The sequence below is a fragment of the Bactrocera oleae genome, chromosome 4 (genome assembly GCF_042242935.1).
Source record: "Bactrocera oleae isolate idBacOlea1 chromosome 4, idBacOlea1, whole genome shotgun sequence".
Classification (NCBI taxonomy): Eukaryota; Metazoa; Arthropoda; class Insecta; order Diptera; family Tephritidae; genus Bactrocera; species Bactrocera oleae.
In genome coordinates, this window is record NC_091538.1 from 38,485,505 (window position 1) to 38,607,400 (window position 121,896).

Consider the following 121,896-nt stretch of genomic DNA (forward strand, 5'->3'; position numbering starts at 1 on the left):
GTGGCGAGTGGGAGTGGTTATCATCCGACTTCACCTATTTTCATGCTATCGCAAGAAGTCTCGAAATTATATGTCCTATCCTATGCTATGTTTGTGGAGGTATATACATTATACTAATTTGAGGGCGGAATAAATACCGCTTATAAAATATTTTCAGACCAAGGGTGTCCCTCATTACTGCAATTCGATGTACCTTATGATGGTTTTGTATCTTAATTTAGTGCTTAGTTATGGCATTTTATAGGTTTTTGATAAATGGCGTTTTGTGAGCGTGGCAGTGGTCCGATTACGCCCATCTACGAACTTGTCCTCACTTTATTGCTAAGGAACACGTGTTCCAAGATTCATTACGATATCTCAATTTTTACTCAAGTTATCGCTTCCATGGACGGACAGATGGACAGGCAGACAGTCGCTCGGATTTCAACTCGTCTCATCATCTTGATCATTTATATATACATATGTATATAACCCTACATTTAACTCGATTTTTTTAAGGTGATACAAACAACTATTAGGTGAACAAAACTATTATACTCTGCAACATGTTTCAAGAGTATAAAAATGCAAGTTACCAGACTACTATCTTAAGTAGTTTTAATCAAAACCGTTATATGGGGAGTGGGCGGGGTTATCACCCGACTTCATCCATTTTCACACTGTCGGTAGGGCTGCTAAAAAGAATGGCCTGAGTTTAGGAGATATGCCCATTAGACCTATTAAAGGGCTGGGCCACGGCCAAATTTTCATAATCTTTATATTCGCATATGCCCCTCCTTACAAAATAGCAGTGTTGTATCTTAGTGTTGCTTAGTTATGGCAATTTATTTGTGTTCAATTAGTGCCGTTTTGTGGGCATGGTAGTGGTCCGATTACGCTCATCTACAATATCAACATTCTGACGGTACCAAGAAATATGTGTACTAAGTTTCATGAACGAACACACACACAGATTTCAACTCGTTTCTTCATGATCATTTTTATATGCATACACAACCCTATATCGATTTCGATTAGTCTTGGTGATACAAAAACCGTTAGGTGAACAAAAATATTATACTCTGTAGCAACATGCAAGAGTATAAAAACCCATTATTCTTGCGCAGGAACGCTGAATTTTGATCAAATCAAGAAGCATATAATAAAATAAACTTCGTCGGTGTTCTGATTATTTGGGAAATTAACCTAGTAGTAAGATGTTAAGCTTGATCAAAATCCGGTAGACAGATTTTCAAATATATTGTAATAGACTTCCCAGATATAAAAATTTTAAATCCCATTTATTTCTATTTACTTTCATTTAACTTTGCACAAATACTTTTCAAAGCCCCAGATACCGAATATGTGGACCCCAGTGCCTAAGATTGACTTTTTACCATATATATCAGTTAATATATAAGATATCTTGCCAAAATTGGGTGAACCTATATTACTAATATAGGTTCCACTATAGAATAAATATGTCGGTTGAGTTTATATCGCAAACATCTTATTTGAGATTGATTTTACTATAAATATCTGGGCCATGAATCAAAATTTAGTAACGAAACTAAGTAAGTTCATGAGCTTTAATACACATAAGTTAATAAGATACCATATTTTTTTGTAATTCATTCGGTTTCTTCGAATATGATTGTTGAGTTCTACGCAACATTTTTATACCCTGAACAGGGTATATTAAGTTTACCTCGAAGTTTGTAACACCTAGAACGAAACATCAGAGACCCTATAAAATACAAGTATATACATAAATGATCAGCATGATGAGCTGAGTTGATTTAGCCATATCCGTCTGTCTGCCTGTCCGTCTGATCGTCTGTCTGTATATATACAAACTAATCCCTCAGTTTTTAAGCTATCGATCTGAAATTTTTCACCTGTTCTTTTCTCTCTAAGAAGCTGCTCATTTGTCGGAACGAAAAAAATCCGAATGAAAAACCCTTCCCTTTGACGAGGTATCTTCACGATATTTGGCATGGAGAATTACTTAAGGCAATAATCCTATCTGCCTATAGCATATAGCTGCCATATTAACTGAACGACCGGAATAAAGTGTTTGAATGGAAAACTTTTTTATTTGACGAGGTATCTTCACGAAATTAGGCACGAGTTATTGTTTAAGGCTCCGCAGAAATTGCTCAGATCAGATCACTATAGTATATATCTGGCATACTAATTTAACGATCGGAATCAAGTTTTTGTAAGCAACCGAAGTTAACGTTTTTTCTTGTTTAATATAAAGTTTTGCAACACCTGAACGTATTTCCCCGACTTCGTTCCTTTTTCATTACGGGAGTATAAAATGCTGGGTTACACCTGAACTTAGATCTTCCTTACTTGTAGTAATTACGCTGTTTTATAAAATCGAAAATTCACGTTTATTTGATAAAATGAATTAACTGTGTTACAGTTTTGATTTCGAAAGTGATAACCCACGCCATTTAGAAGGGATTTGCACACTTATGTATGTATGTGTCTATGTACAAGTAGATAGGTGCGATCCATTGATATACAATTTACCAAGAAGTGTTTACTGGCAAAATTTCTTTGATACATTTGAATTTGGTTACATATTTTTAAGTGCAGCATATATGTACATAAGTACATGCATTCACTCAAACACATATGTATGTATGTATAACGATACAAATTTTCGATTTATCCGAAGGCCGCCTTGAGAGTTGATCAACAAGTGATCACTTGCCAAAAGAGGCGACATTTTGCACGCTTATGCTTTTCGTGCTATCTCGTGTAGGATTTAATATTATATTTTCATTGCGTATACACACATATCTCTACATGGTACAAAAAATTAAACGCGTGTATGCACACAAGACAGTTTTGTACGAGCTGGTGATTTTGGCGATATTTACTTTTACTTGTAATATCTTTGAACTTGTTTTGTTGTTATAATTTAAATATTCACATTCGTAATGTACATATACTTATTACGAATTTGTGTGCGACCTCGAATACACATACGAGTATGTCGCTGTTAACGACGGGACCTTCAAACATCAAGTTCTTTAGTTTTTTGTTTAATTGCGTATATTTGAAAATAATTGAGTTAAATTGTATTTATATGCACATACATATATACTCGTGCAAACACATTTTGCAGCTCATTTCCTTTTTAATGAAGGCAACAGTAGAGATTGAAGCAATATCTATGCCTACACTCATGCGCAGCAATGGATAGTCCATGAGCATCGTAAGAGATTTTCGGTGTGATTTTTTCTTTAACAAATTGAAGGCGATTGATTTCAATGTACATAATACATAACATACCATATTATACGGGTATATCCGAGAGTAACAGTATTGTATTTATTTATGTGTATACAATGAGTGAAAAATATAATAATATCCACAAAAATAATTTAAATTCATGACCAATTTTTGTGAAAACATGTAGATAACTTCGACATTTATATAAAGAATATTTAAAATCAGTTCATTTAAATTTACTACTAAACAGGGTCTTAAAAATATTCGTTTGGCGCCAATAAATACATAATGGTCCTTGAAGGAATGTGTTGGAGACTACTTTATCCATAATTTTATCTTTTAGAGTACTTCGAGCGTCCTCTCTTTACTCTTTCTTTCATTGGTTTTATTATGTATGTATATAATTTTTATGTAGGATACTGTGGATTACTCTAGATCAGTGAAATGAGCTTTTACTATGGGATCAGTGTTAGATCAGTCAAATAAAATCCAATATATAAAAAACAACTCTAATACTCTCTATCGGAATCCTTTTTTGCGAGCATTTTATATTCTTGCAACTTGCAAGGATCAAAGCCTTCAGGAGTTGGCAAAATTTCACATTAAAAAGTGTTGCGAAAAGATTCAATATTCAGTATTTGACGAAATCGTGAATGAATTACGATCAAATTTGATGTGTTATTAGAATATATTATTGGTCATAGACGCGATTAGTTTTATAATTAAATTTCACTTCCCATCAGCAAAGTCAGTGAAATCAGAACATCGTAATTGATGATATTAGGAATATGAGATTAAGACCAAAGTTTAGACCAACTCCAATCATTTTCAGCGCTAAACCATTTATACATATATGAAATTTATTATTTATTAGAATAACGGAAATTATTATATATATTTAGTATTATATAATTTCACATGTTTTCGCTATTAAACTAAAGTATATTTAATATTATGACTGCTTTGAATATGACGTATGAAATATAACAAAGTGTGAATTTTATATTCACATATTGGTCGATATATAGTGTGTGGTGGTAATATATGTCACACATTATCCGATATTTTCGGTAGAAAGTCAGTAATTGGCTCTGGGGTCCACATTTCTGGTATCTAGCTGTTTAAATAGTTATGATCCGATTTGACAATCTTTAGACCTGGACTGGCATACCTTAAAGAAATTATTCGTGCAAATTTGTATCCCGATATATTAATTGGATGCGTTTTGTGGGCATGGCAGTCACTCAGAATTCAACTCGTCATTCTGATCATTTATATATTGTATATATAACCTTATTTCTAACTCGGTTATTTTGAACATAACTATTATACTTGTTAGCAACATGTTGCAAGAGTATACAAAATGTTTAAATATCAGGAACTGTGTAATGTTTGAAATAACAGAGAAAACGCTCACCAATTTTAAAGTTGGAATTATGGTCTCCTTACCACGAATGTTACATTATATATCAAAATTTAGTTATTTAAAAACGATCGCAAAAAGCTGATATATACTCTATATCTATATTTTAGGGGATGCAACCACTTTAAGACTGCTTACAGACGAGGACTCTTTTATCGCTCATTATGGCAAATTTTCTTTGAGTCCGACAACTTGTGTCGGAGAATTTTCTGCATTTTCTTTTATATCACAACCATGAAAATAATTTTAAAATTAATAAGAATGCCGAATTGGAAAGCGTCGCACCTGAACGGCGACGTCCCTTCGTCTTTCTTAGTCGTCCCCACGCCTACAAAAAACCGGGTTGGGCGACAAAAAACGTGTGAACATAGTCTTACGAAAAACACCGAATGCTGCGTTATGGAGGTGTTAGAAGGAATAAAGTGGGAAGGTTGTTAGGTTAATCAATTATTATGATTTTGTCATGATTTAAACATTTGCGGAAAGGTTGCATCCTACTACAAAGCTCATCTTATATTCTTAGAAACAAAGAAGCTCGTACAAAAATATATGTACATGAAGAAGGATTGTGTATAACTTCGTCGTCTGCTTATAATCATACATTTCTTTTTATCTGCTGGCGAAGAATGCTTAACTGACTGCGACCGAACAAGGTCAATTGCCATGGCCAAACCTGTTGGCGATGAACCCACGCCTGCATGCGGGTTCCTGTGACAGTGGAACCTTTGGCAGCGGAAATTTATGTGGCGAACAGGTTAAGGTACAAACGAACATAAATGTATTAATTTGCGGATCGCAGGAACACTTGTAATTGCGTTTAAAGCTCTGACACGTTTCGATGTTCATCGACTCAAGTTTGCGTTACTTTATGAAGGTTTTTAAAAGCTAATATATACACTGATTATACACATGCACGCGCATTAGGATGGTCCCAATTATTTTTTCTCTAAATACCATCAACACTATTTTCCTCTGTTATATTCCATAACTTGTGCGTGAGAATAATTTTTTTTTATACAGTTCATATATTAAATCGAATTTCCCGCTGCAAAGAACTGATCAGAACTATTCGCAGTTTTGTGATATAGTATGATATGTTAATATGCTGTTCCTAGGTCCGACCACTCTAGTACGTACGGAGTTGCGAATTAAGAATACAATACTGGTCACGTAAATGACATAATGAAAGATAAATTGTATACGTATTAATTTAAACGAGAGCTCAGGGATCAAGTTGAAAGACGTCATATACTTGGAAACATTTCATAATTTACTACGGTATGAATATACATATACGAGTATTATATCAAGTGTGCTTTATTTATACCCTCAATTCTACTTTAATGAGCTGCTCAAACGAGACTTCATTTATTTATGATTTTATCTACACACAAATACACATGTTCGAATAAGAACGGAATGAATGAATTGAAAGATGAACAATTGATCACATAACCTCAAGATCTTGTTGTACCTGTTGTTCTCCATAGTGTTCTTTTATTTTCTTCCGTTTTAGTGACCTAGTTATTGCCTTCTTACGTAATTTACTTGCCTATATTTACACCTGTTAGTATTAAGGATAACAAATAAAATTAAAGTACTGCAATTATCAAATATTCGCAGTTCTGGAACTTTGTAGTATATACATAAATATTAGGGTGAGTCAAAAAAGCCAATGTTTTTTTTCGCTTCATACTCTGAAAATTTGGTTCTTAGACACCCATGGAAAGGCAAATCTGGAAATTAAAATGTTCTTTGCGTTTTTATCACTATTGTTTTATCCACATACCACAAATGATGCCTCGATAGTATCAGAATGGCCAGAAACAAACAGCATCAACATTTTCTACATACATATAAGAGCACTGTCTTACTAAGGATGGCTCCGTTTATCGAATATCAGGGCAGTGCGGCAGCGGTAGTCAAGCCAATCTTTGGTGTTCCGCTGTCAATTGAATCGCATACAGAAAACCGTTGGATCGGATACAGCGACTCGCCGTTCTCGGGAGCGCTAAGAATCACTCCAACGACTGTACTGAAAAGTTTACTAAACCTACCACCAACCGACATTGCAGTGGAAAGCTCTGCAGAAAAATCAGCTGCAAGATTGGCGGCGTTAGTTGAATTCTTCACAAGGACCTTCGAGCATAGCTTAGTAAGCAAGGGGTTGGTGGATAAAATAGACCACATACCCTCACGCTTTATTTGGGAGAGAGGATTTCATGACTTGACTAAAAAAGGGTAAATAGAACAGAAGCATGCGACTCACCAGCGGAACTTACAATATCTATACAGACAAAGGAAAACTGGCTTATGAAGAGGGAGGAGGGGCAGCAGCCTACTTTTCAGGAGAAACATATACAGCACCCCCAGAGACTGTGCATAGCCTATTGAACTATTGCAGGAGGAACAAGTAGCCCCTGATCAAGAATACGATGCAAACGCCCATCATATGGAATGAGGCAGCACTGACTGTAACACACGGGGTGGGTCTCTCTTGGGGTATTTCATTAGTAGTAATTTAAGCATGGAAAATGTGGGTGGTGAACCCACTTTCGTTACAAGAAATAGAAGATAGGTGCTGGACATCACTTTGAGTAACGAACCTCTAACTTGACTAATCTCACAATGGAGGGTGTCATCAGAGCTTTAGAAAGCAGATTTTCTGCGCTTAATCAGTCCATCATAGACGCATATCACTGTAGCTGCCCCTTAAAGACGATCACCAAAAGTGGTCAAGCAGACTCTCAGATCTTAAGAAAAGGGTACGAAAGCTCTTCAACAAGGCCAATCGTACGGGGAATCTATAAGTAAGAGATTAGGTTTGCAAAACAGCAAACTTTTAGGAAATTCTGTGAAAACGTCTGTTCAACACCGGAGGCAGCAAGGATGCAGAGGGCTCTGACCAGAGGCAAAACTGACTCAGTACAGCTTCGACACTTCTGATTGCGCATTTATCAGAGACAATTCGGGAATACAAGTATCAATCGGGGTCGAATAAAAGTCATCTCACTCTGATTGGATTGTCGCAAGACAGCTGTTTACTGTGGACTTCATCAAGTGGGCTATGGCTCCGTTCGCGTAATTTAAGTCTCCGGGGGCATATGGCATCTTTCCAGCATTTCTGCAACAGGGTGAGCAGGTCTTACTGTCCAACCTTGTTCCACGGCGTATTGCAAAGGTGATCTTCATACCCAAAGAAGGAAGGAAAAACTATTCATTGGCGAAATCCTTTAGGTCAATTTGCCTAACTTCTTTCTAACTAAAGAGTATGGAAAATATCATAGATTACGAAATAAGATCGAAGGTTGAAGGTTACACTCTACATGCTAATCAGAATGCTTACAGAGAAGATAGGGCAACTAATACTGATCTGTATCAGTTAACTTCAGCAATCCAAATTTCGTAGGATGAAGCAGAGGTGATGATATGAGCCTTCGTAGACGTCGAAGGTGCTTTTGACAATCCGTCTCACGAAAGCGTGGCAAGTGCACTGGAAAAAAGGAATGTGGCAGCACCGGTACGCAGATAGATAGAGGCCGTACTGCGCATTAGGATAGCTGAACTCACAGTAAGGGATACTAGGATTCATCTCGGCACAACACGAGGCAAAGAGTTGGAGATGACTAATGTGGTCAAATATCTGGATCTCACGCTGGATTCCGCTCTTTGTTGGAAGCAGCATGGGGACATCACTGTAGTCAAAGCCACAAAAGCATTCATGATGTGCAATCGAGTTGCCGGAAAATCCTGGGGCTGCAAGCCAGGGATTATCAGGTGGAGGTATACTATGGTTGTAAGTCCGATTACTACGTATAGGGTGGTGACTTGGGCTTCAAAAGCATCGCAGACTTCGGTATCTGCGTGTCGGGTGCAATTCTCATGTGCCCGAGGGCAGCACTCGCTCCACTTATTAATCATGCAAGCAGCCAAGCATAAAATGCTTCAAATGACATCTCGTCCCAACAAATGAAGGCCCTAACTGATAAAGCAGCAATGGCTCTTCTCACATGGAACAGCATTACCCAAACGGTAAACGCAGGATCAAGGTCTTTGGATATATGTTTCCGAATAGAGATCATATCGCCTCACTGGCACCCAGCAGTATATTGGAATTCTTCAATGTGCTGGGGCTAAGTAAGTCGCTGTGATAGAGAGGAGGGTACTATAGACCTTAGGTTGCGGTGCATATGTCATTTCTTATCTATCTATCTGGATCTCAGCCGACCCTTTAAGCTTCCAGAATACTGAAGTATCTCCCAGACGGAAATCTTAGAGAATGTTCTTAGAAGCAGGGAAGCAGTAGATGTAGCGGTGGCTGTAGAAAATGGCTGCATATATACTAGATTCCAAAAATGCCATCCGCCAGCTACCAAACCTGTAAAGGAAATTAGGAAGTCACTAAAAACGATACACAATGAAATTTCCGAAAGAGCTGACAGATGGATCAGGGCGAGAGGAAATGCTATAAGGTTATTCAGAATTGGCAAGATCATGTGCAAGAGCCCTGAATAAAAACACGAATTTCACGAATACTTTAGTTCAAATTAAACTGAACCTAACCTATAACTATTATATATAACCTATCCTAACCTAATTGCTAAACAGCTTCCCTTCTGCTAGCCATTTTTTCATACAGATTGGTTAAAAAGTTTCTGCGCTCGAAATGAAAAAATACTGTTTTTGGTACGAAATATATTTGTTTATTCAATATAATTTCCCTTAACTTCAATACACTTATTCCAATGATCCTCCAATAATTTTATGCCATCCCTATAATGACTGTCCGAAAGCTCTGCAAAAAACCCTTATATGGCTTCATAGCTTCTTCATTCGACGAAAAACGCTTTCCACCAAGGAATTGTTTCAGGTTTCTGAAGAGGTAGTAGTCGCTGGGAGCCAAATCTGGTAAATACGGTGGATGCTCAAGCAATTCGTACTTTAATTCATTGAATTTTGTCAATGTTAAACCACCTTGGTGAGCAGGTGTATTGTCTTAATGAAAAATAATTTTTTCGTGCTGCAAAGCAGGTCTTTTCTCACGAATGTTTTCATTCAGCTGATCCAAATAATATTCAGAGTTGATGGTTTTACTTTTCTGCAGATAATCATTCAGCAAAATACCTTTTGGATCCGAAAAAACTGATGTATTAACCTTTTTTTCTGATCGTTGTGACTTCATCTGCTTTGGAGCCGAACAACCAACTTCAGTCCACTGTAAACATTCTTGTTTCAATTTAAGATCATGGTTGTAGTATCTGCATATATTATATAGGTATATTGTCTATGAACAAATAAAATACAGACATTCTTAATCCACCAAATTTATAATCAGTGTAAGTTATATCGGTCTGTTCATGCACATGCTATTATATTTGTGTATAAAATTCCGACCACATTCACCACAATCAAGTCGGTTATATTAAATGCAGGGGAACAGACAAATGCGCGAATATTTATACATATAAAACGGGTATATTCTAATATTCCGACGATAGCGACAGGGTGAGTTGCGGCCAATTTCAATTCATTCACGCATGCGCCGCGCCGTTATTTACGTGTTGCATGTTTGCAAAATCATTCAAATATCAGCGAGAATTTCGCATAGGCCTACACAAGCGCAGACGCAAACTATGGCCAAGTTGTTGCATAACATTTGTTTGATAAAGTGGAAGCCCAACCTGTCTGCCGCGGCAGTGTGTATACATTTGCAGCAGCGAATCAGACTGTATGTTGAGGCCTTGTAATATGCCCAACTCAACCTGGCTGCACTCCGCATAGTACTCGTATTGTCAAGCTCCTTTCGCTGTTTCACAAACCAGCTAAGCTTCTTTGTAGGCCTAAATCAAGCGACCGTGCGCATATTTAACCTAATTCTTTCCGACAGCATTTATTTTTGCGGTCCCACCCGTGCACACACATACCTACATACGCGTTTGCGTACAGAACTACCGATAGCCCCAGATTGAGTTCGTGCATGTGAACTGATTGGTGAACATAGAGGTACGCACACGAAAATTAACCACTTTTAATTGCTTTCTGAGCGCCGAAATAACAACAACCAATAATCACCTGTACAGATAATGAACAAAGCGACACTGTCTATTAATTAGAATATGGCAATGTTCTTGCGACCTGCCCACACGCCGTATTAATTCTTGAGAGTATTGTTATTTTCGCACTGCTTCGACGAGCTGTTTAGAAGATTTCAATGGCTTGAGGTCTTCTTAACCCTGACAAAGGTTTAATATTATCCAATGAAGTTTGTGTTACCAGAGGATTTAGAAAATAGCCATCATATTTCTATAATGAGGTTTTATTCTCACAAATCACTAACTGAAAACTTAGTACAAATTTGCAACCACCACATCACTCCCACACAGATCGAAATCAATTATTTCCCTCAGTAATACGTTTATTATTCCCAAATCTTACAATAATTATTATAATGACCGGAGTTCGAAACTGGATAAGCCATCAGTGGGGTATAAATTAAATTTAATATTTGTTGTCTATAACAGTTGTCGGCGCCAAAACCCAGGCAGCAGAGAAATGGAAGTTCTGTGTATAACAAACCACTTTGACCCAACCCGAGAACATTATACAAAGAAAACTTTGACCCACAGCAAAGTTTTTAGCCTCCTACTTGGAAGTAAATGAGTATAACCATCATTTGAAATTTTTTCATTCATGTAAGTGATATTAAAAAAAGCGCCATATGTTTTTCAATGTTCTGTGATTAACTGTCTGAGAATTAGTACATATGACACAAATGCGTTTAAAGTAAACTTTCCCAATAATACACGTTAATATGTCTACAAGTTCTAAGTTTTTGGCTTGGCAGTTTATATCCGTTTCTGATCGAATCGCCAGTGTTGTAAGTGGGTTGCCTTGAATTCAAGTTTATTTTCATGTCATTTTCTTTTTGTGAATTTTGCTTATTCGAAAACAGTGCGTAATCGCACATTGTATGCTGTGAAATACATATTCTGTAGCGTTTGTGATTTCTGTTCGCGTCTAAAGCGTTAATGATCTTCAAAATGCGAAAGCAAAACTAGCAAAATGTGGAACCGACAGCAGAGAATTCACAAAAGGTGACTGATTAGACTGTTCATGTTTTATTGTACTGCTTCTATGCGATTGTTTAATTTGATTTTATTTCGTTTTCTCGCTGTCCCAATTAATTGCATAACAAATATCCACAACGCAGCCAAATAGATGCTGCGAAACTGAGAGATATATACTTACATACATACTATGTATAATTTTTTAGAGTTTAAAGACAACATCATAACAACTAGCTAAGTTTCACGAAATGTATGTAACTAGGTATAAGGATCATAATTTAACTTAAAAAAAAGGAGGAGAATGACAGCTTGGTAGACACTTCGAAGAGTTACTACCCAACAAGTCAAGACTACCAAAACTCCAATATAATAAAGAACTAGCGCGGAAGCTAACACATATACACCGTTCAACTCTTAAGGCATTTGCATAACACACCTACTCAAGAGTTTCGGTTAGAATTGTTAATTGTCCCTTTAGCAACTCATAGAAACTTTAACAGAAATCGTTGGTAGTACTGTTGGGAACTGTAGTTTAACCGATAGGTGGCTTGCAGGGTAATAGATTTCTTTGGAAAAATATTTAACATGAGTCAAATAACAACTTATCGAGGACAATTGATTAAAGTTTTGATAATACAAATTGTATTAGATGTGGAAATAGAAATATTCGTTAAGTAAGAACGCAAAGACTGAAAAATTCTGTAGTTTAGGAGGAATTTGAAATTAAAACCAGAAAGGAAGCGCTAAGTTCGGGTGTAACCGAACATTTCATACTCTAGCAACTTGCGTTACATATTACGTATATGGGAGAAAGGAGTAGTAGTGACTATTTTTTGCTTTACGACATAGTAGTAACAGAAAAATCTCTGAGCATCATTAAGGTACCTCACTTACCATAGCCAATATAAAAGGAGTAAGTCAGCTGGATGTTTCAAATTGCCGAATATCAGTTATATAGCAGTTAGAGAAAGTTTTCACCCGATTTTATCCATTTTAGGCACAAAGATGGACGAGGTTGTAATCCGATTCCATCCAAGCTCTCACAAAGAACACGTGTACCTAGTTCCATTAAGATATTTTTTTTACCTAAGTTATCGCTTGCACAGACGAACAGACAGACAATCACTCGGATTTCAACTCGTCTTATCATGCTGATCATATATACATATATATAATTATATGTATATATAATTCTATATCTATCCCGATTATTTTAAGATGATGCAAACAACCGTTAGTAACATGTTGCAAAAGTGTGTCATGAAGTTTGTGAATTTCCACCGCGTTTCCGTTCGTAAATGTTTTAAGTAAGTGGTTTACTGCTGTATATCCCATGAAGAAAACAGCTATTGACTTTTCGACTTTTGTAGAATAAAATGTAAATATTATTATAAAAGTATTTAAAACCGTTCATTAATTTATATAAAATTGTTGCATCGCTTTCATTGTATTTACAGTTAAAGGCTTCGAAATTCATCTATTTTCTGTACAGACACACATAGGTACACTTCGCACGTAATTATATTATTTAGCCCGCCAGCAAAACAATGTCGTTTTCACTGTTGATATACAAGTGTATGTGTATGTATAGCGTAGTTGATATCTATTTAAGCAGCAATTGCTTTACTGCAGAACAAATAATCAAGCAGAGCAAAAAAATATAATAGCAAGAGAAAACACACATCTGCTGACCTTTCCTATTGGCGCGATATCAGTGACCTCCGCCGCGCTATATACATATGTAGACATTAAAAGCCGTTTCGCCTTGACCTTAGAACAAAAACATAATTAGTACGCACTAGTGTGCACATTTGTGTATGTTGTGTATAAAGCAAGTATGGATGCAATTTGATAATGCATCATTATAAAATATTCACAAAATTTAAACACAAATTCTTTTTAAAGGATGTGGCCAAGTGAGCAAAAGCGCATACAAGAAGAATTGAACGAATGAAAATTAACAATTTGACATATCTTCAAAGCGAGACATTTATATTTTATTTTCAAGGAAACTTTAATTATTAAATAGCAGATTTAGCTCTGAAAGTACCGCTATATTTTTTGATATGTGTGATGTCATAAACATAGGAAATAAGAACTTAAATTGGTTGTAGGTTCACTTTTCGAAAGTTTAATATTTTTTTGGTCATAAAAGTGATTTTAATATAGTGTGTACATATGTATATACATACATACATACCAAATATGAATTTAATTTAAATATTTACAATGAATTGTGCTCCTCAAATTTTAATTGAACAAGTAAAAACGTTAACTTTGGTTGCACCGAAACTAGCTTACATTTCACAAATAAAGAAGTTTTTCATACATGAACTTAATTTTTATCGTTCAGTTTGTATGGCAGCTATGTATATGATATAGTGGCAATAGTAACTTAAACTTATCAAACCTATTAACTCAAATACTTAACATATTACATACACATATGTGACATATGGTAAACTCAGTCAAAGAGGCTAAATTTAATGCATTGCATATGTGAGATATGCTGATCGACATATTCAGCATAAAGTCTGCTCCAACAACATCATTATATGTAGTACATGGGAGTTGGGCAATTAGTTTTCATGAAATAGTTAGCCGCAAGTTCAAAATTTTTTATATTAGGTATAGCCCCCAGGTCAATGGGGTATGGCCTAATTTTATCCACTTTTACACAATGGCACATAATTATCGACAAAATGTTTTTTCATAAATATTAATAATAAATCTTACAGATTGACCGATATTTACATCTTCGGTATTTAGGGGCTTGAAAAGTTATGGTTCGATTTTTACAAATTTTAGACGAGAGATATTCCTTGGAACTGTGAAACAAATGAATTAGCTAGAGTAGGCCCCACCCTACAATTAGATTCCGAAAAAGAAAAAATTATGTGTCTCATGCTACTTGTAGCTATTTAATCGTCAAGCATGTTTTAAATACAGCTGAGTGGCATGAATGAAATATCGTCCGCACATGAGGACTAATAAAAGGAATGAGAGCTCTAGTAGGAATACTAACAGGTCACTTTTCAATTGACAGACATGTCAACAGACTGGAAACAATATACCATGACTATTGTAGAAGCTGTCCAGAGGTAGAAGAAGAGGAGACTATAGAACATCTTCTATGCTAATGGAAAGCTTTGTATAGGAAAAGAATCGCAACAATCGGTCGAGGGTTTCTTGACGATGTTTCGGAGATTGCACAGATTAAACTTTTTGTATTGATGAACTCCATCAGGGTGGTTCAGAGAGGACATAATAGAGTTAGACTATTTTGGTGCTGCTGGTTTCACAATGGGCACCTAAAGGCCGAGGTGCGTCGTCAAACATCCACTCTACTTACCTACCTACATAGACGACAGTTGAAACGTGCTTGATTTTTATAGCCGTAGGTGTGAATGTAGTCTGATTTCGCTTATTTTCACACTGTGACGTAGGTACCATATACAAATATATGTAAATATACGCACGAAATTTAGTTGAAAATGGCCGATTGGATAAAGGTAAAGGATTTCACTTAAAGGTGGGCAGTACAATTTTGACATCGTATATTTATTTAGTGAGTTATCGCATTTTTAGTAGTTTTTAACATAATCTTTATATGGCGTGTGGGTGTTATTATCTGGTTTTACGCATTTTCACAATGCATGAAAAGGTGATTTAGATTTAGTTATTTGTGAGATGTGCACTTTCAACCTCTTAGAAGGCGCCATGCCCACTTTAAAAAGAAATTCAGCCCACATGGTTTTACAAACAACTGTTACAAACAACTGTGAACGAACTATTGTACTCTGCGCAACATGATGCGAGTGTAAAATAAATTATACAAATTTCTATTTGTATATATAATATTGGAATGAATTTTTACGGAGTTTCCTGCTTTTAATTTTCACAGATCGCCAACTTAGCATATCAAGTACTAAGTCAACTTTAATCTAGGTAACTCAGTATCACTATATTGTGATTACAAACTCATATAAAAGTATATATGTATATAAAAATATATACGGCATACAACGATTGATCAAGAGTGAAAACATTAAACTTGCAAAAATCTAAAATTAAGTAGTACCTGTCAGCAGCCGTTACCGTTATCACAACAGGCCGGAACTATACACAGACAGAATTTCAAGTTCATCTGACAATTATCGGCAATGCCATTTGGGGCTCGATCATTTACGAACGAGGAAGAGAGCAGAGCTTTCCGCTCTCAACACGCTTCATGGAAAACCGGAACTGTATTGCAATTGTTTCAAAGTGCAAACTGAAACTACGGAACAATTATAGTGCGCGCCTATGTGAATGTTTGAGTGAAAAAGCAAATGCATGTAAAAAGAAATGGCACTGGCGGCAGTTGTGCGAGCGGTCGACCCTCAATGCATTTCTATTTTTACATCAAACGCAGAATGCTCTTGAAAATGTTTGCTTTTCATTTTCACAACACATAATATTAACAAACATATCTACACATAACAAATTAAAGTGGGATCTCAATAACTATAACCTAATACAGCAATAGCGAGTTATCGCGAGTTTTAATGTAGCGAATAACGAGCTTCATTTTCGCAAGTTATCTTAATGATATCCCACTGTATATTTCCTCGCTTCTGGATTACATTATTATACTAATATATGCTACATATATACACTTCTGCCATTTGCATATATGTATGTACATACGTACGTGCATATAATAAATACCTGTGAATCTAAAAGTAGGTAAATAATTAAAAATAAAAATCTAGTCAATAGTTTTGGATTTATTTGAAATATGCCGCATGAAACAAGTCTTCCAGAGTTTGAACAGGGACGAGCACTAGGTCTGCGTGCAAGTGGTATCGAAATAAAAGAAATTTTCACTAAACGGCCATACAAATACAATTAGTAATTTCCTCGAAAACCCTTCAAAGTATGGTACTAATCAGCGCAGTGATAGAAAAACAAAATAAACGCTTGATTCAAACGTCTAATATAACGTCAAACACACGTTAATCAAATGTTCAGAAATAAAGCGAAATTTGGGTTTAAATGTTACAAGAATGAGAATTTGTCAAATGATACATCAAAATGCTAAAATAATGTAATAAAAATGTTCTATGGTACCACAACCTGACCTTTTAATTAGACATATGTATGTTACTTATAAGCGTTCGTTTAGCATTTGCGAAAAATGGTATTTAAGAATGAAAAGGAGTTTTATTCCGATCGCAGGGTCGCGGTGCATACCTCTAATCGGCAGCATACACAAAACCTGCGGAGCACCTGTCTCTGTCGACTACACGGCGGAGGACAAATATGAATCCACCAATGTATTTGGACTTGCTCGAAGTGAATTGATAAAATTTTCAAGTCAGCTTTACGACAATTGGAGTTTCCAGCAAGACAATGCCCCGATCCACAATGCAACTCTTACTACAAGGTTCTTCAAATCCAGAAAATTCCGCTTTTAGAGTGGCCATCAAAAAGTCCGGACTTAAACATTATCGAGGATCTGTGGCGAATATTATCTGCTAGCGTTTTTAAAAGTGAACAGCTGTTTATTCCCGTAAAAGAATTAAAAAGGGAATGAAAAATGGAAAATTTAAAGGACCCAGTTTATTCATACTATGTGATGTAACTATATAAACAATTAAACAAAAACCAAAACTTTGATAAAAAATTTAATACAGGGTGGCTCCCGAATCGTGCTACAAAAACAAACCGTAATAACTTTTTTTAATCAATTCATTACATATATTTTTTTTTTTGTATTTTATAGCAAATTTAATTTAATTTTATATAATTTATTATTTTTAAAAATTATGGACATTAAATGACATCCATGCCTAATTAGAAAATTATTCATTGCGGCCTGAAGGGTTAAAGTCGGGACTGCCTAATTATCGATTTAATGGACTGCTTCAATTCAGTCAAATTTCTGGGTTTTGTTTTGTACACCTCTTACTTGACATAACTCCATAAAAGAAAGTTTGGTGCAGTAAGGTCAGGTAACTTTAAGAGCCAACGGAAAGTGAATTTCTTGATATTAATTTGTTATCAAATTTTCGTTGGAGCTCCGCAAAAACCAGTCAGGCTATAGTGTGCTAGGCAGTTGCTCCATCTTGCCGGAACCAAACGCTATTTAAAGGGATACGTCTTCGTCGCAGTTCTGGGTAAAAAAAAATCATTCAACATCTTAAAATGACGGTACCAATTGACAGTTACTGTTACACCGTTTTCTTCTAGGAAGTATGGCCCGACAATACACCTTGATGAAACCGCGCACCACACAGTGACTCGTTCTGGGTGAAGTTTCGTCTCGCGAGCTATTTCTGGATTTGATTCACTCCATACAAGACAATTTTGCTTGTTTACATTTCTGTTTAGATCACTTTACGGTCTTCTTGCGATACTTATGATTACATGTTTACCAACCTCATAATGGTCCATCTACTTGGGAAAGTGCCGCCAAAATCCCACCTGAATTTCCTTTGAACGGTAATGACAGACTGCAAAGTATGGTACCGCTGCACTATTCAAACCCTCTTTTCAATATCCTTGCTATTTTTAAATTTTTAAATAATAGTCTGTCAAATAAAAAAAAGTTATTACGGTTTTTTGTGTAGCACGATTCGAGAGCCACCCTATATTAAAAATTTAATGACTTGAAGTCGTGCCCATGATTTCCTTACTAAAGTACAATAAAATGTGTATTATTTTGATTATTATAATGAGAAATACTTTTTTTATATGTCGAAAACAGTAAGTAATTAAAAAATATTTTTCAAATTTAAGAAACTCTGTTTTCTTGTCTATAATTTAATCACCACAGAATTATACATAATTAATTTTTTCCCAAGTTTAAACTTACTGCGCTTGATTTGCGTCCCCAAATAAATGCATGTACATATATGTATGTGGAATAAGATAACAAGAATAAAATATTCATATCTCAGCGCAACTTTTATTTTTACTTTATTACGGGGCATTACAACAGAAACATTTAATGCAATGCAATTTAATTGTAATAAAATTTTAAGTTTAAATAATATTAATTTTAAGCGGTTTTCTTGTTTATCTTTATTCTATTAATCTCATACGATCTAACCTAGAATAAAAAATTAATTTCAATTTCATTTGCCAACTTTGGAAATGTAAGTGCCATATTTATTTTGAAAATGCACACAAATCACAAGAAAAAAACTACAATAAAGACGCAAACACTACATTTTTAGCTGTTTTTTTGCCTGGCTTTTTTCTAACTTCCGTTCTCTTGACTGCAGGAACTCCCTGCGCACCTCACTGGATCTTACTTTCAGTATACAACTTAATTTGTTTAGAATATGTTCTGCGGTATGGGTGTCAGCTTCAAAATCATAATGCTTGAATCGCATGTGAGAGTAGTGATGACTAGTGGAGCTGCCTCCACTGCTAGAGCTGGCTGAAAAAAATCCAAACGGTGAAGGGACGTGCAGATGATGATGTCCCGGACTTGTGGGAGAATGTGGCACTGCAGCACCACCACTTTCTATAACATGTGTTGTCGATTTTAAATCCGTAGACGATTTGGAACTGTTCGTCGTTGATGAAGATGATTTTAACCATATGCGAATTGTGGCTTTTAAATTACGTCGCTCTACAATTTCACATAAAGCAATTACATCAATGGGATAGGTAACAGCTTTTTGCTTGCTCCAAAATTTCGCATTTTTATGGTGATCAATTTCGATACGCTCTCCAGAAATTCCTAGAGTGACATCTCTTCGAAAGAAAGGTTTTTCAATTATGTTCAACCGATAAGTGCGATACATAGGGGCTTCCAACATATCATTGTGACTCATCATACGTTCCTCATAATCATCATTGTTGCTGTTAGTAGCACAATTGGGATCCTCTTCTTCGCCTCCACCGCTGGCAGTAGGTTCCATACTTTGGACAGATTGTACAGCTGCTGCTGCCAACCTTGCTTTATCTTCCTCCGATGTCATTGATTTTGTAGCCATGTTATTAGCGTAGTCAATCCGTGTCACCTGCGCCAGTGGCCGTCGCTCTGCTAAAGTTAAATGGGAAAATCCAAACTTAGAGCAGGGCTCTTTATCATCAAGTGGTGGAAATTCTTCCATGGCATCATTATCTTCTGTTATATACAAAGCATAATGCCGTATAGATTTTAATGGAATCTTCGGATACTGTATTGTTGCCTTATAGCAAACTAGACCAATAACCTGTATAAATTTCTTATATTTCTTGATTCTGAAAATTAAACATGTTTAAACTTACCTCAAAAATTTTTGCACTAGCAAGAACACAGATCTTAAGGGGGTAATTTCTGTCTCGCTCGGGCAACATACTTAAGAATACGCCAATACGTTTTGTTTGTATTCCCCTTTGAGAAGTGCCATCAAAGCGTGCATATTCAATAAATTTGTTTTGGGCTTGCTTTGGACTATTAGCTAATTGTAAGGCAAGCTTGCTTTTTACTACAGAGCTACCGTCACCTCCCCCACCAGCATCATCAGTGACGTCAATGCTTTTGTCGAGATTTTTTTCGTTATTGTCGTTCTGCCCTGATGTTTTTGGCACAGTTTTTTTAATAAAGAAATCATTGCGCTCTGGAGGAACAATTTCATCCTCGTAGTTAACAGACTTTATTTTCGCAGCGTTACGGCGAGCTTCGTCCATTTTTTCCAACTTTTGTGCAGTGTTTGAGCGAAACCTTTGTGCCCATATTTCCGGATACATTTGAATTTCGAAAGACTGTGCAGTTAAGTCCATATCTTCATCATCACTTTGGTCCAAACCTGGATAGCAGACAAAATCTACTTCATGTAGTGCCGGATCTACCACTTCTTGTAACTGTTGTTTATTTCCAATTGATTTTCGTTGTTGTGGTTGCCTGTTTTGAATCGCAACGTTATTAGTAACAGGTGTGGTTTGATATTTACGCAAATAATTCTTGGGCATATCATTGCTCAACATTACGGTCTCACACATTCCTGTATCATCCGTAGAAATGAAGGAATTGCGTATATGAGAAAGTAACCAATGCGGGTTACAATAAGTCGCCATATTTTTAGTTTTATTATCAATTAATACACTTCAAATAAAATATACTCGTACATTAAAATCATATAAATAAATTGTTCATCACTCACAACATAACAACTGATATCAGAGAACGTATATATATATATATGATATACGTTCTTTGCTGATATGTTTATTTAGCTGTCAAATACAGAGTGGCCAACCATCCTTAGAGGGCATCTCGACAGGCAATTAAAGAATCTGTATTGCTAGCAATATCAGAGAACTTAGTGTGCATGTACATTGAGACTTTTTTGACTCTCATTATCGGCAAATTCTCTTTTGGTGTCGCTCTGTGCATTCACACGAGCACAAAGAGTCCATAAACTTAAATTGAGTTTTTCTGTCATTCCTTTTCATAAAATTTTCAAAAATTTTGTGCGGTTTGACTGCGCAACACTTAGAGCGTGTTGCATATTTCATTTGTATGTTGGGATGATGGTCTCACATTTTGCATGCAATGAATTACCATGAATATGGTACGACAATATGCAAAATACCTACCCTAGTTTCAAAGAAATACTTAAGTCGGTAATTCCCTAATCAACCAGAATGTATTGAATACCCGCCACTAATATTTTCAAGGCCATATTTATAACAAGAATTTCCTAATCTTTAAGTATTGAAAATACATAATTTTTTTATTCCATATTTTTTTCTTTTTATTATAAAACATCCTTGAATTAGTTACAATTCTTGTTTAAAATAAAATGATATTCAAACTAAATTCTTTGCGTTTATGCGGTATGTTATTAAAATTTAATAGAGAAATAGAGAACGTAAATGTTCTCTGTGTCAACTATGTTTAAGCAAAAGGTAACAGTCGAATGGCTATCATTGTCATTAGAGTCATAAAAGTACCCAGTAGATACAAAAGTTAGATATCGACTACAGGTTGTTTAAATACGTGGTATTTTCTCTGATCTTTAACTTTAGAGAACAACTTCCGAAGGAATAGAGCCCTGAGAAACAAAGCGGTCTTAGATGTAATGAGTTATCATTCTTTTATCGAGAAAAACTTAGTTTACTTTTTTACAAGATTCTTCTTACAGATATTTAAAGATTTTTCTACTTAACTATCAAGTATATAAAGTAAGTGTGTTTCCGTAATATCTACAATAGTTTAAACCATTTTGTAAAACCTATGTAAAACCGGATTGGCTCTTACATATTGACTTTTGACATATAAGGAAAATGTTGTCATAGCTTCCCACAATTGAAATATTCCTATCCTAACTGGTTAAATGTGTGATAAATATTTACACCGTGATATGCGTCGCTAATGGAAATTTATTTCAAACTTTATAAAACATCCTACAATTTTCGTTGTGGCAATTGAATTATATTAACCGTAATAACCTTAATAATTTCCGTACCAACGTAGGGGATGCGACTGTAAGAAAATCTGATAACATTCAGTAGCAACTCTGTTTTTTGCCGTTTAGTATGTTCCTTGTGTTTTTGCTTTCGTATGCAATTGAAGCGGAAAACCTCAAATTCTCTGATTGAAACAAAGATAAATTTAATCAATTAGTGAATGAGAGTTTGGATAATAATTGATCAAAAAATACGTTAGTTGTTTTTAAAATGTGTATAACACTATTTATTTTGGAAATAAATAAATAGGAGCTAAATGTACTGATTGCAAAAATGGACATGGAGACGTGTGACGACGATAGTTTCTACGGTGGGTGAAATTACCACTACGGGTACAAAAGCCGTGTCATTTGATTCATTCTTTCGTTTTATATTTGACAAATATTTGCAAAGCCGTGTAAAATGATAAATTGTGGAACTTTTCATATAAAGTTATCGACAAAGAATAAATAGTTATATTGTAAAGTTTACTACTTAAGTTACATTTCTAGAAACTCACTCATGTAGTCATTCATATATGTATGTATGTATGCATTTTCTTATGATCACATTAAATTTTATTTATTCTGAAGCTTCATTTTATGCTATTCGTATTATTAGTACCTTACTATAGTTACACGCTATTCAAGTGTGGTGTAAAAGACTTTCTAAATATTATATATATTATTTATAAAAGATAACTTAAAAAATCATAATGCTGTTGAACAGATTATGAAGAAATCTTACCTAAAACTTATTTTTGTTATTTATTGAATATTCTTTTTAGGGAATTTCGACAGATTGATGCCGTCATCAGACAACTATGCGTTTGATGATATTGAAGAAATACTACGTTCTACTGATTCACATCTCGATTCATCCATTGACTTGAATAATCTTAATACACATAATGTGCAAGATTTTGACTTACCCTTCGATGTGAACATTCATAACTCTTCATCGCAAGCTGCATCGACGAATAATGAATTTAATTTTGCATTGCCACTATCCTCTAACGAATTGTACAGTCCTGAGACATGTAACTCCATCCACAAGTCACAGCGTACTTCGTCCATTTCATCAATGGATGAAGACAGCTTTAACCCAGATGATTTTATCAACTTTCTGAAAAACGATGACGTAAAGATGAATTTCCTTAACGAAAATGAGTTGAGACAACGTAATACGCCCTCTCCTACGGATAGTTGTAGTAGTTCTGGTGGTAGTTCAACGAGTGGAGTACAGAGCGATGTTTCATCAATAGGTTCACAAACTAAAACTTATACGCATGTTAATCCCCCCTTAGATGTCTTGAATTGCATGAAGGAGGAAATATCTAATGAGAATAACCATACACCCGCTTTAGAAATAAAAGAGGAGAACTGCTTTACACCTATAACAGTGATATCGCCTCCAGTAGATCAACAACAAACTATTGTTTTACCAGCGATAAATACAAGCAATGTAACCGTTTCATTACCATTAATGGTACCGCTGGTGCCGTTGAACACAACTACCACCAATGCAGCTAACCTTCAAACAATTCAGCCCCTACAGCCAGTTGCACCTATTAGTGTGCTATCAAGAACGTTGCTCCCTGTTAAGACCGTAGCAATAAAATCTATAGCACAAGTAACCAGCCAGAACAAACAGTCGTCACAACAAAAAGTTGAACCGAAACTGGCCCCGAAAGGGAACGTTGATAACTCTAATAACGCTAAAACATCCATTGCCTCCTCATCAATTGCTACAAAAGTTGTTCCTCCTATAAATGCGAAACCCAAAACTGTATTTCTAACTTTAAATGATTATAAAGCATTAACCCAAATAAATGGGAAAAATATAAAGGGTGTTGTCACAAATTCACCTAAAATAATATTGAAAACCGCAAGTGGAAAAGTTATTACAGCCAACAAAATAGTATCTTCTGGCAACGGTGCGTTAGGCATGCATTCTAACTTGATACCTAAAATTGGTAAGACAAACAATGGACCAGTGTTTATTAAGCAACCATCGTCAAAGATTACAAACTTAGGTGCTAATACCATGGGAACTTCAAAGTCCTCTTTTATAAGCTCCAGCCCTACCAGTTTAAGTGTTTATAAAGGTCTCATTGACGAGAAAATGTGGAAGAAACAGCAGCGCATGATCAAAAACAGGGAATCTGCTTCTTTGTCTCGCAAAAAGAAAAAGGAGTACGTTGTTTCTTTGGAGTCACGTATCAGCGACTTAGAAAAGGAAAACTGTACACTGAAAGGGGTAAGCTTTTTCTAAGCTTCTAAACCGAAAAAATGGTGAATTATGTTTGTCCTAATGTGAATTATAAATGCCTGGTATAAAAAGAGAGATATTAGCGAAATATTGTTCACATACACATATCCATATTAATAATTTTTCATTTGAATATTCTTTACCTCGCTTGCTCTTAGTAATTTTATTAATTTTTTACATATTTGATTAATTTTCTTAGGAAAATTCATCGTTGCGTTCCCAATTGGTCGCTTTGGCACAATCTTGTCAATGCAAAAACAGCAACATAAGTGAATTTGTTTTAAATACTTTAGATATCAATGCAAAAGTAAGCGATCAACATGTGAAAATTGCACCGAAACTAAGCGGAAAAAGTTTAAAGCAACGGATGACAGCCACTAACATTAAGAAGAACATAGCGATTCTCTTCGCTCTGGCCTTTATGGTATCCTTGAATGTGGGTAATTTTCATAACTATATGAATAAAAACCACATTGAGAATTCAATTGAGTCGGATCCAACTAATTCTGAGGAGCCATCTACAGGCCGGCGTTTGCTTTGGGCCGAAACGGAAAATGAATTTAAGCAGAAGTTAAATAACACAAAGAGGGAAGCGGAAATGGATGTGCCTCCACTACATTTCCTGCATCCAGTTAATCGCTCTAGGGGAAGACTGTTAAAGGAGCAGAACGCCAATAGAACAACAAACGAGATGCCAATAACATCCGCGTCAAAAAAGTGTGCAAACGTTTCAAACTATACCGAAAATCATCGTTTGCATAGTAATTTGCACAAATGGATTGACGTTAACGACTACTTGAACTTGAGCTTGTATAAGGAAAATGGCAATGGATATTTGGACAACTCTTTAAGCCTGAGGAAATTTTCATCGGATTATTATGACAGGAAACCTTTGCAACTACCTCTACAAGAGGATGTTTCGACAATTAAAATGAAACGCAAACTTATTATGACACCACCATTGGTTCAAAGCAAGCAACCCAAATTGGAGACACCACAGGCGAACGAAATTGATGACAACTCTGGAAATGATAAGAACTCCTTGGATATTTTCAAGCCCAAAATTAGTGAGGAATACCTACGTTTGTTTAAAGGCATAAAAAGGCAAGACGACACATTCTATGTCCTATCATTTAACATGGATCACATACTGTTGCCGGCCTCAGCTTATAACAAGAGCGCACGTCCGAAAATGTCACTAATGCTGCCTGCTGGTGATCCATCAGTTAATGGTGATATAATGTTAATGCAAATCGATTGTGAAGTAGTTAACACGACCGAGTTGGAGTTGAAATCATTTATGATACCGGAGAAACTTCGCCCTCAAAAAGTTGGAAATAGCAATTATAATCCAATTCCCAATCCAAATGACATGGTAAATAATGAGACTCGTTCAAGGGAAGAACAGCGGAAGGCCAAAGGAACAATGCCAGAAATGCCGAAGCAAAAGTCGCCACCGAAAACATATTATATGATGGGGCCCCGATCGGCTGCTGCTGCGGAAGCTATGAAAAAGAAGCCTACACTTGTAAGGTTAGGCAGCAACGAAAGCATTGAAAGTATTGCTGAGAAAGCTGAGACAAACTCAACGGTTTTCTCTACAAGAAATCAACATTAATTTTTTAAGTATAATTTTTTGCAAATATTAAAACTAACTGAAAGTTAAATGATAGTAAATATTTAATATTTAAATATCAGTATATACTTTGCTCAAAATTCATACGTTTTTAGCATTTATAAAATATGTGGACACCTGTGCATACATACTTACATTTATCACTTGCAATTTCATTATTTCAGTTAATCAATATGCATATATATAGGATTTTAAGAACAGCTTGCTGAAGTGACAACTATAAATATACATACATATATATGTATGTAAATATACTTAACTGATTTATTCAAAACACATTAACAATCATATATGTATATATAGTATTTTTTTTGTAGTATACATATAAGACATTCGAAATCTGTTGGTAATGAAATATGCAATTTGGTCTGTGTCGTTCTTTTAGTTTGTTGTAATGTATTGCTTGCATCATATTTGACCTGTCAGATTCTAATTTTCAACTCATAGCTTAATTATGTGCAATAGCTAAATAAAAATATAATTTTAGAATATATCATATGTTGAATTTGTAAAGAAAATCAATTATAAAATTTGGTTAATTAAATACCACCTTTTTAAAACATTATTAAATGTGTGCATACGGTAGTAGGACTGAAAATTATTAATGCTAGTTCTCTAAATAAATTAGGCCTTTATTATGAGTGATCTTCGATTTTGTATAAATTAGATTTTCCAATTAAGGATTTGACTCGGTAACGTGGCGGTCCAGAACCCGCTCGAACTGCTTTGCAACGTCCTCTACACAGTATATAATATATCTCGTTGCATTCAAGTCGTAGATTAGGTATGTTAGGGTCTATTATGTATGAGTAGCAGTTTAAAAAACTAAAACTTACCGATCCAAACAGGGTTAGATCGCCGAAATAACAGACATTGGCCGGATAAAATCCGGGTTAATTCCAGTAACGTAGAACCGGCTATTGTGGGAATTGCAACTTCGTTTTGGATATTGTAGCAAGCTAAACTCCTACTTATGCAGAGTAGACCAGACATACCAAATATATGTCCTGCGTGCTATGAGTCTCCACATGACACTAACCACCTCTTTGCATGCCCAACGAAACCCACTCATCTAACACCCATTTATCTATAGTCCAACCCCGTCGAAAGAGCTGGTTTCCTGGGCCCTCCCTTATATGACCTCGACGAAAACCAAACTATAACTTATCACCCAAGCGGGGACTAGGTAACCTTTACAACAACAACAACAGTAGCAGTTTAACCTAATACAGAATCTAGAATGAACGCCATGCTCGATGGGAGACATCTAGTGGTATTCTATTATTGTAAGGAGTTCAGTATTATGACAGGTCTGATGTTTCTTCGTCTGTGTCTCACTACATTTAGGCGTTAGAGAGATATTTTAATTTTGAGGTATTCACCGCGACCTATGGTCTATTGTGCCCTCCCCTAAGTCATATCGTATCATCTAGGCCCAGCATGTTGATAAATTCCAAAATTCTGCTGGGTGCTAGTGAGGCGATACAATCCCTGTGTGGAAACATGGATCACAGGGCCTTGATTCTGTGTCTGCAGACTGCTGTGCAGTTCATCAGCAAATGTTCAGGGGTTTCAAGCTCTATGTCGCAGAACCGGCAGTTTGCAGAAGAGGCTATGCCCATGTTGAAGAGGTGCTTCTTAAGCCTGCAGTGGCCGGTGTAGAACGCGACAAGTAGCCGGAATTTGTTCCTCGGGAAATTAATTGTGGTTTTGATCCGTTTGAGGTCGTAACCCCCCATTAGCAGTCTGGCATGGTGCATGCCCTGAAGTTGTTGCCAATGTGTCTCCCTACCTACTCTTTCCTCCCTACGGAGGAGCTCTTCAATGGTATGTGGACCAACCGCTATGAATGGTTCCGGTCCTACCATTTTTGTAGAGTCTGCAGAGCGGGCCAACTCGTCAGCCAGTTCGTTCCCGGCTATACCCCTGTGGCCAGGCACCCAAATAAGGTGCACTCGGTTGTGCTCTGATAGGCTGTTCAACCGTTCTATACACTCCAGCACTAGAAGTGATCTGACCTCATGGGCAGAGATCGCTTTTAGTGCCGCCTGACTATCGCTGAGTATAGCAATACTTTTATTGCGATAGTTGCGTAGGAGGTTTATCTCTACACACCGACTTATAGCATAGACCTCGGCTTGAAAAATGCTCGTTAAACTTCCCATGGGAATGGAGAGTTTGGTGCTTGGCCCAGCGACCCTTGCACCAAACCCCTCCTCCGTTTTCGACCCGTCGGTGTACCACTTGATAGTGCTTTCCCTTAGCAGCAGGTCCAGTGATGAATCATTCCATTCAGACTTGCTGCCAAGGGTAACTTTGAACTTCTTAGTGAAGTTTACTACTTTGGTAATGCTGTCCCTCGGGAGAAGAGCCAGTGGCATTTCCTCACTTAGCGCCTTCATCTGCTGGGATGAGATTACCTTCCCTTTGCCACCTCCCTCTGCTGTCATTTGGAGTAGAGTCTGTTTGGCTGTCTGTTTGATTACTAGGTGTAGCGGTGTAAGTTCTAGCATGACTTCCAGTGCTGCAGTCGGACACGTACGCATTGCTCCCGGCGCGCAGAAGCTCCTGAGTGGAGGGTAGCGCCCCCCCTTGCTCGCCGGTCTCTCTCAATTTTTTAAAGTTAACAAAGGTGTTGTCCACAGAAATATGGTATAGTCGGGGGGCTCCTCGATCGAGACTATTGTGAGCAGATGGTCTGATGAGAGAGTAAGTATAGGTCTCAACGTTATGCTATTATTCAGACCACCGCTAGCTACGCTAAACTACCCTACGATTGTTTGATATGCTGGAGTGCTGAATCCTAGTATCTAACGGTTCTTACAAAGAAACAGAACACGTATGCGCCTGACATCGCCTGACCCAATAGTTATCTCCTGCCATTCTAGGTAATGCAGAGATCGATGTCGTTCTTTTCAAACGTGCACAATTCAAAAGATCCTAGCGGCTGTTTCCTGACTCATAAATGCAACTATCTCTTCGATCTTACTCTGGGATCCGTTGCAGATAAATTGTAGAACTCTAGTTTGTCGCGGGTGCCTGGGTGTGAGGGAGTGGTGTGAAGATGGCGGTTGTTGCAGCTACAGTACCCGTTGAGGCGAAAAATTACTTAAAAATTTTTTTTTTGGCCAAAATTTTTTTTTTTTTTTAAATCTACAGAAACAACATATAACAAGAAAAAACGTTACCTTCGGCTGCACCGAAACATGCTTCAAAAATTTAAAAAATTCCATACAAGAACTTGATTTTGATCGGTCAGTTTGTATGGCAACTACATGCTATAGTAGTGCGATATCGGACATGATGGTGGACTAAAGTATCAAAATTTGGAAGCGGCAAAGTTGATTAGCCTTCAGGCGGCAAATCTATAAATCTGCTACTGAATAAATGGTTCCTTTAAATTCGTTTTTCGTGAATCCATATCTGTAATCATATAATATATATGATATACGTTCTCGGTTACTTGTAGATTTATACAATGACGCAATCTGAACAACAGTTTTGATCATTTAACGGTTGTTTGTAAAATTAATAAATGTAATGATATATGTATATAGAGTAATATATCAAAAATAATAGGACGTTGAGACTAGTTGATTACTGAATGTTTATTTGTCCGTATTGTCTGTCCGTGCATGATATAGTTTGCGTGAAAATTGAGATACCTTGGTAACGCTTGGATAATCGAAGGAATATATGCAAAGTGCTATATTTGGTTTTAATGAGGTTTAATGGATATATCTTACAAAATAGTAAAGTTGTAAACCCAAATTTATGGGAAACATTTCCTTCTGGTATTTCAAGTCACAGTGTTAAACTAAATTAGATTATTTTTCTTTACAATGTATAAATCAAGCAATAATAAAGATATCCCAACAAAATTTTGCACAAAATAGACTTAAAAAAATAAATCAATTAAATGAAGAAGTCAACTTTTCGTGATAATTTTATCTACAATACCAAATCCATTCTGACAAGTTAGAGTCTGTTCAAAAACAATTTTTACTTTTCGCTTTAGCGCATTTCCGATGGGATTCTAGGGTAAGTCTACCTCCATACACTAGTCGTTTAAAACTTATTAATCTACCTACACTTTCTAGTCGTAGGGAAATGCTTGGCATAATATTCTTAGTGAAAATTTTGAATGGAACAGTTTGCAGTTCTTTTCTCCTGTCTGAAATTAAATTTAATATCCCGGTTCGCTTTTCGAGGCAGTTTAGACCTTTACTGCTAAAATCCTGTAGATCAAATTTTGAACTAAACGAGCCATTCCGCCGTATATGTCATGATTTTAATTCTCATTCCAGCACATTTGACTTATCTGACTCACTTTTCAAAATTAAAAAGACTTTATTGTTTTCTCTTAATAAATGAAAATGTAACAATTTATTATATTGTAACTATAAATCTTAGCTGTTGAAATTTTTGTTTCTGTAGCTGAGCAGTTTTAGATCTCAAAGATCTCTTAAAAAACTCTCTTGCCTTTTCTGACTCGGCTAATTCCGCACGTATGCGGATTGCGCCCCTCGCGTCGGTTGGGCGGGAGGAGGGTAATCGTGGGGTTATAAAAAAAATAATGTGGTCCGGTGCAATAAATAATTCAGCTATGCAATAAAGCAGGTGGCAATCCAAGCCACCATATACATATGTACCTTATATAATGATTTTCGAACTTTCGAATTTTAGACTTTATACTCACCCCCCATAGAGGCAGAAATCATTCAATTAGACATATAGGGAACAGGAGAAAGTATTGTCCGATTGAAAGCAATCTCAGCTGCATATAAACTTGAACACATATGCAAATATGGAAGTTTGACTGCTTTACTGCCTAAACACAATACAGTCGGCTACGAATATTCGTCATACTCGGCGACGCAGACGGACGAATTTTAGCCGAGTGTTGCCGCCTTGTAAAACGCAATACGGACGATTTCCGTCGCAGCTAGTGTGTTTTCCGCGCTCAAAAATATCACAATAAATGATGAAACCAAACATAGATATACAATCTTAATAATCAACGCAGACATTTGTTTTTTTGAAAATTCTTAAGGTTTTTACTGAAAATAATCTTTCTTTGATACCGTTTTTGCCGCAGCGGACGACGATAAAATTAATAATAGCTCTATCTCAAAAATTGTCATGGTGGTCGAAATTCGCCGTTGTCGCGTATTGTGTTCATCTTCATATACAATCGTGTGTTCAAATCTCCGACGGCGTCGCTCGTATTGTGTATAAGCTATTAAGAAGAAACTTGGTTAAAAGTACATTAGTGCATACTTGTACAATTTCATAGTCGAGTTTTCAACGCAACGTAAACGACTAATATTCTTGATACCTAACAAAACAGATAAATACATAAGTACGTAGTGTGGCTTTTGAAATCAATAAGCCGTAGTCGAGTATTGAGTCAATCGCCCCTACTGGGTTGGGCCATTGCTCTGTAATGAATAATTATGATATTTGTGGTAATTTTAGAATTAATAATGGCCTAACTTTGATGTAGTTAGTCCAAAGAGTAATCTTTCGTATCGAAAGCGAGTAGAAGCTTCTTTCGCTATTTAAAATATTATTTTGAAGCGTAGTATTTATATGGTACACTCCCAACCTCATAAATGAACGCTATTGAAATTTATCGGCGCTGAGGGCTAGTCAGCTACAATGTTATGCATCGGTTTATTCAAAATTTTTACGATTGTGAGCGACACAGAATAGTGTTCTGAATTTTAATTGAATGTTTTCATACCTACATTCCCAATTGCAATTTACCATGCAAGTACTTACTTAACTTAATACATAATAATCGTTAAATCTGCTGTATAATAGAAAATAAGTGAACGCGTAATCGTGTGCTCTGAATAATTATTAGTAAACTTATCATGGAATTGTATACGAAAAAACAAAATAGAATTCATAAACAAACTGTGGACTGCATTGTCTAAAGATTTTATATACTAACTAATCGCAAATTCTAATAACGAGTTATTATTCTATTTTATCGACCACATTTCTTTTTCTACAGATATTTTACTTAGTCCAGTTTTGCCACAATGGGTACCTGTGAGGGCGTTTATTCATTTTTCCTACTTTATCCTGCTTTCATGATGATATTTGCTCTTTAGTTTAATTTTATTGTATCCGTATACCAACTGAGACTACATTTCTTCGACCGTTAGTATAGAGGTAATAACCTTAGACACATGAACCGATGCATGCTGTAGACTTTGCCCCGTATTTACCTATACAAGTATGTTAGATAAAAATTTAAATTTAGCAAGTTTATTACAATTAACATACTGCGATTTGGTGATAAAACGAACGGTAATAAATATTTATTTTCTTCTTGCTGGCTTTACACTACATACTTGTATGAATATCAGTAGCTATATTAGATGTCTCCATAATATTTTATGAGTTGGTTTCAATTAGTATAATATTGTTTATGAACAATAATGTTTTATTAGTATCTACATACAATTCCCATGATTTTAAATTAGAGGAAATATCTGTAAAGTAGCATAGGGTACTTTTAAACTTACGGTAGACTATATACTCACAACTATAGGTGGGACAGAAGCACCTGAGCTGGATAGTTCATCAGTTTTTTAATTTCCTGCAATTTCAAAAACCATACTGATCATAAAGAACTTGATACCAGAGACAAGAAGTCAAGACATCCCTTCACTAGTTTCAAGCTTACAGTCAGTCTGCTAGGAACACACAGCAATGGTCATGAAGCTTAAATCTGAAGTTGATATATTGTTACCGACAGTATAGGAATAACACTCCTCGCAAGCTTTGATCCATCCGTATATCCGCCCTCTCCTCCAGCGAATCTTCACTCCCTTACCTCCCGCAAAAGTATGTAAACAGAGAAAAGTTTGCCAGAAGTAGGCTCAGCGACCTGATAATCCAGGTATTTGGAATGAAATCAAAGTGTGCGAGGATTTTAGAGTGCAAATACTCCCATTCATCAAAATACCCAACTTCTCTGAGTCGGAAAGTAACTTTCGCTCCCATACACCTTCCGGTCTCTTCAGTCAAATAATAACGGTGTGTAATGCAGGGTCTACACACCTGCTTTTATTACATAGCTGTGTCCTTGAGAATCGATTCCCCGACATGCGAGCTCTTGTCAACCTTAGAAATGAACGCAACCCTAACCTGCCTCCAAGCTCCAGGAATATATTCCAATCCAAAGCAGTTCGCTTAGCTTGACAGCCCGCTGAAGCTAGTACATTGCTAACCGTCTCAGAGTTTGAAAGCCCATGTCAGTTGAAGCTCATTCAGTAGGCTCGATATACGTCAGGACTTTTTGGACGGACACGCTTCGTCCAATTTAATGTCAGGGGGGGCAACAGAATTCGAGGTCACGGTGAGGTCAAGGCCCTCCTCCTTGACTGTCGCGACAAAATTGGAGGTGTTTTTCCTATTACAAATGAAGAGATCTTCATCTACAATGAATTCAAAAATGGAATCCCCCCTCTTATTTGCTTCTGAGCTACCGGAGATTTTGTGCCGCGAGTTCGGGTTATGATATTAGTTCCTCTCTACTGTGTATCCTTCAGACTTGGGAGATGTCAACATCCTCCCTAAAGCTGTTACCTACGTCGAATCCAATCGATTCAATTCCGGATGTCTTTCTTCGACTCTTTTCTCCTTGGTATTCTGTGCGAAATTCATGCTAAATGAGTTCACACCTAGTCCAGCCGCTACACGTCCCCCGCCTTTAATCTTCTCAACCATATTTGAATATACAAGTATGTAATATGAATATATACAAAAACAAAGAATATATACAATAAGTGCATACATATGGTACATAAGAGAACAAGAAAGATATGTCAATATGAACATACTTGTATATGTCATACGTAAGGCAATCAAGCGTAGAAGCAAGGCTTTGATTGCATTAATATCTAAGCTTTGTACGGTATACATATTTGTACAATAAATATAGATATGTACGTAGATTCCTCCATTATTTACATCCTAGATTGACACATTTGTACGTGCGTAAGTGTGTCCCCGTATATACAGGTGTTTTTCATCTAATTAGAAGCTATCACTTTCGGTAAGAGCTATGAATATAATCAGAAAACTCCCAAATATACTGTTATTTATTTATTTTGAAAGTTTTGCCTTGCTTTTGTTACTCTTAATGACTAAATTTTGTAATTTTATTGTTTAAAATCATTTAAAATATTGTTTAAAATCAATTAAAATGTTTGTATTCGGAAAAGGCACCAACTGTCCTCCACAGCATTTGAAAAGCCGTCTTTGATTCCTTGAAGCTTAATAATAATTTTAAAACTGTTGCTATCGTTGTCTCTCAACTGTTCAAGCAACAATAACAAAATTCGCTCAGGATAAATAATTTAAGCATCCCTATCGACACTGAAAAAATTGATAAAATTTGATGGTAGGTTCGCCCACTCCCCTTATAACGGTACTGTTAAAAACTATTTAAAGCGCGATAAATTAATGACTAAATACGTTAGAGACATTAAATTTTATCCCTATGAGAGGATTTTGTAGGAGCCACGGTCAAAATTGGACGATGGGCCCGGCACCGCCCCAGTGAAATCGCATATGTCGGGACCAACTGGACCGATTTCAATCGAATTCGGTATATAACATTTCTTTGACATTCCTATGTTACAGAGCGCTTTTGCCATTTTTTGGTCGTAATAATCGTGCGGTAAATAAACAAAACTGTAAATTCTGATGCTAAGAAAATCCACAAATTATTCATGAACAACTATTACATTCACCTAAATTGACAGTCTGGTGTGGTCGATTTTGGTCTGATGAAATCATGGGTTCGTACTTCTTTCGAAATGAAGCTGGTGACACCGTTACTGTCAATGGAGAGCGGTATAGTTCGATGATAACCAATTTTTATGGCTGAGTCAACAAAACAACCGAATTATTGCGATAAAAGTTTGGAGATTTGATAATTTCAAGAAATTGTGACTTTGAATGATCTCCAAAAAGTTTTGATTTAACACCATTATACTACTTTTTGTGGGGTTATATGAAGTCAATGGTCTTTAGCAATAAACCAGACTCTCTTCAAGCTTTTAAAATCAATACTAAACGTGCTATTCATGGTATACGACTTGGTTTAGTGGAGAAACTACTCGAAAATTAGGTTCATCATATTCGTTCCTGCAAAAGAAGTCGCGGAGGACATTTGAATGATGTATTCAACACTTAATTATATCGATTGTACTTCACATCAAAGAAAAAAACCATTTGAATCTCCTTAAAAAACAGTGTGATTTTTGTTTGAAAAAAAGTCTGTGGCATTTTAATAGTATGTCGTATTGGCAAAAATTGATAAAATCGGGTCAATACTACCCCCAACTCCCATATACTACTTATAATGATTTTTGTTATTCTAACAAGTTTTACGCCGAATATGTCTGTCAATGAGTATTATTTATATATAAAATTGCTTCAAAATATGTTTTCGAGTATACCTGAGCAATGTTAAATTTATTGCAATCAGCCCCTCCTTTTCTCTATCCCTAATATACTCCATAAAATGATTTCCGTCTTTCCATTTGTCTTTTAATCGTTTAGATTGGTCAAAATGTGTGATATTTTAATGAATCTAAATGCACAAGTTTTCTTAAAAATTATGAAAATGGTTTAGCTTTTAATTAGAATGTAATTGATCTATATATATATATATTGAACTAGTCAATATATTCGGATAAAACATTGCACAAATACTGCCTTTGAGGTGTGTTCTCGGATTAAAAAATCGGATTATAACTGTTCAAGCCCACACATACCGATATGTGGACCCGAGTGCGTATGGCTGACATTTTGGCGAAAGTATCGGTCAATACTTGTATGTGAGATACATTCTTGAAATTCGGGGAAAATGATTCTTTGATAACAATATACCCTAATGCCAAAAATGGGTTGATCGGGTGAATACTTCTCTCAGCCCCCTTACACTTAATATAAAGATTTTCGAATTTCCAGTTAACTTTATACCATATATATCGGCATGGGAGTTTTTTTAAATAAAATTGAGAGGGCGTGTTTTTCTAATTACAGTGTGTCTTTGTGCTTAAAATTAATAAAATTAAGTGAAAACTTGCCCTAGCCCCATTTACTTAACTAATATCAAAAATTTCAAACATCTAGTTGACTTTATTATACAATATATTGGTGATTGTATGTGAGGTACCTTAATGAATGTAAGTTAATAAGTTGATTGTAATCCATTCACGATTTCGTTGTACAATGAAATGGAACCCTTTCGCTAAATTTTTTTTATATTGCCAACACCTGAAGGTATTTTTCCGGCTTTGATCCTTGCAAGTTGCAAGAGTATAAAATGTTCGATTGGTTACACCCGAACTTAGCCTTTCCTTACTTGTTGAAAATACGCGTTTTAGTGAAAGAAGATCATCAATTGTAAAATAAGTATCGTTTCAAATTAGCTAACAACAGCTTTATATGCAGTCCCGCCGAGAGAAAACGGGCCCAGGGCTAAATACTTATATTCGAGTACTTTATTAACTATCTTCCACTTAGTACTTCAATTTTTTTAAGAATAAGTCAAATACGTAGTATTTTATTCTCTCATCACATCTGTATTAAATTTTATTTCTTGTTGATGTTGGGTGGAACAAATTTGTTTTGTACGATTTTGAAAATCAATAATGTATAAATTAGTTCTTCATACATAGACTTTCAGTCAAAAATATTCTTTCAGATTATACCGGAATATTTGAATATTGGGATAGCAAGACTTGACAGTAAATAAGAAGACAAAAAAATCTCATTCAAACATTTATTTATCGATTTAATGAATAAAAAACAGCTCTTTAGAAATCTGTTCACTATTGTGATTAAGTTTTTGAACATGCAGTTTAAAATCCTCAAATCTTCAATTATTTGAACGGAATACTTTTTTTGCCAAATTTTTTGCAGCTGCGTGAAGTTTTTTTTGCATACCATGGAACTGCCTTAGAAATTAGAACTATTCTTTTATGTCACTCACTCCGTCGAATCTTTTTTTATCCCACCGATAACGCTGTCAAGTATGACGTAGAAAGTGTTTCTTTTGAATTCAATTTCCTCTTTACTGTAATTTTTATCCACTTCTTCATGTAGGTCGTATTCGTGTTTTTTTTCTTGCTGATCGTCTCGACATGCTCTAAATTCTCTACAACAATTTTGCACGAATTATAAATTACTTTTCACTCGTCGCGCATAAATTGCAAGTCCACAAGAAGGATTTCTATATTTATGCCTTCAGCTTACCAAGTTTCTTTCATTGATTGACCGAAGGATTTTAAACCACATGGAGGCCATCAAAACGCACTCAAATTTGCTCATATATTATATTTCAAAATTCCATCAACGTCTCGACGAGCTTCTTCCGTAAGGTTGAGTTTTTTTACTTCTTTCAAAGCGTTTACCAATCCGGGAAGACGTTTCGCAAATGGCTTGACGGCCACGATTCTGGCAGACCACCTTGTATTAGAAAGACAGTGAAGTAAATTGGGTACTTTGGATTTCAGAATTCCCCAACGTTGTGTGCTGCTATTGAGACATTTTTGAATGTCACCAAAAAAGTTATTCTCGAGGACAGCATTCAGCCGAGTCGACTCCAACCAAATTCAGCGTTATTTTTACGTTGGATGTGTTTTTGCATTTCTACATATTACTACCAAGCTCTGCCCATGGCAGTTTTCCAATGTTTTGCCAATTAAAGCGGCAATAGCTTTGCCGGTTTTATCGTGACAATCTACAACAGCGAGAAAACGTTCCTTTATAGGTAATCACAACATTTAAATAAATGTTCGAATTAATTGCCTATCAAAAGCATTCTAATTGTTCACTCTTCACGTCCTTTTTTGGAAAATACGGCTTCTTCGAGAAATCCGCGCCCGGTGCGATCACTCTCGATCCACCCGTAGGGAATCATCCCCAGCTGAATCAAAACAAACGAGAATAATTAAAATGTGCGATGCTATGTGCCGTTTCAGACAGGGATTCAAAAGAGTCTGAGTTTTTTCAAATTTTCTTTTGGTGTCGCTCTGGGCATTCACACGGTCAAAAAGAGTCCAGCAACTCGAGTCTAGTTTTTCTGCATTCCTTTTCACAAAATTTTCGTAAATATTTGTGCAGTTCGACTGCGCAACACCGCGCAACACTGCGTGCTGCGTATTTCATTTGTATGTTGAGATGATGGTCACACATTTTGCTTGCAATGAATTACCATGAATATGGTAGAACAATATGCATAATACAAGTACCTACCCGCTAAATAGTTTCAAAGAAATACTAAAGACGGGAATTCCCTAATCCACAAGAGTGTATTGAATATCCGCTACTAATATTTTCAAGGCCAAATTTATAATAGGAATTTCCTAATTTTAAAGTATTAAAAACTCATAATTTCTTTACTCCGTATTAAAAATTCATAATTTCTTTACTCCATAATCTATATCTTAATTTTCTCCTTATTTACAATTTGTCATAATATTTCTATTATTCTATGCATACGTATTTGCATATTACATACAAAAATAGATAACAGAACTCAAATTTGCGATCGAATTCATTTGAAACCGAGCGCTCTTGCAACCATTCAAAGAATTTGAAAGTGAAAAGGAATGCTGTAAAGGGTAGCAGCGAGCTGTTACGAACAAGAACACAAAGCGTGTCACCCGAACACGAGTGGCACGGTCCCTTCGTCTTTCCTCGTCGTCCCATCGCCCACAGTAAACTGGTATGATACTCTTTTGAATCCCTGTGTGAAACGGCACTATGACGGATATGTTTTGTATGTTTATATACACATATGTAATTGCTGCGCATTTGCTGAGCAATTGCGTAGCATACAGCTCATAAATACAAGTACAAAACATTAATTGAATGAGAATATTTGAGTTAATGTTATTTGCGCGTGTGCGTCTTCGTTCCGCTTGTTGAAAAATTCTTTCCTACATAATAAAATTGACACTTGGAACATGCGCAGTAGACAGATATAGTATACATAGGTATGTAACATACATACACATGTACAATCAACTTTTATAAACATTCGAAGCGATTATACTCGTAGGAAATTGTTAAATTCATTAGCGCACACACGCTAAATTCTTGCGACGTGTCTCACTTGCTTAATTACAGTTAGGAGGGTATTTAAAGCTAATCGCTTTTGAATTTGGAGGGATTGTGGATTGTCGCGACTTATAGTAGTGGTTTTATTTTTTTCAAATTGGTTGCCAGAATTGTCGCTGACATTTACACTTTTTACGCTGTCGGAAATACATCACCTTAGACATGCATATACGAGTATGTACAACACATTGTTTATAATTATAGTGTTGAATATAGTGTTAAATTTAACATTTGACGCCCTTTGCATATCTCTGCTATCATTTCGTAAATTGAAATAAAAATTTAATAAATTAATTCAAGTGTTCGTCATTAGAGATAACATATTCCGTGCTTTTTTGACTACCCTTTTTTTTTACAAAACTGATCGTTTTATATTTTGTTCAACTTGTTCCCGCAAACTTTGCAAAATAAAGATACTTATGTTTTCATGACCCAACAGTCGTCTGTGATATATTTTTAACTAATGACAGAAATGAGGTATACGACAACTTCGTCTCAAAACTTATTAAAACTTAAAAATGTGAAAAGTGGGTGAAAAATGCATAGCTTATTGACTTCATGAACAAAAAAAAGGAAGTTTTTACGATTATTATTAATGTAACCAGACTGTCAATGGTTCGTTTACGATTTTTACAATATTTTCGACCCGGAGCAGCATTTCGGCTGGAATTTCGGTGCGCTGAATGTTATCTTCGAGCTTCTCGAGCGCTGCTGGTTGATTGGCGTAACCATTTAAATTCATATACTCCCAGAGAAAATAATCTAGAGGCGTTAAATCTCATGATCTTGGCGGCCATTTCTCAAAACTAACGAGCCGCCAAACTTTGCACGCAATGTGTCCATTTTTAAATGTGAAACATGAGACGTCCGTCTGGTTGGAAATTATCAACTTCTGTGAAAAAAGTCAGTTAACTGACTGATTGCATGATATCTCTAGAATGTTGTAACTATCCGATCCTAGCATAATGACAAAGTTTTGGCTATTTTTATTTCGAACTGACGTACGTTTTACATCAGATTTATTAGTGTTCAAAACTTTAAAGCGTCTTCACCACAACTTATGCTTTCAAAATCGGTACCCCTCATAACTTCAAAACTACTGCACCTTAATTTACGAGGTTACGCTGTAGAGCTTTTTTGAATATTTTTTATTTTAAAATTAATTAACCTTTTTGTTTTTTTTTTTGATAAAAATCGCTTTTTTCCTTCAAAGCGTTCCCAAAAAGTAAAAAATTGAAGAAACCCTCTTAGCGTTATCTAGGTAAAGCGATTATGTAGTTTTGATTTTTTGACTTCAGATGACCCAGCACTGAGTGGCACCGCAATTCGACTTTGTGTCATTGTCGTATTTTTTATGTAACCCTACTCCTCCCATTATGTGGATAAGGTTTGAAAATATTGAATAACTTACATAACAAATTTTTTACATTACACAAGGCACATTTAATTCTAAATAAATATGCGTGTTCTCTTCTGAAAATCTGATAATTCAGCTCACATTACGGATAAAAATTATCAAAATGCAGAAGAAAATCGTTAAAATAAGGAAAAATTAATCTACAGCCATTGCATTTTTATTCTTAGAGAAGATGAAGTGTTATTAACTCCATCGAATGTTTATACAAGTATGTGTATACAAATAAGTATTATATGTTTATGTATAAAAATGTATTATATAATGGAGAATGTTAAAGAAAAATGTGTCCATATGTATGTATGTGTCGATGAAATATTTTCGTTATATGTGTACGGTAGAGTGCTCTGACATTCTGTAATCTACGTTAGGCACATTTTTCTACCTTTTGTATGTTACTTTTGAAGTTCATATTAAGCTTCAAACCCTACATACATATGCACATATGTACATATGAACGGATATTTACATTTTCTGAAATTCTAATTAAGTTTTCTGAACCAGTTCAATAATAAATCTACTCGTACATAAAATATACTACTTTGAATTGCGACTCGTTGGATTCGTATGAAAATTTATCAGTATTAGTAAATAGGGAGGTAAGTCCGCCAAAAAATGGAATTAAATCGCGAAAATTTTCGCGCGACTATTTTTTACAACTTTCGAGGTGGACTAACTCAGCAACAGTGTATCGATGAACTTTATTCAATTTTTGACAATGAAGCTCCATCAAGAACCAGTGTTTATCGATGGTATGGTGAATTCAATCGAGGTCGTTGATAACTCCAAGAAGAATTTCGTGAAGGTCATCCAAAATCAGCTGTGCCGGAAACTATTGATGCTGTGCCCAAACTGATAGTACAAGATCGTCATCTGACCTATCGTGAGATAGAGACAACTATAGGCATTAGTAGGATCAGCATACATTAAATATTGCATGAGCATTTGATTGCAAAAAAAAAATAAAATTCACATTGGATTCTACACAATTTGTCAATCGCTCAAAAAAAGCTCGTGTCGATTGGTCGAGAGAAATGTTAAAAAAAATACAATAGCTTTGCTTCGAAACACGTCTATGAAATCGTAACAGGTGATGAATCGTGGCCCGAAAGTAAAAAGGAGTCAACTGTATGGTTAATTGGATAGTTCAAGATGAGCGGAATCCAACAGTTGTTCACGCACGAAACACTTCCAAGCCATTGGTTGCCTATTTTTTTTTTCGGAAAAACTGGACATGTCGCAACCATACCACTAGAACAACACAGAACAGTAAATTCTGAGTGGTAATATACACCATTTGTTTGGCAGTTGTTTTTCAAGCAATCAGGAAACCCAATCGCCGAAGAAGGTATTTAGAAAAACAATAAGGCGAATTTCGATGATTAAAATTTGTTTTTGTTTTTTTATCCTGAAATATAAAAGGCAACGTATTATGTCAATGTTAGTTTCACAGGTCGTACCCCTCAGTTGAATACCATACATCCAAATCGGCTTTATTACCGCATTGCATAGCAGAACTTTGTTGTCAAGGCTAAGTTTTGAATTTTTATTTAAAGGCCCGTTTAAATTTGCTGCTCTTATTTTATGCTAGTAAAATTGGAGGATACCTTACTGGGAGGTTTCTTCTGTCCAAGAGAATGCCAAGATAATTTACAACATTTGCTAGTGGTATTATTCATTTTAATAGGCTGACATATTTTTGGTCTTAGTGAAAATGTAACATATTATACTTTCACTTTTGTTCATTTAGATTGATAGAATTTTGCCTTATTAGTTGATGATCAGATATGAAATCAGCTACTTCAAATAAGACTCCAATATTTTATGCAATTCCAAGCTGAATATTGTTTTAATTTTATATAAAAGTGGCATATCTTACCGAATGTCTGGGCTACAGCAAGGTATATTGTTGAATGGTACTCTCTGAGCTCGAATGCTTTTTATTTACTTGCGCCATGTTTTGCACGAAACTTGAGTTGGTGTGTTAGAATTATAAATATTATTTTCATGGAGGAATCGTTGATAGTAATACTTTTTCGAATATTTTATTTTCCGTGTTTATCTATCATGATGATCTGCGAGTTCTTAAATGAATTTGGATAATATCCGAAACTAAAAATTGCAATTAAGAGCGAGGAAAGTACTACCATAGCAATATTTGGTAGCGCCATTAGCATTTTTGGAGTAATTTTATCATATCCGTTTTTGGATTCCTCTCTTTTTGATTTGAAGTCTTAATAAAGACTCGTTAGCGGTGTCGGGCAAAATTAGCAGCTCAAAATCGTTTTTTGGGCAGTTAGGCTAAAATAGCTTTTCTAGGTGATTTGCCTTTTCCTATTCACTTCGAGCCCAATTACCACTCACGTTCCTTATAGACATGTTAGAATCTACCGGCGGCTTACCATAATATTAAAGCTGCAAAGCTATCGATAGTCAGACCACTCGATAGTTTCGATAGTTCAAAAGAATACTATCGATAGTTTTTCCCCTTGAAATCTGCTTACTTGTCGCTGGTTTAAATTAAGAAGATTTTTACACTATAAAAATCCAAGGATTTATTAATAAAACAAAACATGAACAATAACGGAAAACACAAAAATATTAATAAAGTTTCATATGACATTTTTCAGGTTACTATATAAACTGCTCTGAGAGCTGAAGTGTTATAAAAAAGTACATTTTTTTTACATTTACTAATGTGATATGGGATCAAGAAATTTATATTTAAAATACGTTTCGGTATTTTTTGTCCTCGCTGCAAGCTACAAACTTAGTAATAGAATTTATGGGAAGGCTAAGTAGTGTTTATGTGGTTTTTGTGGTAAATTTATTATAGGAGAGACACGGTTGAGTCATGGGATAAAATGAACTTAATTTTTTCTCTCTAGATTCCATGAACGCCTCTTTTCGAAAGCAGGGGCTGTCGCTATAATACGTCACTATGTTTTCAATATTAATTATTACCCTAATTATCATTCTATTCTATGAATCCATCGTAATAAATTTGCTTGGCGTTTATTATTGAGTTTCGTTCAAAAAGCAGTATTGTTGGCCTTATACTGATATTACTACATCACAATCCAGCACATCCTGTGACCGAGGGATTCTTAGCTTTAGTTTCAGTTGAATACACTCCCTTTTACACAAAGTTGACTTATATGAAAATATTATAGGTCAATTTCCTGTATTGCTGGTTAGTTTTTTAAATAATATGCAATATTAAAGAGCAACTTAACATTTTTCTTTGGATCTGGGGTTTGGCAGTAATGCAACTGAGAAAGGCTAAATATTGATAACATTCAGTAATCTGTACCAAACCTGATACGAGAAATTATAATTTGATCAATATTGTAGAAACCGCTCACCACACGATACATATGTACTTTATGAAAAGTGGACACGGATCCATTATCTCTAAGAGTTAAGATGCATATCCCATAAACTCTTATAGTAAGTTCGATTTATGGCTGCTGTTTTTTAATTATTTTAATTTAGGCTAAAGTACTGTAAATCATCAAAGATAATTTTGACAACTTCTGTAAATGTGAAAATTGTAGCCATTTATAACATGAATGAAGAATTTTTCAGATATAAATACTTAGCCTATCATTTTAAAGGTTTGTGCCAGACATATCTGATATCGAAAAGTATTAATTGTGACCAACTAAGAGCAGTATTTTGCTTTCTGAATGAATCTCCATTTTTTTCAGTACTAATGACTAATCTATAATGAAACAACACTTTATATGAGCGTCTTTCAAAAACTTTTTGATAGGAACGGATAAATTAATCATTTAAGAATACTAGAACAAAGAATTTTTTCCAAATGCATCAAGGTCGTTCTTCGCAGTAAAGTTGGCATGAATCACCTTAATATAGTCATTGCTTTTCTTGATTAAATTCGGATGGCAATTAACATGTTTGAGTGTGTTCAATATGCAGGAAATGACTCAATATGTGTTTGAAGCGTCAATTGCCGTATCATTGCGCTATCGTAAAACCGTCAATCAAAACCAAATTTAATGGTAATAAGTCGCTGCATTTAATACTTCAGAACTATGTGCTATCTGCAAGTAAATATAAATGTCTGTGCCCAAATGCAAATGTCTGTACCTGTTTAATTACAATCATTCATATATACTTACACTTGTCAATTATTGAAAATGCGTCTAAATATTGGGTACTTAAGGTGCACCGATACATACATACACACATTCAAACAAAAGCGCTCAGTGAACATGCCAGAGCCAGGAGATCATTAAAATCCAAGACAAACTATACTACAAACTATTGATTTGTATGTATGTATATGCATGTACGTGCCATGTTTGTATGTATATATATGTAGAGAAAGCACACAACAGGGATCAGACAAAAGTCATTGCTAAATAATCTTATCGAAGCCGCCGAGGAATTTATTGAATGTTGCGGCTTGACGGGTCAACTAGAGTCATCGCATAATTTCACTGACATAAGGTGCATTACATAATTACGAACGTACATACATACTTGTATAAATGCTTGCACAGATATATTGACTGCTTAATGAGGTACTTAAATTTAGTACTTTACAGTTTAAAAGGAGTTCACATGTGAACATTTTTAGGCAACTAACCAAGGGTTAAGGTTATATAACAAAATACAAATCGTATCGTAAGATTTAGAAATACCTACAAGTATAATTCGAATTGCAAACCATGTTTATGTATAAGATCCATATACGAGTAATCAGTGGTAATATAATTTATTAAAACATTTAGAAAGCTATCTAAAATGTATAACTAAACTAAAGCAAAACAAGTCGGATTGTATCTCGAGGTTAATGAAGAGGAAAAATGGCTTTCAAATATACATACGTAATTACCGTATATTCGTACGTACTCTTAACAGTCTAAGGGAAATAAAATGCCAATCGCCATTTCTAAACTTTCTATCAAGTCAGAAAGTAAATCGCTATCGATTAGGAAAGGAGGACCTAAAACAGTGGTTAGTCCACCTATATCTTAAACTCTTAAAGCTCTATCAATTAAACATAATAAAAACATATCTTTTTTAAATAGTACATATATTGAAAAAATGGGTGACATTGCATAACACCTAGCTCACTTGAAATGCAAAAGTTATTTTCGAAACAACTAAAGGCGCGGTTATTCTCTAAGGAAAAACGTCAGAAGCATGAAGTTTAATCCGTGCGAATAATTCTCATCTGACACCATTTTAAATTAAATCAAATTCATTCACTATTCAATAGATAAATCAAGCATCAATGAACCTTCATATTAAAATTTACTACATACCGTATAGTGCCAATAATATGTGGCAAGTGCCAATAATAGAAAACGAGCTATACCTTTTGTCTAGCACCTAGATACCAATAAAGAGACCTGGTTTTCTATGGCTAGCTTTATACAGAAGCAGTAGGTTAATTTGTGAAAATAAATAATTCGGTATAATGCTATGATAAAAAAAACTTGGTGCTACGATGGCTTCCGAACTTCTGCTTAACTTTTTCCTTAATTGCCCTATACATTATTATATTCTCGCAACATGTGGATACAAAGTAAATATAATAGTTTTGTTCACCTAACGGTTGTTTTGTGTAAAACTAATCGAGATATGTATAGAGTTACGTATTTTGTATTTCTTAAGAAAGTGCACTTACGCTATTAGGTAAGTAGACGCACGTAGCCCCCGAAAATGCGATACTTTTTGAACAAACCTCGTATTTGGCCAAAACAACGCAATAATACGTAACTTCCGTATTTCCCAGACCTGGCTGTGACTTTTTTTGTTCCTAAAACTGAAGAGGCCCATGAAAGGACGACGCTACGTTACGATTGAGGACATAAAAACTGCATCGAAGGAGGAGCTGAACAAGATCACAAAAATTACTTCTTTGAGTGCTTTTAGGATTGGGAAAAACGCTGGCATATAATTTACTATTTAATAAATTTTCATGGCACTAGAGACCGAGTAAGTGAACCCCAGTGCATATGGCTGATTTTTGACCGAAATTATCGAGTAGAATACCTTCCCTACCGTTCATATACCTGATATAAATACTTTCGGTGAACTTATACCAGATAAATCATTCAATAGGTACGATATCCTAATGGAATTCACATAGAATTTCTTTCTTATAACGTACTTCTATATCCCTGTGCCTACAATGAATGGATCCGAACAACCCTTCCCTTGGCCCTCATATAAGAATTTTCAAACATCCGCTTGACTTTGTACCTTATATATTGGTCTATCTTCATTTCTGATAATGATATGTCGTAATAAGCCCCAAGCCCCCGTATACCTTAAATAAGAAATTCGAACTTCCGATTGGCTTTATACCATTCACCTAAATCTGTTCGTGCACGGTAGACTGGTTCCAGAAAAAAACCGTGTAAAAAAGATGATGACGGTTGGTTCCTTATTTTTAAACCCTATTAAAATTAGTGAAAAATCAGGGTTATGTAAAACTAAAGAATAATCGGTTAATCAAGTTTTAATGTAAGAATAAATTACATTAATAATCATAATACATAATTTTAATTGCAGTCATCATCAGTTATTCGCATTGCTTGTAAACTTTTTGTGGATACAAAAAAGGAGTTCCCCTAAATTTGTGCTATTTACAAATATTAAGTGTAGTAAAAAGAAATCCATTATTTTTCTAAAAGATGGCATTATTCATCTGCATCTCGCGTTGTATAAATCCGATCGGGTTCCGCTAGATGGCGTCAGAAAGATGACATTTCGTACTAAAAAAGCTTTTCCGACAGTTTTATCAGAGAACGTAAATGAATAGAGAAGGAGCAAATGTTAGCAGTACTAAAATGTTAATTACGATGGAGGAACATCGAAAACGCGCAAATTGGAAAATAAAATGTCACCACAGCTGTCAATTTACGCAACGAACTACACCACTCTATAAGCAAAATGTATATACATACATATGCGCAGATGTTCTTTGATATGCGCATAAACAAAAATTGAAATAATAAAAATGAAAGTAATTGACTTCCGACAAGAAAATATAAATAATGAGGGAAATAATATGAAAATAGAATTAAAATATCATTTAATAAAAAAGGAATATAAAAATAAAAAAAGAGTATAAAAAAATATCTGATAGGATTTGAACTTAGGCAAAATATTTCACATTGCAATAAAGAAGTCTGCTATACAAGTAGCACCACAGACAATATTTAAGCTCTTGAGTCTAATCTGTGAATTCAAACAGCTATTATTGTTTACTTGCTTCAAATGTTCATATGTCCATATGTGAATATTCTTGAAATTGCCTTCTTTCATTCGCATGTCCAAATATATTTGCATATATGTACACATATGTACATATGTATGTCCCTCAATATGTCTTTCGCAAAAAATCAAATATTCGCGCAAGTGACAAAAAAACGTAGACGCACCATCATCGGCCAATAATATTCAAGCAAACTCGCGGCTTATTTTCTAAGTATTTCATATTACAACGACAACAAATTCATTCATAAGGAACGTGCGTCTGCTTCAAAGCAAAGTGCGCTCGTTCATAACTCTGCGCCGCGCTATTTTTTCTGTGCGCCTGGTAAGCCACATTTGGTTTTCATATAGAATTCCTACGCATATGCGAAATAAATGTGTGAAATTGAGTAAAACGAGAAAAATTCAATTTTACAATTTGACAGCCACCACTGAAAATCCTACCATCCCCCTCGCATTTGTATGTCCACAAGCTGCTTCCTCACAACATTTGCTAAAAATCAGAAATTGAAGAATTTGTCTGATGTTCACTTCAGAAAGGAGAATTGGCAACATGACCTATTCGAGTTTAAATAATATTTATATTTTTTCATATTATGCACTATTTATGGCATTAAATTATAAAATTTATATCAAATTGACATTCATATGAAATCATTAACTACTTCTATATATTCTAAGCACAGTCCATATAGTACTTTTATATGTTTACTTATTATCATTGTTTCATAGTTTTTCGATTTAGCCCATTTTATCTAAATACGACGCTATGAAAATGCAGCCCAATCGGTAATCACAATATTTCAAAAGAGCATAAGTCAATTTTCAATAGCAAACCACTGCAAAAAGGCAAACGAGACAACATAGCCGATCGACATTGTCGCAAAATTGTCGATTGAAACAAATTTTGTCAACTCCGCGACGATGCGCAAAATTTGGCGTCAATATGTATGCGAGCTCATATGTATATATGTATGTTTGTCGACAAAATCGTCATTTGGTTTTTTTCAACAACACAATGTCCGCGCGAACTCGCCGTTATTTCGTTGGCTTGCCACCATACACAAAGGCGTTTCAACTGAGGGCTCATAGTATATTAATATGCTGCTTAATTTGAATTGAAAAATACTGATGCATAAATTACTTATTTTCGAATTATAATATTAATATACGTAAAAATATAAATACACATATATTCATACTTATAATCGTTTTTAAAATAAATTCGATGAATAAAAATATATCTGAAATAATTATGTGGCGGTGCGCCCCAATCCCTCCTTGCCTGCGATCGTTCAACTCGCAAAAAGCAAAAAGCGTAGACAAAAGTCATTGCTTGTGCGGGGCAAGAAGAAGCAAGCATCAGCGTACGTGTATTTAAGAATGTATGTGTGATTATCACATTTGTGTAAATACGCATAAATAAAGGAATATGCAATAAACCCAAACATATGAACATATTTTCCTGAAATATTTTAATTATCTCAGGAAGTTAAATATGCTATTAAAGTAATTGAATTATGATATGCTTAGATTCCAATTAATAAAATAAAAATTAAATAAAATTTCAGTTTCATGAGTTTTAGGATTCGAACGTATAGGTTCGTATTCGGATTGTGCTTAACCCCTTCCCGCTTACGACCTCAGCCACCACAAAAGTGGAAATGTGGCCGCTTAGCCACCGTTTTATTGTTATTCTTTGTTTAATAAGCAATTGCTCACATAACGCACATACATAAGTTGGAAAAATAGCCTACTAAATGTTTATTTTATTATGAAATCTGGGGTTTTTACCGGTAATACAGATTTTTAATTCAGAAGGCTTTTCATAATTATAAATTTGTCATATCATAGAAATTGAAAACATAAATCTAAATAGGTATGCGCAACGATTTTTCATATAGGAATATTCGTTGTGTCTATTTATAGCATTTCGCATATTGTGTGGTGTATTTTTCTTTTTCGAAGTTATACTTTTCGATGTTCCCTCTTGTGGAATTACAAATTAGTACTCAAAAAGTTTTCATTTAACATTTGCTCCTTCTCTACTCATCAACATTCTCTGGTAATAGCGAATTTTTTAGTTTATTATAATGGCATCTATCTCAATTTTTTACATAGCGTCGGTTTGAGGCGCGAAAATTGATTCCATTAACTGACATTTTACCAGAGAATGTTGATGAGTAGAGAAGGAGCAAATGTTAGCAGTACTAAAATGTTAATTGCTAAGAAGGAACATCGAAAACGCGCAAGTTCGAAAATAAAATGTCACCACAGCTGTCAATTTACGCAACGAACTACACCACTCCATAAGCAAAATGTATATACATACATATGCACAGATGTTCATTGGTATGCGCATAAACAAAAATTGAAATAATAAAAACGAAAGAAATTGACTTCTGACAGGAAAATTTAATAATCAGGAAAATAATATTAAAATAGAATTCAAATATCAATTCATAAAAAAGGGTTATAAAAATAAAAAAGGACTATATAATATATGATTGGATTTGAACCTAGGCAAAATATTTCACGTTGCAATAAAGAAGTCTGCTATACAAGCAGCACCACAGACAATATTCAAACTCTTATGTCTAATCTGTGAACTCAAACGGCTATTGTTGTTTACTTGCTTCAATGTTTATATGTCTATATGTGAATATTCTTGAAATTGCCTTCCTTCATTCGCATGTCCAAATATATTTGCATATATGTACACATATGTACATATGTATGTCCCTCAATATGTCTTTCGCAAAAAATCAAACATTCGCGCAAGTGACAAAAAAACGTAGACGCACCATCATCGACCAATAATATTTAAGCGAACTCGCGGCATATTTTCTAAGTATTTTATATTACAACGACAACAAATTCATTCATAAGGAACGTGCGTCTGCTTCAAAGCAAAGTGCGCTCGTTCATAACTCTGCGCCGCGCTATTTTTTCTGTGCGCCTGGTAAGCCACATTTGGTTTTCATATAGAATTCCTACGCATATGCGAAATAAATGAATGAAATTGAGTAAAACGAGAAAAATTCAATTTTACAATTTGACAGCCACCACTGAAAATCCTACCATCCCCCTCGCATTTGTATGTCCACAAGCTGCTTCCTCACAACATTTGCTAAAAATCAGAAATTGAAGAATTTGTCTGATGTTCACTTCAAAAAGGAGAATTGGCAACATGACCTCTTAGCGAGTTTAAATAATATTTATATTTTTGCATATTATGCACTATTTATGGCATTAAATTACAAAATTTATATTAAATTGCCATTCATATGAAATCATTAACTACTTCTATATATTCTAAGCACAGTCCATATAGTACTTTTATATGTTTACTTATTATCATTATTTCATAGTTTGTCGATTTAGCCCATTTTATCTAAATACGACGCTATGAAAATGCAGCCCAATTGGTAATCGCAATATTTCAAAAGAGCATAAGTCAACTTTCAATAGCAAACCACTGCAAAAAGGACAAACGAGACAACATAGCCGATCGACATTGTCGCAAAATTGTCGATTGAAACAAATTTTGTGAACTCCGCGACGATGCGCAAAATTTGGCGTCAATATGTATGCGAGCTCGTTTGTATATATGTATATAAATATGTATGTTTGTCGGCAAAGTCGTCATTTGGTTTTTTTCAACAACACAATGTCCGCGCGAACTCGCCGTTATTTCGTTGGCTTGCCACCATGCACATAGGCGTGTCAAGTGAGGGCTCATAATATATTGATATGTTGCTTAATTTGTATTGAAAAATACTGATGCATTTATGAATTATTTTCGTAATATAATATATTATATATATATATATATATATATATATATATATATACCAATAAATTCATACCTATAATCGTTTTCAAACTGAATTCGATAAATAAAATATATATCTGATATAATTATGTGGCAGTGCGCCCCTGACCCCTTCTTGCTTATGTACGTTCAACTTGTTTCTCGCAAAAAGCAAAAAGTGTAGACAAAAGTCATTGCTTGTGCGGAGCAAGAAGAAGCAAGCTTCAGCGTACGTGTATTTAAGAATGAATGTGTGATTATCACATTTGTGTAAATACGCATAATAAGGAAATATTCAATAAACCTAAACATATGAACATATTATATTTTCCTGATATATATTAATTATCTCAGGAAGTAAAATATGCTATTAAAGAAATTGAATTATGATATGCTTAGACTCCAATTAATAAAATAAAAAAATTAAATAAAATTCGTTTTAGGATTCGAACGTATAGGCTCGTATTCGGATTGTGCTTAATCCCTTCCCGCTTACGACCTCAGCCACCACAAAAGTGGAAATGTGGCCGCTTAGCCACCGTTTTATTGTTATCCTTTGTTTAATAAGCAATTGCTCACATAACGCACATACATAAGTTGGAAAAATAGCCTATTAAATGTTTATTTTATTATGAATTCTGGGGTTTTTACCGGTAATACAGATTTTTAATTCAGAAGGCTTTTCATAATTATAAATTTGTCATATCATAGAAATTGAAAACATAAATCTAAATAGGTATGCGCAACGATTTTTCATATAGGAATATTCGTTGTGTCTATTTATAGCATATCGCATATTGTGTGGTGTATTTTTCTTTTTCGAAGTTATACTTTTCGATGTTCCCTCTTGTGGAATTACAAATTAGTACTCAAAAAGTTTTCATTTAACATTTGCTCCTTCTCTACTCATCAACATTCTCTGATTTTACGCTGATGGGTTCGTGAAAGGTGAAGGAACTCAATTTGCTTACTTTATTATCATTACGTAACGGAATTGCGTTCAAATTAATAGGGTTAAGTGCTGGCTCTTGAACTTGTAACATCGAAATTACAATTACTGCGGTCGCGAGTTAGCAAAATTATAATTGGAAAGGTTCAACAGAGGTCATCAATAGGTAATTTAATTTTGCTTAATAAGCTGGCTAAAAAAATTGTATACTATTGGAAGGGCTCCATTTTAACTGTCATGGACACCTTTTTTCAGTGAATGTCTCTCTTAAGGAAATAAAGAAAGACTGAATGATTCGAAGATCCTTATTTATTGCCGTGCATGCTTTTACGGCTACTTTCGGTAACCCTATTTTTATACTCTCGCTACCTGTTGCTACAGAGTATAATAGTTTTGTTTACCAAGCGGTTGTTTGTATCACCTAAAACTAATCGAGTTAGATATTGGGTTGTGTATATATAAATGATCAGGACGAAAGGACGAGTTGAAATCCGGGTGACTGTCTGTATCTTTATAAAACTTAGTACAGATATTTTTTGGTACAGTAAGACGGTTGGTATTGCAGATGGGCGTAATCGGATCGCTGCCACGCCCGCACCGAAAATATCAGTCAATGTATAATATATATAATAGAAATTCATATAATAAAATAAATAAATGAAACTCTCGATAATAATATCGGTTACACCCGAAATTAGAACTTCCTTACTTGTTTTAGCTTGTCTCTAACTATAAACGACTGCCGTCACGTCGAATTAAATCCAATCAAATGATTTATTAGCGTTTTCTTTGTTACATACAACCGAGTCAGACCGAATAAATAGTATACATTTATGTGGTTCTCTTTTTTGATCCAACGCCTTTAAAATGTAAAGTAAAATCAGCTGAGCTGCCATTCTCATTAGACCACCGAATTATTTTCATCCACTCAAAATAAGTGGGTTGTTCGAAAGGGTCGGTAATCACAGAAACCTGTTGTCAGCCATTAAAATATCAGATGTGTCTTTTATAGGACTTCCCCACCCTGAACACCTATATTTACCCTATTTCATCATTTTTCCTTCTGTAAATTTCTTCTGATTATGTGCATTATTTACCCGTGTATCCATTTATGTACATTAATTAAAAATTTTCTTTCCCAAATTTTTTCTTGACATATTCTAGCCTTTCATTTATATGTACATAGATACATATGTAGGATTAACATAACCTCTAATTTTGAGTTTGGATTTTTGTGTTAAAACGACAATTGGTAAAATAGGTAAATGTATTAATTTTTCGTGTCGTTTGATTTCAAAGATTATGATTATTTACATATTTATGTGCATGTGCATTGTACGTATAAAGATGTGAATACATGTATGTGTATGCAGTATGAGCGCGGGTCTCAATTAGAAAACAAAGTCGGTTTTTTCAGCGCCCAGAAAAACACAATAAAAATATGAATGAAATAAAAATGACCATGGATGACGGCGTGAATTTCGATAGGGATTCTCGTATGAACGGAAAACCTATTGGTCAAATACATACAAACTTATGGTATATGGGCGAGGAATGAGTCTAAATGAAAACAGTTTATTGTTTAATAGGTTCTTTGCAATCCTGCGCGGGAATTAATTGGAAAACTCTTAGTTATAAATTGAAGCTATTTGTAAATGATTTAATCGGTCACTAAGAAAGAAGTGCGTTTGCTTAACGATGTGGAAACAAGTCAATAATCTCGTACCGTCGCCTCAAATCAGCAGAAGTATACCCAAGCCAAGCCTGTGGCGCATTAACGAATTACTAATGGGCAGCAAATATTCTCACAGAAAGGAAAATCGCCGTAGAAATGTGCACTGTGCTCATATGTTATGTTTGTACGCTCAAAACCAAATAACTCCAAATTTTCCATTTTAAGTATTCTCTCACTTAAACTTATGGTTATGTTGTATATGACAGGTAAGTACTTTTATTTAAATACTTCAGGTCTAGATACGTTTCACGAAACTTGGCCGCAAAGTGAAAAGCCGTATAAAGAATCAATTACTCTAATACAAATTCAATAGGTTTATCATTCAAAATGCATTTTATTCTTATATTTCATTTAAATCAAAAATACATACATAATAAGTACATACATTTCTACATAAAATAGTAACACACTCCAAAAACCAATAGTAATCTATAAACAAATATTAAACAACTTCATGTTAAAATATGTGTATGTGTAAATACATTTTTTTTTAAATGGCTTTAATCTTATGTTGATGAAGAAATGGTAACTTACAGATCACCATCATCATCATTTTCCGCTGTTAAGTGAATTATAACAGTTAATAATTTCGACAATTTTTTTTATGTTAGCTGCTTGATTTCGACAGGATCTGTCTCTTCATCAAATGACAGTACCGCCGGCAACTGAATGAGTTCTTCATATGAAAGAGGTTCCATATCAGCTTCAATTAGATCAAGAACATCGCGTTCGTTCAAACCTTCAAAGCCGGGATCATGGCTAAATCCAAAATGTTTTCCTAATTTCAGGAAGGAAATTTACTTCTAAATCATTCGAAAGAACAATGTTCGAAAGAACAAAGTATAGCCAGAACTATTTAGAAGTAAATTCCATGGTTTATTGTTGTTAATTTTAATCCCTTCTATGATTCACTTATTCAACAGCATCCTTGATGTTATAGTTTTTCCAAAATGTTTTAATTGAAGATTATAGATTATAAGTACTCAATCATGACATCTTTATATAGTGCGGATAAATTAGTAGGATGCAGTGGTGCATTATACAAAATTAACAAAGCCTTGTTGCTTAAGTTATTGTCCCGCAAACATTTTGTTCACTTCCGTACAATAGTAATTTTTAAACCAATCTTAAAAAGCTTGTGTCATCCAAGTTTTATTGTTGGATCTTCATATGACGAGAAATTGATTTTTATTTAGTCATTCAAGAGGCCTGTGGTTTTCGGACAAATATATTTAAAGTGGGTTAGCATAAAATCACCCGAGGATTTCCTGTGTAGTCATTTGACTGGTTTTACTGTTTCTTACTGTCCTCAATCCATGTGACCAATAGTTTTTCCATTTTTTTCCATAATCCAGTTTCTTGGACGTGTTCATGTTTCAATCCATTTAAAGATGCAGCGGATTGCTAAAATTGCAGGGGGAATCACTGGTTCATATTCTTCAAAAATGAAGCCGGCTGGAATTTATTCGCGCTAGCCGCGACGATCACTTGCCGATCTTTTTTAAAACGTAATAGCAAACCCTTTATTATAATAAAGCTAAATTTTTAGCCACATCATCAAATTATGTGCGTCTTATTTCTTCTTCACAACCACGTGTATAAAAGAACACCCTTTAATATAGTATACGTTTATCAAAATGCCTACAAAAGTATGTACATATCTATCTATTCGATAATGCAATTTCATTGCATTTACTTGTACTAATTACTCATGTTTTCATGTATACTTATATATTTACCTCTAATGTGTTCGTTTTCTTGGTTTTCGTTTTGGGCTTTTCTATGCATGCATATTATTTCATACACTGTTGACTTTTCGGTCATCTGAGCATGTTTTCAGTTGCCTTTGGGTCGGAAGCGACCCTAACCTTCACGCTCTACCGAATTTTTCTCATGACTAATTGCTTAAATTTTTACCAAAGAAAATATTTACATTAGACTTAGGAGCATTTGAACAAAGCAATATACAAATGTACTTAACCTATGTGATTATTTCACGTACCTATACATATGTAAGTACACAAGTTCTGACAAGACAATGACTAGATATTGCTTCTTGCGGTGGATGAATGACTAAATGACCATCACCGGAAAAGCACTTTAAATACCACGCCAACAATTAATAAACATATGCAAGTATTAATTTATATACATATGTCCAGAACAACAAGGTTCGCGGACCTTGTAGAATTAACTTCACAGAGGATCGGTTTTGAGAATTAAGAAGACAAACAAAATCAATAAACGGATTTTTTTTTGAAGAACATTTTACAACATATTATATTTTATACCCACATATATCTTTTTCTAAAATTTTATTTTATTTATAACATATATTTAATAACACTTTATATGTCGCATCCTTTCAACTCACTTAGGGAAGATGAGTTTGTTTGCCCTGGCCTACACTCTTGTTATGCTACCACTGGCTACTGATACAGATAGTGTTTTCAAATCTGGTGAGACTACATCTAATTGCAAGTCACTAGCATTCAGGCTAATCAGTCTTTCTCCCGAAGGTCAACAGTCCTCACATAGCAATTCGTTATCTCTCACTATTCTAAAACAAAAATATATCATATTATATTAAGGGAGTTAGGACACTTTTGTTCGTCGAAAAAGAGCTTTACTTTCTCAAAAATTGTGATAGTCTGTAAAGTAAGTCACATACCTATGACTAGGATATGGCCTTCGCAGTTTTTCGAGATGGCTTTCAAAAAGAAGGGTCACCGCATTCAATATCCAACCGCTATTTGATTTCAATGCACGTTTTTAGATCTAAAAATTAAAATCTAATTTTCCATATGTTACGCGGTCAAAACAAAACTACGAGTCGGATTCAACTCTGGTAAATTTACTTTGCGATAGAGGAGCCAACATACGGTGGGTCTAAGGCTTATCGGTAGGTATTTTCCAATTTTGAATGACTTGATAATATTGTTACAACTCACTTTCTTTTCATTTATTTAATCTACGCCACAAAAGCAAATCTTTTTAAGGAATTTTGTTTTCCTATGAAATCTCCGATGCTCAGTGTAGAAAAGTCACATTGCATAGGCGTGCATGTACAAATACTATTATGTATTCGAGTCAATATCTGTTTTAGGTGAGAATTAGTAGACGAAATCATGCATTTCTACCTGGAAAGTGAGACGAATTTTTAAAGTACGTAAAAATACAGTAACGACAATGCAATTAATAGCAGAAAGATAACCAGTTACTTTTATTGACCAAGAAAAAATTCTGACTTTTAATTTCTGGGAAATTGTAATAATCTTGATTTCTAAATAGTAGGAGTATATACAAGTATCCATGAATATATATTTTATAAAGTACTAAAGATTAAACATGTACATACACCTAACTGAATAACTTATACTTAGCTTAAATTTGTATACCCTGAACAGGGTATATTAGCTTTGCCAAGAAGTTTGTAACACCCAGAAGGAAACGTCGTAGATCCTATAAATGGTATATATACTTGTACAAGTAAATTATCAGCATGATGAGCTGAGTTGATTTAGCCATGTCCGTCTGTCTGTCCGTCTGTATATACGCGAACTAGTCCCTCAGTTTTAAGCTATCGATCTGAAATTTCGCACCTGTCTTTTCCTCTCTAAGAAGCTCCTCATTTGTCGGAACGGCCGATATCGGACTATAGCATATGGCTGCCATACAAACTGAACACTCGGAATCAAGTGCTTGTATGAAAACTCTTTCATTTGACGAGGTTCTCCACGACATTTGAATTATTTCCTAAGGCAACAAGGTTATCTCCGAAGAAATTGTATAGATCGGATGACTATAGAATATAGCTGCCATATTAACTGAACGATCGGAATAAAGTGCTTGATGGAAAACTTTTTTATTTGCCGAGGTAATTAATTCGGAATCATATCAATATTATAGCTTCGGTGCTACCGAAGTTAACGTTTCTTGTTTTTACCTATAATCAGTATATCCTAGAAGTTCAAACCAAAATCTTGATGGTTGCAACTCCCGAAACTAATCAACGTAGGCTTGTATGATATACATATATCAAAATGATCAACAAGCGATAATTCACGTAAAATTGAGATATCAAGATGAAACTTGGCATACGGTTAATATTGATAAATGACGAGGCTGCATTTAAAAAAGAAATGGGATCAATCGTTCATACCCACAAAAGAGATTTAATCAAAGCATTGATTGATTCAACTTAAAATCTAAATTGAGCACAGGGTGTCACTCAAAGAAGTTGTTTTAAAAATATCTTTTAGAGCGTATTGTTTTAATTTTGAAGAACTCTTGTTTATCCCTGCCACCTGTTACGGTGTGAAAGCGGAGAAAATCGATTCATGCTCACATTTAAGGTTTTGTTCAACCATTTATACCCAAAACTATTATATTAATCGATTTTTTACCTAATTTGGTGCAAACTATTCTTATGATATCTTACATACCTAAAACAGTTTGAAAATAGTTATAGTAATCAGACAATTACCGCGCTCACTTCCTATTGAACACCATTTTGAAGCCCCTAAGTTCCTTTTACTTAACAATAGATGGCGCAACCAGTATTAAAGGTACTTGATTAATAACTTCTTCCACACGGAATAAACGAAGAATGAGGATAATACCAAAGAACTAGTAACAAATGTCGAATCTGCACGTTCTCATTGTTACAAGTTCTCTGATAATACTCCCTGTGAACGAATTCATTAGATGTTGAGTAAAATGATTTCTTTTAATCAGGTTGAGTTTATATCAGTTTTTATTTATATATTAACGTATAAGCAGACCTGATCCAAAAATCTTTTCAAGAAGCTGCTCATATGTCGGAACCGCCGATATCGGACCACTATAGCATATAGCTGTCATACAAACTGAACGGTCGGAATCAAGTTCTTGTGAGAAATCTTTTGTATTTGTGAAGGGGATTACAGCTTCGGAGCAACCGAAGTTAACGTTTTTGCTTTTTTTACAGTCTTAACTCAAATACGTGTTTAATCCAATTGCAAAATAGTTAAACGGAAAGCAAAATATTATAATACTATGTTTGGCTGCGATGTCATTGATTGTCTTCTCTTATGTGTCAAATTCGACCGTGGATCACAACGGAGTACAATATAATACTCACTTGTTCAAATAACCGCTATCCTTTTACTCTCTTTATCTACAGCTTTAAGGTAGTAACCTTGATCGAAACGTTCGGCTTGACCGAAACGTTCGTCGTGCAGAATTATATCTAAGTACGAATTCCGAATTTTAAGTGCTTCTAATTTTTACATGAGCGGAGTTAGGTCTTGTGTTTGCACAATATTTCGTATATACAAGCTTAGCTTTGTGTAAAAATAAATTGAGGCGGCTGTACAAGTACTCGTATAAACATAAGTATTGAATAGAAACAGACAGAACATTAAGCGTGAAGAGTATCCGAGAGAGGCGCAATTGAACAAACTGCCCAAACATCTTTTTGCTTCGTTTCGTTTTACTAGTTGTAAAGATAGCTGAATAAGCCGGCTTTTACACACAGACTCTTTTGACCCACGTTTTCGGCAAATTCTCTTTTGGTGTCGCTCTGTGCATTCACACGGGCAAAAAGAGTCCAGCAACTCAAATCGAGTTTTTCTGCATTCCTTTTCACAAAATTTTCGTAAATATTTGTGCGGTTCGACTGCGCAACACTTAGAGCGTGTTGCATATTTCATTTGTATGTTGAGATGATAGTCACACATTTTGCTTGCAATGAATTACCATGAATATGGTAGAACAATATGCATAATACCTACCCGCTTAATAGTTTCAAAGAAATACTTAGGACGGGAATTCCTTAATCCACCAGAATGTATTGAATATCCGCTACTAATATTTTCAAGGACAAATTTATAACAGGAATTTCCTAATCTTTAAGCATTAAAAATTCATAATTTCTTTACTCCATAATCTACATATATCCTAATTTTCTCCTTATTTACAATTTTTCAAAATATTTATATTATTCTATTCATACATATTTACATATTACATACAAGAAATAGATAACAGAATTCAAATTTGTGAACGAGTTCATTTGAAACCGAGCTCTCTTGCAACCGTGTATGCCAAGTGAAAGTGAAAAGGAATGATGAAAAAGGTAGCAGCGAGCTGTTACGAACAAGAACACAAAGCGTGCCCCCCGAACACGAGTGGCACGGTCCCTTCGTCTTTCCTCGTCGTCCCCTCGCCCACAATAAACCGGTTTGGGTTACAAAAGAGTCTGTGTGTAAAAGCCCACTAAGAGAAGAAACGAAGTTTTCCACTCATGCTCTTAATTACTATACGAGTTATTCCAAATGATCGAATGAATTCCAGTTTGAGTACTCCAATGAACAACGAATCTCCTCTCTCCGAACACAAGTCCAAGCTGCAGTACGCCACTAATCTCACATTAACGCAGAGCGCTCCGTAGAAACACTCGTTTGGAAGCAAATCAGAGTTTAGTCATCTTGGAAGCGTCGATCGTTCTGGTTGTGTGCGGTTTGCAGCGTATTAAGATCTTTTTTTTTTTGTAAATTTTCTTCTTATTTTTTGCCGTCGGAGGCACTGTCAACTATTTTTCTCCGGTATATGGTGTAACCAAAGGCAAAGAACTACTTGATTTTGCTTATTTGCTTTTTCGATGCAACAATAAACGAGTTGGAAATATACGGCGGGGAGCGATTGTAATTGCAACAAGTGAAAAGTGAGGTGCGTGTCAACTGGCAAAGCCAAAGTGTTAATGAAGATACATACGTACATAAAAATATTTCTGTGCTGTAATTGTGTGTGTACATATTTATATATATTATATGTGAATGCAGACAAGCGTAAGTAGCTGTACATGAGCGCATACGAGTTTTACTTCAGAGCAAAGAGTTGTGGAGCAAGTCTACGATTGCTTTCCAGAGATACATACAATTAAACATGCCAACACATACATACAAACATGTGCATATATACATGAGGGGCACTTGCGCTGTCGTGTTTAGATAGTTGAGTGCGTTTGTGTCTATATTAAGCGTTTAAATTGCGATTTTGATATTTCTTATATCGCTTTTAGTATTGCTGACGTTGGTTTTCTCCATTCTTCATTACGTTCTTAGCGCTACGAAAAGCCAGAAGAAGTGAATCAAACAATATATATCAACGGGTTTCAAGTGATTCGCCTTAAATGGTTACACATAATTGCGTAAAAAGTCGAGCAGCATACACATCAATAAATGTACATGTGCACACATACATACATATGTAGATAAATGTAGAAAATAGTTGTTAACAAACAAACCCTTCATTGTATTGTAGGGCATCAGTTGTTTGCGCAATTGAATATTTTTTGATTTATCAAAATATAGTAAAGTTTGACAAAGCGATAATAAACGCATTTTCCAAAGCCCAATTCTATATTAGTATATATGTACATACATACATATGCTCATCTGTGTGTGTGTGTGTGCATGTCCATATGTACATAAGTGTGTGTCCGGTGAATGCGTGCTTTTAAAAAAATAATACATGCTTCGAACTTGTATTAATCTATTGTACGTGTTTCTTCTTTCCTCCATTACGAGTAAGTTTATCTCCGTCCGTCCGCCGTGGAGCCAGTCGTATGTAGTTTTGTGAAAGTGTTTTTGTAACAGTCGCTCAGTATTAAGGTGTAACTTTTGTTGTTAAAATAGACATTGCAGCAAAAAAGGGAAAACGTTAACTAAAAATTAAAATGCATTAAAAATGAAGAGCAACAACAAAAAACACATCAACACATACTTGTCAACTTACTGCTGCTTAGTCAAAGAGTTTTCACTTTTCGCAACGAGCCGTTTTAAAACATCAAACAATAAACAAAAACCAAAAGAAAACGAAAACGAAAAACATTGACCGGAACAAATGAAAAAGTAAAATAAAAAATAAAATGCTGTTGAAAACCTTGTGTCGCCGGCTTGGCAAACAATGAAAATATTATTAGAGTTTTAATTACTCATGTACTAACCGACAACTAAAATAAAACTATATACAAGTATATGTAGATATATGCATATGCATATAAATGTTCTTTCAATTAATTGTGCATATTAACCTTTACTTTTACTCGATTTTATTAGAATCATGAACAGCATATTATGAAAACATCTGCACAAATTAATCTACACGACAAGATACAGCTAGTCTATCTGTCCAAGCAGAGTATTTCTAATGTTGCTTTATTGCGCAATAATGCACCACAGATTGAGTTCCATGAGTTCGAATAACCATTTGCGGTTGTCTGCTGGGTTGATAGGTCTAAAAAAGACACCTAAGCTTTGTAAGACGGCTTTTACACACAGACTCTTTTGACCCTCGTTTTCGGCAAAATCTCTTTTGGTGTCGCTCTGTGCATTCACCCGAGCAAAAAGAGTCAGGCAACTTAAATCGAGTTTTTCTGTCATTCCTTTTCATAAAATTTTCAAAAATATTTGTGCGGTTCGACTGCGCAACACTTAGAGCGTGTTGCATATTTCATTTGTATGATGAGATGATGGTCACACATTTTGCTTGGAATGAATTGCCATGAATGTGGTAGAACAATATGCATAATACCTACCTGCTTAATAGTTTCAAAGAAATATTTAAGACGGGAATGTATTGAATATCCGCTACTAATATTTTCAAGGCCAAATTTATAACAGGGATTTCCTAAACTTTAAGTATTAAAAATTCATAATTTCTTTACTCCATATTTTTGTCTATTTATTATAAAACATCCTTGAATTAGTTACAATTCTTGTTTTATATTAAATGATATTCGAACTAAATTTTTTGCGGTTATGCGGTATGTTATTAAAAATTAAAATTGAATTTTGAGTATCTTAATTTTCTCCTTATTTACAATTTTTATACTCTCGCAACCTGTTGCTACAGAGTATGATAGTTTTGTTCACCTAACGATTGTTTGTATCATATAAAACTAATTACAATTCTCATTTTAAATAAAATAATATTCGAACTAACTCCTTTGCGGTTAAAAGAAATAAATATGAAAACATCTTAATATTTTATGTTAATATAAAAAAGTAAGGAAGAGCTAAGTTCGGTTGTAACCGAACATTTTATACTCTCGCAAAGTCAAATGGTATATTCGTTTGAGATTTCTTTGTGGATTGACTAATATTTTCGGTAGACGGTGAATTATAGGCACTGGGGTCCACATATTTAGTACTTAGGGGCTAGAACAGTTTTCGTTCGATTTAGACAATTTTTGGTCACAAGGTGGCATACATTAAACGTATTATTCACTCAAAGTTTTACCCCGATATAATCACTGTTGCTTGATATGCATAGTGGAAAGTGAAAAAATCAGATAGAATTGAAAATGGTGTTATATGGAAATAGGCGTGGTTGTAGTCCGATTTCGCCCATTTTCGCACTATAATATAGAAATATGAAAAGAACGTTATGCAGCGAATTTGGTTGAAATCGGTTACGCAGATCCCAAGATATGGGTTTTCACCTAAAAGTGGGCGGTGCCACGCCCACTGTTTAATTTTGAACGCAGTTTCTATAAAGTCATCTTATACCATCCCAGAGATAAAATTTAATTTATCGCGCTTTTAGTAGTTATTAACAGTACCGTTATATGGGGAGTGGGAGGGGTTGTCACCCGATTTCACCCATTTTCACACCGTCGATAGAGGTGCTAAAAACATTTGTTTTTAGTTTATTTTGTTATTATAGCATTAGCGGTTTAGGAGATATGTACATTAAACTTGTTAGGGGGCGGGACCAAGCCCACTTTAAAAAAAATTTAACTGCAGATGCCCCTCCCTAATGTGATCCTGTGTACCAAATAACAGTCTTTTATCGTATTGCGGAGCTTAGTTATAGCAATTTATTTGTTTTGATATAACCCTATATCTAACTCGATTAGTTTTAGGTGATACAAACAACCGTTAGGTGAACAAAACTACTATACGGGAAATCGAGTGACAACCCCTCCCACTCCCCATATAACGGTTTCCACTATGCAAATCAAGCAACAATGATTATATCGGCGTAAAACTTTTCGTGAATAATACGTTTAAAGTATGCCACCTTGTGACCAAAAATTATCTAAGTTGAACCAAAACTGTTCCAAGCCAGTAGGTACTGAATATGTGGACCCCAGTACCTATATTTGACTTTTTATCGAAAATATCGTTCAACACAGAACAAGGCAAGATCCACAACGAAATCTAAAACGAGTATACCATTTGCCTTTGCGAGAGTATAAAATAAAGTTCGGTTACATCCGAAATCAGACCTTACTTACTTGTTCAAAATATTTATATTATTTTATGCATACATATTTGCATATCACATACAAAAAATAGATAACAAAATTCAAATTTCTGAACGAATGGTATAAGTATATTCATTTGAAACCGAGCGCTCTTGCAACCATTAAAATAATTTGAAAGTGAAAGGGAATGTTGAAAAGGGTAGCACCCGAAGACATAACGGTCGTCTTCGGGTTGCTTTTCCTATGGTTGTATTATAGTCAGTAGCTCCCATCCCATGATTGGAGCTTTAATATTTTTTTTTTGGTTTAACAAAGTATAGCATAGCTTATCTACATCCATACATGCATACATGCCCATACATACAAGGCAAGTGCTTAGAGAAATTATTACTTTCGGTATCAATAAAAAGTCTTTTTACGATTCGACGTCCTAGACAAGAAAGCCGCCAGCTACAAAACTTTGAAAGAAATACCAAAGACTCCTCAAATCACAGTTTTTAATATCTTTATTAATTTGCTACTTCTTTGTTGTAATTCCGTTTGCAATTCTGAAGCGAGAAAATTCATTTACCCATCTGCATATACAGTTACATATGTATATGTATATATATACTATGTAGAGTGTGTATAAACAATAAAAAAATACCAACTCGTTTTTGCTGAATGCATAAAATTGATAATATTACTTATTTATATAAGTACACCCGACCATTATATCGTTACATAAGTTGGCATGAAAGTTTGTATGTATGTTACATATGTAAATATATTGTTTGGAACTCTACCAATGTGCCTCCCGCTGTGGGCTATGCTGTCACTTCATACTGAATATTAGCGACGACGCAGTCAAACATGTCTTTTGCATATAAATATTAAATTGTTTACAGGGCTTTGGAACTTGAAGCTGCTATTGACATGTATGAATATTCCCTTAGCCATAATGAGCTTTTAACTCAAGTTCAGTATTCATGGTATACTCGTTTTATATTTTGTATATTTTCCAAAAGGAAACAACACATAATAAGATTTTGCAATGATCCTATTGTGCGAACGACCTGAAAGCGTTACCTCGCGGCCGATCGCAAATGATATTACAATACATTCTATTATATAATATAATATTTGAAAGTTGCCCCAAATCCATCGCAGATATCTAATCTACTTCATGTATTTGGATAAGCTAAGCGGCGACTCGGTCAAAACTTCGTTTCAGCTATTTAATTTATTTCTATTTGTCTAGCTTAAGACCACATACTTTTGCAGAGTTGTGTACATTTTCAAATGATTGTAGATTTATCGTCCTTTTTTCTGCTGTTTACTAATATACATATGTACATACATATATGATAATTGAAAAAGGTCCTCAAAGGAAAGACGAAATAGATAATTTCCCTTTATACACAAGCATATGTGGTGGGGTAAGGGTAATTGGAATGAACGCTGAAACCCAAGACGAGCGTAAAGTTGACAAGGTGGGAAATAAGTTTCAAAACTGTGTACGTACATTTCCATACGAAATCGCACAGGGAACGCAGAGTGGAAACTGACCGAGTCCGAGTACAGAGCTGATAAATGAGAGAACTAGCGTTGAAATTGCGCATATTATACAATTGATTTTTTGATTGATTACATGTAATTTTGAAAATATGGATATTAATAGGTGAAGTTTTCTCTCGTCCTGCTCTAGAGGATCAAAAAAAAAAATTATCATAATAGAATAACAATTAAAAATCTATCGATAAATCAACCTTATCAAGAATTTAATTGAATGTTTCGATTTTCATTCGCGTATATTCAATAAACTTTTACGGATAACGTCTTAAATCTCTATACATATGATGAAATTCACCAAATTCATTCTGTTTTGTATTTATAGGATGCTTTCCAAACTCTTTTTTCTTTAAAAAAATATTTAACACAGGGCTGGAAGCAAAATATTCGTCATCTGAGGAATCCATGTCTTAATTTTCATTTGTACAAGTATAAGCACTAATAAAATTACTAGCTTAATAAGCAAATACGAGTAAAATAGCATATTACGCGTGGAATTCAGCGCAAATCAAAATCAGTTTTGCGCTCTGCTCAGCTTTCAGCGTCCACTCTGCAAATTATAAAATGGGCATGGTTAAATCCAATCCATCCGCGAGTTTTATCTAAATATGTATCTTCATTGATCCATTCTTCAAAAACGTAATTGGATTTTTGGTATGTTCTGAGCCTATCCTGTGATAAACTTATGAGAAGTGTTTTAAATTTTATTTTTATTTTTATTGGACACCGACCAATTTAAAATTCATTAGCTGTTACATCAGACATACGATTAGGCTATAACTACCACATATTATTACGAGTAAAGAGACTAAGGAATAATATTTTTCACAATATCTCATTTGACTAACTTTGTTGGAATCGATGATTTGGGCATGCGATGTGCAAACCAGCTTCGCGGCTACGGCGCCACGAGATTTCACAGCACTCGAGTATAAACATACGCATATATGTCTGTATGTATGTATTTATATATGTATATGCCTGAATGTGTTCACGCATAAATGTACATATGTATGTATGTATGTATCCCTTTTGCCTGTGCTATGTTTTTTTTATTGTTTATTTTGTTTTCATTGTATTAAAGTGGAATCAATTTCATTCCTCGCAGTTCATTACTTCGCGTGATACATATGTGCATACTAATCCAAATACAAATGCAATCCCAATCAAATTCGCTATTATAAGAACATAAAAAACAAATAAGAAGCAGAAAGCTACCGTGAGAAAACAAGTGTAAAATAGTAAATCAGCAAATCGTGTCGCGGATACTTTTAGCTGCATTTTCCTAGAAAGACAAAGCTTGGACAAATCGATTACAAATTAACTACACCGGAGTATTGGCGACTTCTGTCATATGAGTTTTGTCTGCAGAATTCTTAAATTCCTGAAGTGTTTGCGTTAGAATAGCAGAAACAGCAGCTATCGGTATGTTAATTCGATTTGATTATTTAAAAAACATATACATACATATATATAAACATAAGTGTATGGGTTATGTATATACAATATGTATGTAAATATACCATTCACAAAATCCCGAATATTGTGAAGGAATGTTCTTGAATACCTGTTTTACATGTTAGCTGAACTTGTTGGTGTTATTGAATGATATTCAAAATTTTATTTGTTTGGTTTTAACATGTATTGTGTATTAAATTTATACTTTTTACATTAAAACAATATTTAGATTTTTTCTTGAAACATTTTAAAAATAAAAAATATAAATTATAATTAAATAAAAAATAAATTGTAATCTCAAATATCTATTATGCAAATAGTTACTGATTTCAGATGAAAAGAGGATGAATTTAAAATTATTCCATTTTTAGAGTTAAAGTGAAGCTGCTTTTCGAATATAGGACTTTCCGAAAAGTATTCACATGAAATATAACAGAAGTAATGTTGTATTTTAAATAAATAACGGAGGGGTAAAAAAATGTGGCTGTTGTAGAGATAGCTTTTTTACAATTCCATTATTAATACATTGAAAAAATATAGTTTCCTAGGGTCACAGCTTAAGGACCAAGAGTAAATGTTGACGATATTTCATAAAATGCCCGGAAAGGCTTTAAACATAAATACTTCACCGGTTTATTTCGGAAAGTTTTTGGTGAAATATCCTTTCCCTTGCTACACCCCTTGCAAAGAAATACAGATCGTTAGTAAAAACTAATTTTTAATCATTGTGTTTTGTTTGTATACGAGTATATATACACACATACATATGTATGTGCACATTGGCATCGTTGTGCTTATTATTATTCTTCTATCACTTACCTTACCCTAATTATATTCTCATAAAAGTGAAGTAATTTTATACGCATCAGGAAACGTTGATAAACAATTGATAATTTTAAAGCAAATATTGACTTGCACTAAATGAGAATATTATTTCTATAATATTAAATGGAATACGTGAGTAATGTCATGGAGCTAAACGAGTACATCTTGATATACATACATATCAATAGTTGAAAAACATTATCAGATATACATATGTATATCCATATATGTAAGTATGTACATACATATATGTATATGTACAAAAGCACTTATTTCGAAAAGTAGCGACATGAGCTTTAAAAACGGGCGCGCCAATATCTAAAACTATTGAATAATTTTTTGTTGTTATCACTTTTAGTCATTTTCAACATAACCGTTATATGGGAAGTGGGCGTGGTTATAATCCGATTCCACCCATTTTGACACTGACGGAGGAGATGCGGAAAATATTCATCCTGACTAAATTTGGTTGATTTAGCTTTAGTGGATTGGGAGACATGTATGAACCTTTATTTTTATTGAACCTATAAAAAGGCGGGGCCCCCTTTTTCAAATATTTACAAACCACTTATAGAGCCTAGTTTTATGTTAGTTATGTTTTTGCTCAACACGACGTCAACGGAACAGACAGACCATATGTATAACTCTATATCTGTAGCAACATATTATATTTCGAGTATATAAAAATGTAAATAAATGTTAGGTATCTAGTTTTTTAGCTTCAGAATTGTTTTCGGAAGGTTCCATAATTATATTTCTATAGACCAGAGGGTAAATTAGTAGATAACCATCAAGCTATAAGTCATCGAGTACTTGTTAAGTATTGATTAATTTAACATCGCCAAATCGTTGAGACCTCACTCAATGCACGCAAAACTTAGAAAAAGCGATATAATGTCCGTTACCCTTTTAAATTGGCAATACCGAATACCGCTCTTCATCACATCCACGAGTGAAAATGCAATTTGTACATAAACATTTTTGGTTGCAATAGTTAACCATTTTGCAATTCGAGTCAAGCTTAGTGTAACGACTAACCAGTAAGTACTATATTGAGGTAGTACAATACTGTACACGCTATCAAATATTCCCTTTTCAATACTTGCTTCAATAATGATTTGTTTTTATCAAAAATAATATTTATCAATGTGCGAGAACGGGTGAATGAACGCTTCCGTTCTTATCAAAGAAAACAACGACTGCAGATAGTTTGCTGTCAACAATGCGTGTTAATCGAGATGCATGCTACTTGCGAACACACTCATATTTCCATTCCACAATCTGTTTAGCTCGCAGAAGGGAGCTCAACGACAGCCAGAAGTCTATCATTTACGAACAGCCATCGAACACGAGGCCCGATGCGATTAGCTACGCGTTGATGCCCACCATTCGCCGAATAAAGTCTACATACCCCCCTGAAAAGTGCAGTTCTGAGCTATTTATGCACAATGGAACAACAAAATAGAAATACCAAAAGAATTCCAATTAAGAGTAAAACGATGTTTTGACCAATTTTTTTTAAATTTTTCTATACTTTTTAAGAATATTTCATAAAATTTGTTTTTAAAATTCTAAATTGTGGATAAAATGCAACCCTGTACACCAGCAGTGCTACCAACTATTTCAAGCGTCTTTACAGTATACCGTTATTTTATAAATAAGCTAATTTCATTATTTTTAATATTTTCACGTTGCTATTTTTAAAAATGAATAAAGAAAGAAGTGTTGAAGTACGACAACTAGTTATAAATTATCATAAAGACAAAAAATCTTTAAGTGAGATAGGAAAACTAGTCGGACATCCAAAGTCAACCGTTCAAACAATAATTCGGTAATAATAATTATATATATTAATTATAGAAATTTAATTAATTATAGGAACTATATTTTATAGAAATTGCACATCCAGAAACTGTACGAAAATGTTTGAGAGAAAACGGATTTCACAGTCGGGTACCCAGAAAGAAACCTTTTATTAATACAACTAATAAATAAAAACGTGTTGATTTTGCTACAATATTTGTTGATGCAGACGAATGTTTTTGGGCCAATTTTTTATTTAGCGATGAAAACATATGACACGTATTGTTGTAAAATTGTTTTTTTTAATGATAAATTTTTGAATATTTTTGTTCCATTGTGTACAAATGGTATTGCACTTCTCATGGGTGTTAGTTGAATTTATTGGGCGACTATCCGCTATACCTCCCACTGCACTAACGCTTCCAACTCCTTGCGTACGAATCAGGCTTCCTGCGGCTGTCTAATAAATATGCCCATTGCCCGGAAGATTGAAAAACTACAACATAATTATATTTTCTCTTAATCGATAGTTACTTGAGCGCTATATACATACATGTGAGTTAGTTGTCGGTAGCTACCAGGATTACAAGAACTGGGCGAATATGGAGGGTAGTTCCCATTCGACTTAATAACCGTTGGATGGCCTTGAAGATGTAGTGACGATGCAGGACAGAGAGAAGACAGCGGAATATTTTTGATAAATCACGTAGAAGTCTTAAAGGCTATTATATTAAGTTTAGCGCTAATTGCGATTACTCGTACATAACTGGTTCGTTTTCGCGTCAAGTGTTTGCTGGTCAAGCCTCTGTTAGCCTGTATGTACTCGATTGCAAAGCTTCAATTACTCCAACAGGATGTTGGACCGTGAAAATTATGATAACTAGTAATAATACTAGTGTCAGTTGTCCAGTCGATTGGCTCATAAGTGAAATGGCTATTTTACATAGTTAAAGTTGTATATTAAAATATATTTATACAAATAAGTAGGAATATAAATATTAGTGCGATAAATGATTTGAACCTCACCGCCTTCCGGTGGCTGAATGTAGTAATCTTTATATAGATAGCAAGTTTCATCCTACATTTTTTCTAACTCCTCGTAAAATTAATAACAAAATTAGTGTGCCTATATAATAGATTGGACGAATTTTAAAATGCGGTCAGACTTAATCTCAGTATCTTAAAAACTTGCAATTTATACGTACCGCTTCCTCAGGTGTCGAAAACCAAAATAGTTGTGGATTCATTCATCCGAAACCTGATCGAAGAACAAGCTATAGGAAGTTTCACATTTTTTCACGTTTTTAAAATTTGTGGAGGAAATAATAAGAAAATTGTTATTATTAACACTGTATGGCAACTTTAAGGGGTCAGTTGTAGTCAGAATTTTTTTTTGCATTTTCGTTAAGTGTAATATCTTGAAAATATTCTCTGAAAATCTTCTTCGACAATTAACAAAGCGCGCTCGGGCACTTCAAAGCACTCGGGAGCAGGTAGGTGAAACTTTAAATGCGTTTTTCTCAAAACTATGTTTTTTGAACTGGTGACAACTCGAAAACCACTTAGTAGATTTTAATGAAATTTATACAGGTTTTAGAATACATAATAAACTTGGGCCTGATCGCAGAATTTTTTTTTTCAAAAATTTCGATTTTTTAAGGCCAATTAACTGTTGATTTTTTTCCAAAAATCTAGAAAAAAGTTTCCTGAGGCCGTCATTTTGTTAATTTTTGAAAAAACAAAAAAAGCTTCGATCAGGGCCAGGATTATCTATTTACTTATGACTTTTGATTGTCACCGCGAGAACCTTTTTTTGGAACTGGGTCAACACAGACAGCTATAACTTTGGAAATTAAAACTTTTTGTTTTTTGAAATTTTCGTGACTTCAAGTCAAAACATTGTATAATATTGCCATATTACTACTTTCGTAAAATAACATGATTAATTGCAAAAAAAAAATTGCTGAAAATTATCATTTTTTCGTGCCTCTGACTACCCCTAACCCCTTAATAAATACATACATACAGTAATTTTCTGACGATTATTTTACGTTTTTCCACGTTCACTCGCATATATGGTTTGGTTTTTTTAAGATGATATTTCAAAGGATTGCATCATTCGAACATGTGAAAACAATTGGTACAATAAATTATTTAATATATATATCTTCGAAACCGCTGAAAATCTGATAATAACCACGCCCAGTCCCCACAAAACGGTTATGTTAAAAACTACTAAAAGTGCAATAACTCGATTTTTGAAAACTAATTCCATTTCGAAAACAAACAAAAAACAAAATTATACAGTTTATAAATTGATATTTTACCACTCTTTACGGAAAATTAAAAATGTGTATGTATACCTTTGCCCTCTATCGTGGTTTTCAGTCTTTTATTCATTTTATGTAAGTTCAGGAGGTACTTGCATATATGACCATATTTCCTGAAGAGCAGCCGTAACCCCATTTTCGCTGTTAATGTTCTCGTAACTTCGTCTCCACATAGGGCCAGAGGTGTTTAATGGGATTGAGATATGAACTCTAAAGAGAATGTAGCAGCATTTTTCCACGTTATACAACAACCATTTCTTAACCACTAAAGCAGAATGCTTCGGGTCGTTATCCCGAATAAAGCAGTAGCCTCCATTTAAATTGAGTTTAGCTGCTTATTTTTTAATTTTGCCTAGTAGTCCATTATCCTCCATGCTGACAGTCTTATTTAATTTTTTTATCTTTTAGCGATTAGTTTTCCTTCGCCATACTAATCGACGACCATCAGATTCAAATAAATTAAATTTGGACTCATCTGTAAAAAATTCTGAATCCTAAAATTCGTTATCACGGTGGATATATTCTTTGAATATAATAAACGTTTCGCAATATTTAGTGTGGCTTGTTTCGTGGCGTTTACGCTTTCAAATTAGGTGAAATTGATAAGTTCCGAACAGTTTTAGGGTGGAGTTTTGCAATGTCAGCTTTCTCCAACTCCTTGGCCTAAGAAACTGCGGATATATTTTGCGAGTGATTTTGTTCTCTTGCCAACATTTGACTACCTGAGCCTGTAAATCTTTAGATGTTGTTTATTCACCATTTTTTCTGCAAAAACTATAAAGGCACACAAAAAATCGCTTACCTAAGAATACATTTTGACCATACCCTAATAATACCAGACAAAGATAACGGTACCTACTTAACATCAAAATTTATTTATTGTTAAAATTTTAATAAAAAAACTAAAAATACATAAGGTTCTCATATTGTTACTCTTGGTTGCACTTTAAGAGCTGGAAGGGAAAAGTCCCATCAAAGTCAAAGCATCTCTCTGTTCAATTTTTTTTTTGTTCACTGTATACAAATCAAACATCAGTGAAGTAATCAGAGTAAAACTTTGCATAAAGAGTGCCCTCAAGGTGATTATCGTATGCCCAAAAATTGTCACAATCGGACTATAACATTTTAAGAACCCAGACACCAAATATGTGAACACCAGTGCATATGGCTGATTTTATAACGTACATTTTGGCCAATCTGTAAGTTCTAGTATTGAAATTCGGGGAGAATAATTTTGTGATACAGCATGTCCTTGTGCCAAAAATGAGTAAAATCGGGTCAATACTTCCTTAATATAAATATTTTCGAACTTCCGATAGACTTTACACCGTATCTATCAGTCAATATGGAAAAAATATTTGTGAAATTCAGAAATAATCTCTTTCTAATAATAGTGCATCTTCTTGCCTGTAATTGTAAATACTGGATGCATACTTCCTACTTTGAATTAAAATATGTATATACGAAAATCACGTATATCACTTTACCTTACGAGAGTAAAAAATGTTCGGTTACGCTCAAACTTAGCCTTCCTAACTTGTTTTAATTTAATGTAACTTATACTATAAATTAAATTAATGTTTTCGTTTAATTTTTTTTAAATTGCTATACAAAGTTTAGTCACGTTATTAATTATAAAACAATAAAATCAAACGCTTTTGTATAAGCAAAGAAAGGCTATTATGAGTTTTGTTCATTAAATAAAATAAATTAAAGACTATAATTATAAACAGCTAATATAATATAAGTAAATTATTACTAAACTACTTACTAAAAACATTAAAAAAAATAGAATAAAATCCCGAAAGAACGAAAAAAAATTAAGAAAGTAAAGAGGTAAGCTCTGCGTGGCAACAGGTGTAATAGAACTTAGTAACTATCATTTGTAAAACAAGTGAAACCAATTAAAACTCAATTGAGATACACATGCATACATGTGACTGTATAAAAAGCGAAAAACGCCAAGTCTGAATGGTGGCTAACCGAAAATAGCAATAACAATGGAGATAATTCATAAAGGACCTTGATAAATACGAATATTTCTGTTGCTTGACGTTTATTTGATGTTTACTTTTTATGTTAGATCTTTTAATGGTTATAAAATGACCAGTGAGCTGAGATTAGCCCGACTTGTGTTTATTTTCATTTATGTTTAATGTAATTTGAATGGCTTGTTGCTTTATAATTAATTTGAGCTCTGCTCCCTTCTTGTGAAAAAATTGGAATGTGAAAATAACATGAAAGTTATATGGTCGAAATTATTACATGAGAGTATGTGGATAACTGATTTAAGTCAAATAATCTTCCTATGTATCTTTATTTGCTTATATCAATATGTTTGCCATACTTTTTGATCTCAAGGTTGTTTCGAAAATGCTATCGGATGAACCGGGAGTGCATAATAATCTTTAATGAGAGGAGATTCCGTAGTTGGACCTATATATTATAGTTCAAATATAATTGAGCGTTACACATTATTTTAAGGTTATGTTTCAAATATATAAGTCACAATTCTTAATTTTAAGCATTTCGAATTCTCAAGCACATACAATTAAAATTTATGGCACAAGAGCTATACACATATACATATGTACTTATTAACACATGCATATATATTTATAAATATGCAAATTATTGCAAATATACCATATTATAAGCCAACATTCCAATATATCCGAAAGTAGAAAATAAGCAACGTGCCATTTGCATCTGAAGCACCGAAACTTTTCAATGCTAAATGGGTGATTTCTCTTGAATCCGCGAGTTCGTAAGCCAACATTTTAATTTAACGGTATTATAAGAGCATGTGTTGTAAGTGTATGTGCATAATTAACTTCGCCACTGTTGTCCAGAACACCAAATTCCATAGTTGTTTATTTCGTGAGCGAGAAGCTCAATATTGGAAGAAGAATTTTAAGATTAGATAAAATATCGTCATGTGTGCAAGGGAAGAAGAAATAAAGCCCATAATTATATGTACCTATATGGAATTTGTATAGGTTTTGCGGTTTTCTACAGAAAGCAGTCAACTCTCAGATTATTGCGCGGATGACAGTATTCAAAAGATCAGTATAAATATGTACATGTGTATGTACCTATAATATGTATGATTGCAAGTATGTTTTTCAATATATGACACACCTTAAATTTTTGGAAGAGCGGAAGAATTACTTGAAACTTGAGCTGTCATGCAGATTGTGCGGTTTGTTCTATAAATAATTTTGTGATTCGTTGAACGACAATGGCTGGGCTATGTGTAGACTATTGTCATGATAACATTTACGAGTATAAAAATAAATGATTTTTAAGTGATGTAAACTCTTCAGTTATTATGATTTACGCGACATTATTCCGTCCCAAATGAATACTGTTAACAAGGTTGTGTATTTAAAAATGGAAGGTTTGCGAAAATATTATTATGTTTTACCTAGTTAAAAGCTCATTCGACACGAGCTCACGGCTACTCTAAAGCGTTTTTCTCGCATGAAATTCGTATTAACCGACCAGATAGCTTTCGGCCTTTTCAAAATGTCATTATTTGTCATTTTTATGAACTGCATGAGAAATGTACATACAAAACAGCTAATATGCTCATTTTAGGCATGACAGATTTTCGACACTTCTTAGAGAGTAACATTTTTATGTATTGGTATTTCGAAAAACGTTTATTATGATATATTGTTTGTGTATTGTTACACAACGGATTACAACAATAACTAATCACAAAAATCTTAGCGTTAAGTTTAATCTAATAAGGTAGGTGATAAGAAACGACCTTCTCAATGACATTTATCAGGAAATAACGTGTAATTCATTTCTTATGCGCTGCTAACTAATAAATATAAGTAAAACAAGTAAGGAAGGGCTAAGTTCGGATGTAACCAACCATTTTATACTCTCGCAAAGTCAAATGGTATACTCGTTTTAGATTTCTTTGTGGATCTTGCCGCCTTGTTCTATGTTGACCGATATTTTTGGTAAAAAGTCATCTATAGGCACTGGGGTCCACATATTCAGTACCTAGGGGCTTGAACAGTTTTGATTTTGATTCGCATACTGGAAAGTGAAAAAATCAGAAGGAATTTAAAATGATGTTATATGGGAAATAGGCGTGGTTGTAATCCGATTTCGCCCATTTTCGTACTATAACATAGAATTATGAGAAGAATATTATGTACCGAATTTGGTTGAAATCGGTTAAGCAGATCCCAAGATATGGGTTTTCACCTAAAAGTGGGCGGTGCCACGCCCACTATTTAATTTTGAAAGTGGTTCCTATAAAATGATCTTACACCATCCCAGAGACAAAATTTAATGTCTCTGGCTTGTTTAGTGCTTGATTTATCGCGCTTTTAGGAGTTTTTAACAGTACCGTTATGTGGGGAATGGGCGGGGTTGTCACCCGATTTCACCCATTTTCACACTGTAGGTAGAGGTGCTAAAAACATTTGCTTCCAGTGAATTTTGTTTTATAGCTTTAGCGGTTTAGGAGATATGAACATTAAACCTATTAGAGGGCGGGACCACGCCCACTTAAAAAAATTTAAACTGTAGATGCCCCTCCCTAATGTGATCCTGTATACCAGATAAGTGTCTTGTATCTTGTTGTGGAGCTTAGTTATGGCAATGTCTTTGTTTTTTAATTATGGCGATTTGTTATCGTGGCAGTGGTCCGATTACGCCCATATGCAATACCAACCGTCTTACGGTACCAAGAAACATTTGTACCAAGTTTCATAAAGATATCTAAATTTTTACTCAAGTTACAGCTTGCACAGACGGATGGACGGACGGACGGACAGACAGTCACCCGGATTTCAACTCGTCTCTTTATCCTGATCATTTATATATATATAACCCTATATCTAACTCGATTAGTGTTAGGTGATACAAACAACCGTTAGGTGAACAAAACTATTATACTCTGTAGCAACAAGTTGCGAGAGTATAAAAACACCTACACATCTGGTTGTAAACCTATACATACAGGCATTCTCAAGGGACTGATAAAAGGAGAATGCAAATCTACAATAGAAATTTAGAGAAAAACAATTAACATATATATGTATATCTAGTTATGCATACACATATGTATGTATGTACATACATATATTGTATACACATAGCTGAAGTCACAATTTGGGTGTACGTGAGCGGCATTCCGAATTGTTTAATAATTTAGTCGACATATCGATATCTATGTATGTATGCATGTACGAGTATGGCTTTTGTATCGCAAACAAACAAGTTCTTTGAGGGGCATCTCGACAGGCAATTAAAGATTGCTAAAAATCTGAATTGCTAGAAATATTACCAATGGAGATTGCACATTGCTAATATTTAGTAGTTGATGTCTAAATATATTTCATGCCAACACACATTGCTAGCAATGAATTGTCATTTTGGTGGTAGACAGAGCTATTTTCATTTGCACACAAATTTTAAAGAGGCAACATGTACATGCATAGCTTCGGTCCCATGATACCAGCAAAGATGAAATACCAATGTTTTATGTTTTGCTGCATAAACTGCAATTTAGCAAAGTAATATTCAAAATATAAATTTTAACAAAACATGGAAAATAGTAATTATATATACCGTATGTATGGTTTATATTTTAATGATAATTGTTTTAATTTTTGTTGTTAATTTCCCTTTATTTCATATTTTTATTTGAATTGGAGAAATTACGACTCGCACATTTTCGTAAGTAAATCTTAAATTCCTTTTTTTAATTTTTCGTAATTGTTATGTTTTTAAATAATTTTATACTCTTGCAACATGTTGTTAAAGAGTATAATAGTTTTGTTCACCTAACGGTAGGAATATATACATATTCTGTCCGTCCGTCTGTTTGTGCAAGCTGTAACTTGAGTAAAAATTAAGATATCGTGATGATACTTGGTACACGTGTTCCATTGATCGAATAATTTTAAAGTGCCATAACTAAGCACTAAATTAAGATAAAAAACTTTAATTTGACACAGGAGATCGTAGTAGGAAGGGGCAGCTGTGGGTAAAATTTTATAAAAAAAAAATGGGTGTGGTCCCGCTTTCTAAAAGGATTATCGTACATATCGCCTAAACCATTCAAGCTTAAATAACTGAATTCGCTCAGAACAAATACCTTAAGCACCCCTACCGACAGTGTAAAAATGTATGAAATCTGGTGATAACCCCGCCCACTCCCATATAATGGTAATGTTAGGAGCCGCGGTCAAAATTTGACGATGGGCGTGACACCGCCCACTTTTAGGTGAAGTCACATATGTCTCGGGACTTACTCAACCGGCTTCAACCAAATTCGATGAATAACACTCTTTTGACATTCCTATATTACAGTGCGCAAATGGCCGAAATCGGACCACAATCACGCCCACTTCCAATATAACACAATTTTAAATTCCATCTGCTTTTTTCACTTTCCAGTATACAAACCAAACGCCTTTAAAGTATGCCACCTTATGACCAAAAATTATGCAAATCGAACCAAAACTATTCAAGTCCCTAAGTACCGAGTATGTGGATCCCAGTGCCTATAGCTGGTTCTTTACCGAATATATCATTCAATGTGTGAAATATATATTTGCACTTCGGAGGGAATCCTTTCCTGATAATAATATGTCTATATGTCAAAAATGGGTTGAATCGAGTCAATACTTCCCTTAGCCTCATATTTCTGATATAAAGATTTTCGAATTTCCGGATAACCTTATACCGCATATATCGGGAAATATGTGAGTTATCTCAATGCAAATTAGAGAGAATGTTTTTTCGATTTTTTATTGATTTTTTAAAAGATAATAACTTTGTGTGCATTCGTCCGATTTAAGTGTAAAACATGTGCCGTTTTGTTCATAAACTTGTTGCCAACGAGATGCCAACTTCATTATACCCCTCTCGTAGAAGGCTGCGTCCCTATTGGCAAAAAACTCGGAGAGCCAATTTTCACAGGCCTCTCTTGAGGCTAACTTCTCACCATTAAGCGCGTTCGCCATGGACAGGAAAAGATGGTAATCACTTGGTGCTAGGTCCGGACTATAAGGTGGGTGCATTAGGACCTCCCATCCAAGCCCCCGGAGCTTCTGGCGCGTCACCAAAGACGTGTGTGACCTGGCGTTGTCCAGATGGAACACAATTCGGCCTCTGTTGATCAAAGATGGCCTCGTCTAGATGAGTGCTGCCTTCAAGCTGTTCAGTTCGCCAGTCACAATCCGCTTCAGAAACGGGTCGATTTTGTTGTCAACAGGCCTCCCGACGCTTGGTGCATCTTTGACATCGAAATTACCGGAACGGAACCTAGCAAACCACTTTTGTGCTACACGTTCGTTTACAGTATCGGGCCCATAAACTAAATTAATTTTTTCAGTCGCTTTAGCTGCTTTTTCGCCTTGATCGAAGAAAAATTGTAAAATATAGCGAATTTTCTCTTATCAACTCAATACATAATAAAAAATGTCGCCTCTTCAGTCGGGTTAATATCACATAATAAGACAATATAAGTCAAAGAGATTACAAATTTGATCGTAATTTATTCACGATTTATCGAAAAATGACTGTTTAATTCTTTTGCAAAATTTTAAGCTTTTGCATAGCTTCTATCGCGGGCTTTGAGCGTGGGGGCTGAATCAAGAAATTCCATAACGAAAATTAACCTACACGATCACAAAATATGCCCAAAATGTTTGCATACTTTTAGGCGTATTTACGCATATCTCAAGCGGAACAAATCAATTGAGCAGGGTGATTCAAAAATAATTATATTTAAGATAACATTTTTTTAATGGCAAATAAAAATATGGGATTTCATAAAAATTTAATTAATAAAAATAAATTATTAAATTTTCGGAGTCATAATATAAGTAACATTATTATTATTTTGCTAAATAGCTACACCATCTTTCGGAACAGTACCTGGTTTTATTTGAACAATACAATTGAAATTAGGTATTTCAATCGGACTATCAATGGTAATAAATTTCCACTTATCTTGGCTGGCGATCTCAACAACAACTTCACTAATTCATTAACCTATAGTTTCAATGATAAAAATTCCTGATTAACCTTCATGTATTGTAAGATAATAAAAATATTTTAACAATATTAACTTCTCATTTATTCAATAAAAAAAATTGTTTTCTTATCGATCACCACGCTCAAAAAGTGTAACTTGAATTGATATCAAAGAAAAAACTTTAATTAATATCAAATAAATAAATAATTATAATTGCATAAGTTGATAAACAATGCTATGCAATTGCTTTACCGCGGCAGTGCCCGAGTGCCACACATACTTTTTTTAATATAACGTTTTTCTAGCAACTAAAGGAATTTCCCGGGCTTTGATTCTTACAAGTTGCCAGAGTACAAAATGTTGGGTTCCACCCGAAATTAGCCCTTCCTTAATTGTTTTATTAAACTCCATTAGTTGTCTTTTGAATAGTCGAAAGTGAGATACTTTATCACAAACATACAAATGCATGTGCATATATGGTGTGCATACATACGTGCATCTAAATTTAGCAAATAACAGCATGATGAACTTTTGACTAATTTCCGTCGTACAACAACGTACACGTTGAACAACCGAAAAAAGTCGAATCGCAACTCCCATTTGCCTTAGATGCCAAAGCATGAGCATTCAAACGATAATATCAACATGCGATTCCAATGACCATTTCTGAAGCGTTGTTGCTCCATATGAACAATTGAACAGTGCTCTGGCTTCGGAAGGGTTTAATCAACTTTAATGAATGCAAACAAACATATGTATGTATATTAAACATAAAAACGAGTTTCTCTTTTAAAATTTTTAACTGTGCGTTTTCCCACCTCGCCATAAATTACATGGCTTTTAATTCAAAACTGAAATAAAACAATGAAGAATCGACAAATAAATAAATAAATTTGTACAATAAACTCTTGCAGCTCCGCTTTCCGTTTACAAAATAATACATTGTGCAATTTTAAGTGAAATATTTAATAAAGTATATTGAAGCAATCAGGATGGATTAGTTTTAGCAATCGCAGCAAAAGCATCGCTATCAACTGCTTCATACTTGTAGATGCTGATTTCGCTATTATAATACAAAGACTCCACTCCACTGGCTACTAGCATCAAACATACATACATACATATGAACATGTGCTCATAGTTTAAATATATTTACGTATGTGTGTCAGCAAGCTATTTAAAAAATATTGAAGAATTGTAAATCGTTAAAAATTCGATTCAGCTAAACAGGTACAAAGACTCGAACATACTAATACATACATATATGCAAACCAAACGAGTTTTGACCGCGGAGTTTACAACATATATGTCCATACACACACGCACGCATACATATATAAGTATGTGTGTGCATACTTTCCGAAAACGACATTAATCGGCATATTTAATTAGCTTGCTGAAGTTTAAGTTTTACAGAGTTAGTAAGCTTTGACTTGGCAGGATGGGAGGCAGGTGCAGCAAGCAGCCGGAAACTAGTTTGGCAAAATGCTTATGGCACGAATGACAGACAGCTAATGGCTGATATGCGACTGATGGCTTCTGACCAGATCTAACCAGCGCTAAAATGAACACAAATAACAGACGCGATGTATCATCTGTGCTCGACGTTTTATTGTTTGATCGGACACTACCAAGGTTGCGAATTAAAAAAAAAATTTTTGCATTAAAAATTAAATTTTTATTTTTTATTCCTAATGTTTGGATTAAATTTTAGATTCAAGTTTTTTAATCCTGATGGGATAATTTTTAATCGAAGAATTTGAAAATTAAAAAAATTATTTCAAATATTCAAAATGTTAATTCTAAAGCAATTTCTTTATTTTAATTCTTAATTATATGCTTGGCACTAAAAATTTTATTTTTTATTTTAATCCTGTATTTGGGATTACAACCAAAAAAAAAATATATTTATATGTTAATTCAGTCATTTTTTTTTTAATGCATTATTTGCAACCCTGGCCACTACCATACCCATTTGGCCACTGGCTAAGTTAGTTAAGTTGGTTGGTAAAATGCCAGCTTGTTTGTAGTTAATGCATTAGTCTCTTAGAAAGCGCGTGTGCTACGTAATGGTAGCAAATGCCTGGTAGCACCACACAGAGCCAAAAATACCACATAAAATTGATAAGATTGTCTTCATAAACAGGTTTTAGGCTGGACTAAGGTGGACTAAACATAAGAAATCAAAAAAATAATTATAAGGAACTCCCTTTGGTTTGCCTCAACCATTCTTATTAATAATTCTTATTTCAAAAAGATTTATTTTCAAATATTTATACAAAATTCTTATGAGTTTTTGATATTTCTGTAAAAATTGGAGAAAAATATAATTATTTTTACTTTTATAAGATATCTCTTTACAAATATATCTTATTAATCACTTTTTTAAAACGCAATTGTACAAATTTCGCAACAAATAAAATAAACTATTAAAAAATCATTTCATTTTTCAAAGATATCTCTTTGCAAAAATATAATTTTTTTGTAACTTACATAGATATTGTAACTCGCATACATACATATGTTTCGCGAAAGTTGGGCGAAGGGCTTGAACAGACGAATGTATATTTTTCTTCTTTTCCTTCTACTACATATATAAGAAGTAGAATTCCCTGAAGGACACGTCTGAGACCCTATAAAATATATACATAAATGATCAGCATGATGAGCTGAGTTAATTAAGCCATGTTCGTCTGACTGACCGTCTGTCTGTATATATACAAACTAGGCCCTCAGTTTTTAAGCCATCGATCTGAAATTTTTCACCTGCCCTTTTCTCACTAAGAAGCCGCTCATTTTTCAGAACGGCCGATATCGGACCACTATAGCATATAGCTGCCATTGCCATACAAACTGAACAATCGGAATCAAGTGCTTGTAGGGAAAACCATTAATTTGGCAAGGTACCTACACGAAATTTGGTATGGATTATTATATATGGCCATAATGCAATCTCCGAAAAAATTGTATAGATCAGATCACTATAGCAAATAGCTGCCATACAAATTGAACGATCGGAATCAAGTTCTTGTAAAGAGCCTTTGTATTTGTGAAGGGTATTATAGCTCCGGTGCAACCGAAGTTAACGTTGTTTCTTGTTCTTACTTCTATTCGAGCGGAAAATTAGAAGTTGCCTATTTTTTCAGTTTCAATTCCAAGGATGATATGATACGAGACTTTATCATTTTCCCAAATTTTTTTTTCATTATCTTTAGGGAATTTTGAACAGCTGGTTTCAAAAAAGGCGGGATGCTAGAAATGAACACGCTAAAAGTATCTGACAAAAACAGTGCGAAAAGAAGTTTCGGTGAAAAACACAAATCGAAATATTTGCATTTAAAACGTTAACACGTTCACGCCGGCGTGTACCACCGGTGGCTCGCACATGTCTGCCTGATCGGGCGGCACGTACCACCGGTGGCTCGCACAGAATTGTCTCATCGGGCGGCGCATACCACCGTACCTCGCATATGATTGTACTACCAATCAGTGTGCATCACTAAAATTTATTTTAAATTTTGATTAAAGCTTTAATATTTTTTAATAATTATTTTATATAGTTAATATTGTATTAACATAACTAATTCAATAGTACTTATAACAAAGACATAAGTAAATATTTCAATGATATAACACAAACATTATTATTTAATAATATAAAACTTAATCTAATAAAATAAACACAAAAATGCAACTAAAATTCCAAATTTATTTGAAATATAATATAATGAAAGACGTTAGTATTTATTTATTTATTTTTGTGAAATTTTTGAAAGCATTTTAAGCACAATGCTGGCTGGCCTGTACATTTACTACAATATGTCCTTACTCTTGTAGTTTTTTTAGTTGCATAATCTCTACATTTTTTCAGAGACAAGATTTTGTAGCATTCTTTACAGCTTTTACGGGACTGTCTTGCAGACCAATCATAAGATTGAAGAAAAAGTTTTTGTGACCTTATTTCAATTACATTTACCATATATCAGAATGAAAGAATGAATAAATTATTTCTGCACAGTGGTTCGATGATGAACGTTGCACAGTGATGTGCGTACTTAACAGACACTAAACACATAACCACAATAGCATTAAAAGATTAATGCAGACCCATGGAGACTGTTTTCCCGTGCGGTATTCTTTCGTTGAAACATTTAGTTCGGCCTCGTCCGATAGAACAAAAAGCTTTCAGCGCCACCGCCTATGGGCGCGAAACATGAATTGCAGTGCCGGCGTGAACGTGTTAATTATAAAATCATCATATTTTATTAGGAGTTGTATTGTTTCTTTTATATAGTTTTTTTATTTATATATTATTTTATTATGTTAAGCTGTTATACAAGCGGTGATTTGTATTATTTCTTTGATTAAGTTTCAGCTGTTTTAAACAATAAATAAATATTTATATTAATGGAGCACAAATATGGAAGAACCATATATAGAGTCATTGTCAATGTTTAAAAAGTGGGACTTACGGGACGGTGTGTGCCCTCTGTTAAAAATGCTTGGCATCACCACATTCAAAATTTTGAACAAAATTGGAAATTGAAGATATATTAACGCTCTTCAATAAATTTGATAATAAATTCTTTGGTGAAATTATTAAATTTAAGGCAGGGCTCAAAGAATGGCGAAATTGGAAATTGAAGATATATTAACGCTCTTCAATAAATTTGATAATAAATTCTTTGGTGAAATTATTAAATTTAAGGCAGGGCTCAAAGAATGGCGAAATAATAATGGTGCATTATTGGAAAGGTGAGTCGTTATTCATTCCCAAATACCATTTTTTTTAGAATCCAATCGGTCTGCTGAATGTAAACTATTATGTATGTGTTACGTGTTGTATTAAATGTACGTTTTTGCAGGATAGATCATTTCTAGCTGACAGGGAGACGTCGAATAACAGTCAGATTATAGATTGGCTAAAGAAAGTTTCATCAGATTTGAGTATTTCTAGAGAGTCTACACCCTATGTTCATTTGCCAAGAGTTAATACACCAAATTGACTTACTGACCTATTTAAAAGCGCATTAAAGGGGCAGATGGTATTAGCGTACAGCGTAAAATATGGATATTTTGACGCAAAAAACCAAATCATAATAACTCATTGCATTTTGGACAGTTATGCTGCCAATGCGGTGAAAATGACATACTCCAAAATGTTAAATAGGCCACCAACACATTTTTATCATTATGATCTCAATAATATACATAAAGTTTTAAAACTGAAAAAATACTGGCACTGATTGTATTGACAGTTGTCTACAAAGTAATGGAAGTACGATATTTTAACCATTTTACTTTGTTTGGTTAATGTTTACTAAATTTTATTAATATTATTTATCTTTGAAGCTTGGTTTATATGGTTGCAGTTAGACAAAGAGCTATACTTTTTACAAAATTGTTAAACATTAACCAAACAAAAAAAAAAAACAACTGGTAAAAGCATTACAATGCTATTATATTTTAGTTCACTATATTACAAAATAAATTTTTTGTAACTATGTATGAAGTATACAAATATTTGTTAATAAATAAAATAAAAAATAACCCAAATCGATTTTTTTTCACTTATAGTAGAAAATCCATTAAAACTTTAAATATATCTCTTTGGAAATATCAACAAAAACATCCTCATAACAATATATGAAAATATCAATAATGGTATCTTCACAATAACATGAAATATCTCTTTGGAAATATCAGTAGGGGTGGACACTCAAGACAAATCTTTTTAGCACTCCTACCGAATATGTGAAAATGGGTGAAATCGGGTGATAACCCCGCCCACTCCCCATATAACGGTTTTGAAAACTACTAAAAGTGCGATAACTCATTAAATAAACAATTAGAAACATTAAATTTTACAAGTAGGATGGTACAATTAAGCTTTTTTAGAGGCAATACAAAAATTGGAGAATGGGCGTGGCACTGGCCACCTTAAGGTGAAAACCCATATCTCGAGATCAACTTGACCGATTTCAACCAAATTCGATACATAACATTCTTCTGGCTATGTTACAGTGTGAGAATATATCGAAATAAAACTTTGCAAAAAGAGTGCCTTCAAAATATGTCATCTGATGTCTAAAAAATGTCAAAATCGGGCCGTATTTTTATAATGAGGTACATCTGTGTGCCTAAAGTGGATATAATGTGATGAAAACTTGCCGTTGCTCCCATATAACTAATATCAGTATTTTCAAACATCCGGTTGCCTTTATGTATATGGAATAATTGTTGATGGTATGTGAGGTACCTGAATGCAACTCAGAGAGCATTTTTTCCGTAGGCAATATGTAGTCATGTCAAAATTAGATGAAAACTGTTCAATACTACCCATATCTCTATAAGTAAGTACATAAACAAATTTTTGTTATTTTTACAAACCTTATACCGAATATGTAAGTCAGTGTGCGAGTTATATATAATATTTATACAATTGCTTACAAATATGTTCTCAAGTATACCTTGACAAGGTGATACCTTTCTCTGCCCCCAATATACCATGTAAAGTGATTTACAACTTTCCAGTTGATTTTAAACCGTTTAAGGGAATCAAAATGTGTGAAATTTGAATAAATTTAAGTGAACAAGTTTTCTTAGCAATTATAAAGTTATATTAATGATGGTTGGTTGACGTTTTCTACATCATCTCAATATATTAAAATTAGCCTCTTCTGTTGTGTTTATATCACATACCATACATACATATATTACATTTGAAGATGTTTATAATATAATTTTAGCAGACGCGAAGTAAAATATAACAATAAAATTAGGAGGGTCCATGACCTATAAGGTAGGTAGGTAGGTAGAGTAGCTGCCCAACGACGTAGCTAGGCCTTTAGGAGGCCCATTGTGATACCATCGGGACCAAAGTCCCCTCACTCTATTGGCTCCTTTCTGAACCACCCCGTGCTTCCGATGAAGTTCATCAGTATGAAACGTTTTATCTCTGCAACCTCCGATACGTCGTCAAGAAACCCTCGACCAATGGTTGTAATTCTTTTCCTATATAGCGCCTCACATAAAATATGTTTAACAGTCTTCTCCTCTTCTACCTCCTGACAGCTATTACAATATTCGTTATATGGCGTTCCGAGTCTACTGGCGTGTCTGCCTATTAGACAGGGGCCTTTTAGTACTCCTACTAGAGTTTTTATGTCTTTCCGTTTAAATTTTAATAGTCGGTCCTAAATTCCATTCATGCCACATTTGAGTTCTTGTTGAAGAAATCAAAAATTGATTTCGCCGAGACTCAGCTATGTTTATAAAATGTTTGTCTATTAAATAGCTACAAATAACATAGCCATAGGCATATATATTCCTTCTCAGAGTGTAATTGTAGGATCGTGCCGGTTCTGGCTAGTTCACTGCTATCTAATTGGAACCATCAGTAAAGATGCTTATCCCTGCACCCTTGACCACCTCGCCTCTTTCCCACTATTCTCTGGAAGAGATGGCAATATTGGGGACCAGATTTAAATTCCACTCTGTTGGATTTCAAAAATCCGTGGTAATGGCAAGAAACGTGAACTTTTTAAGTATCATAGAATGCCCCATCTTCAGTAAAAGCTAACTTCGCTGTTATTTTCTTACAAAACAAGTCTGTTGGCAGTAAGTGTAAGATTACGTTTAGCGCCTGACTTGGCGTTGTTCTGAGAGCTCCACTGATGCAAATACTGGCTGCTCTTTGTATGCTTGTCATACGTCTTATCGCGTATTTCTTTTCCGTTATTGGCCACCATACCAATATAGCATAAGTCATAATCGGCTTTACAACTGCTGTGTAGAGCCAGTAAGCTACCCGAAGCGTTAAACCTACACGTGTAAAGTGCTGTAGCTGTTTTCTTTACCGTATCTTCCAAATTGTGTTTCCATAAAAGCTTCCTGTCCAAAATTAGTCCCAAGTAGCTTGCCTTATCTCCTATTGCTAGCCTGATGCCATTTAATAATAGCGGCGCAATCTCTGCAATACTGTGTTTCTTAGTAATACAAGCTCTGTATTGCTAGCATTCAAGTTCAGTACGCATGATACGGCCCATCGATTAATATCATTTAATCTTGTCTGCATGATGTTACCGAGGGAATTTTCCTCTAACCGAAACTACCATATCGTCAGCGTAGGCTACAACAAGTACCGCCTTCTTTTCCAGATCCACCAACATTTTGTTCATTGTTAAGATCCAGAGAAGTGGTGATAGCACATCTCCTTGGAGAGTACCCCTTCAGACAGATCTGCACATCGTTGAAATTCTCAGCGTTGAAATAATTGACCTCCCCATGAGCATCTGTTCAATTAATTTCCCGAGAGGCTCAGAGGTGCCCAAATCTTCAATCGCGGTCAGTATGGCCTTTGGCTAAATTTTATTGAAAGCGTCTAGGAAAGCTACGAGGGTGTATTCTTTTATCTCCAGATACTTTTCAATCTCTGCCACCACTGAGTTTAGTGCTATTTCTGTGGATTTTCCCTTAGAATACGTATGCTGCAAAACTGTAATTTTTTCGGGGTTCAGTTTGTTCCTTATGTGTAACTCTATTATCCTTTCAAACGTTTTTAAAAGAAATGAGGATATACTAATTGGTCTGAAATCCTTTGGATTAGCGCGTGAGCTTTTACCTGCCTTTGGTTTATATGTATGTATATTATAGTTTAATTGCAATTCCCCCCAAGCTTGGTTATTAACTAAATTATTATGTAGCTCTGGGACTGCTGTAACTAAGCCGGGAATATACCGTCTGGTCCTGACGATTTAAAAGGCTTGAATCTGCCTATTTCCTAATATATATTACTATCTGACACTATATCTACAGGAGGTGTCCATTAGCAGGCCGAAAGACTCTTCACTGGATACCGTCCAACTATGGTCTGGCTTTTGGATGTATCCAAAATTATGAACCGATTGTACCATTATTTCTTTAATTCGAGACACTTCTGCCGTATTATCGATATCATCTCAAAAAGATTTCTACGGTTTCTATTTGCTTTTCTTACGTCTTTTTTATATGACCTTAAGAGGTTTTAATAGTTATCCCATTCCTCTTCTCCTTGGGATACTTTGGCTAAAATAAATAAGTTTCCTGCAGTCTTTCTGTAAGTTCTTAAATACGGGAGACCACCATGGGGGCCTAATTCTACGTGTTATCCGACGCTTGTCGGCAAGAATCTGTAAACAGTTTAACGACGATGTCTAGGTCCTCTTTGTTCTTTGGTTGAAATGGCAGAACCACAGGAATACGCTATTTAGCTCTTGCAGGGGCATCCGCCAGTTCGTTTTCCTATGATTTCTGAAAAATTCTATCTTGTCTACATTTTTTTCAATTATGTATTCAATATATTCAATATAGGAGTGGTCCGAAAAGGACCACTGGGTTAACCTGTTTAACAATTCTTCCGACAAGAGTGTAATGTCTAATACCTCCTGTCGGCTTCTTGTTATAACTGATAGCATATTACATCGATTACATAATAAAAGCCTAGTAACTAGTAGATAGTAAAAGAGCAACGCACGCCTTTCGTTGATGTCAGTACTGCCAATTAGTGTGTGGTATGCATTGGATCCAAGTATGGTCATGCACCTCAGCTGCGATGGTACTTCCTCTTCATCATACGGCATGTAGCATCACACCAGCTGGAATTTGCTACTGCCCGTTTCCCAGCTTACTGCTGTGGTGTATTGATTATTAAAGCTGTGTAGTATGAAAACATTATGTTTTTTATTGGCCATTATACATATCCTAGCCTTATCTTCGCAGTTTGCCATGTGTAAATTATAGCCCGGTGTCCTTGGTCCCAAAATCCATTGGCACCTGAATGAGGAGGAAATCAGGCTGTTCTGTCGGCATGCGGTTAATTAGGGCTACAGAAGCTAGTTTGTGGTGGAGATTAATTTGAGTTAGCTTAGAGAGTCTGTCTGCAAGCTCAGACCACGAAGTGCACTCACCTTGCTCAGTCACTCGAAGACTCCATTGGATCTTTCACGACTTCACACTCCGTTTCCTGTGCCAAGTTGTCTACTGCTCTACTGCATCGGCGTCCGACTTTTAGGTCACGACCTTCACCTTCGTGAACCCATAGTTAATTTTCCGCCACTTTTCGCCAGGGGTTCTATGGATTCCTTTGTTAGCAACAGCAGAATCTGCATTGTGGCTCGTTTCGTCTCCACACCATATTCCGCTGCGGGGTCTTTGAAGGCCTTGACGAATCTCCATCCTCAGATGCCAGATTCGGGTTGCAGGCTCTGATGAGCTGCATTATCTGGTCCGGCTACGATGATGTAGCCGGAATCCATACCCTTGCCCTTGGTACGGATGGGATATCCTTCCTGTCTACCGCCACTACCCGTGCTCCGGGGTAAATCTCCCCTACCTTGGCTATTACGGCCTTGTATAGCTGTACCGATCTCTCATCATCACAAGCTATCATCTTTATTTGGCCCTGATACCTTCCGTACATGACGGGGGCGGATCTGAATTGCTTAATAACATCTCCAGCGCCATATTAGTCAGTGCTGCTTGCATCCATTTCCATTAAACTCGGGGGATTTTCACTTCGGGATCTCCCTCATCCAGCACACCAATGATAATGCGGTTTCGGGCTTAGCCTCTTCAGCTGACCTCTGTCGCTTGGCTGCCATTACTGGCAGGACTGCTGTCGCGCTGAAATAATTAATGCAGTCAAAAATGGTGAAGGTGTCACAGCTCTATCCAAAAAATTCAATATTGCTAAGTCCACAATTTATGTAATTGTAAAAAAGGAAAACAAGTTTTAGAATGTGAAATAGAACTTCCGAAAATAGAAAAGCCTTTCTACAAATGGTTTTTATTACAGCGCAGCCAAAATTACTCGATCACATGCCAAGTTAAGCAAGGACCTCTCAAGGTTTTTTACTAGCAATGACCTTATTTCAATCTCCTGGAAAAAATTATCATCGCGTTCGACAAGCTGAAATTCAGGAAATTGGACTATGTTCATAACAAATTTACAACTCGGATGAATCCGGGTTATATTGGAAGCTTCTTCCGGGAAAATCATACGTTTCTAGAACGTAGAAAACAGGCACCGGGAAACAAATCTGAAAAACAGCATATCACATTTTTGACGTGTGCTAAAGCTACTGCAAAACACAAGATTAAATTGCTCGTAATTGGAAAAACAAACAATCCTAAAGTATTTTAACATTTTAACTGCCCAGTGGAGTACAAAATTACAAAGTCAGCCTAGATGCCATCAATTCTGTTCAAAAATTGGTTTCATTTTTCGTTTTTACCACCGACAACTACACTACAAACTGAATACCCTATATCAAATATATTCTTTAACTAGATTAAATCCGATTTAAAAGAGATCGGGTTGCCTCAAAAGGCTTTACTACTTCTTGACAACGCACTTTCGCATCTAAACTTGAATGAATAAAATTCTAAAGATGGCTCAATTACAGCGATGTTTTGCCGCCGAAAGTGACTCAATAAGAATAACAAAGTTACATTCTCGAAATTCTCTGTTGGCAGCTATTTTCTCCGATGAATGCGATTTGGTCGAATCAATGAAAAAATTATCTTGAGAGATGCTGTTACATTTATGGATAGAGCTTGGAATAAGTTGGGACAAGAGACTTTGGTGAAGTGCTGGACAAATATTTTAAACTTTGTTAACCTGAAAAATCATACCGTAGATGACGTTCCGCTTAAGAGGAAGCAGAAGCTAAAAGTTTGAAAAAAGAAGCTCCAAAAATGCTCGAAGGCTTAAAACCTGAGGTAAGGATGTGGTTCAAAATAAAAAAACCTCATGATTAACAACAATAAATTTTTATTATGATACTTTTACAGCAAAAGAAGTAATACATAACTGGAATAAAGACAACTACCTGATTGAAAAGAAACCCATTGAAGAAAGCAATTCTGAAGATGCGCAATAATTGCGCGAAAAGGCCTTATTGAATTCGGTCGAAATAAGAAATGTCAAACAAAAATCACTGTTTTTTCTAACAATTATAAAACAACCTATATCTTACATACATATGTTCCTTTTATTCTTTACGAAAAAAAAATACAAATGTTTAAATAAACTGGTCATTAAATAGATAAAATTCTAATATTTTGAACTATGCAAGAAAAGTTTAACAGTTGTAAGTATAAAAACTGATAAAACGAATAAATATTTAAATTGAAATACATAACGTTCGAAGACTCGAACAATTCGTTAATTCGAAGAAGAACGGTTTTCATTAATTCGAGTTTCACGAGTGCACTGTATATATTTTTTATCTTTCGTTTCATTTTTGATTTTTCGGTTTAGTTGATTTTTTGTAACTTTATTTATGTTAGTATGTCATATGATACATAGTTTTAGCAAACTTCTTACCCAAATAGCATTTTGATAGAACTGTATAATCACGTTTTTTCTTCGTCCAACGAAATGACCGTTTTCCTGAAATATCAGACCGTTGTTATTGTAAGCCCTTTTTATTGGTTCGAAGCATTTCTGCCAATAAAGTTTGAATTAAATAATGAAAGCTCTTACCAGTGAAACTTTGCTGATAATGCTAAAATTTGTTTAAACTAGCAATCACCAGGTTGCGCAGAGGAGAAAATTTAATATTATTTCTACATACAATACAAACATTTTATATTTTTTGTGTGCATATAGTTCTTTGCAAAAAATTTAAGATAAATAATATTTATGTGTTTGGAAGCATTTTCCGCTAGAAAGCCAGTTATAATTAAAAGTGCATATCACATTGGGAATGAAATAACATAAAAAACAAGAAAAAACGTTAACTTCGGTTGCTTCGAAGCTATAATACCCTTCACAAATAGTAAATATTCCTTACAAGAACTTTGATCGGACAGTTTGTATGTTAGCTATATGCTATAGTGACTTGATCTATAACCCGTGCAAAATTTGATGAAGATATCTTGTCAAATAAAAGACTTTTCTTTAAAAGGACATGATTTTGATCGCTTAGTTTGTATGCCATGCTACAGTGATCCGATCTGAACAATTTCTTCGGAGATTGCATCATTGTTTTAGGCAATAAGCCGTGCCAAATTTAATAAAAGATATGTGATATCGTCAAATGAAAAAGTTTTCCATACTAGTAATTCACTCCGATCGTTCAGTTTGTATGGCATATATGCTACGGTGGTCCGATATCAGCCGCTTCTTGTTGAGAAAACCACGGATGGATAGGCAGACAGACGGACGAACATGGCTAAATCGACTCAGCTCATTACGCTGATAATTTATTTTATTACCCTGTTCAGGGTATAACTATCTAATTGGAGTGTCGAAAATTTTAATTTAGCTTAAAATACCGCAAGTTGCATGCCACATGCGCCAACAATAATACACTGTTCCAATTCAAAGATGTACTCTGTTTGCGAATAGTTGGTCAAGAGTGTGCGATTCAAAGTTAATTCGGCCAGATACGAGCACCTATACCGTTTATTACGAATTCAAGTACATTCATACATATATCAAGTGCATATATATGTACATATTTCGCATATTTTATATGTATATTTTATAATAGAGAATCTAAAATTATAGTGTTAGTCACTTTTTTTTTTCTTTTACGCAGGTGAGTTTATGATGAGACCACAGCAAACTAAAGCTTAACGGTTTCGCATTTGACGGTAAATGTCAGAAGTAGCCAAGGATAATTTAGTATACAGTTGGTCTGAGGATTTCCTTATTTCAGTAGCATTCATGTGTGGCAAAAAACGGAATCACACAAAACTTTCGATTTGGTGTATTTGTAATTACATGCAATATGTATGTATGTGTTATTGAAATCATGGGTTCATTTTTGGCGGAAAGCCAGTTTGAGCTCTTCTTCTAATATCAGATTCGAGTTGTTGTTGTTGTCCAGGCACTGGTTAAGTTGATTAATTTAATCTCCAAATAATATTCAAAAAATAATTCTAATTCTAAACAAGTAAGGAAGGGCTAAGTTCGGATGTAACCGAACATTTTATACTCTCGCAAAGTCAAATGGTATACTCGTTAGAGATTTCTTTGTGGATTGGCTGATATTTTCGGTAGAAGGTCAACTATAGGCACTGGGGTCCACATATTTAGTACTTAGGGGCTTGAACAGTTTTGGTTCGATTTAGACAATTTTTGGTCACAAGGTGGCATACTTTAAACGTATTATTCACTCAAAGTTTTACCCCGATATAATCATTGTTGCTTGATATGCATAGTGGAAAGTGAAAGAATCAGATGGAATTGAAAATGGTGTTATATGGGAAATAGGCGTGGTTGTAGTCCGATTTCGCCCCTTTTCGCACTATAACATAGAAATATGAAAATAACGTTATGCACTGTCTAATTTTGAACGCGGTTCCTATAAAGTCATCTGATACCATCCCAGAGATAAAATTTAATTTCTCTGGCGTGTTTAGTGCTTGATTTATCGCGCTTTTAGTAGTTTTTAACAGTACCGTTGTATGGGGAGTTGTCGGAGTTGCCACCCGATTTCAACTATTTTCACACCGTCAATAGAAGTGCTAAAAACATTTGCTTCCAGTGAATTTTGTTATTATAGCATTAGCGGTTTAGGTGATATGAACATTAAACCTATTAGAGGCGGGACAACGCCCACTTTAAAAAAATTTTAACTACAGATGCCCCTCCTTAATGTGATCCTGTGTACCAAATAACAGTCTTGTATCTTATTGTGGAGCTTAGTTATGGCATTTTGATAAAGATATCTCAATTTTTACTCAAGTTACAGCTTGCACGGACGGACGGACAGACAGTCACCCGGATTTCAACTCGTCTCTTCATCGTGATCATTTTTATATACATAACCCTTTATCTAACTCGATTAGTTTTAGGTGATACAAACAACCGTTAGGTGAACAAAACTATTATACTCTGTAGCAACAGGTTGCGAGAGTATAAAAATAGTTCCTTGTCCTTGATAAAATCAGTTTCCGTTTGGGTATGTAGGCGCTACTGTCATGGGATTGATTAATCGAGTTTGAGTGTAATAGTTATAGGGAAATTTTTTTTTATTAATTTGCTTTATTAATTAAATTCTATCTATATACTCTCCCAACCTGTTGCTACAGAGTATAATAGTTTTGTTCACCTAACGGTTGTTTGTATCACCTAAAACTAATCGAGTTAGATATAGGGTTATATATATATAAATGATCAGGATGAAGAGACGAGTTGAAATCCGGGTGACTGTCTGTCCGTCCGTCTATCCGTCCGTCCGTCCGTCCGTGCAAGCTCTAACTTGAGTAAAAATTGAGATATCTTTATGAAACTTGGTAGACATGTTTCTTGGTACCGTGAGACGGTTGGTATTGCAGATGGGCGTAATCGGACCACTGCCACGCCCACAAAACGCCATTAATCAAAAACAAATAACTTGCCATAACTAAGCTCCGCAATAAGATACAAGACTGTTATTTGGTACACAGGATCACATTAGGGAGGGGCATATGCAGTTAAAACTTTTTTTTAAAAAGTGGGCGTGGTCCCGCCTCTAATAGGTTTAATGTGCATATCTCCTAAACCGCTAATGCTACAAAATTTACTAGAAGCAAATGTTTCTAGCACTTCTATTGACGGTGTGAAAATAGTTGAAATCGGGTGGCAACTCCGCCCACTCCCCATATAACGGTACTGTTAAAAACTACTAAAAGCGCGATAAATCAAGCACTAAACACGCCAGAGACATTAAATTTTATCTCTAAGATGGTATAAATTGGCTTTATAGGAACCGCGTTCAAAATTAGTCAGTGGGCGTGGCACAGCCCACTTTTAGGTGAAAACCCATATCTTGAGATCTGCTTAACCGATTTCAACCAAATTCGATGCATAACGTTCTTTTCATGTTTCTATGTCATAGTACGAAAATGGGAGAAATTGGACTACAACCACGCTTACTTCCCATGTAACACCATTTTCAATTCCATCTGATTCTTTCACTTTCCACTATGCAACAATGATTATATCGGGGTAAAACTTTGCGTGAATAATGCAATTAAAGTATGCCACCTTGCGGCCAAAAATTGTCTAAATCGAACCAAAACTGTTTAAACCCCTAAGTACTAAATATGTGGACCCCAGTGCCTATAGTTGACCTTCTACCGAAAATATCAGTCAATCCACAAAGAAATCTCAAACGAGTATACCATTTGACTTTGCGAGAGTATAAAATGTTCGGTTACATCCGAACTTAGCCCTTCCTTACTTGTTGTATTATAGCTTTTTTAAAGTACCGTGTAGCCAAGGTGGCTAATGGCAAAAATTTCGAAATCGCTCACCTCAATGTACTTATAGAGAATTTTTGCTACTATCTGCCTTATTATCTATTCTGAGCAGGTCGCGCGATGATAGCTGCATACCCAAAAAAATCAATATGGAGAAATGGAAAGTGCTGAAATTTGTGAATAACTCACTTTCCGCTGCATTCCCAAAATTAAATGTACATAAATTATTCTGAATGAATGTGAATTGGGTGCAAAATTATCAAGAGTTGTGCTAATTCCAAAACAAAAATGTACCTTTAATCGAACAAAAAGTTTAAAAGTATTGTTTAATTTGACCTAAAGATAAAGCATGTGGATTTCATTCGCTAATTTGAAATATCATCCCTGGTATCAAACCACGTTTAGATAAGGCCACTTTCAAAGTTATATCACTCCGATGTCGTATTTGTTAAGAAGAATCCAAAAATGCGTAAAATTCGTACAATATTCGATAAATTCGTCCGTTTACCAATCGTATTTTTAACTGGAGTTATACAACATTAAAAACAGTTTTTTCATAAAAAATGTCTTTACACTAACAACAGTATTTGAGAGATCAAAAGAACTTTGGGAAATTATGTCGATTAAACGAAAATAAAAATTTTAAAGGTGTGATGGCAAATGGGGGTCGCAAATCAGTCTACAGTTTTCACCATTCCAAGGCATTTTAAGCTACAAGTATAAAGAGCATATTGACAAAGTGTCACTCTGAGACTACATCTAACGGTATCAAAATAAGCAGGATTGAAATGAATACTCAATGCACATAAGTATAAGTATGTAAATATATCAAAGACTCATACATTATAAATATAACTAAATACAGGTTCTACTCATTAAAGGTTTGGCAGTGGAACTTAAGCAGAAAGAAATGGGAAGGGCATTAGTGATAAAAGTGGAACCGAATAAAACAAGTGCAAATACATAAAGAAGTACATATTTCTAAATATTTTGAAAATTTTAGCCGTGTCTCTTTGTGCGTTATTCTTGTCTTTCCTTTTTTGTTTTGTCTTCTTGGACACCAATATAGTCTCATTAAGACAGGGCAAAGAAGCGCCTCGTAAAAACTTTGGGCTAAAATTTTGTTGTTACAGGAATACAAACTTGACTTTAAGTGCGAAGACGAGCTTGAATGGTGCGGCGGCGTTAAGTACTTTCTGGGTGACTAGGCCAATAGCCAACTTACTGTGGCACTAAGGCCACCGATGCATGACTATTACAAACCGAAGCTGAAAAAAGTCCAATAAATGCGAAAACGTGTCTGCAGGCATTATCCACACTACAGACGTGCTTATGTACATGCATATAAAAGCTATACGGCGGGGCGCTCGTGTGTGTTTGAAAGAGATAAACGGCTGTTAGTTGAAGGGATTGCTTTATATACTATGTGCTAGATTCAACTTACAAGTCGATTGCGGGTTAACAAATTTTAATTTACGATGTTTATTGCTAAATTACTAAATAAAAAAAAGAACGAAAAGAAAAATACATTTATTTTATTATTTATATGTATCTATGTTATGTACATATGTTTCTGTTAAAATAAACAAGCTGAAGTTATTAATTGTATCAGAGAAAAATTAAATTTTGAAATAAATTCATCAGCAATACATTAAAATTTAAAAAAGTACACATACATAAATATTGCGGAGTCAACACTTAATTTCATACATACATATGTACATATGTACAATACAAATATTGATATTGCTAATAATCATGTATGGGCGGGTCTATCAACATAAATAGGTGTATGTACACATTCATACGTGGAAATAAAATGTATGAATTAGCATTGCGCACACACAAATGCTTCGCTATGAATCGGTTCTAATTAACGCCAGCTCTTCTTAACCTTGAACAATTGTCTTTTGCTAAGAAGCAAATTAATAGTAACCCCGCGACAATTACCTACATACATATGTACGTACATATAGCAACTAACACTATTACAGACGTATAGACAATAATAATGCAAGCTTATAAAGATTAAATCTAAACAACCACATGGTTATGAAATATTCAGATACACATACATACTTACACACACATACATGCATATGTAGGTTGCATACGTACCAATAAGGTTAGTGCTTCCTCTATAGAAACATTTATAAGTGTGGGCATTGTTACATTCCTTGCATATGGTAAGCCCAGTTGCGGAGGAAGATGCCAAATCTGGTTGAGGTCGACAGAATGTACATACATATATGTGTACATATGTAGATTCATTGGTCATTAATGCAACATTAATTTCGTTTAATTTCCCAATAAATGTGTGTTTTCAAACTCGTTAGAATTCTATTAGTCCAGTCATTATAGTAAGTTCACCTCGGAATTCAGATACCCAGCTATAAGTCTGTAAATACTTGTATCCCTAAAAGTTGTCTCAAAACCTACATATGGTAGGGTGTACGCAACTATTAAATTTCAAGGTCAAAGGTCACAAAAATCGGTTTTTTGCGCTTTTTTTGTAAATATCTCATTTCCTATGGGTTTTTTTGCTATTGGTATTTATTATTAATATTGTAGATTACAAAATTCTCTACAAATTTTGTTTAAAAATTTTTTTCATACGGTGAACCGTTTTCGAGATAGAGGGCTTAGAGCGCGCGGTCACAGCATCACTTCAGGTCAACCGGTGCCTCCGATCAAAAACGCGCCATATAGTTGATGAACTATCGATAAATCAATGATTATAAATATTTGTCAATTTTTATTAACTATTATATTATATTTTATCATTTTTTCCTAACCTATCCACTTTTTATTCAGTATTAATTTATTTAACAACACTTACCTGCCCATGAAATTGCAGAATTGTTAATGAAAATATAGGAATTATATTTGAATTTAAACCTTATTAATATTAATAACTTCTTACATGATAAAAAAAAAATATAAAAAATATATTAAAAAATATCATTCAATAAATTTATTTTTATTAAAAGTAAAAAAATGGAATAAAGGGTACAAAAACTACAATTTATAATTTTAATCATCTTCTTCCTCTTCATCGTCGTCTTCCGGCTGCTGGTAAATTTCAAACTGGTCTTCATTATCGTCTTCAACGACATTTGTTTCAAGTTCTTCCATGATTTCGGGGTCAAAAGTTCCATCTTCGTTAATGTCGCTCTGATATGGTCGAGCATTGAGACAAGCTTGCCCATTACATTGGCCACAAGCTAAAGAGCATTGCAAGCCCGCTTTCCTTTCCCTTTCGCGAACCACAACCACTCTTGCAGTTGCAGAAAATTGTATTTAGCAAATGTTCTGGAGCAGGTGGTAAAATTGTCATGATAGGTTTCAGAAAATCGTTTCGCATTGCCCAACCCCATACCTGGGGTTCCAAATCATGCCCTAACCAAGTTTGAACTTGATAGTATACACGTTCGAAGTGTTGATGAGCAGCTGCACTTGTTGGTGGAATATTTGAAAGCTGCACAGGTTTATTAAGTTTTGTAGACTTGACGTAATGCATATAACGAATATGATCGAGACTTTTCACAGATTTCGGAGCATTATAGACTGCCAATAAGGTTTGAGTTCCACTCTCTAATAATCTCTGGGCCGAACAATTTTCTTCTTCAAATGCTGCAGCTAGTTCATCCAAATTGGTCAGTTTCTCAAAAACTTTTGAAAATGTTTTTTTTCCCTTTTTAAAAAGCGCAGAAGTTGTGTCACATCCACTTAATGCGTGCAGAAGAAGTTGTGTCACATCCACTTAATGCGTGCAGAAATAAAATATGTGTTTTTTTTTTTGGAATGAGGATAATTATCAAAACTTTTAGTCGAGTATATCTCCGTTTTTACATTGCTTTTCCCAACTTTTTTAAAGAAAATTTCTTGTTCGTAAGACAGTGTACGCCCAATTAAAATGATGAGTAAATCAATATCTTGTCCTATTATTTACAAATTTACAGATTTTAAAGAAGATGCACTTAATTATTTTCTAATTAAAATGTCATTAGTGTTAATGGGAATATAATTATAGTAAGATTTAAGTTTTTCCCTTCATTATTTTTTAATTTTAGGAAACGGTGATCAGTATTATTGAATAGATAAAGATTTAAGGCATGAAGAAAATGATAAAATATAATATAATAGTTAATAAAAATTTACAAATATTTATAATCATTGATTTATCGATAGTTCATCAACTATATATGGCGCGTTTTTGATCGGAGGCACCGGTTGACCTGAAGTGATGCTGTGACCGCGCGCTCTAAGCCCTCTATCCCGAAAACGGTTCACCGTATGAAAAAAATTTTTAAACAAAATTTGTAGAGAATTTTGTATTCTACAATATTGATAATAAATACCAATAGCAAAAAACGCATAGGAAATGAGATATTTACAAAAAAGCGCAAAAAACCGATTTTTGTGACCTTTGACCTTGAAATTTAATAGTTGCGTACACCCTACCATATGTAGGTTTTGAGACAACTTTTAGGGTGTCAATATACAAGTATTTACAGACTTACAGCTGGGTATCTGAATTCCGAGATTCTTACCTAATTTAAGCTTAAATGACTGGAATATATGCGCACACTCTAAGTTAAAAACAAATGTGATTTGCCTAATGGAAAGAGGCTTCTGTTTTGTTGTCTAATTTCTAGTTTAAAAAACGTCGCTCTTTCAAATGTGTTGTAACTTTTTCGGATTTTACGATGACAGAATATTCGGGATTATAAATCCCGGATTTAAATATTCTTTATTTTGACTGGGGGATATCTCAAATAATCAAGTTGGTGCATTTTTGCACCATGTTATTTTGAAACTTTATGAGAACACTTGCCAATATTAATTTTATTGAAGAATTTAAAGCGGCTAAAGAAATCATTATATCCTGAACAGGGTATCTTAACTTTGCGACGAAGCTTGTAACACCCAAAAGGAAACGTCGGAGATAAAGCATACATATCTATATATAATATGATTAGCCTGACGAGCTGAGTTGATTTAGCCACGTGAGCGATGAGTCCGTCTATCCATCTGTCTCTATATGTATACGCGAACTAATCCTTAGGTTTTGAGATATTGCTTTGAAATTTTGCATACGGCCATTTCTTCCAAAAGAGCTACTCATTTGTTAGAACCGCCGATATCGAACGACTATAGGGTATATATGTCATACAAACTGAACGATCAAAATTAAGCACTTATGTGAAAAATTGGTTTATTTGTGAAGGGTTGCACCGAAGTTAACATTTTTTCTTGGTAATGTTTACTTTTTATCTTAATTGGGTTTCTATTAGGATTTTCGTAACTCATAATGGGTATAAGGGTATAAGGTATGAAGTAATCTTCTGGAGATATAAGAATTGAAAATCAAATACAATTTTTCAAAAAAAATGTAATGGAGTCAAAAATGCTACACCAAAACCCAGGTCAATGTTAGTGAAATTTTGCAAGAGCAAGAGAATCTTCCTAATACTATATTTCCAATACTACACAATGTTGAAATGGCAATATCCCCGACGGATATTCGAAAAATAGGGGCGCTAACCCACAAGAAAATGTTTCGATTACTATGGATAACAGGAAAGAGGCTCTGATTATTCTTATTTCCAATCCGCAATCTTTTATTTATTGACATATTTTATTTTGTAAGTTTACGTAAATTAAGAATGAGCTCTAAATTAAGTATTAATGTGGACACATTTATAGTATTACGCTATATCTTATCTGAAGTAATATACAAGTATATTTCTTCATTTATTGATATACCTAAGAAACATATTTCATATCTCCATTTGTATTAAAGTTGACAAGAATTTAAAATGAAGGCCCGCCACTTCTCCTTGAGAATGCCACAATTCTCAGATCTATTCGAATCGTTGATATTTTAAACAATCTTTAGATGTAAAACTATTTTCTATTTTGTCCCCAACGAATGCTTCCTGGTTTCTTTGCTAAAAACGACAAGACAATACATTAGTTCTGGTATGATATACTTATGTATATATAACCATTATAGAGAGATACACCTAACGTCACTCCAGACGTGGTTGCCCAATGTGAATTGTTCGGCGCGATTGCATGTTGCCAATTAGTCAGCGAATTAAATAAGAAGTCATTCAGACAATCAGTCGGTAGAGATTGTGTTAATGCTTAGTGCAGCAGACAATAACTTTTTTTAAAAAGAAATAAATATTTAAAGACGTCTTCCAAACTTATATTGCTTTATTGCTTATAAAACTTCAAACAAAAATTATTTTATGATTTCGCCGGCTTTTAATTATGGAATTTCGTCTAATTTTATAATTACACTAACTGCCATATCTATATGTATGTACATATGTTTGTGCATCCCCGTGAGTGCTGTAGATCGCTGCGATAAATTTCACCACCTTGTAGACATGCACCAGTCCGTGGCAAACAAATAAAATTCATTTGTGCGAACAATAGTCTGTTGGTTTATGCGACGGCACACAGTTATTGTATATTTTGGTGCCAACGTTAGCAATTATAACTGCTCACTACATGCTTCACTTGCGCAAGCCTAAATTTTGTAGATATGTTGCTGTATAAATTAACATATATGAATAAACATTTTTTTAAATTTTACGTAAAAAGGTTTTCTTTAAAATATTTTTTCCACTAAATCTCAGTGACGCTTGGATTGAAGCTAATCAAGAGTATTCAAATTACGGGAAGTTAGTAGGAGCTTATGAAATCGCCTATACGAGAGTATCAAATATTCGGTTCCGATTAAATAAATTAACCCCGTTTGATTTTCAAGATGACTAGTTACAAATTCATATAATTCATAATGAAAGTTTCGTATATAGTAATTTTAAAATTGAGTTTATAACTCGATTATGGCTTATTTTTTACGAGGGGGAATTCGTCCGTTTTGCACCGATCCCCCTACTACCACCGTCAAGTATTACGGCAGTGTAAAAACCTACCTCGATGTGTGGTGTTTTACTAAATGTTGAGGATCAGTCGGAATAACGCAAAGCCATTTCGACTGACTTCCCATCGTCTTTGCCAGCTATGTACTTATATACAATACAAGTTCTTCAACATATACAAGTATGAATCAGTCTGCGAATTGAAAATAATTGTGGGAAAATGGTAAAAATTCAAACCTTGTTGATATTGTAACGAGTTTCTCGGTAAATCGTCTGTCTTTTAACTCACTCTTGAGTTCGATCACTGGTTTGTTAAATAAATATCCCAATTTAATGGCTATACACTTATCTTTATTATTTAGAATAGCATCCCCGAATTCGGGGTTAAAATGGGAGGTTCTCCAGATTAAAAAAAAATATATATATATAGTTGCCGTTGACTTATAATTTTTGAGACATTTGCATTTAAAGTTCAAAAATTCAACATTTTATCAAATCCATTTATTTGTACAATATCAAAACCCTTTTGCTATATTGTAAATAAAAAGACTTGAACAAAAGTTAAGTATTGAAATAAAGTTATTTTTGCACAATTTAATATAAAATAAATGTGTAGAAACGAATTATGAAGTGTTAGTAAACATAAAAGTTAAAAATATAAGTGTAAAATCTACAAAATGTTGAATTTTTGAACCTTAAATGCAAATATCTCAAAAATTATAAGTCAACGGCAACTATATATATATTTTTTTTTTTTAATCTGGAGAACCTCCTATTTTAACCCCGAATTCGGGGATGCTATTCTAAAATTTACCCTGACGTTCTTCTCAGACAATAATTATATAACGGTAAAACCTATAAGTTGAAAACAGTTTTAAACACTCAGTTTATCATGATAGTTTAGCCAGAGAATGTTAATAATGTTCATTACCATTCATGTTCATAAATATTCTCTGGTTTAGCGCTCTTTTAAAAGAAGGCATCTGTTATGCAAACAGACAGCTAGTTTTAATTAAAATGTTAATAAATTCTGGTTCCCAGTTCTAAAGTAACATTGAAAGGAGGCGAGAGTTCAATTACTTGTGGAACTCAGGCAAATTCTAGGAATACAGAATAGGATACATATTTAAATATTTAATTTGATCTTGCATTTCGGTTAGATATTTGATGAATTTTTTTGTTAAGGCGTGTGATGTTATGTTCGGTTTTCAAGTCCAGAAAGTACTACACAGTTATACATACTACTTATAATTGAACCCAAATATACTGATTCTGCCACTAAACTATATGGAAATCTTATATGTGGACTAATGGTAGTTATGAACTATTTTAGCGTGATTTTGGAAAATTATAACATCATCATAGCTAAGGGATATTGTATACATAGAGTTACTTAATCAACATTTTTCTACTACTTGATAAGAGCAATATGCAAATGCTTAATCTTCAGAAGAAAAAGCTTGACTAAGTCTCAAAAATAATAAATATGGTAGGTAATATTTGCACCATTCTTCCCTAAGCTTAAGATTTTGTAAAGGAAACGAAGTTATTCTTCAGATTAAAATTTATTTTTCAAATTTAAAGTGAGAATGAGTGATAATGGCTCACAGTTAAGACTGAATAATTTTCGTCAGAGGAATGGATACTTTTGCGTCAAAAAATAAAAATTTAACGAATAAAAACATAAATGTACAAAGTAAATCAAAATTAAAAAACTTATATTTCCAATATATTCAATTGTGCTACTATAACATATGTATCTATTGACATTTTGAGCGAAAGGCGGGCTTTATAAGAATAAATATCGATTGGGCAAATCTAAATTCGTTTTCCTTGTTTGAAATTATATAGGTATTGCAATGATCATTTTTTTGTTTTATATATAATTTTTTACGGATCTACAAACATACATATCTGTAATAGTCAATGTTAAACCTCAGGTTGCAATCCAAAAAACGTGCGGGAGTGGAATATTGAATACAATAAAAATGGAAGAAAAGACATAATACCACTTCCGACGCCGAATTTACTATTGAGAAATATTGCAAAATTGATTTCAAAGTATGCAAAATCTCAATGCTCAATTTTGATCATAAATAACAAGAAAAAGCAACAGTAAAATCAACAAAGGTTTGAACAAACTCGAATTTTTAGCGCGTTTAATTGTTGATGATTATAAAACACGATCAGCCGAGCTGCGATTGGGACAATTTGGATATTTTTACCAGTAATTAGCGAGACGAATGGATGGACGTTTAATATTATATTTGAAATCATTGTTCGTTTAGCAACAGGTTGAATAACGAAAGTGTTTAAGTGTGCCTGATTTGGCAAGAAGTTTCATTTCACTGTAGAATGACTCTTAAATATATCAAACGATAGATGATCACAGGTTGGTTTGAATAGTTTATGTCTAGACATTTTCGGGCAGATTAAACTTCAACCGTTTTTTAATTGTAAATATACCTAAAACCTCTCAAACCTTTCATACATAAGAAAGACTTAGGTGCAAGGAATAGCAAAGGTATCCAATCTAATGCGGTATCTATTTAAAGTGTTCTAACCGCTTTCTATACATTTGATGATTACAGTCTAGTACTTGGAGAATCGCGAAGCACAGACACTCAGTGGAGGTGTGCATCTTAATATTATTCTAAAACTACAGAGTAATTCAGCCATATTTCCCCAATGCTTGAGTTGTTCCAATGTTCACATATTTTTTATACAGACCATTATTATCGCCTTCTGAGCCAATACAAGCATGCCAATGTTTAATCCAATTGTGCTCCAATTGTACTCCAATCGCTAGATTATTGGACAGTTTCGATATTATTCACAAACCCACGTCTCGTCACCAGTAATGATGCGTGTAATGACGCGCTGTCCTCGCTACTTATCTCTTCTCGACGTCGTTTTTGTAAAAGATTTAGATCTTTTGATACGAGTCTAGCATTGACACGTTTCATACCTATAAATATACATATACATAAAAACATTAACTAAAATCTGTTGAGGCGTTCCATAAGAGATGTTGAGATCTTCTGCTATTTCTCTGATGCCAACACGACGATTTTCAAGCACTGTTTTTTAACTAAAAGGATGTTCCAATGTAGAAAAAAACATTTATTCGGTTAGCACGCGCAATTTAAATGAACCAGTCCGGGTCAAATTTGGATCACACAGTATCCATACGTATGTGTGTTAGTTAATTTAGCTGTTTAAAATGGTACCTTCTTTGCCAGAAAATCTAAATCGGCAAGTCCGTCAACTTTTACGAAAAGGCAAAAGTTGTCGAGAAATAGCTTTACAAATGAATGTGTCTGTACGAGCAGTGGCCAATATACGCAAAAACACGGCTGATCTACCAAGTAATTAATAAATTCGGCAGAAAAAATGTACTGTCTTCAAATATTCAGCCGTCTTTTTTTAGATATTTGAGGAGTTTAAAATATGAAAATGCAGTCCAAATACATAAACCGTTAATTGAAAATCATGATATTAACGTTTCTGTTGAAACTGTATGGAATATTTAAAGATCTGCCACTGCGCACTGCAAGGCAAAAACAACTGCGGTTATCGTTTGCGAGGCATCATGCGAATTAGACCGAAGAGGAATGGGCGCATGTAATTTGGTTTGAGGTGGTGGTTCCATAATGGTGTGGTGATGCATGATGACCCAAGGTGTTTGATCTTTTGACAAAATAGTTGGAAGGATGAGTTTGCAATATTACTTGTATATAGACATTTATGGTCAAAAGTGAGATCTGCATGAAAGGCTATCAAACAAGAAAAGTGTAAAAATCTTGTTGACAGCATGCCACGTCGTATTCAGGCGGTGATAGAGGCTGATAGTGAATACACAAAATATTGAGATTTAAAATAAGACTGTTTTTAATATACACAAAAAACTGTTAGTATGAGTTCATTGTGTTATTTCTGCATCTAATTAGAGGAAACTAAAATATTAAAATTACATACTAATATAAATATAGTTTAACGAAGCCACATTTAAAACATGTAAACACGTTTTTGAGTGACTACAGATATTCATACATGCATTCTCAGTGTCGTTTGCGATAGTAATTTAAATCATATATAAAACAGTACTGAGTTCAGTTTTCATTTCATTTACATAGTTTTGTTTTTCTGTTCTATATTCGATTAGAAAGTTCTACTTGCCTACAAATCAGTTTTCTTTCAATTGAATGACTTGTTAAAAATTAAACAACCACACGAAAATTAAAATCCGTTAGCTTTAAAGCGATTTCGGTTGATTGCGCATATTTATATACCATATGTACATATGTATGTACATATTAAAAATAGGAAGTCATGCAAACTGTGCCATGTACTTATCAAAGCATGTTGCCTTAAGTGCAAGATAATGGAAGTTTCAATCTTTGCGCTCTGGCTACTGACATGCAGATCATGGAATAAAAACATGCTTACATATGAAAATACGCTCGTGGCTTCCCTTACATGTTTAAACATTCGAGAATGTCTTAGTGATTAAATGCGTATATATCTACGAGACATGTAAACTTTGGGGTCACCAAAAATTTCACTTGATTAAATTCATTTGTAATTTCATAATCGGTTAACATGAAAGCGGCATTAGCATATGTAGCGGCCTGAAATTAAATGAATAATGTACAGCTACGAAAACATTCCAACGCCGTGAATATAATGATAAAACAACTGGAAAAATATTCGAGACATTAGAAAGGTAAAAAGCAGATAAAATAGCGTATACGAACACATTCACACATATATGTACATACACACATACACATATGTATATTAATATCTTGTGCGTAAGCGTGTGAGCTGGTATTTTGCCATAAACTCCGAATATCTAACCAAATATATTCATATGCATATGTAGTATGCACTCAAGCACTATGTTCATTAACAAAATCCATACACACTCGCATACCTTGCATACACGCATACACATCCGTATGTGTATGTATGCAGACAGGTGTGTAGATGTGAAATGTCGAACCTATTGATGAAGGCAGTGTTCGGAGTGTTCGGTAAAAGACCGAGCATATGCATATCACTATGCCAGCTAGCTTAGCCAAAACTTAAGTAACCAAATAGGCAAGTCGGTCTGAGCATGCATATGTGTGTGTATGGCAATCTGCCTGGCTGACAGGTCGATTGGCCTCAACTTGCCAAGTGCACGCGTGTGGCTTGGCGTTTTTGTTTGTAAGTAATTAAGTCAACGCTCGTGTTTCGCTGTCGTATGACTAACTGATCCGCAGTCGGGAAATTTGTCTCTTTACCCTATTTAGTCTTGTAATATTTTAACGCATTCTTGCATCACAAATGCTTTTCAACTTTAAAAAATATTCCTCGTAATTTGGTATTGTAAGTATACGTATATATTAAGCCGGACCGAAAATAAAAGAATTTTTTCTTTTGATATTGTTTAAATATCGTTTGAAATGACGGAAAAAAAATTCTGGTAAAGTTTGAGCTCTTAATATAAATATTGCCAGATGGTCCATTGTGATTTTTTATTTCCCCTGTATCTAATTACCACAGGAAAATATATCATCCTTATTTGTTTAGATGTTTAACGCATTTGAACAAAATAAAACGTATTATTTTAGGAAATTTAGAAAGCCACAAAAAAGGTGCAATACGATTTTTTGCTACATCAACTCGTTCAAAAGTTTTCGGGGTCCTTAAATTGTAAAATATAAGTTTTAAAATTTTTTACATAATTTCACAAAATAATGCCTCAAAATCATAAAATATGTACATCCTAATGTTTTTTTTTTTGTGTTTGTGACGCATACCCTTTTAATTTGTTTTAATCATGTTGAAGTTTGCTGTAGGTAAGATTACGATAACCCTTGCCGAGTTGCATCGGAATTTGTGTAGTATATTCTTTGTTGTGATACTTCAGCATTAAACACAATTCCTATGTATAGTTCTTAAACAGAAACTTGATAAAGAATTACTAACTTTCGCCTACCGCTATCGGATATTAAAATTAAAAATTGTATTCGAAGCATCAAGTGTCAGCGAATCAGTCAAGTGACAACAAGCCCGGACATTTCGCTTTTTCAAAAGTTCCGAAATAACTGGAAGATAACTGGCAATTAGACTTCCAGGTACCTTTCATAAAGCACGGTGGAGGTCGAACGTGATTAATGGACTGAAAATAGCACTCAACTTAAAATGGCGAACAAGGATAAGTTCAATATTTGCTTGTTCATTGTGACTTCCTACGTTAAACATATTTGGCGCTAAAAGCAGCTTATGAGGATTTATGTTTTTATGAAGTAAATAAGGACTTATAAAAATCGATACAAAGGTCTTGAAAGCTGCTTTACAGAAATAAATCCCCAATATATGATACGTAGATTACGTACATTGTAGAAATCTACAAAAGTATTTTTTGGAAAAATAAAATTGCATATATTAAGACTTAAATAATTGTTGCATAAAGTTTATTTACCATTTCAATAATTAAATATGAGCAATGATATTTATTGCTAACAATTATCATTAAAATATAAACCATACATGAATATAACATACATATGTACGTATTTAAATACTATTTTTTTGTTTTGTTAAAATTTATCTTTTGAATATTACTTTGCTAAATTGCAGTTTACACGTAAAACATTGGCCTTTCATCTTTGCAGGTATCATGCAATCGAAGCTATACATGTATATGTTGCCTTTTCAAAACTTGTGTGCATATGAAAACAGCTCTGTCAAGCCACCAAAATGGCAATTCATTGCTAGCAATGTATGTTGGCATGGAATGTATTTAGACATCAACTGCTAAACATATGCAATGTGCAGTCTCCATTTGCAAAATTTCCAGCGATTCAGATTTTTAGCAATTTTTAATTGCCTGTCGAGAAAATCAGTCAGAAATTTCGAGTTTGAACAAAAATGTATTAGTGTGCTTTTACATTGGGACTCTTTTGTCCCTCATTTTAGGCAAATTCTCTTTTGGTGTCGCTCTTTGCATTCACACGAGCAAAAAGAGTCCAGCAACTCGAATCGAGTTTCTATCATTCCTTTTTATACAATTTTCTAAAATGTTTGTGCGGTTCGGCTACGCGACACTTAGAGTGTGTTGCATAGTTAATTTGTATGTTGGGATGTTGGTCCCACATTTTGCTTGCAATGAGTTAGCATGAATGTGGTAGAACAATATGCATAATACCCGCTTAATAGTTTCAAAGAAATACTTAAGACGGTAATTCCCTAATCCACCAGAATGTATTGAATACCAGCTACTAATATTTTCAAGGCCAAATTTATAACAGGAATTTCCTAATCCTTAAGTATTAAAAATTCATAATTTCTTTCCTCCATATTTTTGTCTATTTATTATAAAACATCATTGAATCAATTACAATTCTCATTTTAAATAAAATAATATTCGAACTAACTCCTTTGCGGTTAAAAGAAATAAATATGAAAGCATCTTAATAATTTATGTTAATATAAAAAAGTAAAGTTACCATTTTTATTAGAATTATTTTATGTATACTGGTACATTATTACATTTAATACCGCTATATGTAATTAAAAATATAAATTGAATATTTTTGAGTATCTTAATTTTCTCCTTGTTTACAATTTTTAAAAATATTTCTAGATTACAGAATTCAAATTTCTGAACGAATGTTATATATTCATTTGAAACCGAGCGCACTTGCAACCGTTCAAAGAATTTGAAAGTAAAAAGGAATGCTGAAAAAAGTAGCAGCGAGCTGTTAGGAACAAGAACACAAAGCTTGCCACCCGAACACGAGTTGCACGGTCCCTTCGTCTTTCCTCGTCGTCCCCTCGCTCACAATAAACCGGTTTGGGTTACAAAAGAGTCTGTGTGTAAAAGCACACTTACTCGTTGCAGTTCTCTTTTATATATGCACATATATAACGGGTATCGTAAGTTTTTTTCTCTTTTAGCTCGTATGAACGCACAGAGCGACACCAAAAGAGAATTTGCCCATAATGAGCGACAAAAAAATCCCCATATTAACGCCATCTAATAATGTTAACCTTTACCTCAGCCCATGTCCATGTTTTTTGCCCTTTTTCCAACAGGATTTATAATTTACAAATACTTATTTTTGATGACTCCCGTTCTAATACAGAAATTGGTTTATTCAGTATAATATACACCAATCAAGCTCAATTTCAATCTATCAGTAAACTCGAAAATCTAAATATTTTCGAACCCTAACTTTAGTCATTTGATTTTTAAAAGATAATAATGCGAACAAGAGCGGCGAAGACTTCTTTAAGTTTTCTAAGATTGAACTATCGTACGTGTGGGTAGCATACATGCTGTGAGAAAAGAGTTCCACTGAACTATTTACTTCATTGTATATATAAGCTTATACAATGATTTACTTTTAGTATTGTTCATCTTGACTCCTTATAGGAGTTATGCTTTTAAACACAAAGCGACTGCACGACAGCAAAATTTTCTTGCCTGTAAATGTCGTCTTGAAGCCAGCTTCTTGAAAATTTTGAGAATGGCAGCGACATAACCAACATCTGATGTACGCAATTTCGTTGTTGCCATACTAAAACCTTTCACTTCAATTAAATTTAAACATTTTGTTCAAAGTGAAATTTTTTGCGCCAAAAATAAGTAAACAGGTCTATTAATTTGTTTTAAATTATCAATTGTCATTACAAATGATATATCAGTGCTATTTAATACTTCTGTTGGTAAAATAACGTTGGACTTCTTAGAGCTTTAAATGATTTTACATTTCACATATTAGTGGCATCACTACAGCCGATCATTGTCGTCGGCAAAATTAGGAATGGTTTTAATTTAGCGGCAGCGACAACTGCAAACTTGCAGTCGTGAAGTCGGGCTGTTGTCTAAATAACAGTGTCCATAAGAATCTGTGTATTTTAATATTTGACAGATGCTGCCTATCGCTTGTCGTCTATGTGTTCAGCATTTTACAATTTAATGTTATAAAATAAGTATAAATACGAAGAGGCTACAAATCTTGTTCGAAGAAAATTTCCAAAATTGTATGGCCTTTTTCTTCGCTTTCTCATACTGGTATCTAAAAACATGAGTTCAAAGGTAACAAAACTTTTTATATATATATGGAAGAATACAGACAAGTCTTCGCCGTACGAAAAACACTCATGTCTATTATAAGTAGAAATGCGTAAAAGAATCTGAAAATTTAATATTACAGACCACATTGTCTCCTAAAATCGTTTCCACTTATGCGGTCATCGCGATATTTTGATTATTCATTGTGCCGGAGGTCGTTTTATAGCTTTCGAAAGTGTGATACTTCATTTCGAGTTAAGTAAAAGTAGCTGGGCAACAGATAAAGCTCATATTCCTACATATCAATGTAGACCCAAGTTGATGCATATGTATGTGTGTAAATATGGTTCCTCATGTAAGCATTGATGACCGGCATGTATTCGAAAAATTCCGGCGCATTAAGATAGTTTAAGTTTAATTTTATTGACTTTTCTGAGGGCTTTGGCGCCAATAAGGTGATAAAAACAGATATAAAATGTAAGGGCTTACATTCAAAAGATTCTAAAGCATTTTTTACAATAGTAATTACATAAGAGTAATTAGATAAGTCAGTTTCAGTAAGTTTTTAGTTCTAAAACATTCTTAATTAGAAAATCTTAGCCTAATGAACATTATGACTTACGAAAATCTGTTACTTTCTTATGCATATAAATATGCAAGAAAGTTTAAAATGTTAGAGTTTAGAAATATACATATAAGCATGTATGTATATAAGTGTCGGACAAAACTAAAGCGCGAAGTTCACCTTCTATACATTTAGTTAAATATAAATGTAAAAGAATTGCAAAACTTTCGCATAATAGTATGTATATTTGCTGCGACAAAACTAAAGCACTAAACTATATTTCCTTATTTATTGACCTTGATTTCAACAAGTTCCGTTAAAAATTCAACTGTAGTTAGAAACCGTTATTCGAAGAGCCTGTTGTAGTAATATTAATACAATTAGATTACTCATTTGTGATCAACCGATGGTACCGCTTCGTAATAAATTTTTTTTTTTTTTTTGTGAAATGGCTCATAATAATTGTTCAGCACTATTTAGGGGAAAAATTATTAGCAATTTTGAAAACGGTAAATCAGTAACTAATATTTCGAAAAAGTTCAGAATTTATCACAGCATTGTCTCAAGAATTATAAGTCGTTTTCGTTCTTCGGGCTCCCAAACCACAATTCATGGAGGTGGCAGACCACGTAAAACTACTAGCCCTGAGGATATGGCCATAGTGCGCTCCATAAATATTTCATTTATATCAGCTAGATCAATCCAGACCGAATTGGGCTTAAATATTTCGTGGAAGTCCATCCAGCAACGATCTGTAGAAAATAACTTCATAACATGCAAAAGTGCTAAAAAGCCATACATTTCGCACAAAAATAGAAAAGCGCGGCTTGAATTTGCAAAAGCTCACGCTTACTGGAGTATTAGACAATGGAGGTGTGTACTTTTTTTCTGAAAAGTCCAATTACAATATTAAAGGAACTGATGGATTAAAGCTAGTACGAAGACCACGTTTTGGGCTTCTTCTCAACGTTTGAATCCGCGTTATTCACAAGGTACTGTGAAGCATGGAGGAGGTAACGTAATGGTCTAGGGATGTTTCTCAGGTCAAGGAGTCGGTCCGATTCATCAAATTAATGGCATAATGAATCGTTTTTTGAACAAAAACATCCTTAAAAATTTTATGCTTCCTCATGCTGAAGAGTAAATGCCGTTAAAATGGACTACCAACACGATAACGATCCGAAACGCATGGCCAAATGTGTAAAGGATTGGTTTATTTCCAATAAAATAGAGATTTTGAAATGGCCTGCGCATTCAAGATCAAGATTCAGATCGGAAAATTCAGCGGGTAAATTGTAAAAACAAGGACTCTCTCTTTACCCAAGTCGAACGAGTATGGAAAATATTTCTCAAAACGTTTTAAACAATTTAATTGAATCTATGCCACGAATATGTGAAGCCGTCATAAAAAACACTGGATATGATACCAAATATTAACAACAAATTCTTTTATTTTTTAACTATAAGCACATCGTGTTTTATCGTACCTATTTTATGTACATTGTTAATCTTTATTTCATATTTAAGTGTAGAATGAATTAATATGTTAAGTTTTTTGATACTTAATATGGTAAATTTCGTGCTTTAGTTTTGTCCGACACTGTATGTGTATATATCTGAATGGAAGAATATGTAGGATTTCAATTCTTATTTGACCACTTCGTAAGAAAGACTAAATTTTCATTAGGGACGTAATTAGGACCGAAAAGTATGTACATACGCGATTTTAATTAACATCGCTAAGTAGACAGTATGAAACCATTTATAATTTTTGTTTTTGAAATGAAAAAGTTGCCCGGCGAATTCATCAATCGTACATTTTAAAACATCTATTAGAAGGGAAATATGCATAATGCTCTTGTGCAAGTGTTTAGTTGCGCTGGGGCAGAGCGAACGTGCAATTCATTATTCAACAACGGCGAACAGTGAAGCGGATGAATTGCAAATCTGACCACACATATGTATCTATGTATGTAAGTACAGCAAGCATGTAACATAATTTCATAACGTTTTATTTACCCAAAAAATACATATTTGAATTGATTTTTAAATTAAATCCGATTACTCACTGAAAAATTACAATTGCATAGAGCGAAGCATATGAACTGAAATTGGCGGCACATTAAAATTAAAATCGAAACAAATTGCAGCTATTCGATTTTTTCTTTTTCTATTTGAGCCACCACATCTTTGCCTTGGCCAATTTTAAAAGTTTTATGAATGCGATGAGGGGTCCATGGCCAAACCAACGAAATTTGTTGAAATAGTTGCAATATTAGTGTTATAACTCATCAATGTTCGATTAATTTTTCCAACGACATATATTGCTGGTTTTGACTAGTAAGTGCCAGTTCACACACGGACTCTTTTCTCGCCGAAAACCGTTTTTTGTGGGCGAGGGTGCGACGAGGAAAGACGAAGCTCGGGTGGCACACTTTGTGTTCTTGTTCGTAACAGTTCGCTGCTACGCAATTCAGCGTTCCTTATCATTTTGAAATTCTTTTCATGGTTGCAATAGCACTCGGTTTCAAAGGAATTTATACGATATGTTTGGAAACTTGAGTTTCGTTATCTATTTTTTGTATGTAATATGCAAACATGCATAAAATAATAGAAATATTTGAAAATTTGTGAATAAGGATAATATTAAGATACTTAAAAAAATTTAATTTGAACTTTTAATAACATTTAACAGTTTTAAACGTAATAATATTTATAAATGAATTACAATAAAAATGGAGATACTTTTACTTTTTTATGTTTACATAAAATATTAAGATGCATGATTTAGCTCGAATTTCATTTTACATTTTATTTAAAATACGAAATGTAATTAATTTATAAATGTTTTGAACTAAATAGAAAACAATTTGGAGTATAAAAATTACGGGTTTTTTATAATTTCCGATATATATATCAGGAAATTCGCGTCGTGTATTCAATACATTATGATGGATTAGGGATTTCCTGTCATAAGAGTTTCTTTGAAAAGATTAAAAACGGATATTCTAAATATTGTTCCACCACTTTCATTGTAATTGCTTGTAAACAAAATATGAGATCACCATACCAGCATATAAATTAACTATGTAATACGCTCTAAGTATCACGTAGGCGAACCGCACAAACATTAGCGAATTCTTTATGACAAGGAATGACAGAAAAATAGTTTTCCTATCGAAATTTTCTTCAGGGTATGTACATAATATCCATACATAACTACTTATACATACACTCAACGAAGGAGAACACTAATTAATCATTACGATGGTGCAATTGCGTATTACGCATCCACCACATACACGCGTATGCATATAATTCTCATGTTAATTTGCTCATAATGTGCATATGTACAATATACATACATATGTTTGTAATTAGTTACCCACTAATAAAAAGTCTTGTGACCCTAGTGAAGAATTAAGTCAGTATGGAAATATGTTATTTTACAACTAATGTTCTTCGGCTTGAAATTATTATTATAACTAGTCATAAAAAGTGCAAACTAGCACTAACTCAAAGTCAAATAATAAAACATTTAGTAATGAGCTATTTATAATTATTGTTATATTCTTCAAAGCTTTATCCTGCGGGGATGTACAGGTGTTATCAATATTTAAATAAACAAAGTCTTGACTTTAATCGCCAGACTACCTATACATGTATACTATACTATAACGAAATGTGAAAATTCGATCGCTTATCCGCAGACTAGTTGGGTTTGTGATTTATACTAGTTGTGAAATTCACATATAAATATAATATAATATATGTGCACACACTTACATATACATATGTATATGTATTTCTAGATGCAAACGGAAATGTAACCTATAGACACACTTTGCGCCGCGCAGCGATTTTTTTTGTGGAATAGCTTGAGTTAACAGCATATGGGCTTATTTGAGTGCATAAATACTTGTACATATGTATGCAATATGTTGGTTTCCGATAGGTATTGGGAAAAGTATTACTTTTGTTGCTGTCGCATACGTTTATAACTATTAATTTGCATCACTAAAAATACTCATCATTTAAACGCTATTATATCAGAATCACCTTACTGCACTTGCATATACAAATGTACATATAGTTGTAATGTACATGTATGTATGTTCTACATAGTTATATACATATTTATATATATACTGCATGCAGCATAAATATATTGATTAAATTAAGATTTTACTCTTGTCTTTTAGCAGCAGTTACTCATACATACATATGTACGTCAAATAGCAGCCAAATCGAACACAGCATTGTCAATATGGAGTAAACTGCACGTGTCTTGTACTGTAAATAGAAATAAAACAGCACAGGAAAAGGTCTAACACTGTGCAATAATTTTGTAAACTTCTAATTTCTTCGCTAAAGTGATCAAAGCAACAATATGCCATATTTTCCAAATATAAATAAAAATCAACATGTTAAAATGACAAGTAGCAACACGTCTTTAGACAACACATCTGATCAAGATTACAGCGAATTTCTAAATGAGTATCAGACGAATTCGCCACATAATGAACCTGAAGCACATTATGAAGGTGAGTTTTGATTTTTTAAAACTTAAAACAGTAATTAATAAATTTATTAATATTTATAGAGGGTGAATTGGAAGCTGAATGGCTGGTGGCCGCTGGTTTTCCACAGCTCATAAAACCATTTGAGCAGGTAAATATTCCATTAATATGAGTTCGGCCAAATATGTTCAATTACAATGAATATGTAAAAACTAACAAGAAAAACATTAGCTTCAGGTTATAAAAAACAATATTAATATAAAATATAGACAAATTTATAGCTTTTAAAATTTTTATATGTAGATATTTTGAAATTCTATTATTCCCCTAATAACAAGAGGGTTGTATGCTTACAAATCTGCATATATTGTGAAAATACATATTTGCTACAATCGTAAGTTTTTTTTAATAATAATTTTACGTCAATCAGTTGAATTTGCATGTATGGCAATGATAATTTTATATCCACAGCTTATTAACGCAGATATCTTTGCAACTCTGTTCGTAACTTGCTCAGAAATCTTTTATCGACTTTCGTTTCTACCATCCATATATCGGTTATGGTCAATTGATTCAATTAAATTTGTTCACGAAACATTTACGTTCAAACATTTAGAGTAATTGATAAATACTTTGAAGAAAAATCATTTAATAATGTCTCCTACTATTTTCTGATGGTCGTTGAAAGTATTTATATGAGTTATATGGTTATTGCTGAGCTGACTATTTGGTGAAACGAATGTTTTATTTGAAATATATAGGGTCTCGAGTTGCGAACTTCAGAATTGCAACCGATATTAGCTTCACTCTCTATGCCTCACGCTGAAGCAATCAAACAACGCGTTCGGGCGCTGAATCACACAGTAAGAGGTCGGACGAAAAATCGTCAGAAACGCAAACCTGATATTAGAGACGTCTTTCGGGATTTCGATGTAAGTAAAATACATAATACAATTATATATTTCTTGACTAAACTAATAATGACTTTATAATATAAATTCTAGGAGTCCAGTACAGGAACACGATCTCGTAGTGCTACTCCTGACTCCTTAGATTCTATCCACGGAGACGAAGTTTGGGGAAACGCATCCATGTAAGTAATATCTAAATGAACAAAAAAATACATGACTTGAATGTCAAAATTAAGCAGACATACATTCGTATGTAGATAAATTAAAAACAAAATTTTTGTCATAAATTTAATAATAAAATGTCATCTATATTTTTTTCATGCAGACCAAGCTTTGTGAGCATTTTCGATCACGGATCTGTTGCAGACTCAGGAAATGGCCATCAGACATTACAATTAGGCAAAAATCAAAAACAGCGACTTCGTCGGACACCAAGTGCTCCACTTAAAGGTTCGCAAGACATTTTTCGAGGTTCACACGTTCGCTGTGATATTCCCATGTTTGCTGCAGAGGGCATTGAATTGTTAGGATTTTCTCGTATCGGCACCATCCACATCCCACGAAATCGTTCTGGATCGGATCCATCCTGCTCAGTGGGGTTTGTACATTTTGAAGTTTTTTTTTATTCACCGATCAGGAATCTAATATTTTTCATTATAGTCGTGTACACGGTCAACTTATACAATATTCAAACAGTGATAACAACGCTTCAGGAGAATCGAGTGACGAATGTCTCTCTAATACTGCGCATCTGTCGAGCTCATACTCTTCGGAGACCTCTCCGCAAAAAATACATTTGGACACCCCCCCACAAAGTGTACAGAACTCGCCTTCTTCTAGGGACGGCATTAGTTTTGAAAATATGTGCCGTCAGACTTCTAGTCAGGATGAAGTGGTAAGTGGTTGAGCTAAATAATTGCTATTTAATTGAAATAAAGTGTATAATTTTATATGCTCTTATTTTTTTTTTTTATATTAGGATGTTGTTGATAGTAATGACGCTTCAATGGAAATTCGTACAGATATAGATACTATCAACGAAACAGATTTAAAACGTCTTCAAGCTGTTTTTTGGTTAGAACTAGCTGCATTATTCGATCGAAATCATGTTTCGCTTGATAAGCGGAAACCATTTAAAAGACGTCGAAAAGAAGAGGGTAACCTCTTTGGAGTTTCTTTAAATGCTCTTATACGACGTGATCAGCAAATAACAGGTAGAGACTCTACGTTGGTGCCATTGTTTTTAGAAGGTCTTCTAGAGGAACTTAAGAAGCGGGGTGCTAAAGAGGAAGGTATTCTGCGCGTGGCTGGACACAAGCAAAAGGTATTTTTCTCTAGCATGATGAATTTTATGTGCAACTTTTGACTTTTTTTTCCAATAATTTTAAATTTAGACTGAAATAATTTACCATGAGCTAGAGTCGACTTTTTATCAGAAGCCGAAAAAGTTTCTGCAACTATTAAGTTTAACTAGTGTGCATGATCTAAGTGCCCTACTCAAGCGATGGTTGCGGGAGCTACCTCAACCACTGCTCACGAATGAACTAATTCAACTTTTCTATCAATGCCATGCTTTACCACCAGCGGATCAAGCAAAGGCTTTATCTATTGTCGTTCAGATGCTACCACATGAAAATCGAAACACATTGCGAACATTGATACGTTTTCTGAACAACATTATTGTACAAAAAGATTACAATAAAATGAATATGCACAATGTTGCAACAATAATTGCACCATCCTTTTTTCCGCCACGTTACATACACCCAACGGACAAAAATAGTATTGAGGAACAAGTTAAAATGGCTGCACAGTGCTGCCGTCTTACCAATATGCTGATAACGCGTGGAGAGGCGTTATTTCAAGTGCCAAATAGTCTAATAGAAGAATCCAAATCAAACAAAACACGACAGGTAGACACTTGTACTCTGATCTTATTTGCAGCATACTAATTAAGCTTTTATTAGGGTAAACGTATTTTACATAGACGAGTCAAGGCCACAACATCACTACTTCATCCAAGCAGTGGTAACTGCAGTACTCCTGGGGACACTAGCCACCATCATACCCATTTACAATCGAATCACCAGCCACGTAGTCATGTTGTCAACGTGATGACAGTGGATGGCAATACCACGGTAAAACGTCAACAGTCAATAAACCCAAGTCATGTACATCGTCTAATCATTTGACTCTTATGGTAAAGGAATATAATAGTTGATCTAGCTGTATTACATCAAAAGGGGAATCTTTTAAGCCTATGCATAGAATTACAAGAAAATTTTTCAGATTTTTAATCGGAATAAATGTTAAAAACTAGCTTTAAAGATATGAAGAAAAAACAATCTTTGCCACATTTTACTTTCCACTATTTAGAAATTATATATTTTAGTAACTGGTTTTTGACATCGAGATTAAAAATTTTAAAACACAAAACACAATTTGTATGTCTGTAAATATATATTTGGTCCTTTTACACAAATATATGATATCTTTGTACGATACGTAATTCAACATAATGTCACAATTAAAATAGTCATCGGTGCATGTTGTGTCGTGAATATGAGAAATTCATAACTTGTGCTCTAAATATATATAGATATATAAAAGATATACATTATACATATATGCAAATACAAACTAATACGTAGATACACATGTACGCTTAAATAAAAAAAGGGAAAATTTTTAAATGTGCGGTTAATTTGTTAATGCTTCCTCTAAAAGAAACATCAGTTTCAAGAAATTACTATATCTGCTGAATTGCGGTCAAAAGAAGTTTCGAGGTATAACGACATATAATATTGGAATATGTTGTTGTACCGACAAAAAAATTCCACAAATAATTAAAAATCCTTATTGACATTTATTGACCAGAACCCGGATCCACCCCGGTTACGTAGACTCGACTCTAGGAAAATATAGTAAAGGAAGATGGATAGAGTCGGCTCTGCTCTGCAGAGACAAAATGTCTTGGTACCAACTTTAAACTTTTATGGACTCTATGTCTGAGTCTAAATTGTGAATCGAATAAGTTAACAGACTTCGAAGAAACATAAATGCGTGTCAAAAAAAT

At 34.3% G+C, this 121,896-nt stretch overlaps 3 protein-coding genes and 1 pseudogene across 12 annotated transcripts; 3 read left to right on the top strand and 1 right to left on the bottom strand.

The window, feature by feature from the left end:
• Positions 1 to 18,650: 18,650 nt before the first annotated feature.
• Sin1 (SAPK-interacting protein 1) lies at positions 18,651 to 20,893 on the bottom strand. The gene is made up of 2 exons (XM_014236204.3): positions 19,987 to 20,893; positions 18,651 to 19,931 (listed from the first exon to the last, which is right to left on the bottom strand). The coding sequence occupies exons 1-2, from the start codon at positions 20,773 to 20,775 to the stop codon at positions 18,930 to 18,932; spliced, it is 1,791 nt and encodes a 596-aa protein (XP_014091679.1). The 5' UTR covers positions 20,776 to 20,893; the 3' UTR covers positions 18,651 to 18,929.
• Positions 20,894 to 22,252: 1,359 nt separating this feature from the next.
• Positions 22,253 to 26,626, top strand: Atf6 (bZIP_ATF6 domain-containing protein ATf6). Its single transcript, XM_014236224.3, has 3 exons — positions 22,253 to 22,480; positions 22,937 to 24,408; positions 24,620 to 26,626. Exons 1-3 carry the CDS (start codon positions 22,444 to 22,446, stop codon positions 26,036 to 26,038), a joined length of 2,928 nt encoding a protein of 975 aa, XP_014091699.2. The 5' UTR covers positions 22,253 to 22,443; the 3' UTR covers positions 26,039 to 26,626.
• Positions 26,627 to 60,838: 34,212 nt separating this feature from the next.
• On the top strand, positions 60,839 to 121,513 carry conu (Rho GTPase-activating protein conundrum). Of its 10 annotated transcripts, none has more exons than XM_036362220.2 (11): positions 60,839 to 61,213; positions 67,298 to 67,614; positions 117,592 to 117,933; positions 117,993 to 118,060; positions 118,671 to 118,841; positions 118,914 to 119,002; positions 119,146 to 119,418; positions 119,481 to 119,715; positions 119,800 to 120,144; positions 120,215 to 120,733; positions 120,788 to 121,513. In XM_036362220.2, the coding sequence occupies exons 3-11, from the start codon at positions 117,780 to 117,782 to the stop codon at positions 121,010 to 121,012; spliced, it is 2,079 nt and encodes a 692-aa protein (XP_036218113.1). In that variant the 5' UTR covers positions 60,839 to 61,213; positions 67,298 to 67,614; positions 117,592 to 117,779; the 3' UTR covers positions 121,013 to 121,513. The 10 variants fall into 10 exon arrangements, with proteins under 10 accessions (XP_036218113.1, XP_069964427.1, XP_069964424.1 ...); XM_070108326.1 differs by having other exon boundaries at positions 60,839 to 61,094; positions 67,274 to 67,614; XM_070108323.1 differs by having other exon boundaries at positions 60,839 to 61,094.
• LOC138857007 (uncharacterized) lies at positions 82,445 to 91,442 on the top strand (annotated as a pseudogene).
• Positions 121,514 to 121,896: the final 383 nt, after the last annotated feature.

Bases quoted from the DNA above. Each gene is read 5' to 3' on its own strand.
- Sin1 (XM_014236204.3), bottom strand. From the start codon at position 20,775: ATGGCGACTTATTGTAACCCGCATTGGTTACTTTCTCATATACGCAAT. The intron at 19,932-19,986 runs GTAAGTTTAAAC...AAATTTATACAG, and splicing joins CTAGTGCAAAAATTTTTGAG to GTTATTGGTCTAGTTTGCTA.
- Atf6 (XM_014236224.3), top strand. From the start codon at position 22,444: ATGGACATGGAGACGTGTGACGACGATAGTTTCTACG. The intron at 22,481-22,936 runs GTGGGTGAAATT...TATTCTTTTTAG, and splicing joins TGACGACGATAGTTTCTACG to GGAATTTCGACAGATTGATG. The intron at 24,409-24,619 runs GTAAGCTTTTTC...TAATTTTCTTAG, and splicing joins AAAACTGTACACTGAAAGGG to GAAAATTCATCGTTGCGTTC.
- conu (XM_036362220.2), top strand. From the start codon at position 117,780: ATGCCATATTTTCCAAATATAAATAAAAATCAACATGTTAAAATGACA. The intron at 119,003-119,145 runs GTAAGTAATATC...TTTTTCATGCAG, and splicing joins GTTTGGGGAAACGCATCCAT to ACCAAGCTTTGTGAGCATTT. The intron at 120,145-120,214 runs GTATTTTTCTCT...TTTTAAATTTAG, and splicing joins TGGCTGGACACAAGCAAAAG to ACTGAAATAATTTACCATGA.